Consider the following 139,760-nt stretch of genomic DNA (forward strand, 5'->3'; position numbering starts at 1 on the left):
TTCCCCACTTTGAAAACTTATTTAAAACACATGCTAGAATAAAAACCAACTGACAGGCAATTTGACAACAGAGTACCAGGAATGGTGACTGAGGGAGTCGCTAGGAGATACAGCACTTACTTGCTTGTTTGGCAGCAAATAAGTCACAGCCATAAAACTCACAAATACCGACAAGTAATAAGTAGTTCCCATTTGCTTTTTAAAAAAAAAATCCATATAATAAACATTTCCTTGACTCATTACAAGGGCCTTTTGACAAGAGTACCTCCTCTATGCAAGAATGAGCAGCAGATGCCCAAGGGCCTCCACCTTTTTGAAGAGGTTTTGGGTTTTGAACAGACTATATTTTGTTCTTTCAGCAGGTTCTAATTTTTCATGTGCTCCTTATTCAGTTCTTGGCTGCCATGATCAATTTCCAAATGACTTTCTAGTAGGAATTTTGGCAAGTTTATTGGTTTTTCCATGGGGTCTTTCTCACCAAAATTGTTATAGATATACATGAGACACATAAATGTAGTTTAAGTTGTCTCCATTTACCAGATTTCTATTACTGAGACTATATACATGGTAAAAACATAATAAGAATATGGACAAATAGAACATTACCCTAGTTACAGACCTGCTATTAATCTAACAGGATGATTTCAGAGGCATCAAGTTTCTAACTCATTAGAAGAGGAGGAGGGAAAAAAAGGATCAGAGAAGGAAGTAGTAAGTGAATTCTAACTTCCCTATGATAGTTTAGGCCATCTTTCTATAATGTCAATGTCTATGTGAATCTTCTTGGAATGAATTTTGGAAGGTAACCCAGTGAGCTAAGACTACTGTTTCAGTATCAGTCATGATGGAATTGGTTATTGGCTGCTGTATTTCTATTAAATCAAATGTAATTGCATGGTTCAAATTGTCTATATCCTCAATTTTATTTTTTAGGTTTGGGGTACATGTGCAGATTTGTTATTTAGACTCATGTCACAGGGGTTTGGTGTACTGCCTATTTCATCACTAAGGTATTAAGTCTCATACCTATTAGTTATTTTTTCTGCTGCTCTCCCTCCTCCCAGCCTCTACCCTCAGGCCCTCAGTGTCAATTGTTCCCCTCTATGTATCCATGTGTTCTCATAATTTAGCCCCATTTAAAGGTGAGAACATGTGGTATTTGGTTTTCTGTTCCTGCGTTAGTTTGCTAAGGATAACAGCCTTCAGCTCCATCTATGTTCCTGCGAAGGACACGGTCTCATTCCTTTCTATGGCTGTAGTATTCCATGGTGTTTATGTACCACATTTTCTTTAACCAGTCTACCATTCATAGGCATTTAGATTTCATGTGTTTGCTACTGTGAATAGTGCTGCAGTGAACATACGTGTGCATGTGTCTTTATGATAGATTTCTATTCCTTTGGGTATATACCCAGTAATGGGATTGCAGGGTCAAATGATAGTTCTGTTTTTTAGGGCTTTGAGGAATCACCACACTGCTTTCCACAATGGTTGAACTAATTTACACTCCCACTGACATGGTTTGGATTTGTATCCCTGCCCAAATCTCATGTTGAGTTGTAATCACCACGTGTTGGAGGAGTGGCAAGCTGGAAGGTGACTGGATCATGGGGGTGGACTTCCCCCTTTCTGTTCATGTGATCTGAGTGCTTACGAGATCTGGTTTAAAAGTATGTCACACTTCCCACTCTCTCTCCTTCTCCACCATGTGAAGATGTACTTGCTTCCCCTTCGCTTTCTGCCATGATTGTAAATTTCCTGAGGCCTCCCCAGCCATGCTTCCTGCACAGCCTGTGGAACTGTGAGTCAATTAAACCTCTTTTCTTCATAAATTGCCCAGTCTCAGGTAGGTCCTTATTGCAATGCGAGAACAGGCTAATACACCCACCGGCAGTATATAACCAATCCTTTTTCTCTGCAACCTCACAAGTATCTGTTTTGACTTTCCCCCCACCCCCTGAGAAGGAGTCTTGCTCAGTCCCCCAGGCTGGAGTGCAGTGGCACAATCTCAGCTCACTGCAACCTCTACCTCCCAGGTTCAAGCAATTCTCCTGCCTCGGCCTCTGGAGTAGCTGGGATTACAGGAACACACCACCATGCCCAGCTAATTTTTGTATTTTTAGTACAGACAGGGTTTCACCATGTTGGCCAGGCTGGTCTCAAACTCCTGACCTCATGATCCACCTGCCTTGGCCTCCTAAAGTGCTGGGATTACAGGCATGAGTCACTGCAGCCTTGACTTTTTAGTAATAGCCATTCTGGTAGGCATGAGATGGTACCTCATTGTAGTTTCAATTTGCATTTCTCTAATGATCAGTGATATTGAGCTTTTTTTCATATGCTTGTTGGCCACATGTATGTCTTCTTCTGAAAAGTGTCTGTTCATGTCCTTTGCCCACTTTGTAATGGGGTTTTTCTCTTGTAAATTTGTTAAAGTTCCTTATAAATGCTGGATGTTAGACCTTTGTCAGATGCATAGTTTGCAAATATTTTTTCTCATTCTGTAGGTTGTCTGTTTACTCCGTTGTTGGTTTCTTTTGCTGTGCAGAAGCTCTTTGCTTTGATTAGATACCATTTGTGAGTTACTGCTTTTGTTGCAATTGCTTTTGACGTCTTCATCATGAAATCTTTGCCAGTTCCTATGTCCAGAATGGTAGTTCCCAGGTTGTTTTCCAGGGTTTTTATAGTTTGGGTTTTAAGTCTTTAAGCCATCTTGAGTTGGGTTTTGTAATATGGTATAAGGAGGAGGTCCAGTTTCAATCTTTTGCAGTTATCCCAGCACTATTTATTAAATAGGGAGTCCTTTCCCCATTGCTTGTTTTTGTCAGCTTTGTCAATGATCAGATGGTTGGTTGTAGGTGTGTGGCCTTATCTGAGTTCTCTATTCTGTTCCATTGCTCAGTGGGTCTGTTTTTGTACCAGTACCATTCAGTTTTGGTTATTATAGCCCTGTAATATAGTCTGAAGTTGGGTAGTGTGATGCCTCCAGCTTTGTTCTTTTTGCTTAGGGTTGCCTTGGCTATTTGGGTTCTTTTTCGGTTCCATATACATTTTAAAATAGGTTTTTCCTTCTAGTTCTGTGAAGAATGCCATTGGTAGTTTGAAAAGAATAGCGAAGAATCTATAAATTGCTTTGGGCAGTATAGCCATATTAATGATATTGATTCTTATCTACAGGCATGGAATGATTTTCCATCTGTGTCATCTCTGATTTCATTGAGCAGTGTTTTATTGTTCTCCTTATCTTTCACCTCCCCAGTTAGCTATATTCCTAGGTATTTTATTCTGTTTGTGGCAATTGTGAACAAGATTGCATACTTGATTTGGCTTTCGGCTTGACTGTTGTTGGTGTACAGGAATGCTAGTGATTTTTGTACATTGATTTTGTATCCCGAGACTTTGCTGAAGTTATTTATCAGGTTAAAGAGCTTTCAGGCCGAGACTATGGGGTTTTCTAGATACAGAATCATGTCTGATACCTGACTTTCTCTTTACCAATTTGGATGACTTTTTTTTTTTTTTTTTTTTTTTTGGAGACTGAGTCTCACTCTGTCTCCCAGGCTAGAGTGCAGTGGCACAATCTCGGCTCACTGCAACATCCACCTCTCAGGTTCAAGCAATTCTCCTGCCTCAACCTCCCAAGTAGCTGGGACTACAGGCACATGCCACCACACCTGGCTATTTTTGGTATTTTTAGTAGAGATGGGGTTTCTCCGTGTTAGCCAAGTTGGTCTCCAGCTCCTAACCTCGTGATCTGCCCAACTTGACCTCCCAAAGTGCTGGGATTACAGGCATGAGCCACCGTGCCAGCCACCCCTTACTTTTTTTATCTTGTTTCAGTCATTGGCCAGGACTTCCAATACTATGTTGAACAGGAATGGTGAGAGAGGGCATCCTTTTCTTGTGCTGGTTTTCAAGGGAAATGTTTCAAACTTTTGCCCATTCAGTATCGTAGCTGGCTCTTATTATTTTGAGGTATGTTCATCCCTTCAATACCTAGTTTACTGAGAGTTTTTAACATGAAGGGTGAATTTTATCAAAAGCCTTTTCTGCATCTGTTAAGATATCATGTGATTTTTGTCTTTAGTTTTATTTATGTGATGAATCACATTTATTGACTTGTATATGTTGAACCAACCTTGCATCCCAGAGATAAAGCCTACTTGATCGTGGTGAATAAGCTTTTCGATGTACTCCTGGATTCAGTTTGCTAATATTTTGTTGAGGACTTTTGCATTAATGTCCACAAAGGATACTGGCCTGAAGTTTTCTTTTTTTCTTGTGTCACTTCCAGGTCTTAGTATCATCATGATGCTGGCCTCATAGAATTAGTTAGGGAGGAGTCCCTCCTCCCCAATTTTTAGGAGTAGTTTCAGTAGGAATGGTACAAGTTCTTCTTTGTACAACTGGTAGAATCCAGCTGTGAATCTTTCTGGTCCTAGGCCTTTTTTGGTTGGTAAGTTATTACTGATTCAATTTAGGAGCTTATTATTGTCTGTTTAGGGATTCCATTTCTTCCTGGTTCAGTCTTGGGAGGATGTATGTGTCCAGGAATTTATCCATTTCTTCTAGGTTTCCTAGTTTGTATACATAAAGATGTTCATAATATTCTCTGATGGTTATTTGTGTTTCTGTGGGGTCAGTGGTAATTACTGCCTCCCGCCCCCCTCTTTTTTTTTTTTTTTTTTTTTTTTTTTTTTGAGACAGAGTATTGCTCTGTCACCCAGGCTAGAGTACAGTGGCATGATCTTGGCTCACTGCAGCTTCTGCCTCCCAGGTTCAAGTGATTCTCGTGCTTCAGCCAACCAAGTAGCTGGGATTACAGGAACGCACCACCATGCCCCGGCTAATTTTTGTATTTTTAATAGAGACGGGGTTTCACAATGTTGCCCAGGCTGGTCTCAAACTCCTGGCTTCAAGTGATCTGCCTGCCTTGGCCTCTCAAAGTGCTGGGATTATAGGCATGAGCAGCCATACCTGGCCCTTGGTTAGTATTTTTCTTCAAGAACGTTGAATATAGGCCAGGTGCAGTGGCCCACACCTGTGATCCCATCACTTTGGGAGGCCAAGTTAGGCAGATCACTAGAGTCCAGGAGTTCAAGACTAGCCTGGACAACATGGCGAGACCCCTGTCTCTACTAAAAGTACAAAAATTAGCTGGGCATGGTGGCATACACCTGTAGTCCCACCTACTCAGGAGGCTGAGGTGGGAAGATCACCTGAGTCCAGGAGTTTGAGACTGCAGTGAGCTGAGATTGTGCCACCGAACTGCAGCCTGGGCAACAGAAGTGAGACACTGTCTCAAAATAAAGGTTTGAATATTGGCCCCCAATCTCTTCTGGCTTGTAGGGTTTCTAAGAGGTTCGCTGTTAGTCTGATGGGTGACCTGGCTTTTCTCTCTAGCTGCCTTTAACATTTTTTCTTTTATTATGACCTTGGAGAATCTGATAATTATGTGTCTTGGGGATGATCTTGTGAAATATCTTACTGGAGCTCTCTGCATTTCCTGAATTTGACTGCTGGTCTCTCTAGCTGGACTGGGGAAGTTCTCATGGATGATATCCTGAAATGTTTTCCAAGGTGCTTACACTCTCCCTCCCCTCCTTCAGAGACATGAATGCATGGTAGATTTGGTCTTTTATAAAACCATATTTTCAGAGGTTTTGTTTGTTCCTTGTCATTCTCTTCTCTATTCTTGACTGTCTTATTTCAGAAAGCCACTCTTGAAGCTCTGAGATTCTTTCCTTCGCTTGGTCTATTCTGCTATTAATACTTGGGATTGTGTTGGCCGGGCATGGTGGCTCATGCCTGTAATCCCAGCACTTTGAGAGGGCCAGACAGGTGGATTACTTGAGACCAGGAGTTCAAGACCAACCTGGTCAACATGGTGAAACCCCATCTCTACTAAAAATACAAAAGTTAGCCAGGCATGATGGTGCATACCTGTAATCCCAGTTACTCAGGAGGTTGAGGCACAAGAATCGCTTGAACCTGGGAGGCAGAGGTTGCAATGAGTCAAGATCACCCCTCTGCACTCCAGCCTGGGCAACAGAGCAAGACTCTGTCTCAAGAAGAAGAAGAAAAAAATACTTGCGATTGCATTACAAAATTTGTGTTTTTCAGCTCTATTAGGTTATGTACTTTTATATACTGGATAGGTTCTCTGTCAGCTCCTGTACTGTTTTACTGTGATTCTTGGACTGGGTTCCCATGTACTCCTGCATCTCAATGATCTTTGTTCTTATCCATATTTTGAATTCTATTTCTGTCATTTCAGCCATCACAGTCTGGTTAAGAACCCCTGCTGCAGAGGTGGTATAGTTCTTGGTAACCTTGAGGGTTTGACTGTGGTATAAGGTGAATTCAGTCAACTGGCTTCGTTTCTAGAATAGGGGGCATAGGTTCAGCTCCTGACTCCTAGGCTGCATGCTCTAACTCTGGGGTACTGGTTTTGGGCCCCAACTTTGTTCTCTGGCTCCTCAAAGTTAGGAACCCACTGTTCTGGGTTGGGGGGCTGAGGTACTCCCAGACCGCTGGTCACAACACTCTGATGGATGGTGCCAACCAAAGCATTTCATAGGATGGTGGCAGTAGGATCCATTCTTGTTCATACATGCCAGCAGCAGCGGAGCTGTGTGCACACCTGTTGGCTGCAGCAGGGTGCTAGCAGGTGCCAGGCTACCAGCTTCTGTGTGGGCATTTGCAGCTGCAGTGGAGCTAACATGGCTCCAGGAGGTGGAGGAACCCCTGCTGGCAACCGTGTACACAGGTTGAGATAGTGGTGGTGTTAGCAAGGTGTTGGGGTACTGGCACGTGCAAGACTGTGTGCTTTCTCTGTGTATGTTCACACAGGCAGAGGTAGCCACTCAGGGCTGGGGAGGGCTCACTCTTCTCTGTGCCTAGTTCCAAACTGGTGGCAGTATCAGTGCAGGGGTTGGGTGCTGGTGGGGGATGGCACTGGTGGGCTCTGTGCCCATCAAGGCTCCCATTGCAATGGTGATATGGTAGGAGGAAAAGATTGGAGTGCACTCACTCCATCAGCAGTGGCAGGGCAGGGTGCATGTGCACATGCATGCTGGTAGGGCAGGGAAGGCAAGATCTACCCCTGCACACAGGAACTGCACTGGCAAAGCAATATGGGGTTGGCTGGGCTAGTGCATGGCCATGACGCCCTCTCTGCTGGTCAAGCATAGTCTGCCAGTGCACATGAGGCCTGCTCCAAGTGGCACTCAGGCAGGACCAGCCCCATCTGATAAGCAAGACCACCCTACAGAGTTAAGGTCTGACAGTTCTCCTAGGGCTGAAGTCTCCTATGGAATAAAGTTGAGCCTAGGAGGATGGACTTTGCTGGCCATGCTCCACTACACATGCTCCCCTGCCAAACCCTCTGGGCTCCACACCAGCTGGATACTGCCCCTACTACTTCTCTAAGCAGATTTCCTGGCCAATTCAAGTTTCTGTGGTGGTCGAGTGGTCTCCTCCTGCCGGGATTCCAGAGGCCCAGTGCCAGATCAGGTTTCTCCTTGCCTGTTCAACTCACCCATTGCTCCAGAGTCGTTAGGGGCCAGGTATGAATCCCAGTGTGCAGTAGCTCTAGCTTCCTCCCCCTTCAGCCCAGCTTCTGTATCTTCCCTCCTTCCAGTCTCAGTGCCTTCCCTCTGAAGATCGGCTAGGAGTACACCAGTTGTCCTGATCCCTTGGTGGCAGCTGTTCCACCTGGCTGTGTTTAGCCAGCCATCTTCTTATTTTCTTGATATATTAAACTGAGCAGGTAGGTTAGTACCTCCCACTATATCTATGGGTTTGTCTATCCTCATATTTCTGTCAATTTTTGCTCTATATATTGGGGGTCTGTTATAAAGTGCATAAGAGTTTGTTATAACTTCTTAGAAAACTGGAACTTACAATGGTCATTTAAAAAAGAGTCTTCAGTAAGGCTTTGCATTGTATTCTGCTGTGTTTAGATAGCTTTGCTCACAGCTGGATTATAGGCTTTATTCGGAGAATATTTGCTATCTATCTTGACAGAATGATCTTTAGGAGGCTGCTCCTACCTCACTTCATCCATGTGCTTCTGGAACTGCTAACTGTAGTCTTTTCATCCCATTGTCACAGTAAATCTGAGGGGTGGGCACATGGCTCCAGTTGGGCCAAAGTTCTTCCCCAGACCTTTCTGTATTGCAGTTGGAAAGGAAGTCTTCCTTCTTCATTGGCCAGAACACTGTAGAGATGGGCACCCAGAGCTTTCAGGTCAGATACCCTTTTCTGGGGAGGATTCTCTCCGATTCTGTCTGCTGTGAGAAAGATCACTGGTGCCTTTGTGGCCATGAATCTAGCTCTACAGCTGATAGGTTACATGAGAAACTTCTGCTCCACATTTCTCCCCCTTTAAGGTGGTTTGATCTATCCTTTGCAATACCCCAAATAACAAGTTTTTAAGAGGATTTAAATGTTCTCACCAGAAAACTGGACAAATCTTTGTGAAGTACTTTAAATGGTGCTCTGGAATTTTGGCCATAGAAGGTAGTATATTAGCCAATAGCTATCCTCATCATTATAATTTTCTAAAATGTTATTTGGAAAGAAAGTAGTGCTTTCCTGTTTGTTAACAAGAGTATTTATGCTTACAAGAATATTTTAAAGATATGAATATATGTAATTGGTACTTTTGTAATATGCTAGGCAATGACTTAAATATATTTAGCCAAGAAGACAGTTTTTAAACTAGGAGGGCAGGGACAGGTTACCAGAGGATGGGGGCTGGAGGAATGGGGAGATGATGGTCAAAAGGTAAAAAGCCTCAATCAGATAGGAGAAATAAGTTTGATTTTTTTTTGAGAGCTATTGCACAGTTTGGCAATTATAGCTAACAACTGAGTACTGAACATTTCAATGTCACTAAGTGTAAATCTCAAATGTTCTCATCACAAAAAATGTCAAAAATTTGAGATGATGGGTAGGTTAGCTTGACTTAATTATTCCACATTGTATTTTTTTAAAATCATACCATCAGTTTGTACTCCATAAATATATACAACTATAGTTTGCCAATATATAAAAGAAGGAATGTACCTCAACATAATAAAGGCCATATATGAGAAGTTCATAGCTAGCATACTGACTGTGGAAAAGTTGAAAGCTTTTTCTGTAAAATAAATCAGGAACAAGACAAAGATGCCCATTCTTGTCACTTCTGTTTTACTTTTCTTGACTGGAAGTCCCAGTCAAGAAATAAAAGGCATTCAAATTGGAAAGGAAGTTAAATTGTCCCTGTTTGAAGACAACATCATTTTACATATAGAAAACCCCAAAGACTCTAAAGAACGGTTAGACCAATAAATGAGTTTGGTAAAGTTGCAGGATACTTATTTTAAAAACTCAACAACAGGCTGGGCATGGTGGCTCATGCCTGTAATCCCAGCACTTTGGGAGGTAGAGGCGGGCAGATCACGAGGTCAAGAGTTCGAGACCAGCCTGACCAACACGGTGAAACCTCGTCTCTACTAAAAATACAAAAATTAGCCGGGCGTAGTGGCATGTGCCTGTAATCGCAGGTACTCAGGAAGCTGAGGCAAGAGAATCGCTTGAACCTGGGAGGGGAGGTTACAGTGAGCCGAGATCGCACCACTGCACTCCAGCCTCAGTGACAGAACAAGACGCCATCTCAAAAAAAAAAAAAAAAAAAAAAAAAAAAAAAAGAAAAATCTCAACAACAAAGAAAAATCAGCAGTGATTCTCTATACACTAACAATGAACTATCTGTAAAAGAAATCAAGAAGACAATCCCACTTACAATAGCATTAAAAAATAGTTGGGAATATATTAAACCAAAGGTCAAAGGTGTGTACAGAGAGAACTATAAAACATTGAAAGAGGCCAGGCATGATGGCTCATGCCTATAATCCCAACACTTTTGGAGGCTGACGTGGGAGGATCACTTGAAGTCAGAAGTTTGAGACCAGCCTGGGAAACATAGTGAGACCTGTTTCTACAAAAAAAAAAAAATTAAATAAAAACCACTAGCCAGGTGTGATGGTGCATGCCTGTAGTCATACCTACTTAAATGCTTAAACCCAGGAGTTGGAGGCTTCAGTGAGTCATGATCGTGTCACTACCCTACAGCCTGGACAACTGCCTCAAAAAGACAAAAATTGAAAAACAATTGAAGACACAAATAAACAGAACATTTTTCACAGATTGGAAAAATAGTTAAGATGTCTGTACTACCCAAAACAATCTATAGATTCAATGCAATTTGCATTGAATTAGATAGAAGGAGTTGAGCTTTTAATTTGTATTCCTATCAAAATTCCAATGTCTTTTTTCACAAAAATAGAAATTATAAAATTCATAGGGAACCATGAAGACCCCAAACAGCCAAAGCAATCCTGAGCAAAAAGAACAATGCTGGAGGTATCACGCTACCTGATTTCAAAATCTACTACACAAAGCTTTTGTAACCAAAACATTATAGCAGTAGCATAAACAGACACATAGACCAATGGAACAGAATAGAAAAACCCAGCAGTAAACCCAGAATATATGGTCAACTAACTTTTGATAAGGGCACCAAGATGACACCATGGGGAAACAATAGTCTTTTTGGGCCGGGCGCGGTGGCTCAAGCCTGTAATCCCAGCACTTTGGGAGGCTGGGATGGGCGGATCACGAGGTCAGGAGATCGAGACCATCCTGGCTAACACGGTGAAACCCCGTCTCTACTAAAAAATACAAAAAAAACCTAGCTGGGCGAGGTGGTGGGCGCCTGTAGTCCCTACTCGGGAGGCTGAGGCAGGAGAATGGTGTAAACCCGGGAGCTGGAGCTTACAGTGAGCTGAGATCCAGCCACTGCACTCCAGCCTGGGCGACAGAGCAAGACTCCGTCCCCAAAAAAAAAAAAAAAAAAAAAAAAAAAAAAAAAAAAAAAAAGTCTTTTCATTAAGTAGCACAAGGAAAACCGGATATCCACGTGTAAAAGAATGAAATTGGACCCTTATGCCATACATGCATGAAAAAACCCACCCAAACCTAAATGTATTAAAAACCCAAACATAAAACCTGAAACCATAAAACTCAACACATAGGAAAAGAGTTTGACATGGGTCATAGCAATGATTTTTTTTGGTTATGACATCAAAAGCATAAGCAACAAAAAACCAAACAAGTGGGATCACATCAAACAAAAAGGCTTCTGAACAGCAAAGGAAACAGTTAACAAAATGAGAAGGCAATTTATAGGTTGGGAGAAAATATTTGCAAGCTACATATAATAAGGGGTTATCAACCAAAATATATGAGCTCACCTAACTCTATAGCAAAAATAAAATAAAATAGGATAAATTGGTTTAAAAATGGGCAAAGGATCTCAATAAACATTTGTCCAAGAGGACATAAAAATAGCCAGTATGCTAATTATCAGGGAAATGTAAACCAAAATTATGAGATCATCTCACATCTGTTATGATGGCTTTTATCAAAAAAACAAGAAATTACAAATGTTAACAAGGGTGCGGAGAAAAGGGAACTTTTCTCATCAACACCGTTGATGAGAATGTAGATTAGTGCAGCCACTGTGGAAAACAATAGTGAGGTTTCTAAATAAATTAAAAGTAGAACTGGCCAAGGCACGGTGGTTCACACCTGTAATCATAACACTTTTGGAGGCTGAGGTGAGAGAATCTCTTGTGGCCAGGAATTCGAGACCAGCCTGGGCAACATAGGGAGACCCCATCTCTCTCTCTCTCTTTTTTTTTTCCTTCAGAGACAGAGTTTCACCCTTGTCACCCAGGCTGAAGTGCAATCTCCGCTCACTGCAACCTCTGCCTCCTGCATCCAATCGATTCTCCTGTCTCAGCCTCCTGAGTACTTGGGATTACTGGGGCCTGCCACTATGCCCAGCTAATTTTTTTTTTTTTTTTTTTTTGTATTTTTAGTGAAGACAGGGTTTCACCATGTTGGCCAGGCTGGTCTTGAACTCCTTACCTCAAGTGATCTGCCTGCCTTGGACTCCCAAAGTGCTGGGATTACTGACCAACATGGTGAAACCCCGTCTCTACTAAAAATACAAAAATTAGCCGGACGTGGTGGTGTGCGCCTGTAATCCCAGGTACTCAGGAAGCTGAGGCAAGAGAGTCACTTGAACCTAGGAGGGGAGGTGGAACCCGGGAGCCACGGCACCCGGCCGGAGACTCCATCTCTACAAAAAGTAAAAAAGTTAGCCAGGCATGGCGGGACGCACCTGTGGTCCCAGCTACTCTTGTGAGGCTGAGGACCACTTGAGCCCAAAAGGTCAAGGCCACAGTGAGCCGTGATTGTGCCACTGCACTACAGTGTGGGCGACAGAGCAAGACCCTGTCTCAAAACAAACAAAAAAGAAGTACCATATAACCCAGCAATCCCACTTCTGCACTTCTGGGCATATATCAAAAGGAACTGAAACCAATATGGTGAAGGGACAGCTGCAATCCCATGTTCATTGTAGCACTATTCACAACAGCCAAATATGAAAACAAATGTCTGTTGATAGATGAATGGATAATGAAATTGTGATATAAAGGAGTATTTTGGTACAATATTGTTCAGCCTTTAAAAAGAAGGAAATCCTACCATTTGTGACAACATGGATGAACCTGGAGAACATTATGATAAACGAAATAAACCAGACATAGAAAAAAAAAAATGCTGCATGATTTTATGTACGAAAAAAAAAAAAGGGTTGAATACATAGAAACGGAGGGTAGGCCGGGCACAGGGTGGCTCACGCCTGTAATCCCAGCAGTTTGGGTGGCCAAAGCGGGAGAATCACTTGAGGCCAGGAGTTCAAGACCAGCCTGGCCAATATGGTGAAATCCTGTCTCTACTAAGAAAAATTGGCCGGACTTGGTGGCAGGCGCCTGTAATCCCAGCTATTCTGGAGGCTGAGGCAGGGGAATCACTTGAACCGGGGAAGCAGAGGTTGCAGTGAGCCGAGATGGTGCCACTGCACTCCAGCCTGGGCAACAGAGCGAGGCTCTGTCTCAAAAAAAGAAAGAGAAAGGAGAGAGGGGGGAGAGTGGGGAGAGCGGGGAGAGGGGGGAGAGGGGGGAGAGGGGGGAGAGGGGGGAGAGGGGGGAGAGGGGGGAGAGGGAGGAGGCGGGGAGAGGGAGGAGGCGGGGAGAGGGGGGAGAGGGGGGAGAGGGGGAGAGGGGGGAGAGGGGGGAGGGGGGGAGAGAGATAGAGAGAGAGAAACAGAGGGTAAAATGGCGGCAACGGGGAGCATGAAAAAAAAAAGTGGGAGGAAGTACTTCAAAGGGTAAAAAAAAAACAAAAAAACAGTGGATTTGAACTCCTGTTTTGGTCAACATTTGACTTTTTAATTGCTTACCAGATATGAGCCTTTAAAATACCTTCATCTTTTATTTTGTGCTGACATCCATATAGTTAGTTCTGGTTGTTCCTGAGGCCCAAGTACGTCCCATCTTTCTTCTGCTTGGCTCAGTCTCAGAACACACAGGGTTGTCCGACAAATTTTCCTTGTTTTAAGCTTTAAAAAAAAAAAAAGCTAGGCAGTTGGCTTTTACTGCGTAACTCCCTCCTTTACGACAGTGGCGTAAAACCAGCATTTATTTAGCTCCTGATAATGTGGGTCAGCTAGAGGACTCGGGGCTGGGCTGCGTTAGTTGATCTCACCTGCGCTAACTCACGCATTTGTGGTTAGCTGGCAGCTGGGTTATCCAGAGGCTGACGTCATTTATGGGCCGACAGGTGGTTGGCTATTGGTTAGGGTGCTGTGGAGGTGGGGGAGCCATGTTTTTTCTTGTTTTCAGTAGGCCAGTTCGCCTTCTCCACGCGGCAATTGTGGGATTCTGTTTGCTGCTGGAGAAGGCAAGCCTCAATATGCAAACACTTTTCAGGCTTTTGATTGCATCACATTTTTTAGTGTCCGATTGGCCAAAGCCAGCCACATGGTCAATCCCGGTGCAAAGGTTAGAGAAATCAATTACACCTTGGGAAGGGAGGAAAATAATTTTGATAGTTTGCAATCTACTATAGCTAGTTCAACTTGGATTTCTGTCACTTGATCAACTACTGATAGAAGCTATTTAAAAATTGTTAAAGTGGGCCGGGCACGGTGGCACATGCCTGTAATCCCAGCACTTTGGGAGGCCGAGGTGGACGGATCACCAGGTCAGGTTTTCGAGACCAGCCTGGCCAACATGGTGAAACACCATCTCTAGTAAAAATACAAAACTTAGCCAGGCGTGGTGGCACATGCCTGTAATCGCAGCTACTCAGGAGGCTAAGGCAGGAGAATCACTTGAAACTGGAAAATGGAAGGCGGAGGTTGTAGTGAGCCGAGATCACGCTACTCCACTCCAGCCTCGGTGAAAGAGCGAAACTCCGTCTCCAAAAAAAAAAAAAAAAAAAAAACAACAATTGTTAAAGCGTTAGTGTGGAATGTTTACAGTCATATATCATTGCCACAGCAATCACTTATAACTAATCAGGGAAATTTTACGAGACGTCTATTTCAAGTCTTTAAACCAACAGTGGCCGGGCTCGGTGGCTCACGCCTGTAATCCCAGCACTTTGGGAGGCCGAGGCGGGCGGATCACAAGGTCAGGAGATCGAGACCACGGTGAAACCCCGTCTCTACTAAAAATACAAAAAAAAAAAAAAAAATTAGCCGGGCGCGGTGGCGGGCGCCTGTAGTCCCAGCTACTCAGGAGGCTGAGGCAGGAGAATGGCGTAAACCCAGGAGGCGGAGCTTGCAGTGAGCCGAGATCGCGCCACTGCACTCCAGCCTGGGCGACAGAGCGAGACTCCGTCTCAAAAAAAAAAAATAAATAAACCAACAGTAACTTAAAAGCAATCCCCTACTGGCATTTTAGCTGGGTAATCCCATTTTTAAGGACTTTGGATAGGATATTTAATTAATGATCTCGGAGATGCACATTGTATATATTTATTCTTTGTCCTGAAACTTATACATCCTTTGCAAATCCAGTTGGTAATACTCCAAAGTGCTTTTCTGCTAGTAGGCTGAGGGACAGTTCTATAAATTCTCAGTTGTGGAAAAGACAGTAACAGTTCCCTGTTGCAATAGCAAGCAGTTCTGATTACTTTGTCACACTTCATGTGAGTTTTACCAGAAATGCTGTAGACTTAAACTGAAAACTCCTCCCAAAGTGGTACAAGTGGCTCCACACATATTTAATCTCCCAGCTCAATAAAACATTCTTATTTCCTCAAGCATTGACGAAGCCATCTGGAGCCCAAAATGACCAGACAAATGGGCAACATTGGTTACTACTGCTTCTCCTCAAGGAACATTAACTAAAATGTCCTTTTAAAGTAAAACATCTACACCTATTTATCACTGTTTAAAAATGTGAAGGGGTTGCATCCTAAACAGAGTATTGCACTAAGATGCTAAGTATGCATCAAAAAAAAAAAAAAAGAAAGAAATTCAAGGAGAGAATGACTACAAACATTTCTCTTTCCCTAACACTTAGAACTCTGTCAATATCATGTATGAAAAAAAATCCCCAAAAGTCTGAATTTTCAAAATAAGGTTAAAACTTGCCACTAGATTAGATTCCACAGAAACACGTGTAATTTCATGGACACTGAGTCATTCTCTGCCCCAAACACGTGCACGCGCGGGCACACGCGCGCGCGTGTACACACACACACACCCCTTACCAAATTCCTGAATGAATCTTGACTTTTTTTCTGAGAGAGACCTTCTTGGCTAGTCCCCGGTTCCTCAGAGATGATGGTTCTTGAAGGTTTTTAAGTAATAGAATGACATATCAGATTCATGTGTGGAAAACTCTGCTACAGTGGCAACATTGGGGCAGTTAGTTTTTGCTGAGTAGCAAAATGAACCCCAAACATAAAGGCTTAAAAAAAACAGTCATTTTATTGCTCATGATTCTGTGGGCAAAGCAAATCACATGGTCAAGCCCTGATTTAGTGCACTTGTGCACGTGGGGACCAATCAAAGGCGTGGATACAGAGAGGTCTGACAAAATTGGGGCCTATCATTGCAGCAATCTATAGCAGAGGGTTTCATTGTATCACCTGTGGGTTACTTCAAACTTTGTGGGCAGATTTTCTGCAGCTGTGGTGACTTTTTAAACATCTGTGTACATTTGAGAGCTGATGAGGCTTTAAATAAGGTTAATAAGGGGGACAATTGGGGGACAGGCTAACATGTATGTTCTATTTTGATTTCTATTTATGTTTAGGAAAAGTTGACTATAGTTTGTGCTCATTTCTGTACTGGGAAGATGTTAACGTTGTACAAACCTAGAAAATTCATCCTGTAGACTGTATAGAAATGTTAGGTAATTATGATCCCAAAGTATTGTCCTATAGAAACTCACCACTGTTTCCAGCTCTACATCCAGAGAGGTACCCATTTAAATTTACTTTTTGTTTGCAGATTAGTTTCATATCTACACAAAGGAGGCCACTTAATTCATGATTATTTCAAGTATAAAGGAAACAAATTATTGTTCCCTTGTTGTCCGTATTCCTATTTATCCCTTCAAAATTTCCTAGTTAGTTGTTCATTCTGAAAATACTTATTTGGCTTATTATGTGCAAGGAGCAATGCTAAATGTCACGTAAGATATGGTTTCTTATTTGCCAGCCCCTCCTCATTGCAGGCTTATTCATTCATTCCGTACTCATTCAGCAAATATCTATTGAGTAAATGTTGTATGCCAAGTACTACAATTGCAACTCTGCATATCAAACCATCCATTCCATCGACAAATACATACTGAGTGTCAGTTATGTGTCAGACATTATGCTTGATGGGTACAATGCCTGATATTAGAACTCTACAGGTGAGCAAAATTCAGCATTCTTTGCTTTCTAGAGTTTATACTGTAGTTGGGAATACAGACATCAATCTTATGATTATACAAACGTAAGTATATCCAATCCAAAAAATGCGATAAAAGTACAAATAAAGGAGAAGAATATAACCTGGACCTGGGGGGCAGAAAAGGCTTCCCTGAGTAAGTGATGCCTGAGATGAGATGAGAAGGTGGGAAGAGAGTGGGGAGCAAGAGGTGCAGAATCCAAGGCAAAAGCAACAGCACACAAAAAGGTTCTGTGGCAGGAGGAGCCACCACCCTTCAGCAGAACTGAAGGAAGGGCTGGAGGCTGGAGATGGGGAGCAGCATATCCTGGGAAGGGCTGTAGGTCCCAGGAAATACAGAGGTTTTTATCCTAAGATAAATGAGAGTGAATAAAGGATCTTAAGTTGGGGGAAAGGGCATGTTCAGATTCGCTTTTAAAATGATTGTTCTAGGCCGGGCGCGGTGGCTCAAGCCTGTAATCCCAGCACTTTGGGAGGCCGAGACGGGCGGATCACGAGGTCAGGAGATCGAGACCATCCTGGCTAACACGGTGAAACCCCGTCTCTACTAAAAAATACAAAAAAAAAAAACTAGCTGGGCGAGGTGGCGGGCGCCTGTAGTCCCAGCTACTTGGGAGGCTGAGGCAGGAGAATGGCGTGAACCCGAGAGACGGAGTTTGCAGTGAGCTGAGATCCGGCCACTGCACTCCAGCCCGGGCGACAGAGCAAGACTCCGTCTCAAAAAAAAAAAAAAAAAAAAAAAAAAAAAAAAAAAATGATTGTTCTGACAGTTGCATGGAGAACAGATCTTCAAAGTGGGACCAGGGTGGGTGCAGGGAGATGGGTTAAGAGGAATCCCTGGTTATTACTATAGCTGAGAGCCTGGACTAGGATGGTGCCAGTGGACATGGAGAAAAGGAGTTCAGATGTATAGGAGATAAGAACAACAGACTTTGGTGATGGGTAGATGCAGGCTGAAGAAAGTGTCAAAGTTGACTCACATACCTCGCCAAATTTCAATATTATCTTTATTAAGGTTTCTAGCAACTTCTTAAAGGTAAAAACAAGCTAACAAGCTGCACTTTCTTTTGGACAAGAATTGCAAAGGCATTCACATGAGGTCACTCACACAGTGTATCAGGTAGCTTTTACTGTATAATCACCCCCAAAATGTAATGGTTTAAAACAACAATAATCTATTCACTCACAATTCTGAGGCTTGCCAATTTGGGCAGTGCTCAGATGGGTGGTATGCTCCACATGATCTGCTCATCTTCCAGTAGGCTAGCCTGCTGATATGGTTTGGCTGTGTCTCCACCCAAATCTCACCTATAATTGTAATAATTCCCACATGGGGGAGCAGGTGGAGATAATTGAATTATGGGGGCAGTTTCCCCCATACTGTTCTCATGGTAGTGAGTAAGTCTCATGAGATCCGATGGTTTTACAAAGGGCAGTTTCCTTGCACATGCTCTCTTTTGCCTGCTGCCATGTAAGACGTGCCTTTGCTTCTCCTTTGCCTTCCACCATGATTGTGAGGCACCCCACCCCCAGCCATGTGGAAATGTGAATCCATTAAACCTCTTACCTTTATAAATTACCCAGTTTTGGATGTGTCTTTATTAGCAGCGTGAAAACAGACTAATACACCTGCTCTCTTTTACATGATGGTATCAGAGCTCCAAAGACTAGCTAGCCCCAGAGTGCTGTCAGTTTCCCTGCTTTCATTTGCATCTCATTTACTGTTGTTCCATTGGACAAAAGTCACATAGTGAAGTCCACAATCATTGTACAAGAGGACCACTTAAGGACCTGGATATAGAGAGCTGTGACCAAATTTGAGATAATTACTGAAACAATCTGCCACATATGTTTTTATTGTTTTAATAGTGAATGACTTCAAAACTTGTAGGAGAATTTTCTACAATCCCAGTGATTTATTGACATTTATGTAGAGTCAGTACATTAGCATATGCCCAACACCGATTTGACCTAGTGTTCTTGACCTGGTGTCTAGCTATGTTAACGTTATTTGTGTCCTCAGTAGTCAAGACCAAAGCATAGAATTGATTGATGCTCAGTCATTCCATGGCTTTGATGCATTGATTCCCTAGCAGGTTCTCCAGCCACTGCAGTATCACTTCTTGTGGATTTTGTGATTCTAATGAGAAAACTTTGAATTGTATTTTGGTATGTCCCATGTCTTCTACTTGACTCAAAGTATTTCATGGACCACTATACATTTACTTATGTAAGCTTTTCATCTCAAAAAAAATCCTTTCTTTAGAACATTTAGAAGAGATATAATTATTGTATCAGTCAGCTATTGGTAAGTAATGACAAAATGCAATGTTTCTATGGCATACAGCAATAAACGTTGATTTTGCTTATATGTCTGCAGATCAGCTGGGGGGGTCTGATGGTTTAAGCTGGATTTTCATTAACTCCATGTGTCTCTCATCATCCTTGATTCAGAGGGTTAGCCAAGGCACGTCTCCTGATGATGCAGGGGCGCAAGAAGACACACTCAACTGCACAGGCACTTTTGAAGTCTCTGCTTGTGGCATATCTGTTAACATTCCACTGGCCCAACATGTAGCCAAGTTCAAAGTTAAGATGGGGTGAAATAGAGTCCTTCCACAGAAGTAGGGGAGAGGGATGGAGTATTTTTGCACAATAATTTATCATATTGACTTTGACAGTGAGCTAATAAGGGTTTTTCAATAATGACTTGTCTTTTCAATCTACTGGCCACACTGAGTTCCTGGGTTGGTTGGTTTGCTTGTTTTGTTTTTCTTTTTTCAAGATGGGGTCTCACTCTGTTGCCCAGGCTGGAGTGCAATGGCATGATCACATCTCACTACAGCCTCAACCTTCTGGGCTCAAGTGATCCTCCAGCCTCAGCCTCCCAAGTAGCTGGGACCACAGGTGTACACCACCACACCCAGCTAATTTTTTAATTTTTTGTAGAGATGAGGTCTCACTGTATTACCTAGGCTGGATTTGAACTTCTGGGCTCAAGCGATCCTCTTGCCTCAGCTTCCCAAAGTGCTAGCATCCACCATGCCTGGCCATTTGGTTTTTAATTTGCTTCTTTCTCCCTCTCTCCTCTTTCTCCTATCTTCCCCTGTTCCCCTTCCTCTCCCTCCTCCACCTCACATTTAAAATGTGGTTTTAAAAAGTTTTAAGGCGCAGAAGATGATTTATTTGACCTTTTATTTCCAATTTTTTCCCCTAAATGATGGTTAAATTTATCTGAGATGGCTTCTCCTTTATTTTATTTATAAAACATATACAAACCTTTTAATTTATCTATTATTTCTACATGTGTATATTGCCAGAACAGGTGGGTAAAAAGTTTGTTCATTAAACTGAGTTATGAAATGTATCACTCACTGTGCCCCTTTCACCCCAAGTATGTAAAGAGATTCTTTTCTTTTCTGGTTTTTAATTATTATTCACAGAGGAAGGATCACCTTCCATCCTTATTTTTAAATAAAAGTTGTAGACATTTATCAAACATCCAGCATTTTCAAAGACTGCTCAGTCTATTTTTCTAGTGAACTGAGAAGCAATGGCCATGAAAAGCTCTGAAATCCCCACGCCCCACAGAGAATCAGTGATTACAAAATAAATTACTCCTGGAACAAATAAATCTTCTGTGGTTGATAGGATAGAAATTTGATAATTTAGGGTCACCTACTTAGGTACAATCATGTAGGCTTTGTGGATTAATAATAAATATTAATGGCAGAAGCTATTGAAGTAGAAAATAAAGGCTTAGAAGTAAATATACCTGCAAATATTCGTCATGGCAACTTTATTGAGTGGGAGTGGCGCACGTTCCTGGAAAGTCTGCGTGTGTCATAGACTAGAATGTATAATCTAAGCTATCCTAGTAGGATGTCAAGGTGGGTGGCTGAATTGCACCTGACCATATACTATCTCACTACCATTTCTTGGTAACATTTTTGAACATATGCATCCCCCAACTTTTGGCCCCAGAAATGCATATGGCAGAACAATAGTTGATCATGTTCAGAAGAGGGTCAATGATGCTAAGAAACTTGGGGGAGTGGTTAAGAGGTTTGGCTTTGGAGTCTGACACTTGGGATGACTCTCAGTGTCCTTTGCTTTTTTTTTTTTTTTTTTTTTTGAGACAGGGTCTCGCTCTGTTGCTCAGGCTGGAGTGCAGTGGTGTGATCTTGGCTCACCGCAACCTCTGCCTCCTGGATTCAAGCAATTCTCCCACCTCAGCCTCCTGAGTAACTGAGACTACAGGTGTGTGCCACCACACCAGGCTAATTTTTTTTTTTTTTTTTTTTTTTTTTTTTTTTTGTAGATACAGGGTTTCACCGTGTTGCCCAGGCTGGTCTCAAACTCCTGACCTCAAGTGATCCACCCATCTTGGCCTCCCAAAGTGCTGGGATTACAGGCCTGAGCCACCATGCCCAGCCTCCTTTGCATTTTTTAATAGTTTTACTACCTATATATGCCTCCAGCCATTAGCTCCTGCAGGACCCATGTCAGTTTTTGAACAGAGATTATGCTTTTCTCAGGGTGGCCCCCAGCCAATGACTGAGCATGAGGTATATAAACTATATAAAGAGATTCTTTTCCTGTCTGGTTTTTCATTATTATTCACAGAGGAAGGATCACCTTCCATCCCTATCTTTAAATAAAAGTTGTAGACATTTATCAAACATTCAGCACTTTCAAAGACTGCTCAGTGAAACTTGGGCCTGGCCACTTCTGCCCAGTGTGAGACTTCTTTAACTGGCAATCTCCACTCCAGGACTCCTAGTCGGGCTGGCAGAGATTTTTTTCCCCTTCTTTTTTTTCTTTGCTCAATGCTGGGTAATTTGTCCCAATCTGCTTTCCAGTTTGCTAATTAATGGCCGAGAACGGTAGCTCAAGCCTGTAATCCCGGCACGTTGGGAGGCTGAGGTGGGTGGATCACTTGAAGTCGGAAGTCAGGAGTTTGCAACCAGCCTGGCCAACATAGTGAAACCCCATCTCTACTGAAAATACAAAAATTCGTTGGGCATAGTGGTGTGCGCCCATAGGCCCAGCTACTCCGGAGGCTGAGGCACGAGAATCACCTGAACCCAGGAGTTGGAGGCTGCAGTGAGCTGAGATTACACCACTGCACTCCAGCTTGGGTGACAGAGTGAGACTCCATCTTAAAAAAAAAACCAAAACAGTTTACTAATTAAACTGGGAGAGTAATAAGATGTGTCCAATCTGTTCAATATATTGTGAAAGGAAAATAAATTTCAGTACCCCCAAATCGCTAAACCAAGGGAAAACTCAAGCTGGGAACTGCGTCAGGCAAACCTGCCTCCCATTTTATTTCTAAATAACATAGCTACAAAGATTTAAAAAAAAAAAAAAAAAAGCTACAGACCTCCCTCACAATTCGCCCACAAATTCTTTGTGGACAAAGGACAGACAGACGGGATCTGTCTGAGGCTCCTGAGATCCCCTTCCTCTGCCCTGTTATTTCACTAAACCACACTAAGACGTTAGTGACTGTTCCTCTACCCTCCTCTCACATGTAAATCGTCCATTCAATGAAAGGCTAATCGGAAACTCGAAAGAATACAACTGTTTGTCTCTTAGCTACCTATGACCAGGAGGCCCTCTCCGTGGCCTGAGTCGTCCCGCCTTTCCAGACCAAATCAATGTACATCTTACATATATTGATTGATGTCTCATGTCTCCCTAAAATGTATAAAACCAAGCTGTGTGCCGATCACCTTGGGCACATGTCATCAGGACTTCCTGAGGCTGTGTCACGGGCACTTCCTTAACCTTGACAAAATAAACTTTCTAAATTGGTTGTGACCTGTCTCAGATATTTAGGGTTCACAATATCCACTGCGTTCTTAAGTTTGGTTATTGAATTTTCCATCCCTAGAGGTTCAGTTCGTTTCTTTTTCAAACCTGCCATGTCTCTTTTATAGCTTTCTGCCTTGTGAATGTTTTCAAGTTTGTCATTTATTTCTTGAAACTTGTCTGATAACATCTGAAATTGTTAAAATCTCCTGCTGTTATATCAGCTGGTTCACATTCATGATGCCTTGCTTTCTAGTACTGAAGCAGCATCGTTGTCTAGGGTAAATACCCGGGGTTCATCATCTTGCTCCAAGAAGATTAAGGACACAAACACATGTGAGTGGGTTAAGAAGCGGCAAGTCTAACAGGCAAAAGAAAGAAGAGAGGAGACCAGCTCTCTCTTGCGAGAGAGAGGTGTCTGAAAGGGAAAAGCCAGCCTGCGGTGGACTGCAGCAGATTTTATAGGCAGAATTGAGGAGACAGTGTCTGATTTACATAGACCCACAGATTGGTTGGACCAGGTGTGACATTTGCATTGTTTGTGGGGAAAGCCAGTCACCCTACCTAATCTTATTATGCAAATGGGCTTTCCACTTCGCTGGTGCCATCTTGTCTGTTCCCTATTGTACACATGGCTGGCAAAAGGAAGGGAAGATGGAGCTGCCATTTTCATCATGTCTTTTCCTATTGTCACAACTACCGGCATTCACCCGTGCAAAATTCAGGCTTGCTTGTCTCTATCTGCAGCTCGATTTTACAGGCTGCTTTTTGTTAGAAAATAAAATGATTTGGGGGCTGCTTTTCATTATAAGGAAGACCTTACTGCGGACTCCCGTTCCTGTACCCTCCCTATCCGCCTAAGTACTTTCTTCTTAACTGCTATATCAGTACTATCTCTGACCCCATGCCTTTCATTGCCTTTGGACAATTATTTTTGGTGGCCTCCAAAGGCCTAGGTTAAAGAGGCTTTGTGATTTGATTCGCTCAGCCACCTGGGAGCACTTCCAATCCAGATTGCAACGACCAAGTTCAGGGCTTGATGGACCCTGTTCATTGGGGCTACGGGTCCCTGGGGTGCAAATTTGCAAAAGGGCAGGTATGTGGCAACAACTTCTGAGGGATACGTTTCCTTTTATTTTTTCTTCTCTAGCTCTGCTCTTAGCCAAGGCAACCATCTCTGTAGTCCCCAGGGACAGGGGAGTTAGGCAATAGATCGAGTCCTTATACTGGAGGTGTAGTCTTTTTGGATCCTTCTGTAATGCTGGAGAAACTTCTAGAAGAGTCCCTATATTTTGAATGCATCTTGATCCTGGACTTCTGGATCTGGATCTCAAGTGTGAAGCCTGTTCATCTTTGGTGCTCAGAAGCTTATTTCTCTGATTACAGCCTATCCCCCCGAAATTAAAACTTGCCCTAGGAGTTCACTAATGTCTTTTCAGCTCTTCAATACTCTTCTATTTTTTTGAGATGGAGTCTCGCTTTGTCACCCAGGCTGGACTGCAGTGGTGCAATCTTGGCTCACTGCAACCTCCGCCCCCTGGGTCCAAGCAATTCTCTTGCCTCAGCCTCCCAAGCGGCTGGAATTACAGGCGTGTGCCACCAAGCCTGGCTAATTTTTGTATTTTTAGTCGAGATGGGGTTTTGCCATGTTGGCCAGGCTGGTCTCGAACTCCTGACCTCCAGTGATTCGCCTGCCTCGGCCTCCCAAAGTGTTGGGATGACAGGCGTTAGCCACCACACCAGGCCACTTCAATACTTTTAAGGTATTATTTTGACATTTTCGATGAGGTTGATCTGAATAACCTACTGTGAAAGATAAATATAGCCACAAACTATCTGCTGCTCTTCCTATCAAGAGGTCTCAGCCAGGCACGGTGGCTCACGCCTGTAATCCTAGCACTTTGGGAGGCCAAGGTGGGCAGATCACCTGAGGTCAGGAGTTCGAGACTAGCCTGGCCAACATGGTGAAATCCCGTCTCTACTAAAAATACAAAAATTAGCAGGGCGTAGTGGCTACATGTCTGTAATCCTAGTTACCTGGGAAGCTGAGGCAGGAGAATCACTGAAACCTGGGAGACAGAGACTGCAGTAAGCCGAGATCGCGCCACTGCACTCCAGCCAGGGTGACAGAGCGAGACTCCATCTCAAAAAAAAAAAAAAAAAAAAAAAGGGGGGGATCTGTTTTCCCTTCCCTTGAATGTAGGCAGTCTTATGATTTGCTTTGACCAATAGAAAGGTGTGGAAGTAGGCTTGCTGTGGTGGCTCATGCCTGTAATCCCAGCACTCTGGGAGGCTGAGGCAGGTGGATTGCTTGAGTCCAGGAGTTCAGGACCAACCTGAGCAACATGGCAAAATCCTCTCTCTACAAAAAATACAAAAATTAGCCGAGCATGGAGGCACGTGCCGTGACCCCAGCTACTTGGGAGGCTGAGATGGGAGGATTGCCTGAGCCCAGGAGGTAGAGGCTGCAATGTGCCACTGCTGTGATCATGCTGCTGCATCTATCCTGGGTGACAGAGTGAGACCCTGTCTCAAAAGAAAAAAAAAGTGGCAGAAGTGACACTGTGGGACTTTCCAAAGTCAAGGCCTCATGAGGCCTTCCACTCTTGCCCTCTTGGAATCCAGCCACTATGGGAAGATGTCTGAGCTATCCTGCTGGATAAGCAATGTGGAAAACTGAGGGGCTCTGGCTGATAGCCCCAGCTGACTCCCAGATGTATGAGTGAGGTCAACCAGGGCCATCCAGCCTCCAGCCAATGGGCCATTTGACTTGGATTACTTGTCCAGGAGTAATCTAAGCAAGACCAACAGAACTGCCCTCAGTAGAACAGATCAAATCGATGCTCTACAGAATACTGACCAACAAAATGGTTGTTGTTTTAAGCCACTACGTTGTGAGGTGGTCTCTTACATAGCAATAGATAACTGATACACCCAGCTCACTGTTTATTAAAAACCACAAACACTGGCTGGGCGCGGTGGCTCACGCCTGTAATCCCAGCACTGTGCGAGGCCGAGGCAGGCAGATCATGAGGTCAGGAGATCGAGACCATCCTGGCTAACACGGTGAAACCCCGTCTCTACTAAAAATACAAACAATTAGCTGGGCATGGTGGTGGGCGCCTGTAGTCCCAGCTACTCGGGAGGCTGAGGCAGGAGAATGGCGTGAACCCGGGAGGCGGAGCTTGCAGTGAGCCGAGATTCTGCCACTGCACTCCAGCCTGGGCAACAGAGCGAGACTCCAACTCAAACAAACAAACAAACAAACAAACAAAACCCCACAAATATCTTAAACTGAAATTTTAATGCCTAAAACATTACTACCGTAATTCTTGTTATTTGTTATTTTGAGAAGATATTTATGAAAAACGTGTTAACAATGTAAATATATTTTACTGTAGTCATCAAATATTTGATGGCAGAATTGTATTTTTTTTCCTTTTGACTTCAGAAAAATTTTTAAGCATACACAGTTAAAATGACCAAGTCCACTTGGGTATACCAAAGTCAATTGATTACTGAAGCAGGGTAAAAAAACTGAATTTTCCTTTTTCCAATCCCTTCACCCAAGGGGACTACAATTAGCTCTGCCAAAGCAACATTTAGAAACAAAATTCATTATTTCTTAACCTAGAAACCTGAGAGGAGAAGGAATAGCATAACCCTAAGGCCATTCACTTTATTTCAAGTTAACATCCTACTGAAACATTTTGGATAAAACCCTTTTTGATGATTTTCTATAAGGGAGTTAGCTCCAAAAATAGTTTTGTGAGCAAGACAATTTATATGCCTACTTTCCTTGCCTGTACGTTCATTGTTGTATAATTATAGCATCTATAAATCTACAACTCAATTCTCACTAATAGTACAATGCAAAGCAAAATGCCTTTACTTCTTTTACATTTGGATTACTCAGTTCCAAAATAGTTTGGTTTTTAGAGTAATATATTAAATTTTTAAAAATTTCTTATTTTAAATAAAACAATTCAATTTGAAATAAACCTTATCCAAAAGATGCCCAACGGATTACGGTGTTAAAATTGCTGGTTTAGGCTGGGGATGGTAGATCATGCCTGTAATCCCAACACTTTGGTAGGCCAAGGTGGGAGGATCTCTTGAGCCCAGGAGTTTGAGACCAGCTTGGGAAACATGGCAAAACCCTGTCTCTACAAAAAACACAAAAATTAGCTGGGTGCAGGTGCAAGTATGAGTCCCAGGTACTCGTACTGGGGAGGCTGAGCTGGGAGGATCACCTGAGCCCAGGAAGGTCAAGGCTGCAGTGAGCCATGATCACGCCACTGCTCTCCAGCCTGGGTGACAGAGTAAGATCCTGTCTCAAAAAAAAAAAAAAAAAAAAAAATTATTGGCTTAAAGATTAAAGAAATTTTGTGATTAAATAAATTTAATCCTATATGTAGCTTATTATTGTTGATATGACTCTATTGTGGTTTTTTTAAAGAAGCATATACTTTGTGTCTTAAAACTGTATGTGGAATGTTAGCTAGGACCACCGGCATGTACCACCATGCCTGGCCAATTTTTCTTTTTAAGATTATTTTTGTGTAGAGATGGGGTCTCACTGTGTTGTCCAGGCTGGTCTCAAACTCCTGGCCTCAAGTAATCCTCCCACCTCAGCCTCCAAAGTGTTGAGGTTACGAGTGTGAGCCACTGTGCCTGGCAGTTTTATTATACTTGGATGCTATGGCACTTACAACATATGATCAAAATGCTGATGGATTGTGGTAATAAAGAATACTTTCTTAACAACTTCGTAAAGCTCAACATGTAAAAAGCTAATGACAATGATAATAGAGTTGCAGATTTGCCTGGTATTGATGCAATAATGATGCTATCAACATACAGGACAATTAACATGATTTTGTCTTGATTTGGCCATGTTTATAGATTGTTGTATAAAAAGAGATTTTTTTTCTGTATACCTCTCTAGAATCATTCGGTGAAAGGCAAAAGCAAAAAAAAAAAAAAAAAAAAGAGTAAAAAAAAGTTGGTTCATACTGGGAAAATAATGAAGGAACAATTTTGCCTTGGAATTGGTTGATTCTAGTATGTCATTCCAAGACTCAAGCATAAACAGAAATGTTTTTATTAAAAAACGCTTTAATAGAACAGGGTATAACTAAGATTATATTTGTGATTAAATAAATTTAGCAGAGTATATGTGTAATTAGCAGAGATATTCAAGTAGTAAGTGTTAAATTATAAAGAGAAATGTCTATAAACCTTACTTTTATGATGAGCTGAAAGTCTAAGGAAAATCAAAGATGCAAGAGCGTAAACGGATTGTTGGATTCAGTTAATCCTCTGGTTTTTACGATCCTAGCATGAAAGCATTCTGTACATCTCCCACGGTCACTACAATGCTTTCACTTTACTATGATTACTAAAAACCAGTACAGTAGCAACTTCTGCTGATAGACTGAGACAGAGAAGCCCAATTGTGGAAAGTAGCGCCACCTAGCGGCCGAATTTGTTTCTTACAAGAGACCAGCTTTTCAAAAGGTGACTGACTGGGTCACTAGAGCCTGTTCTATTTACATGGCCTTTAGCAAGCTGATGAAAGAGTTTAGGCTGAGTGTGGTGGCTCACACCTGTAGTCCCAGCATTTTGGGAGGCCGAGGTGGGAGGATCTCTTGAACCCAGGAGTTCAAGGCCAGCCTTGGAAATATAGTGAGCCCCCATCTCCCCAAATTTTTTTTTAAAAATTAGCTGGGTGTGGTGGTGCGTGCCTGTGGTCCCAGCTACTCAGGAGGCTAATCCTGGAGGATGGCTTGAGTCTGGGAGGTCGAGGCTGCAGTGAACCGTGATTGTGCCACTACACTCTAGCCTGGGCAATAGAGCAACACCCCATCTCAAGAAAATAAATAAAACTTAAAATAGTTTAGACTACAAGTGATGGATTTGGAAAATAAGGGAATTTTTTTTTTTCCCTAAGCTTCTGATTCTCTGGTTGAAAAACAGGGGAATCTTGTATGGTACAATTCCTTAATAAATTTTGATTGGATATCTGAGACATTTCAGTAGAAATGGTTCAGCATCTGTTCACATTAAAATCACTTAATATTGGCATTATGGTGTCTAAAATACAACTTAATAATAAAACCACAACCATTGAAGTCCTGTCCACTATGATTTAAATGTAAGAAATCTATGTTAACACTTGTAGCTTCACCAGTTCTTCGAGTTGGGCACAAAAATCCTTGGCTTGAGCTACATAGGTACTTGGCTCAAGCCAAGAATCTGGGGCTGGATAATGGTGTGAAGATTTTCTTTCCTTAGTTTTGAAGGGCAGTCTTCTTTTGGGGAGACTCAGGTGGCTAGCAGGGAGTGCAATTCAATTAGCCAAACACAGTTATTGGAGCTAACTAGGAGACAGTAATAACCAGCTGCAGGCTTCAGCATATACGAAGCCCTGTGTATGACAGGCATGGCCCTGCCCACGCCTGCCATCTATGGGTGTCTCTCTCTGAGAGGGAGACAAGGGGAACATGGTGTCTCTGATGAACACCTGTATACATGGGAGACCTGACAAAAAATCTCCTTCCAATAATTTTTATTATTCCAGTCTTAATCCATAGAAGATAATAGCTCTGGTTTTGTTTATTCTAAATGAACCTGCTTAATATAAAACATTAAGAATCTCTCTTATACTCATTTCTGATTATCCTGAACAAAAATATGTACTCTGGCTGGGCGCAGTAGCTCACACCTGTAATCCCAGCACTTTGGGAGGCTGAGGCGGATGGATCACGAGGTCAGGAGTTCGAGACAAGCCTGGCCAACATAGTGAAACCGTGTCTGTACTAAAAATACAAAAATACCAGGCATGGCGGCATGTGCCTGCAGTCCCAGCTACTCCGGAGACTGAGACAGGAGAATCGTGTGAACCCGGGAGGTGGAGTGCAGTGAGCTGAGATCGCAACACTGCACTCCAGCCTGGGCGACAGAACGAGACTCCGTCTCAAAAGAAAAAAAAAAAAAAAAAGTACTCTGTGTGTGTGTGTGTGTGTGTGTGTGTCTGTGTCTGTGTTGGGGGTGAGTGTATATCCTTGCAGGATACACATTTATTTAACATATAGAATTAGAGAATTAACTGAACCTGTGGGATGGAGACATAGATAACATTGAAAAGCCATGGAAGAATCCTAATAACTTAGTTTTAGTCATTAGTTATGTCTCTTCCTTTAAAATCGATTATATAATGCAACTAACTACCAGTAACGTCTCCCTGAGTGGGCAAGGAGAATTAAAATATCAAACCATAATTGGGGAGAAACCCAGCATAGGTGAAATTAGAGAATTGTTCTATTTTAGAGTCAAGTTTTCCCTTCAATAGCAGGTTTTAATCACTTCCATGATCACCCTACCGTTTTGTTTTAACCATGTTTCTGTGGTCTTTTAAACACATATTCGAAAGGAAACAAATGTCATTCCATTTTATTATTTAGTGCTTTCTTTGGACTGTAATGAAATAGAACACGGAATACAATAAAACAGGTCTCGTACGTAACTTAAAATCTAATATGATGATAACAATTATTTTCCCTTGGACACTAAACTTAAATGTAGAGTCAAGACTTTTCTGTCTAGAAACTTTCTAGCCTTAACACGTAATTACAAATATGATGGTCTTACAGCCATGCAGTTTTCTATTAAAATTCATGGAAGGTACTATATAGAAAACAAATGGGCATTTCTTTTTTGAGTCTTCTAAATTCTGTTCATAACAAGTGAATGGCTAAGTAAGGATGTAATTTCTTTTTTTTGTTTGTGTGTTTTGTTGTTGTTGTTAGAGATGGAGTCTTGCCCTGTCATCTAGGCTGGAGTGCAGTGGCGCCATCTTGGCTCACTGCAGCCTCCACCTACCAGGTTCAAGCGATTCTTCTGCCTCAGCCTCCCAAGTAGCTAGGATTACAGGCGTGTGCCACCACACCCAGCTAATTCTTGTATTTTTATTAGAGATGGGTTTCACCATGTTGGCCAGGCTGGTTTCAAACACCTGATCTCAACTGATCCGCCCACCTTAGCCTCCCAAAGTGCTGGGATTACAGCCGTGAGCCACTGCGCCCAGCCAGGATGTAATTTCTAATACACATTATTTCTTCTGTATATTGATGCTTCATAGGAGGTGCTTGAAATAATTCTGCCAAAAGATAAGATCAATAAAATTTCAACCCTTCTAATTGGGAAGGCTGTCAGTACTAACAAAACTACACTGATAGACAGTAAGTGATGGATTTAGATCCACACAATCAGGAGAAACACACTTTATCTTTTTATTATGAAATATATGGAGCATACAGAAATGTAGAGGATATAATAAAGACATGTGTACCCACCACTAAGCAGTGCCAAATCTTTAGGTATTGCTATATTTGTTTTAACTCTTAATTTTTTTTACAAACACAACTTTCCAGGTTTCAGCAAAGTCCCCTTCCCTGACCCCATCCACCTCTTTCAGAGGTAATCACCACTAAACTTGGTATTCATCATCTCTATGCCTGTTCTATACTTTTAGTTTACCTGTGTCTACATACATGACAGCCCTGATTATTTTGCATGTTGAAATTTTTATATAGTTTATGAACGCTCAAGTTCTATGAAATATTCCCTTAAAGTCTGGGGGAAAATCAAAATAACCACAGGGATCATTTTAGGACTATGGGTGACTTTCTCCTTTCTAACCTTTCATTTTACAATTTTTATAAGAGGAGTAACATTCTCATTTCCAAGCAAACAGTTTTATCAAAGAAATAAAGTGGACAGGCGGACACAGTGGCATCACGCCTGTCATCCCAGCACTTTGGAAGGCCAAGGGGGGGTGGATCGCGAGGTCAGGAGTTCAAGACCCATCTGGCCAATATGGTGAGACCCCCGTCTCTACCAAAAATACAAAAATTAGCTGGGCGTGGTGGCATGTACCTGTAGTCCCAGCTACTCGGGAGGCTTGCAGCAGGAGAATTGCTTGAACCTTGGAGGCGGAGGTTATGGTGAGCCCAGATCATGCCACTGCACTCCAGCCTGGGCAAGAGTGGGACTCTGTTTCAAAAAAAAAAAAAATGTGTATATATCCACACACACACACACACATATACATACACACACACACACACACATATATGTATAGTGAAATTTTTTCCCACCCCTTTCTCCCAAGTGCCTAATTATCACCCCTTTCTGTCCCAGTGGATAAGCACTATTAACAGCTTTTCTGTCCTTCCGGCATAGGCAAACATTCTAGTTTCTCTCTCTCTCTCTCTCTCTCTCTCTCTCTCTAATAGAAGGGTAGTACAGTTACATGCTGCTCCGCACCTTGCTTTTTCACTTACCCTGAATACCATATCTTTCTAGAGAGTATCCTCATCCTTTTCTAAAGCTACACATTTTCTCTGTATGGCTGTATCAGAATTTATTTAACAAGCTTCTCTTTGATGGATATTTTGGTGATTAAATGATTTGATATTTATGAAATCCACTTGTAAACTAGTCATACAATAATAAGAAATCTATGAGATAAATATTATCAAGTTCAATAATAAGGAATAAAAGAAACTACTTAATACTAAACAGGAAAATTGAAAGCGGCCTGAAGCTGCTTTTTAAAATAAAATATTGTCATCCTCTCAACTGTTACGCTGTCAGGTAGAACTAGTTATTTGAAATTGAATGAAAACTGGCAATTAAAGATATTGGCCTAGTTGAGAAACTTGTTTTTAACCTAACTTCTCCTTCTCAGAATATTTATCTTTATGGTCCTCAAATTTAATTTAATGGGTCATTTTCATTAAATTTGATGACGGGGCAATCTCAGGAAATACCTGTGAGAGGTTTTTTTTGTCTACGATACTTGGCACAATGTATATTTAATGATAAGGCCAAAATGAAGATATGTACCTATAAAGTACACACAAAGTAGAAATCAGATTGGTTTACAAAGTCACTCAATTTTCTACTCATTGTTTATTATGTGAACTTATTATTAAAGTTGTTAGGTTGCAAAAGCAAAGGATCAAGGAAACGTCAATATTTAAATATTACTAGATAAAACAAGCTATGAAAGAGTTACAGTTAAAAAAAATTTTGTGCTTCTATCTACTATGTTGTAAACACTACAGAGTAAATACTACCTACTCCACTGTCAACGCCGTTAGCTTCTGTGCTATCACAGCTTTCATTTGTTGGTTTCTCCAAAAACTTTCATTCTTCACTCCCACATGATACCAGATACCCAAAAGATATCCCAAAGAATTGGGCTTTGGGCATTTCAAAAGAAACATACTAAAAATTCTAAGATATCATTACAGAAGCAGAGATGCATTACTTATTTTACTGATTAGTTGGAGAACAAAGGATTGAGGTGTTGCCTATCAGATTGAGAGAAGAATGGTGGTCAAGGTTAGCCACGCAAGGCCCTATTGATAATGGCTGCTGACCTTACCAACGTATTTTCTGCAAATGCTGAGATGGGACAGTGTAGTCTGTTCTAACAGAATGATTAAGGTGTTCATCATTACAGAAATTACTTCTTCGGCTGTTGGTTAACTCTTCAGAGTGTGCCCTATCAAGTGCTAACAGCCAAGTTTCACATTTCCTGAAACATCTTTCTTAATTTAACTTTCATCTAAGTTCTAGTCTGTAAATGAGAAGTGCAAGTAAGAATGAGGGGTCAATTTATTTTAAGTAAATTTGTCATTAAATATCAATGTGTACAATTTCAAACATTTATAAATCTACAATTTATAGAAAAATTAATGTAATCTTAAAATTATTTGAACAGTGGTTTTCACAATTATTTACAATGAACTCAACCTACTTTTGTAGAAACATTGTTTAAAAGTACCCCTGCCACAAAGTGATCATTTCACAGTACCTCTCTATAATATTTATGTCACTTAAGTGGTGGCTGCATCAATGAAACCTAGCAGATTCAATAATTTAGAAACCGCACAATCAGAACAGTAAATAAAGCTACCATCAATTCCAAACAAAACAGAACCTTTTATAGTAAGATATAAATGTTTTCCCATTCAGCACTAATTGAAAAAAATAATTAGGAGGCAATCTTTTCTTCACTGTTTACTACAAAACTAAGTAATGTTAAGATTTTTTAAAATTGACATTAAGAAGCTAGATTAGGTAACTTCTTATGTGACATTAAATATTTTGAGAAATTCTTGGTTTCATTGGAAGGCATTTGTAATGATAAACCTTTTTTCAGTTACAATAAGATACTAAGCAGAGATAATTCCGTCATCCCAGATAGCAATTTCTTATTAACAATTGCTAACATTTGAACTGAAAGAGATTATTGGCTTTATTTCTATATTTTTTTCTACTTAGGTATTTAACTTTTTTTGACATCCTCTTATCCCCTCAATAGGATCCCAAATATGTCTAAAATTAATTCAAAAGAAAAATAACTATTTGAATTATTGCTTGTGTTTGAAAACAATATTTACTGTAGTATTCCACAGTTTCCTCTTTTTTTAAGCTAAGACAAATAAAAATGTAAGGGATAAGAAATATAGTTGAAGTCGGCCGGGCGCGGTGGCTCAAGCCTGTAATCCCAGCACTTTGGGAGGCCGAGGCGGGCGGATCACAAGGTCAGGAGATCGAGACCATCCTGGCTAACACGGTGAAACCCCGTCTCTACTAAAAAACACAAAAAACTAGCCGGGCGGGGTGGCGGGCGCCTGTAGTCCCAGCTACTCGGGAGGCTGAGGCAGGAGAATGGCGTGAATCCGGGAGGCGGAGGCTGCAGTGAGCTGAGATCCGGCCACTGCACTCCAGCCTGGGTGACAGAGCAAGACTCTGTCTCAAAAAAAAAAAAAAAAGAAATATAGTTGAAGTCACAATAAAGTATATTTTCTTTTATTGACATAAAACATAAATTTTAAATGTTGGCTCTTTAAGAAAAAAATTCTCCTGGTAAATATTATGCATAACCGTTGCCCAAAAATGTATACAGCTGTTTTCCAACATATTTATATACATAGTGGTTCACTTAAGACCAGCCCTGTTAGAACCTTCTGAATTTAATGTGCTCTTAATTTATAAATGGGCTACCCTCAGTGTATAAAATATATAGGCAGGTATGACAAAGTAAAAAATACAAAAAGGAAAGATGGAAGAAAAAAGAAAGTATCCTTTCCTGTAAGATCCAGACAGAAAGTCATCATAACTAGTGGGACAAAGGAAAATATCTGAAGGATTTCAGTTTTGGCAAATACTTTTCAGAAAAATATCCAAGCTGTGAGAACACTAAATGTCTATTTTAATAATTTAGTAGAAGTTTCTATTCAAACATTCAGTGAAGGTGTTGCCGTCTTCTACTATGTAGACAAGAAGACTTTTGGGGTGTCCGTTAAAATCAAAGAGCTGCTCATTTGTAACAGGTTAGTAATAACCTTTTAATCAAGTATATGTCATGCAGAGACTCAAATCCTGGTCCAATAGTGTTTGAATATGTTTGATGGAAGATTCCAATGGTGAGGATCCAAATTCTTCCTACATCTTAGAGGCAATGCAGCAGGATGTTATGGCAATGGAGGGGGTCAGCCCCAAAGGTGGCTGGTCCAACCTTAACTGTGGATGTTAAAAACAAACAAACAAACAAACAAACAAAAAAAAACCCACCAAATATTTCTATAGCATTCTTTTTGCTGCATTTTCTTTATTTTAAGCCACAGGTCTACTCGGAGGGTCATGCAGCAAGTGGCTTATAAATAAAATCAAAGTCTATGAATAGTGTCATCGCATTAAGAGACAGAATTGCTGGGTTCTTTCATTATGTAAAAAGCTCACATCTTGGGACTCCATGAGTTGGTAAGTTTTATGGAATACCTGAAATGGGGAACAAAAACCACATATGTCAATAATACATGCATACAATGCAGGAGTTAAAGCAATGAAGACGATTCAATCATTTATTAAACTAGAAAGTCCATATGATTTCTAAATCATGCCTCACAATTAAAATGCAACAAACAGGGCTAATTCCAAAATTAGCAAATATTGCCACTGTTGCTAATTGTTTACCAAGGCAAACAATTTCCAGCCCTCTCAAATTGCAGGGTATGTCATCAAAGAGAGAACCTAAATATAGTGACCACGTGCATTTTAGAAGCCTAAGAATCTAGACACGTAGCACATCTTTTAGCTTAGAGAGATGCCACATGTCTCAATTTTCATAGAGACAAGGCCTTTTCATGCTGTCATGATACCAAGGGGGAAACAAACAAACAAATAAATCAAAACTTTCAGCTGCAATGTTTCTTTTCTTTACTTTTCCAGACCATTGTTATGCAGCCCAAAATACTCAGGATAATGAAAAGTAACAGAGGCCGGGAGCGGTGGCTCACGCCTGTAATCCCTGCACTTTGGGAGGCCGAGATGGGCGGATCACGAGGTCAGGAAATCGAGACCATCCTGGCTAACACGGTGAAACCCCGTCTCTACTAAAATACAAAAAAAAAAAAAAATTAGCCGGGCGCGGTGGCGGGCGCCTGTAGTCCCAGCTACTCGGGAGGCTGAGGCAGGAGAATGGCGCGAACCCGGGAGGCGGAGCTTGCAGTGAGCTGAGATGGTGCCACTGCACTCCAGCCTGGGCAACAGAGTGAAGACTCCGCCTCAAAAAAAAAAAAAAAAAAAGAAAAAAAAGTAACAGAACTTTTTCTAAAACAATGTGTACGTTTCTTTATAGATTTAAATTACAGTTCTCATGGGAATGTTCCACCAAACATTCCTGAGAAGCAGAAAGAACAGATTCCATATAGATTTATGTATACAGAGGCCTTTTGTAAGGTAATTCAAAGAAAAACTAACTATTTGGACTAGTGGTTGTGTTTTTGGAAACGCAGTATTTACTGTAGCATTCCATAGTTTTTTCTTCTGTTACTGATACCAAATTAAGGTATTGTTAGTACAGAAGCAGACAATTTGAACAAATTTATTCTGAATATGCATGAATATTCAGAATATGGAAAAAGTAATATAATCTAGTTTTAAATTCTCATGCAAGTAATCCAAATTTTCTCATTAAAAGATAACCTAATGTTCTGCAAATAATTTTCTGTAAATAATTTTCGTTCTACATTTATGTATAGCACTAAAATGATAATGACAAGCTAAATAAATGTTTGTCAGATCTCGACAAACAGATGTTCCCTCTCATATCACTAAAGTTTAAATTTTACATCTTAAGCTCAGGCCATTATCTTATTAATTGAGAGAGAGAATTTAACTCTCCCTAACCATGAAGATTTTTTTTTTAAGTTTCACTTTCATGGGAACATACAGAATAAGAAGCATCATTTCCATTTAAGCCAGTAATTTTAAGAAAAATTGAGCTATCATCAAGAGCAGCTTCCAAAAATGGCTATTATAAATTAATAAGATTATGCAATATATTTCATAACATGCTGAGCCATTTTACTTTTATTTTAAAAAGATTATTCAGTAGAAATTAATGTGGAAAAATAATTCTATTTTCATTTCAACCCCTTTATTTAAGCAATCATTTTTAAAACTTCAGTTCACAAAATACATTCTTTTAACTAAAACAAAAGTGACTATAAATCTTCCCTGGTTTTAGGGTTTTACAGGAACTCTGCTGACATGCTCTGGCTGAAACTCTTGCCAGAATTGAAAAGTTAAGACTTGCTTAGCAAATTTTCAGGAGTATGAAAAATAATTTGTATACATTTGAAAGACAATTTAATTAATGTCAAAACTATACTTTAACTTTCAGCAGTCTGAAAGTCCTTTCATTTAAATATTAGTATTTTCACTTTTGCTTATTGCTGCAGCTCACAGCAGAATGTAGTCCCTCTTAAATAAATCATCACATTAAAAATGTAAATAGGTTAAGCAGAGTCACAGTTCTTACTTCTAACTGCCCCCAAAGATTAATTGGTCTAACTAATTAGACCTTTAATTGAGTTTCCAGCTTCCTAGACACAGAAAGAATGAAAAACACTGAAAAATTTCTGTTAAGTTATACACGAAAACATTAAAGCTAACTAAATAGAGTTGTCTAATTTAAAGAGTAACTAACCTGAGATGTACCTTGCTCCGATTAACATTACCATGCTACTCACTATAAAAAAGCCCAAGGGCAGACTACAGAAGATACTAGGGTCACCTGTGGTCATCCAAGCAGAAGAGAATTCCAGTCAAGCAAACCAAAAGAGAGACACATAATTACAATATTTGTGTTAAGAATCACAAGATAGCAAAACAAAATAAGCTATAAAAATAGTATATTCATAAAAGCTAGCAAAGAGTTATTACTTCAAATCAAAAATATAATCAATATTGAAGGCTTATGACAGTTAACAAACAATACAGATAGCATGCCACACAGCCAAGAACATAATACATATAGACCAACATTAGCCTTCCGCTGGCAAAGCCAGAGAGAGCCTATGGATAACTTTTTGGGAGGCTGTTAATTTTAGCTTTCTTGATTCTTCCCCCAAATATACTAAATGATCTATTTAATTCCACCCAAGTTCAAATTATAGGTCTTTTGGCTATGAGAGAAGAGTTATATTAGTGTTCTAAGATGAACTTAAAACCCTATTTTTTGCTAAAATATTAGTTCAGTTTTAATTTTTATTTATTTATTTTTTTTGAGACTGAGTCTCGCTCTGTCACCCAGACTGGAGTGCAGTGGCGCAATCTCGGCTCACTGCAAGCTCCGCCTCCCGGGTTCACGCCATTCTCCTGCTTCAGCCTCCCGAGTAGCTGGGACTACAGGCACCCGCCACCACGCCCGGCTAATTTATTTTTGTATTTTTAGTAGAGAAGGAGTTTCGCCGTGTTAGCCAGGATGGTCTCAATCTCCTGACCTCGTGATCCACCCGCCTCAGTCTCCCAAAGTGCTGGGATTACAGGCGTGAGCCACCACGCCCGGCCAGTGTTATTTTTTTAATAGAATTTGGTATGTAACAAAATGCACCTGACAATACATTTTAAACACATATTAAAAGTATGTTAAAAATTGTTTACAAAGCATTCAAATGTAGTCACAAACAAGAAAATAAATATGATTGCTTCAAAATTGGCAAACTGCTTTGAAACTTAAGCAAGCCTCATATTCTTCCCATAGGTAAAGATACAGGTAGCAGTTCTAATATCCTTTCAAGTTTATTAAAATAGGATTCTATCTGTATTGCTGTTATCATATAAATTATATAGTTATATAGCTTAGATTGCTTAAAGGAATACAACTAGCATTTTATTAACTGACGATTACTATTCCAAGTTTATTACACAGCTTAGAGACCCCCAAAATATTACATATTAGAGTGTTTTTCATAAATCTATTCAAAAAACATTTTCAGGCCGGGTGCGGTGGCTCATGCCTGTAATCCTAGCACTTTGGGAGGCCGAGGTGGGCGGACCACCTGAGAGGTTGGGAGTCGAGACTAAGCTGACCAACATGGAGAAATCTAGTGTCTACTAAAAATACAAAATTAGCTGGGCATGGTGGCACATGCCTGTAATCCCAGCTACTCAGGAGGCTGAGGCAGGAGAATTGCTTGAACCCGGGAGGCAGAGGCTGCGGTGAGCGGAGATCGCGCCATTGCACCACTCCAGCCTGGGCAACAAGTGTGAAACTCCATCTCCAACAAACAAACAAACAAAAAAATTTCAAACTGGCTTAAATCCACTGCAGCCTAACTGAAACAAAAACAAAGTTCTTTAAAATATAAAACTCTCACAAACCAAACTACTTTTATCATTAATGCTGATAGCAGAAATTGGAGCAATCATATCTTTTTTTTGTTTTATCAACTTTTTCTTAGCATTTTAAATTCATTGATAGTCAAGTACACAAACAAGGGAAAAATGATCAGTTGATTTTGTGGGAATTTTGCAGTTAAAATTACATCCTGAACTGCTAGTGAGGAGAACTGTATATCTGTGTGTAAGACATGGGGTTGAAGGGAGGGAGACAGGAGGATTAAAATGCCATTTTAAGGCCGGGCGCGGTGGCTCACGCCTGTAATCCCAGCACTTTGGAAGGCCAAGGCTGGTGGATCACGAGGTCAGGAGTTCAAGACCTGCCTGGTCAAGATAGTGAAACCCCATCTCTACTAAAAATACAAAAAAATTGCCGGGCGTGGTGGCAGGCACCTGTAATCCCAGCTATTCGGGAGCCTGAGGCAGGAGAATGGCTTGAACTTGGAGGGCAGAGGTTGCAGTGAGCTAAGATAGCAACACTGCACTCCAGCCTGGGCGACAGAGTGAGACTCCATCTCAAAACACAAAAAACAAAACAAAATGCCATTTTAAACATGCCAGTTAAAGTGCCATTTTAAAACGTCCAGCTAGTTAAAGAAATCATGTAACTCCACTTCTTACAAGCAATAATTAAGGGCAACTAGAAAAGAAGTCAGGGCTTACGTCTATCTCACACAGCAACTAGCACTGTGCTAGAAAAATACTTATGATTGAGAAGTTTAATTGTAAAGGGTCTCTCAAAATTACAGTCTTAGCAAGAAAAACTTTGCCACCATCTTGGAAAAGGAAGCTGAGTCTCACAACAAAAGATATTAAGCTTATTTAGGAGAAAAACAAAAGCTTCAAATAGGAACATCCGGGACTGAAAATACAGACCACAGTTATCTGTGGCAGTAGATAGTTCTGGAAGCTTTCCTAAAAAACAGATACATTAACTTTGGGGTTGGAAGGAAGGCAGGTATTATTTCATTTGTCAACTCTTCCCCATTAAAGTATATGCTCAAGTCAGGTGCGGTGGCTCACGCCTGTAATCCCAGAACTTTGGGAAGCCAAGGCGGGTGGATCACTTGAGGTCAGGAGTTCCAGACCAGCCTGGCCAACATGGTGAAACCCCGTCTCTACTAAAAATACAAAAAAATTAGCTGGGCGTGGTGGTGGGCGCCTATAACCCCAGCTACTTGGGAGGCTGAGGCAAGAAAATCATTTAAACCCACGAGGCAGAGGTTGCAGTGGGCCAAGATCGTGCCACTGTACTCTAGCCTGGGTGACAGAGCAAGACTCTGTCTCAAAAAAAAAAAAAAAAAAAAGTATATGCTTCAATAAATTATTTGCCATTGTTCCATTCATTATGCTCCACATCTTGTATTTAGCAAAAAATAATACTATGCATCTTAAGACTGTTTAAATGGTTTACTTAAGCTCTTGACCTTCCTAAGTGATCGTAAGGTAGAATAGTCCACTATTTTTTCTGCTAAGAGCATTTCCCAATCTATTTATAAGAGTTCGAATTTACTATGTTTGGTATATTTCTTCCTCTCTGATTCCAAAGCAATTCCCATTATGTACTTGGAATCAGCCTAGGAAGTAGCAGAATATATTCTGAAATTAATACAGTTTTCAGTTGGTTCAAGTCATAAAGACAGCCCCCCAAAAAGGTAAAGTAAGAGGAGAAGGGAAAAAAAATGAAGACTCTAGTTGATTTTTTTTTTCATTAAGAACAAACTAGAAATAATTTTACTCTTGGAAGACTAAGTTGTCAATTGAAGTACCAAGAATAAACTAATAAGGAAAGATATGGCAGGATAGAGTTAAGTATGTATATCAACCTGATAATTTACATTTTGTGTTTAGAACTTTAAAGTGTTTTCAAAATGTTAGAATCTCTGGACATACGATAACGCTTTGCTTCAGAGCAGCCTGGCTATGTGTAAATGGCTAGATACTTAAATAACTATTTAACATACTAAGAAAATGTGGCAGTAATAAACAAAAACATTTTTACCACTTTCTGGAGATTGAGTTGTAACCCAACCCATTGACTTCATCACAGCTTTCTTCCATGTAGAATAACGAATTTCACTTTCTAGAATTAGAAGGTAGAAAAAACACATATGAAAGGTAGTTTGCTGAGATGTTCTACGTACCATACTTATGATCACTCAACATTCTTCACAAATTATTGCACACATTAAACTGCAGTGGGGCTTTAGCAGGACTCAGATTTGAAAGCACATGGTTTCTGATGACTGCCAGTGATTGGAAGAGATGCTTGCTTGGAAGTTGGAGTGAAACAGGACACGGGGAGGCTGGGTGTGGTGGCTCATGCCTGTAATCCCAGCATTTTGGGAGGGTGAAGAGGGAGGATCACTTGAGCTCAGGAGTTTGAGACCAGCCTGAGTACCATGGTAAAACCCTGCCTGTAGTACTAGCTACCCGGGAGGCTAAAGTAGGAGAATCATTTGAGCCTGGGAGGCGGAGGTTGCAGTGAGCCAAGATCACACCACTGCACTCTAGCCTGGGTGACAGAGCAAGACTCGGTCTCAAAAACAAGCAAGCAAACAAACAAACAAACAAAAACAGGATAGGGGAAATTCAGCAGGGTAAAGGAAGACTGGTAGACAGACTGCCTGCTATGCAGACTGGGCCACACACAAACAAGTGGTAATGAATTAGAAAGGGGAATCCCATTTGATCTGCTTTCTCTTCTTTTTGGTGGAAAGAGTATGAGGAAAAGGGTATGCTGTAATGTGGGAAGACTAGAAGGAGGCGTTTTTATTTCAGTCAGAGGATTTAACAAATACTGGTTTCTCATAAGATTTGAATTGCGCCGGGCGCGGTGGCTCAAGCCTGTAATCCCAGCACTTTGGGAGGCCGAGACGGGCGGATCACGAGGTCAGGAGATCGAGACCATCCTGGCTAACACAGTGAAACCCCGTCTCTACTAAAAAATACAAAAAAACTAGTCGGGCGAGGTGGCGGGCGCCTGTAGTACCAGCTACTCGGGAGGCTGAGGCAGGAGAATGGCCTGAACCTGGGAGGCGGAGCTTGCAGTGAGCTGAGATCCGGCCACTGCACTCCAGCAAGGGGGACAGAGTGAGACTCCGTCTCAAAAAAAAAAAAAAAAAAAGATTTGAATTGCATTCCTCTGAGTCAGCCCCATGCCCCCTAACCCCAGCATCTTAAAGCAAGATTTTTTAAAGGTGGAAATCCACAACAGAAAGTCTAAACAAAAATGATCTTGATGCTGTACTTCTAAGGGTGGTGAACCCCATGTGGGGCTACCTTTCTCTCAAGCCTCCCAGACTTTCCATAGCACCTGAGGCCTGCAACACCCAGGAGACAAGGCTCAAGAATCACTCACTTCAGAAAGCTTTCTGGTGCCCCATTTCTATCCCCGCCCCCTCTTCACACATACCCCAGGATGTCAGCTACCACAGTGAATTTTTATGGTTTTGTCTACTGCTCCCAATATACTTTAATCTTCTGAAGGGCAAAAGAAGGTAAGAAGATAAGGCTTTATTCATCTCTATATCCCCACATCAGTACAGTCTCTGGCCTGTGGTTGGCTATAAACAACTGTTTGCTGGCAAAATGTACTATTTATATCTAGGCGCCCATTCATTTATGGGGAGGAGTGAGGGCTGGTGACAGGGAGGACAATAGGGCATGACTGATCAACCCCAGGCTAAGGCCTTCAACACCAGCAAAGATGGCTCTCCTACGAATGGAGATGGCTGTCTTGACATAGAGCTTCCTTGCTTTAAGAGTGAGATTGGCATTTAGAGGCCATATACCTGCTCTGGACATTATTTGCTTATTATAAAGTTGATTTTTTTTTTGAAAAGTAGAAACATTTTTTGAACTTCATATTTCATCCAGTATTGCAAAAGTTAAAAATGACAGAATATCAGATGTTGAAATACATTTCTAAATCAAGGTACATGGTATACTCTGACTATAAAATTACTAGTATTATAATTCATTTTCTTATATGTTGAATGAATAAAATTGAGAAACACTGGCATAGTCTCCCAGAAAACCAAAGAAAAATGCATTTGAAAGCTTATTCCCAATATCTTAAAATCCACTTCGATGCTTTCTTTTTTTTTAAGAGACAGGGGTCTCATTATGTTACCTAGGCTGGACTCGAACTCTTGGGCCCAAGAGATCCTCCTGGGTAGCTGGGACTATAGGCACATATCACCATTCCCAGCTGATGCTATTTTATGCATAGGTTTTTAAAAAGTTATAAAACCAATTCTAATATATAAAACCTTATTTTTTCTACATTTATTTAAATTTAAGAACGACATCACTACATTTTAGTGAAAGTGCTGATCACAGCTTGTGGCTTAGCTTAGTTAGCACAGTGAATCAGATATCTAATGTTCACTTACTTAAATTGTTGCTGCCTTCATCAGGTTAGTCCTGCTGTGCTTAAAAGTTACCAGAGTGTCTCTTAACCCAGCTAATTATGTCCTAAAGCTGGACCACTGGCACCAAAGATGATCTGGTATAGACATTAGAGATGAGTGGCTGATATATCTTCCTTCTCACTTTAAAAAAGGCTGTTCTAACTAGCTATACCCGACAGTGTGTCAGTATTATTATCCTACACTAAAGGACCATAAACATTAAAAGCAAATGGTTTTTAAAAAGTGATTTTAGAAGTTCTTTTGATAAACAACGATTTCTGTCATTCACATTTATTCAGTAAAGCCCAATATGCTTAGTACCCGAATCTGCAATGATAACATTTACTATTTTACTTGGTTCCTTAACTTTTTTTTTTTTTTTTGAGACGGAGTCTCGCTCTGTCGCCCAGGCTAGAGTGCAGTGGCGCGATCTCGGCTCACTGCAAGCTCCACCTCCTGGGTTCACGCCATTCTCCTGCCTCAGCCTCCTGAGTAGCTGGGACTACAGGCGCCCGCCAGCACGCCCCGCTAATTTTTTTTTTAATGTATTTTTAGTAGAGACGGGGTTTCACCATGTTAGCCAGGATGGTCTGGATCTCCTGACCTCGTGATCCACCCACCTTGGCCTCCCAAAGTGCTGGGATTACAGGCGTGAGCCACCGCGCCCGGCCGGTTCCTTAACTTTTAACTAAACAGAAAAACAAAACTCCCATGCACTAAGGTCGTTTTCATAGTATTATCACTAAACATTTCATTATTTAAATGTACCCTCAGCATTAATCTGAGGTTCAAACCGCTCCATTGTGACGGCAGACAAATCCTCGGGTTCGAGACTCCATACGCCGACTCCTTCTGCAGCCCCTGCCGCCATAGCAGCACCTAGTGCAGTGGTTTCGGGCATCGAGGGCTTCACTGAGGGGAGAGAGTTCCATCAACATCTTTGTGGTTACATATGCCCAAAGAACTAGTTTTTCCCAAGAAACATTACTCCAGGAGTTTAAAGGAATGAAGACTTACTAACCTACTGGAATATACAGAATGTCTGCTTGTAGCTGCATAAGAATTTTGTTGCTGGTCATTCCTCCATCTACCTGCAAATGACTGAGTGGAATTCCACAGTCTCGATTCATGGCATCCAAAATCTTAAATAAACCAGTGCAATTAATGTTATAAATCTATTTCATAGTAACATCTCTGAAAATGGCAATCCTCCACTCAACTCTCAAGGCTTCCAAGAGCCTATGGAATAAATTGAGACTTCTTATTCTAGTCTTCTAAGCCCTCTTTGATCTGCTCACAGCCAGCCTTTTCTCTCACTACACCTCTGCATTCACCTTGATATTCAGCTAAGCTATACAACTCTGTTTGGTACCCTGTTTTTCTGCCTTGATGCCTATGTTTGTGCTATTTCCTTTGCCTAATGTGTGCCACTCAGCCTCCCCACAACCATAAAATTCTCAGTGCCTGACAGGGAACAGGAACTTAGAAGGTAATGACAGCTGGAAAAAGGGAAAAAAAACCCTGCTTATATTTAGATTAGTATTTAGGTAGCCGTAATATTTGATTAACTACATTTTCAGTACTGAATAAAGCTCAGGTGTTACCATATAACTTAAGAGTGATAAAAGTGAACTAAGTACAAGAAAACAGGCCCATATTTGTTACCTCTCGAGTTTGGAAACAAACAGCTTCTAATGCAGCAAAAGCAATATGGCATTTATTGGTGAACTGAGTGAGTCCACAGATTATCCTAAAAATACGCACAAAGATTTTCAGATTAGAATGGTATAAACCAATCAATTTGAAATATCTCAAATATGAAAAGGTCAAATTTGATAGATAGAAGTGTCCAGGAAGAGAAAACTGGATATAATCATTAGGTAACTCAGAAAGTCCTTATATTTCACAATTCTGCATTCATACATGAAAAAGTTTATGATGCATTTGAAGAGATGATGGCATCGTAAAACTGAACCAATATTCATTATGATGATGTCCCTTCACTATACAACTTGCAGACATCTTGAAGATAAAAGATAACATGAATATGGATATGGCAGGGGTTATTGTCAGCTGATTCATAACTTCTTAGAGCTTAAAGTTTCTGAAATTATATTCTCCAAAAAGAAAAGGTTTTCTCAACACATTATAATTATTTGAAAATAGATAAGAAACTAATTAGTTATTAATGACTTTAGTAAATAAATCAAGATCCCCAAAAGCACACCACATTTTCAATACTTACCCTCTTGCGCTGGGCTCCCAATAAGGTGCATATAACCCCGAAAATGCTGGGACGAAGTAGCAGCCATAAGAAGTACCTACTTCTTTAGCAAGCTTTTCTATCATTAAAAACAAAGCAAAACAAAAAAAAAACAAAAATCATACAAATATTGTGTATTATTAAATAAGCACACCTATTTTAAAAATTAGAAAAATTAGGACAGGGGTTTTGGTTTCCAATTCATTGGTAGAGCAAAATGTTGCTAACTATAGTAGTATGCTAGGATCAACAAAAACGAGTTTCTCCCACATTAAATACCCCCCACTAAAATGTAGCTTAGCTCAAGAAATCAAGGAACCAGATGCGTTTCTTTAAGGTATTTTAGCTCATTTCCACTATTTTTAAGGTTGCTGACTAGGAGATGAAAAAGTGGCCTCTAGTGTGTCCCTAATCAGAAATGTATTTCTGATTGTCTCACCTTCAGGCAAAGTTAAACAAGCGGATGAAAGAGTGACTAGGGAAGCTCAAACTAATTATCTATAGACTGAAAACAGCCATATTAATACTTAAATTATAGGTACCAGAGTTTTAATGCTCACTCTAATCTAAGAGTTAAAGCTCTTTCTCATCAGATAAATTTAACTCAACTTCTCTATCTGCAGCTTCTGGCAATCTCCAGTGTTCAATTTTACACTTGGATAATTCTTATGCCCTACATTGCCAGTTTATTAATAACCACCACTAATTATGACAATTCCTTGTTTTATAAGTCTTCACAAAATAGTCTTTTGTATGGCCGGGCGCGGTGGCTCAAGCCTGTAATCCCAGCACTTTGGGAGGCTGAGACGGGCGGATCACGAGGTCAGGAGATCGAGACCATCCTGGCTAACACCGTGAAACCCCGTCTCTACTAAAAATACAAAAGAAACTAGCCGGGCGAGGTGGCGGGCGCCTGTAGTCCCAGCTACTCCGGAGGCTGAGGCAGGAGAATGGCGTAAACCCGGGAGGCGGAGCTTGCAGTGAGCTGAGATCCGGCCACTGCACTCCAGCCCGGGCTACAGAGCAAGACTCCGTCTCAAAAAAAAAAAAAAAAAAAAAAAAAATAGTCTTTTGTATAAGTCAAACTCATACTAGGGATCTATATAATTTATGGATCACATTTGGGGCAAAGCATAAGTATTCACAGATTGCAGAGATAAAATACTGAAATGTGTCATTTTTCAGATTTTCTGACCTTTTGTTAGAACACACTCACCAATTTCTTCTGAGGTCTTTATAATTCCAAGATTGTCTCTTAGCCAGCGAATAACAGCACCAGCTATAGCTACAGAACCCTAAAGAAAAAAAGCAATCCAAGACAGAACATATTTTATCACGATCAAAGGTTTTTATTGAGCATATTCTGTGTATGACACAACCAGATGGACAGAATTCAGTTTCCATTTTGGGACTCTGACAAATACGATAAACTAGGTCTTCTAATACAAACATAGTTTTGTCTAAGTCACTAATAAAAGTTTTTCATGGGATGGGGAAAAGAAGTGAGCCTTCCAGCACACCCTTGGATTTGTCCCTATAGGTGGACATCGATCTGTTGGTCAGTTTGCTTCTTGAACAATTTTCTGTCTGTTGCTAAGCTACTGAGGTATGTTATCACTTAGAAATATATTGCCATATTATTCATAAAATTACTGGGAGAGGCCACATTAAAAGTTTTTTCAAGTCTGTTTCCCATATCTAACAGCATAGTAAATAAAAAAAATAAAATAAAATAAAAAAGCAAAGAAGCTAGCTAGTGAGTAATTTTTCTTTAAAACAAAATCACCTAGAGCTGTGGCAATAACGATAAAAACATATTTTAGAGTTGGATAAACTGGCTTTGAGTCCCAGTTCTAGTACCTAATTGCTGTGTAATCTTAGTAACTAATCTAAGTACTTTAGTAAGTTAATCTTAGTAAATTAAGTAACTTGCCTACTTTACTTAGGCTTTCTGAGCCTCCATTTTTTCACCTATAAAATGATGACTATGACAACACTTACCTAAACAAACTACTGTGAGGCTCAATATGAGAATATACGTGAAGGTTCTTACTAAATGTAAATATTGACTTCATTAATTTTTTTAATGTTAAAGTATCAGCCAAACACCAGTGACTGATGAATAGATAAAACACAGTATGTCTATACAATGGAGTATTATCGGACTATGAAAGGAATAATGTCTTAATACATGCTACAACATGGATGAGCATTGAAAACATTACGCAAAGTGAAAGAAGCCAGGCACAGAAGACCATATATTGTATGATCCCAATCATATAAAATGTCCAGAACAGACAAATCCATAGAAAAAGAAAGTAGTGGTTGCCTGGGCTAGGGGATAGGGGGTGGTTATGGGGTTTCTTTCTGGGGTGGTGACAATGTTCTAAAGTTAGATAGTGGTGACGGTTGTAAAACTCTGTAAATATAGTATTACTATAAACCATTGAACTGTATACTTTAAAAAGGTAAATTGTGTGGAATATGAATTATATCTCAATAAAGCTATTATAAAAAAATCCTGACGGCAAAAAAAAAAAAAAGTCTCAGCACAAACCACTAGGAATTCCAAGAAAATTTTTTTAGTTCTGATAGTTCATTCATATAGATTATTAATGTATATTACTTCCACAGAGTCACTCCAAACCAAATGTCAGGTGATATTAAATGTAGGGACCTGTCCCCATTTCTATTAACTGAATTACAAATGGTAATGCCTTCTTATTGTCAGTTGTCAAGATGCAAGTAAACTAGAGAATGAATATGCTGGCATATTCCATCATTCATAGCTTCTATGAGAAGTTACTATGTTACTGCAAACCTACAGAATGCCTGTATTCTGTTTATACGTTTACACATTTTTATATATGTAGACATACATACAGTACTCTGTATTACTACATACATAAAATGGCTTTTTAACCACAAAAAGTATTTGAGGAACAGATCTGACATAGCTGTGCAAATATGACAAGGCTTTAAAAATGGGACAAAAACAATTCAACAAATACCTTACAAGGGACTCTAACACAGCTCATTCCCTGCCTAAAAGAACTTGTTGTACTTATTAAGTTTGACACATTTACATATTTAGGTACTTAGAGGGATCATTCAAGAGAACTAAGTAAAATTTTGGTTTAAAGAGATTTAAGAACTTTACTCTCAAATTTCCTTTGGAAACAGACAATTCAGAGATAGCAGCTGCCAAATATTAGTAAATATGTAAGAGTTTCTAGACCAGTGCTGTCCAATAGAAATATAAAATGAGTCACATATGTAATTTACATTTTTGCCACATTAAAAAGGTAAAAGTAAGGTAAAATTAATATTTTATTTAACCCAGTGTATTAAAAAAATAATTTCAACATGAAATCAATATTAAATTATTGAGATTTTTTTTTTTGTACTATCTTTGAAGTCTGGTATATACTTTACACTTAACAGCACATCTCAGTTAAGACTAGCCACATTTCCAGTGCTCAATAGCTGCATGTGGCCATGGCTGCCATGGGCAGTATAATTCTAGACCTAATTGAAAAACAAAAACAAAAACAGGTGTCCCTCCTCCTTATACTCTCAAAGACACTGCCCTTAAATGGCATCTAACAAGAAATGCATACATAATTGTTTTAGGCAAGTAGAGTTAAACTATGAATTTTTAGAAGCCACTGTGCTAGGAGTCTAGTAAAGTGATTTTGTGGCACAGCTGGTGGGACTTTATACTCTAGGAAACCACATGCTGATACACCTCATTTCCATTGAAAAAGATAGGATGTGACATGCTTACACCATATTTTTAAGAGGAAGCAATATGATTTTAGCAAAAGGAAAATCAAGGTTTTGATTAGAGGTAACTAGTTGAGAATCAGAGTATCATTTAGATTAAAACAAAAGAAAAAAAATACATAGTTACTGTTAAGGCTCCAGGAGATAATTGTTTTAAATTCTGTCATCAGGAATATACAGAAGTGACTAGTTTCAATATAACACAATAAAAGGTAGATAAAAACACTTATCTGAAAAAAGTAAATAATTTTGCTGTCAGGATATAATACATGGTATGATTTAGCTTTTAAAGAAATAAAAATGAGAGACACCTCTAAATTCACAAAAGACATGTGGTCTTCTGAATTCAGAGGCAGGAAATAAAATGGAAGATGGTTGGCCAGGAGCAGTGGCTCAAGCCTGTAATCCCAGCACTTTGGGAGGCCGAGACGGGCAGATCACGAGGTCAGGAGATCGAGACCATCCTGGCTAACACGGTGAAACCCCGTCTCTACTAAAAAATACAAAAAACTAGCCGGGCAAGGTGGCGGGCGCCTGTAGTCCCAGCTACTCGGGAGGCTGAGGCAGGAGAATGGCCTCAACCCGGGAGGCGGAGCTTGTAGTGAGCTGAGATCCAGCCACTGCACTCCAGTCAGGGCGACAGAGCTAGACTCCATCTCAAAAAAAAAAAAAAAAGGAAGATGGTATAATGCTTCAAAGTTGGACAGGAAAAGAGTATAGCAGCCAAAACCTAAAGTGATAAATAGAAGGTGACGGTCTATTTGTTATCAATTAAGTTGCCATAAGTTACATCCTAAGTATAAAGATCCAACACTTTAGCATATCATCTACAAATTTGAATCAGCCCTTGTTCTAGGTTATGACTCCCTGGAAAAGATGCATGCAAGCCTAACAGTTGTACACTAAGGGAGATGCAATGAAAGTGACAGGGTGTAAAGAATAATGAATTAAATTATAACAGGGCAAGAGGAATAAATTATTTTAAAACTAGACACGTAGCCTGGAAAGTGAAAGGCTAAGAAATAAGCTATACGAAGATTGAATTAAAAATAATCAAGTAGATCTGATGTAATGTCATAGCAGGCAAACACATTTTTCTTCAAAAGCTCCTTGACATGAATGCCACTGCCACTAACAGTATAAAAATAAAGCAGGATATTTCAGGATGCAGTAGAATTGTAGCTTACAAGGCAATTAGGGTGAAAATTGGTGAGTATGAAGAAAAATCATGTAATGTAAAGATTACCCTAAATTGCTTACAATCATCCATCAGGCATAGCAAACACAGTTTTGTGTATACTACAGTACCATGTATCTGTACATATATAATTTATAATGTAGTTAATTTGTATATATTATATTACAAATGCAGTGTCTAACTCTATAGCACTTTTAATTGCATAGAGAAAAGGAAGAGTTGAATTGGAGCAACATTATTTTTGAAATGTGACAGATTTCATTAATACTTCAGTAACAAGTTGGGGAACTACAATTAAAAGCATTTATTGCTCAGAAAGTATACTTTTCAAGAAAGAACATTGTAAAAGTTCATAAACAATGTTTATATGCTTGTGGCAGATAGACTTTTAATTAAGGTGGCTCCCATGATCCCTGCCTCTTGATGTTCATACCCTTGCATAATCACCGCCTCTTGAGTGTGGTGATATCTGTGACTTTCTTCTACCCAACAGTACGTGTCAAAAGTGATGGGATATGTGTGGTGATGTGTATGTGCTTCCATTACATGATTTACTGTGCCTGTCTTGCTGGATATATTCCCTCCCATCCTGACTTTAAGGAAGCACACAACCACAAGGAACTGAATTTTGCCAATAACCTGAATGAACCTGGAAGCAGATTAAACCTCAGATGACAGAAGAGCCTCAGTCAACACCTTGACTGCAGCCCTGTGAGACTCCGAGCAGGGTACCGAGCTAAGCTGTGCCTGGATTCTGAACCCATGGGAACTGAGAAACAACACATGTGTTGTTTTAAGCCACTTAAGTTTGTGGTAATCTTGTTACACAGCAATAGATAATCTATTACATAGGTTTATACCTAAAATCGGGATTTAGCTCAAGAAGGATGAAAAACTCTAAAAAGGAAATCTTAATGCTATAATCGTTAAACCATACCAAAGAAAAAATAGGGGAAGAGACATTTAAAGAAACCAATAAGGCGATATAGGGAACCCTCTTTGAAGTTCATATTTAAAAAGAAAAAAAATGGCCTAACATAGGATTCTGTATTTAAACAATATTTAATGGGTACGTATTATCTGCCAGCCTGCTGGGACAGAGTGGTAAACAAGATAGACAAGTACCCTGGCCTCGGGAAATCTATATTCTAGCGACAAAACACAGAACATGGAAGTCTCAAGTCATAAGCTCAAGTTCATAATCACATTAAAAGTTCCCAAAAGGATTTTTGTGTTGTGAAACAGTATTTGGAAAAAGAAGGGGAACAAGGATGCCAGAGGGAAGGCAGAACCATTCAGTGGCTCTATTTTGCTCCAGTCTCTTCCACTACTGAGAAATATTTTCCAACTAGAAAGGGTGGGACAAATTTAACCAGTTTAATATGAGTTTAATGTCACAGAACAACTTAAGGATCATGAACAACCAATTTCTTTTTACAAATATTGAAAATGAGAATTTAGAGGTGTTAAAATGTCAGGCCTTAGTATCACCTGCCAGGGGCTTCAGAGAGAGAAAAAGAGTTCTCTTGGTGATGAAAAAGAAGATGCAGATGCTTACATGAGCAGAAATAATGAGTTTGTACTTCAAAAATCCCCTTTGTTCTAACCACAGAGGATAACAGACACTATATAAAAGAGAAAACTGAAACAACATGCTGACTCAAATACAGAATAACATCTATGTGGACAGACACGGAAACACATAACCAAACAGGACTGAAGCCACGAGCATGATGGCTTCTGATTTATTTTTCTGTATGTGTCAGGGAGTAGGAGTGGTGGCTGGGAACTGGTTCCTCCAGAAGAAAGGGGTCCAAAATGTTTTGTGTAAGACAGGGAATAGAAAGAATCAGGCTCAATGCTTGAAGCCAGGGGCTAGGTGGCGCTCTCTTACTTGTGTAGGAATGTTAGAAAAATAAGCAAGTGTGTATTTGCTGACTGAGGCTATATGGCTTAATGGAAGACAAGGCTGGAAGTGACAATTCTAAATTATATGAAGAACTCTTGTATTAAGAAATCCAACAAGGCTAGGTGCGGTGGCTCACGCCTGTAATCCCAGCACTTTGGGAGGCCGAGGCGGGCGGATCACGAGGTCATGAGGTCGAGACCATCCTGGCTAACCCGGCGAAACCCCATCTCTACTAAAAATACAAAAAATTAGACGGGTGTGGTGGCGGGCGCGTGTAGTCCCAGCTGAGGGAGGAGAATGGCATGAACCCGGGAGGTGGAGCTTGCAGTGAGCCGAGATGGGGCCACTGCATTCCAGCCTGGGCGACAGAGCAAGACTCCGTCTCAAAAAAAAAAGAAAGAAAGAAATCCAACAAACTTAATAGCTGGACTAGAGTTCATTCCGGCCTAACACAGATTTTAAAATACGTATGCTTTAAGTATTTGGAGATAAATTAGGAAATGAGTTCCATTTTAAAAACAAACAAACGTGAAATTAAGAATCAAAATAGGCCGGGCGCGGTGGCTCAAGCCTGTAATCCCAGCACTTTGGGAGGCCGAGACGGGCGGATCACAAGGTCAGGAGATCGAGACCATCCTGGCTAACATGGTGAAACCCCGTCTCTACTAAAAATACAAAAAACTAGCCGGGCTAGGTGGCGGGCGCCTGTAGTCCCAGCTACTCCGGAGGCTGAGGCAGGAGAATGGCGTGAACCCGGGAGGCGGAGCTTGCAGTGAGCTGAGACCCGGCCACTGCACTCCAGCCTGGGCGACAGAGCGAGACTCCGTCTCAAAAAAAAAAAAAAAAAAAAGAAAAAAAAAAAAAAGAAAAATAACCAAATAAAAACTATAGAAATGAAAATATTAAATAAGATGAAAAATGTAGGCCGGGCGCGGTGGCTCACGCCTGTAATCCCAGAGCTTTGGGAGGCCGAGGCGGGCGGATCACAAGGTCAGGAGATCGAGACCACGGTGAAACCCCGTCTCTACTAAAAATACAAAAAAAAAAATTAGCCGGGCGCGGTTGTGGGCGCCTGTAGTCCCAGCTACTCGGGAGGCTGAGGCAGGAGAATGGCGTGAACCCGGGAGGCGGAGCTTGCAGTGAGCCGAGATCGCGCCACCGCACTCCAGCCAGGGCGACAGAGCGAGACTCCGTCTCAAAAAAAAAAAAAAAGAAAGAAAAATGTAATAGATGGGGTAAACTCTAGACTAGATAGAGATGATGAGTAAATTAGCACTCCCCCACATTGCTGGTAGGAGTGTAACTTGCCACATCTACTGTGAAAAATGGTTTGCATTATCTACTCAAAGTGAAGACACACATAATCTATGGCCTAGAAATTCTACTCCTACAGAAAGGTGAATATATTTACATCAGGAGGCATATACAAAAATGTTCATAGCAGCATTTTTCATAATAGCCAAATACTGAAAACCACTCGAATATCATCAACAGCTGAATACTGAACTTCAATAATTTCATATAGCAATAAGAAGGAATGAAAAAAACAGCTATGTATAATACTGTGGATGAATCTCACAAACATAATGTTGACTGAAAGAAGCCAGATCAAAAAATACAAAAAAATATATACTAAGTGACTGAGATACGCATGCACATGCTCTCTTTCTCCTCTTTTATATTTTTAATATATCAAATATTAAACACATGCAAAACTAAACTCTGGTGTTCAGGGCTGCACATTTAAGTGTTAGAACTACAAAGAAAAGCAAGGAAGTGATTATGATAAAAGTCAGGCTGATGTTTATCTCAGGGAGAGGGAGGAAGTTGTGATCAGGGGCAAATAGAGGTTCTTGGGATTGGCAGCATTCTAGGAACAAGTTACATGAGACTTTACAGTAGTTTTTCGAGTTGTACATTGATATTTAATGCATTTTTCTGTATGTGTCTTATATTTCATAATACAAAAAAGGCTTTTATGTTTTGTCTTGTTTGTTTTAAAGAGAGAACTTGGAAATGGAAGGTAGATACTGAGAAACTCACCAGGGACGCAGCACAGAGAAACAAAGAGATTAAAAAAATATAAAAGGGCAGTTAAGAGACATGGATGATGGGTTGAAAGGTTCCAATATTCATCCAATAGCAATTCCAGAAGAGGATGGAGGTAATGGTAGAGGAGCAATATTTGAAGAGATAATTGCTGAGAACTTTCCAGATCTGAAGACAGACTTGGATCCAAGTACCTAACAGGATAAATAAAAATAAATCCAAACCCAGGCATATCATAGTAAAACTATAGAACATCAATGATAAAGAGATAATGTTAGAAACTCCCAGACAATAAACCAGATTATCTACAAATGAACCACATATTAACAGCAGAGGTCTCATCAGCATCGAAAATGGCCAGAAGGGATGTGGGAAAAACAATTAATATAGGCTTTTATACTAATCCTCAGAGTGAGGGCAAAATAAAGACAAACCTAAAAAGAATAGGCTTACTATCCTACACTATTACTAAAAGAAATATAGAAGGATGCCCCTCAGCAAAAAAAAAGAAGAAAAAAAAAGTAGGTGGGAATAAAAAAGGTATGAGACGAAAGAAATGATATTGGACACAGAAAACTAAGAAAAATAAGTCAATAAATATGATTTATTGTGGACTGCAAAGTAAACAATAGTAATTATTGCATGTTGAACAAAATGGGGGAAATGAAAGCTTTAAACAAGATAACACGATTGGTGATGAAGGAGGTAGAATAAAATATTAGAGGTCCTCATCATGGTTGGGAGATTAAAAATACCAAACAATGACATACACGCTTAGAAAAATATATGGTTAAACAATGTCTTAAAAATCTAAGGGTATACACAAAAGAAAAAAAAATCACCAAAATAAAAACATAGAAATGCTTCTTATTCCTCCCAAATCAGCAGAGGAAGAATGAAAAAAGACTAAAAGACTGAAGATGGGTAGCTATAGTCTCAGGTTTTAAAGAGCATAAAGACTAAAATGTTCCTATCTCCAACTTCTAAGCCTAACAACAGTCGATCAAATGAAAGACAATGTTATTAAATATATACTTCGTAAGCATTTACAAAAAAAGGAATTAGTATGACCAAGTGAAATTAGCATGAGTTTACTGATAAAAAGTCTTACCAATCTAGCATTATTCCCCACCCTTGTTTTTTGGTTTGGTTTAATTTAATTTTTTAAAATGTTTGTTAATTGTAAAAAAAAAAAAGGTAAGAAAACATAAAGAAAAAAATTCTAACTACACCGTTAACATTAGTATGTGTATGTGTGCTGTTGTTGTTGTTGCTGAGACTGCTAGGTTAGCAGATGAAGGAAAGGACATAAGCTAGATGCAGGGACAACAACACTGGGCTTGGTAGACTGGAGCCCAGAACTTCCAGACTTACAAGGAAGGAAATGGTACAGCAGGGTGGCCTAGGCATCAAGGTTTTGATGTCCAAGCATCTGGATGTGCATCCTGGATCTGCTACTTACTGTTGTCAAAAGTTACTTGGCCAAGGGAGTCCAATTTCACTTTTCTAATCTCAGTTTCCTCACGTGTAAAACATGGGGATAGGAGGGTGTAACTAAGTATATTGTCATATGATCTAGTGTCTCTCTCAGCTTTTACAATTCTAAGCATCTAAAAGCATTACATAAATTGAAACAAAATCATAAAGCATATGCCTGTTAAATCTCTAGATGAGACAAAACTGAAAGAGTAACAGTAAAGAATGAAAACGAATTCAGACTATATAGGAATAGGCTAAAATCACTATTATGAAATTAAACAGAAAGAAACAAAGACCTGAATTTAGATTTAACAAAAAAACTACACAAATACAGAACGAAGCAGACTTGGTTTGACAATGATTCATTTGAAAACAAGCTAGGTTTTTTAGCATATGCTCCCAGGGCCAATAATATGAAGGGGTTATTACTAAATTAATGAACTCTCAGGCTAGAAAAGCAAAAGTAGTGCTTATGGTAGGAGAGGCACAAATCACCCTATTGATTGAGTACAGGTCAGATTAGATGTAGAATATTATATTCCATTCTGGACGACATGAATTGCAATGCACCCAATGAAGGCAGCTCAGAACTATAAAGCATCCATAAACCATGTGAGATCAAGGCATTGGGTCAGTTTACCCTGGAGGAGGAAGACCCAGAGAAACTGACTGCAGCCTCTAATGTTAGAACGCTTTTGACAACCAATGCAGGTCCAATGCTAGAGGTGTTATTAAGAAGCAACTTTGGGTGCTGTCTTCAGATAGAAGCTGGATGGCTACTGGTAAAGGACTGGTAAAGGAGACAGGAGAAGGCTTTTCATATTGGGAGGGGAGTTAAGACCCGCTGACCCCTGTCCCTGAGGCCTGTCCCAGGGGGGTCTTTTTTACAGGCCTGTCTAAGGCACCTGTAATTCTAAAGCACTAATTGTCTCCTATGCAAGAAGAAAAAAGGCAGAATCATATTCTTCTTATCATATTATAGGTAACACTTATCAAGTGCATATTCTATGTGCCTATTGTTTTGCTATGCACTCTCCACAGATGGAAAGTAGAAAGGGAGAGGGCTTGTAGGATTTTAAGTTCTGAGAAGTGTTAAGATACCTTTAATATACAGACTAAGTTTTCACAAATGCTTCCATCCATAGAAAAGGAGCTGGGGGCAGATATTATAGTGTTTATGGGTTGGGGAAGGGAGAAAAATAGAAATAAACTAATATTCTTCATGTGCTAGGCATAATGACTAATAAAATGTTTTAACTCTAACTAGAAGTCTTTAACTTGTGACCAAATTATTATCAGACACTCCAAAAATGAGCCTCAATAAGTTTGCAGATCACGTGTATACTTGTGCATTATAAGGTAGCCATTTCAAAATTAATTATATAGAAACGCTTATAAAGAATGTATCTGATTTTACAAAAAGAATACTATTTCTTTGACTTTATAAATAAACGTTTCTAACACAAACTTACCATATCCTACAGGCTTAGGCTGGCATATTCCTACTATAACATACAAACATGTTTGAAACAAATGTTTCCAGTGATAAGTGGCATAAATCTCCTCACTTTCTTTTCTATATCAAAACATTACATGAAATTTATTTTTATGAGGAGACAAGTGAAAAGAGTTATTCTGCTTTTTTGTGCCCAGGATTCTCTTTGGAACACTGGAGCATTTTATTTATAAAAACAAATAATTTTCAAGATGAAAGAAATGTTAGCACGTTAATCCAATTAAACTTTAGAGATTGAAAAAAAAAAAAAACCTTACATTGTAAAGCTGTTAAGTAATATGCCTAAGGTGACACAATTAATTGGCATAAGAACTGAGGAACCAATCTAATCAAGGTCTCCTGTGAGTCCTGACACCCAGGTCAGTCTCAGGTTCCTTCAACTCAATCAAATGCCAAGAAAGCAGAACTTTTTGAGTCCTTTGTATTAAGATTTACCAGAAAAGTGTTAGAAAACACTGTAACTTTTATTAGCTTTGAATGTTTGTCATATTATCCATATTGATTAAAAAGAACTTACTTCCAAAGCATAATATACTGGTTTGTCTCTGCCAAGTTTGTAAGCCACTGTGGTGAGAAGGCCATGATCAGAAAATACACACTGTAGGAAAGAAAAAAAAAAAAGATTTCAGTAGTGGAAAATGAAAAGATAACATGAGAACATTTTTTTAAAGTTATAATAACATAGGTACAAAATAATGCAATCAATAAACCAATTTTTAAAAATAAATATAGTCAAAATGATCAGAATTAAGAACACATTTCAGCTGTATAAAAAGTTTATTCCTTGTTTCAAATTAGATTTGCATTAAGAATTTGATGAGGTCTCAGTCTAGATTTCCCACCAACACAATTAAAAACACACATATAAAATTCAAAAAGTCTAAAATGGTTCTTATTAGAACCATTCAAATTTTGTATTGAGCTCTAAATTAAACCCTGATAAAGATTAACTAAAAGCTAAAGACTAAAAGTAATTTAATAGCAAATTATGTTCAAGCATTATTTATATGAACTTAAAGACTTTTATCAATTTTTTAATTTAAAGAACCAACCTTATGGCCTGTATTACATAGTAAGAAACATCCTGTTCCATACCTAGAGTTGAAGGGAGAATGAATAGTAAGACAATTTTATTGAAAGCAAATAATGAAACATTAATAATACAAATGATCAAAACTGACATATAATTTAGTCCAAAAAAGTCATTATATTATAGTTTTATAAAAGTTCCTAAAGTTAACAAAAATCATATATCTTCATGGAATGTTTTAGAAATCAGCCTAGAAGAAAATGTACTTAGAGCAATCTTTTTTTTTTTTTTTGAGATGGAGTCTCGCTCTGTTGCCCAGGCTGGAGTGCAGTTGCACAATCTTGGCTCATTGCAACCTCCGCCTCCCGAGTTCAAGCGATTCTCCTGCCTCAGCCTCCCAAGCAGCTGGGACTACAGGCATGTGTCACCACGCCCAGCTAATTTTTTCTATTTTTAGTAGAGACGGGGTTTCACCGTGTTAGTCACGATGGTCTTGATCTCCTGATCTCGTGATCCACCCCCCTCGGCCTCCCAAAGTGCTGGGATTACAGATGTAAGCCACTGTGCCTGGCCAGTGCAATCTTAATAGAAAAATGCAGATACAGTATTTAGTGTTTAGTTAGTCCTAGGCCAGGGCTGTGTTTATAAAATACCATTGAATTACAATAAATTCTAAGTTCTGTCATAGTATGTTACTACTAATCCATGTGTAGTGAAGCATCATAACTGACAGCCAGCTTAGCTCATTAATACAGTCATAAACCGAGAAACACCACTATCTTCAGGCAGCGTAGGGAGGCTGGATACAGAGTGTGGGAGGGTGTAGCTGGAAAGCTAGGACAAGAGTGGCATGGAAGGGAAGGCAATTTAAGGTCTACCTTTGATAATCAGAGCCAGAATGTAACATGGCTGTTACAGAAGAACTAAATTTATTTTGTGGCAGCCTTATCAATATAAACTTTGGACTCTGCAGCAAGTCTGGCCCTTGGACATTAATAGGTAGTTTTGACTTGTGCCAGGCAGATAAGTGGCCCAAAGTGATACCAATAAGAGTCACAGAGGAACAGTTAAGCTGAGTTGGGGTAACAAGGTTGCTACAGTCACCCTTGCTTAGCTCTGCCCAAGTTGGGCATTCCCTCCCCGTGGGCCTTGCTGCTATGCCCTGCACCACCAGGGTTCTGACTGTGTTGGTGACATTCCAGCAATTGAAAGATGGGACAGCACTCAGTCCAGGAGCTGGCAGAAGGATCCCAGAAGAAGCTACTACCAGTCAGCACTAATTCAAAAGATCCCATCAGCTGCATTTTGATTGTGCAACAAACACAAAACCAAGGGAAATTGTTTTCTGACATTTTTCCAGGTACCATTGTTCTGAATAAGGATTAGCCTAGGATAGTCTATATCCTCTCATCCAAATATATGCTTGGCCTGCTTCATGAGCAGGTGACAAATTCAAGGAGCATGGGACTAATATCTAATTTTGTAAAGACACTTGTCAAATAACACTAGGTACAGGTAACACATTTACAAACTAAAACACAAAATCACTATACCGTTTTATTGCCACACACTGAAAAAGCTATATATTTCAAGTTAATCTACTGTGATAAATACTCATAAAAATGGAGGTTAATTATCTATTTCATGCTTTTTAAAGGAGAACTCTGTACCAATTTAGCATCCATATAAACACTATACTGAACAGTTGCATATGTGTCTTAGTGCAAAATTGATGAGAAGACTCAAGGCACTTAATAAAAGTGAATTCTTAAGTGAGTATACTTAATAAGCAATTAATGAGTATTAGCAAATATGAAGAGACTTCCTTGCTATATTTAGGCCACAGCTTTTAAAGCAGTACACATGCAAGTATTTTCCTCTTAAATTTTATTGTTCTTTCTTCCCAGTCATCAAGCACATATGGAGCTTTCAGCATTTACGTGATCTACCTCGCCTTCTTCACTGTACATTGTACTCACAGAACACTGTACTTTGTTCAAACATCCCAGAAAGATGTCTCACTTTTCCAGCTTCTGCAAAGGTAAAGGTTGCTTGCTCTCCTTCATGACTATCAGATCAGGACTGAGCAGCCCAAAGAGGTGTGACAAAGATGGCACACAGGGGCAGGGGGTTGACCCTGGAGGAAGCTATGAGGGAGGTAAAAACTTTGTCACACTCAATCAGCACTCCTGGATAAATGAGACAGCTATCTTAGGTGCTCTTTCAGAAAAATAAAATTTAATGTTCAAATAATCAATTTTTTTTAACATTCTAGAAAAATTGGAAAATACAGCTAAGCTGAAAGAAAAATTAGAATCATCCATAATTTCTTCCCCCACTCTGAAACAGAGATGGGCTTTTCATTGAATTCTGGGTGGACTGTCATTTTCTCTCCGCTGAGGTTGGGAGAAATTAACTAAATTTTCAATCCCAGTCTCTCTAACCTCTTACTTGGTCTTGCCCATCACTTATACCCCATTTATTTTACAACTTTCATCTGTTCTCTGCTCAGACTCCAAAGAAACATTCTCTGATCTTACCATAACTTACAAAGAAAATCAAACAAAATTCCCAAAATGTTACATAATCCTGTTAACCTCACAAACTATGTCCTTCTCTCACCATTCCTAGATGGTTGTATTTTTGCAAAGCACATATCTTCGATTTCCTACCTGCTTACATCTCTTTTGACCGTTTGCAATCAGGCTTCTATCTTGAGCATTCTAGTAAAACTTCACTCTTGAAAGTCACCAAATGGCCAGGCATGGTGGCTCACACCTGTAATCCCAGCACTTTGGGAGGCCAAGGTGGGCAGATCACAAGGTCAAGAGATCAAGATCATCCTGGCCAACATGGTGAAACCCCGTCTCTATTAAAAATACAAAAATTAGCTAGGTGTAGTGGCGTGCATCTGTAGTCCTAGCTACTTGGGAGGCTGAGGCAGGAGAATCACTTGAACCTGGGAGGCCGAAGTTGCAGTGAGCCGAGATCACGCCACTGCACTCCAGCCTGGTGACAGAGCGAGACTCCATCTCAAAAAAAAAAAAAAAAGTCACCAAATGAAGACCTAATTTCTATGTATAATGGTCCATTCTTGGTACTCAGCCTCTATGACCTCTTAATAATGTTTTGTGCTACTGACCATGCCTCCCTCATAAATATCTCCACCCTGGATTCCCACACTAATGAATAACTTCAGGCTAGGTGCAGTGGCTCATGCCTATAATCCCAATAGTTTGGAAGGCTGAGGCAGGAGGATTGCTTGAGCCCAGGAAGTTGACACAACCTAGGCAATATAGTAAGACACCATCTCTACAAAAAATTTAAAAATTAGCTAAGTGTGGTGGCATACACCTGTAGTACCAGCTACTCAGGAGGCTGAGGGGGAAAGGATTACTTGAGCCCAGGAGGTCAAGCCTGCAGTACGCTGAGATCTCACTATTGCACTCCAGCCTAGGTGACAGAGTGAGACCCTATCTTATATATATATAAAAGATATATATATATAATTTGTAATCTATATATAATCTATATATAGATATCTATATGTATCTATAGATAGATAGATAGATATCTATATATATCTAGATATATATAACAAAGATAGATATAACAAAGATAGATATAGATATAACAAAGATAGATATAGATATATATAACAAAAAATGAATAACTGCATTGTTTTTCTGACTTCTCTATCCCGGTGCCTGCTACTTCTACTTATGTAAATATCTTCTCTACTTGTGTATTTTTTCTTGGTAATTTCTTCTACTTCTACTGCTTCAAAATCCCCTCTATCTAGGGAAATAGGGAAATTCCAAATTTTCCATCTTTTTTTTTTTGAGGCAGTCTCACTTTGTCACCCAGGTTGGAATGCAGTGATGCAATCTCAGCTCACTGCAGCCTCTGCCTCCCAGGTTCAAGCAATTCTCATGCCTCAGCCTTCTGAGTAGCTGGGATTACAAGCACTTGCCACCACACCCAGCTAATTTTTGTATTTTTAGTAGAGACGGGGTTCTGCCATGATGGCCAGTCTGGTCTCAAACTCCTCACCTCAAGTGATCCACCTGCCTTGGCCTCCCAAAGTGCTGGAATTACAGGTAAGAGCCACAGCGCCTAGCCAAAAATTTCTATTTCTATACAGAACTTATTCCACATTTCCAAATGTGTGCAACATACAGTGTGCCAGCACCACAAACATGCTCTGAACAGAAATTCTTCTACTCAGACCCTTTCCACTTTGGCTAAGCCTAACCACAGGGTCCACATACCTAGATGACATACCTACTTCCCCTCCCTTTCTCCTCTACAGTGCCATGCACATTCACTCATGGCCTCCCTCTGTCTCCATCCTTCTGAGCCCATGTGCTCATTACCAGGACACTATAGTGGCTCCTCCATGGCGTCTTGGCCTCTAGTCTTTCCTCACTTTCACCCAAGACTGCTACTGACAACTCCAGTCATCTCTGAACACCAGCTCATAAGCCTTCAAAAGTTTCCTACTGCCTATCAAGAAAAGCTCCTTAGCCTGAAATATCAGGCTTCACAACATGATCCTAGCTTTATATTTTTTGTCACTTCCCTACTCTAATGTTCTCTATATTCTCTAAACAAAGTCTTCTATTTCCCCATACGTATCTTTGTTCCATGTTCCCTGTACCCTCCAATACTGCTCATTTTTCAAAGCATCTCATTACTAAGATAATCTTTTGTAATTTTTATTTCCTCCCATTGAAACCCAACAGCTTTGCTTCAAAGTTTCTCATGGCACATAAGTTCTGATTTATACATGATTAACTGCATATTTGTGTTCTTTTCCCTCAGGGAGATAAATATGAGATCAAAGATCTTATAATTTGTTGTTTCCCTCTTCCAATCTGTAGTAGCTGCAGAGGTACTCAAACAAGTCCTCCCTAACTTAAATTCATCACTTAAGGACTTGGCTGATAATGCTAGCGGGGAGGGGAGTAAAGAGAAGAGGAAAAGCAGGCTACTGTATTGGGTACCTACCATATGCTACATACAGTCATCCCTTGGTATCTGGGGCGGACGGCATTGATTGGTTCCAGGGTCCCCTACCGCCCCAACAGATACTAAAATCCAAGGATGTTCAAGTACTGTGGATAAAATTGTGTCTATTTGCATGTAACCTACATACATCCTTCTCTTGTATGTTTTAAATCATTTCTAGATTATTTATAATACCTAACACAATGTAAATGCTGTGTAAATAGTTGTTATACTGTATTTTAAAATTTGTATTTTTCTGTTGTATTGTTATTTTTTATGGGTTTTTTTCCTGAATATTTTTAATTCACAGATATGGAACCTGCAGATACAGAGGGCTGATTGTACCATGCTAGGCACCTAAAATATAGATAACATTTGATTTACTAGCAGTAGTGTTCCTGGCAGAGGAGGAAAGAAAGAGAAAAATAACCTAGTTTTCTACCTTATTTCTCTTGACTCTTGATTCAGCTGCCTGGAACCCAGATTCCAAGAATGTTTCCAGACTCAGGCTGACTCAAATGCTCTTGGTCATGTAATCTCAGATTACCATGACCTGCAAAGAATTCCCACATCCCTTCTCCTCAAAAACTTCTCACACAGGCCGGGCGCGGTGGCTCAAGCCTGTAATCCCAGCACTTTGGGAGGCTGAGACGGGCGGATCTCGAGGTCAGGAGATCGAGACCATCCTGGCTAACACAGTGAAACCCCATCTCTACTAAAAAAAATACAAAAAACTAGCCAGGCATGGTGGTGGGCGCCTGTAGTCCCAGCTACTCGGGAGGCTGAGGCAGGAGAATGGCGTAAACCCGGGAGGCGGAGCTTGCAGTGAGCCGAGATCGCGCCACTATACTCCAGCCTGGGCGACAGAGCCAGACTCCGTCTCAACAACAACAACAACAACAAAATTCTCACACAAATAATGTCACACTCTTGCATGAGAACTGCTGACCCTGCTAGATTACAAGAACGTTTAATCTAGAAATGTTACATATTCCATTATTCACAAAGGAAGAACTTAACCACTGAAGTTAAAATCAATGAGATAATTAGGAAATCCTCAAGAAGAGAACAATTAAATGTAGCCTCTTGCCAGTCGTATAGAAATCTTTTCCATACAGGAGGTAGTATAGTACACAGGTTAAGAACCCTGGCTAAGGAATGAGATGGATCTGGGTGCAAATATTACATCTCCCACTTACTGGTTGTATGCTGTTGCATAAATTATTTTCTTTAATTATCAGTTTCCTGATGTATAAAATGGGAATAATAGGATCTATATGTGGATTAAATGATATCATGTGTTTAAAGCACATGAAACATTATAGGTAACACAATAGCCATTGGCTGAGCTTGTGTTATAATTGTCACTATCATTTCAGCTTTTGAGGCATATTCATTTTTGTTCATGAATACATATACTTGGCAGGTAGCTTTTTTAATATTTAAAAGATTACGTTGGCCAGGAGCGGTGGCTCATACCTGTAATCCCAGCACTTTGGGCCACGCCTTCTGAGTCTGAAGCTGGCACTTTCTTTCTGTTCCACCAATCACTATACTTATTTGAAGGTAATATTATTTATTTATTTTTTTATTTTTATTTTTATTTTCTTGAGACGGAGTTTCGCTCTTGTTGCCCAGGCTGAAGTACGATAGCACGATCTCGGCTCACTGCAACCTCCACCTCCCGAGTTCAAGCGATTCTCCTGCCTCAGCCTCCTGAGTAGCTGGGATTACAGGCACGTGCCACCATGCCCGGCTAATTTTGTACTTTTAGTAGAGACGGGGTTTCTCCATGTTGGTCAGGCTGGTCTTGAACTCCCGACATCAGGTGATCCACCTGCCTTGGCTACCCAAAGTGCTGGGATTACAGGCGTGAGCCACCGTGCCCGGCCTACAAATTAAGGTCTTTATAAGATCCATATTCCTTATTCAAAGCACCAAGTAGAAAAAACAAAACAGTACTGGTTTTTAAGTCTGTTTCTTAAACTCACGTATTTTTGGCTTGTCCAATCTGGAAGCACATTTGTCCCACCAATGCAGCAGACTGGTCCCCTAAACACTGAAAGTACAAATGACAATAAAGAACACTGACTAATACAATAGTATTAATTTCCTTTTTAGAAGAGCCATAGGATTTATTTTTCATTTTTTATTTATCAAAGAATGAACTGTCTACATTACTTTGAATTTTCTCCATTTGGCCATTTTCCCCATTTGGTAATACCATTTGTTAATATATAAGAGAATAGGTATGGGAAGGGAGAGTTAAAATTAATTTATTCAAAAGATTCTCAATGGCCTACAGTATGTCACATAAGAACAAGAATTAGCCAACTTTGTGACTTTCACTTGTTTTCCCTAGTTTAAAAAGGGGCAGACTGATGAACTAAGAGGAGGAAAGCCTTGACATGGAAAAGGGTGGGGATGGGAAGATACTTGGTGATGAAACTTACCCCAGATATTGGCACACCTTCCAAGGCCCCAGCTTTCTAATAAAATTTAAAAAAAGGATTATGAATAGTCACAGAATTTTGGCTCTACTAACATAACTGCAACAAGAGTGAACACAAGTAGCAATGTGCCAGAGGATGTGGGCAGACAAGACAAAGAAAGCATTTCAACTAAATGAATGATACAGAGACAGATACTACAAGTATTCCTAGAATGACAGGAAGAGATGTGGCACTGGAGAATGAACATAAAACATTAGACGGGGAGCCAGTAAATGAGGGCTCTACTCTTGGTTAGTTAGTTAGTATTAATCCACTAGCAGGCTGCTGAAACCTCTCAATACATCACATTATTTCTCTACAAAATGGAGATTGGGCTACGTGGTTGCTCAAGTTCATTAGTGCTTTGCTATTATTGCTATTATTAAGAAATGAAATGACTAATATATTCTTGCAATAGCCATCAAACCAGTATGAAACATATTTATTTTGCAAGGCCATATTTTAGCAACTTTTCTTTCTACTCAAGCTGCTCTAAACACAAGAGTGTTCAGGTATTGGATATTATTTGTTCATAGCAAACATCTTTCTTCAAATTTAGATAAGCAACAGTTAATTTATGTCACAAATACTGGTTTTTATTTTGATCATGATGGCCAGCATTCTAGGAAGAAAAATGAGATTTAAGTGACTGACTGTAGACTTTACAACCTTAATTTTTAAAAAAGACATACTAACTTAAGGCAATATTTAATGATATTAAGGAATTAGGAGAACTAAGAAATAGAATCCCTGGCCGGGCACTGTGTCTCATGCCTGTAATCCCAACACTTTGGGAGGCCGAGGTGGGAGGATCACCTCAGGTCAGGAGTTCAAGACCAGCCTGGCCAACATGGTAAAACCCCATCTCCACAAAAATACCAAAATTAGCCATGCATAATGGCAGGTGCCTGTAATCCCAGCTACTCAAGAGGCTGAGGTGGGAGAATCACTTGAACCCAGGAGGCAGAGGTTGCAGTGAGCCAAGATTGTGCCATTGCACTCCAGTCTGGGTGATAGAGTGAGACTCCGTCTCAAAAAAAAAAAAAAAAATATATATATATATATATATATATATAAATCCCTGAAGTAGGAGTGATGTACTAGGATGAGCACCAAACTAAAGCTTTGGACCTGACTCCTTGGTCTGCCACGTATAAGCAAATCTCCCAGGCTCTGAGAGCTTTAGATATCCCATCTATTAAAGTGAGGGCAAGAATAGAATCCACCTCACATAGCTACGATAAGGAAGAAATAATAGGATATACGTAGAAACCCTTTACAAAACAGAAAACGTCCTCTAGATAGCTGGTATTATTTTATTTCTTTCATGTTTTCCAGTTAATTCAAAACCTGCTATTTTTATTTACTGTATATATTCTTTGAAAATCTGAACCTGGATATTAAGTAAAGGGTAAATTTCATAAAAGGCTTAAAGTGAATCTATAGGAAACCTAGAAGCTATATATCCTGATATATTTAAATATTATAAGAAGTCTTTGCTTATACTTTCAAAATTAACAAACTATCAACAGGATCTACTATGTGTGTTCAGGCATGTAAAGTGCTCTTTTTTCTTCATAGGGAGGGACCTCTGATGCTCCTCCTGGAGCATCCTTGATGAAGCATGCAGAAAAAGTAACAGTGCATTTCCAACTAACTGGTCTGGAAAGGTGGTCAATATGCCATTTAAAATAGACGTCTCAAACTATATCTATCTAATTGCCCTATTATGGTAAAGCCCAAAGTACATCACAGTTGTACTTTATGAGAATATCAGAATCTCTCATTCCAGGAAACTACCTTAGTCTTTTATTTTAGAACATTACTCTTTAAAAACAAACAGGATTAAGGTTTTTTAAAATTAAAATGTGACTAGAGCTTATAATAATTTGGAAGGTCACGGAAGTTCTAGATATATATGTTTAGTAAATGGACTTCTGCTTGTGTAAAAATAAATGGAAGTGCACTGTATCTTTTCCAAATGAATGGGTACATAATTGGTGGGCAACCTACTCACCAGGCTATGAGAGATTTTCTACAGTCAGCAAGGGGGAAAAAGAAGGATAGAAGCATAATATTTTAAATGCAAGAGAAAACTAGGCCAGTTCAACGTTTTTTTTTCTAACCATCCTCTGAAACTATTTCTCAAGCATCGTTTCTTTTTCCTTGACCCAAGTCAGTTTGCAGACAGCTATGAAATGATCAAAGCACTTTTACTGTAGATAAGCAATGACTATGGCTCCCTTAAGAAATTCTATGTTGCCTTAAAAAGCTTTATTGTAAATGAAACAGTTAAAAATTCTTGCTCAAGGCCGGGCGCGGTGGCTCAAGCCTGTAATCCCAGCACTTTGGGAGGCCGAGACGGGCGGATCACAAGGTCAGGAGATCGAGACCATCCTGGCTAACACGGTGAAACCCCGTCTCTACTAAAAAAATACAAAAACCTAGCCGGGCGAGGTGGCGGGCGTCTGTAGTCCCAGCTACTCGGGAGGCTGAGGCAGGAGAATGGCGTGAACCCGGGAGGCGGAGCTGGCAGTGAGCTGAGATCCGGCCACTGCACTCCAGTCTGGGCGACAAAGCGAGACTCTGTCCCAACAAAAAAAAAAAAAAAAAAAAAAAAAAAAATTCTTGCTCAAGCTTTATCCAGAGCACTTAGTGCTCATCTATATTAACTTTGTAAGTGAAGTTTCTCTTATCTTTCACGAAATGTCTAAGCAATACTTTTTGTAATTTATCGGACTTACTCTTGAGTATTATCATAAATTCCAGATTTTTGTGCTCAAACACCAGCGCAAATCCTCCTAGAGGTTTTCATTCCTGATGTTTAACCACAGACTCTTAATGCACACTTTTTGCTGAAGCTATGTCTTTACTGGATTTCAATTAAAACAAAAGTAAAAATGTCCATTACAGAAACTAGTTTAATTAGCAATCCCAAATCAGAAACAGACTCTTCGGTGGCTCAAGCCTGTAATCCCAGCACTTTGGGAGGCCGAGGCGGGTGGATCACGAGGTCAGGAGATCGAGACTATCCTGGCTAACATGGTGAAACCCCGTCTCTACTAAAAATACAAAAAACTAGCCGGGCGTGGTGGCGGGCGCCTGTAGTCTCAGCTACTTGGGAGGCTGAGGCGGGAGAATGGCGTGAACCCGGGAGGCGGAGCTTGCAGTGAGCCGAGATCACGCCACTGCACTCCAGCCTGGGAGACACAGCGAGACTCCGTCTCAAAAAAAAAAAAAAAAAAGAAACAGACTCTTTGCTTTCAGTTTCTTTGCTAAATTTTGCTCAGGCAGATAAAGAATCTAATATATAACATAGTTTGGCCATAAAAAAAGATACAACGGGAAAAAGAACACTACTAAATATGCAGAGTCTCTCCGCTAAATTAAAAGCAGACACCACAAGTACTAAACAGTTATTTGGATTCAAAGAATAAATTGGCTCATGCCAACATCTAAAGTTAGAGTATCCCATTAATTCTTTTAAAATAATAATACTCAAAGAAAAACCAATTAAAGTTTATAAATGCAAATCCATTGATAAGAAGGGCTTTAAAGTTTTTAAGTTACAAAATATAACACAGTTGACCTTTAAATTTCGAATAGTAAAGGTGTTTTCTAATAAAAAAAACTTTAATTATTAGGTTTTTACTTTTTTGTTGTTGTTGTTGTTTTGTTTTTTTTGTTTTTTTGTTTTTTTTTTACCATTAGGCCATAGATCTCAGAAGAACTCCGGACATTTGGAAGAATTTCCATTGGAATTCCAAAAAATCTGAAAAACAATAAGATTGGGTATTTAACACTGCTTTAAATAGACATATAGAAACATATATATGTATTTAAATGCAAAAAGTGTAAATAACAATTAGAAATGGATGTTTTTGAGCATGGAGTTAGATAGTAATAAATACATAAGCCAACAGAACATAGTTGTATTCTTAGATATTTAACATTCTAACTTTATGCAAGTCAATCAATAAAAATTAGAAAGCACACAGAAACCAAAGTACTTTTATAAAGGAACCTAATCTTCCATGAAGAATAATTAATTTGGCCTGTTTATTATATATGCAATAATAGTCTCTCTTTAAAAAACACACAACATAGATTTGCATATTGTAGTTGAAATATCAACAGTTAAATTTTGGTGCTCCACTGACATCTGAAAATAGTAAGATTTCGGTTATAAATAGGTAGTGTATTGGGAAAACTATATGTAGAACAAAGCAGAACTCACTCGCAGAGCTGTTTATCCCATTCCAAAGAATGAATGTTGAAAAGCATAGTCCTACTTGCATTTGTTACATCTGTACAGTGGACACCTCCATTGACTCCTCCTGTCAAACTCTAGACAGAATAAAAAAGACAGGTTAAATTTGTACTTATTTGCAATTTAATTTACATATTGTTAAGGGTCATAATCAGCAGAGCATATAAAGCAAAACAATGGAACATTACATTTATCTAGTTTTCTAGTTTACAGCAGTGTCCAATAGAAATAAAATGTGAGCCACATATGTAATTTTAGATTTTCTAGTAGCTATGTTGAAAGTATACAAGAAACAGGTAGAATTAATCTTAATACTGTGTATTTTATTTAACCCAATATATCCAAAATATCATTTCAACATATAATCAGTGAAAATATTGAGACATTTTACCTTCTTTTTTCTGTACTAAGTCTCTGAAATCTGGTGTATATTCCATGCTTACAGCAAACCTCAATTTGATCATGTTTCAAGTGCTCAATAGCCAAATGTGGCTAGTGGCCAGCTTATCAGCACAATTCCAGTTACTTGATGGATAAATAAAAAATCAGTTTTGTTTTCATCCTATTATGTTTAGAAAACTCAGAGTCTTATTAAATTTGGCAAGATGAAATAAATTGAAATATTTGCCTCATAAGGATTATTAGAGAATTCTGTGTTGTTGTTATCTCTGTTTTTTTGTTGTTGTTTCTGCTGTTGTTGTTTAAACACTTCGCATTATGCTGCCTACACTCACCTAAGCATATATCTTAAAAGGAGAGTTTTAAACTTTCTTTCTCAGGTATACCCACATGCCTGAACTGGAGGCACTGCTGCCTTCCTTTACATGGAAGCAATAAGAGGTAGGAAAGGAACAAAGGTCGATAAACAGCATCCAGTGGGTTATAGCCAAAATGTGCTCCCTTGAGTCTCCTGCAGCTCACGGTTTCCACATCTTGCCTTACTCTGGTCGATGCAATTGTCAAAGGTACTCATTCGACTGTGACTGACACACGTGAAAATGGCTGGCCATGAACACAAAGCACATTTTGCCCTGGCCAAGCACATGGAGAGGTGAAGAATGTGCCTCTTTCTGATACGGGTTCTGAAAGACCTGCTCTGTGGATCTGGCAAGTGAGAGTGGGGACAATATTTCCTTGACGTTCCTTGAATGTTGAAAAAGATCATTACATACTGAAATATTTACAAATAAAATGAAATGTCTGGCATTTGTTTTAAAATTATCTGTGGGGAGAAAGAATATCTGAGTATAGTAGAAACAAGATTGGCCATAGGTTGATGATTGCTGCGTGTTCAGCTTAGGCAAAGAGATTCTGAATAGAAATGTCCACTATGATTTAGTTTCATATTATGGCTTGATTATACAAGAGACAGTTGTGTAATGTTGAAAGCAAAACATAAAAGTACTCTAAGTATTTTATCCTGCTAAAGAGTTATTTTGTCTAAGACATGGCAAGTGGGAAAGGAGTATATAACAAACAATAGAGAAAGGGTACCTAAATTACTCATCTTAAAGATAATAGATATGAGATACAGTTTTGGTAATTATCCTTCGTTTTTACTGAAATAAAACAAGAAAAAATAAAGAGGAAGTAGGCAAAAATCCTTCTCGAATGGAAGCTGAAATGTTCTCCTGCTGCTTCTTGAGTGGTTTTTCTTCATAATGCTGCTAATTAAAAAGTCTGACCTGCTAGTAGAAAACAATAGGCAAGGCAGTCTAGAAAAATTTCTGAAAAAATTCTCCATATATCCATTATATTTAAACATACCCAAATAAGCCATGAATCAATAGTCCCAAAAAGAGCTCGTTTTTCTTCAACGGCCTTTTGAACTTTTCTCACATTGTCAAGGAGCCAACGAAGTTTCACTGCACTGAAGTAAGTGCTAAGTGGAAGGCCTGTCTTGGACTAAAACAGTTGTGAAGTTCAGTTAGCAAATGAAATGTGTAACAGTTTAAAACAAAACCACCAAACCAAAGAACTCAACAAATCACAAAATATTCAAAGACCCTGAAGGCAATCCCATAGTATTATGAATAAAAATACTTTTCCTGTCTCATGGCACAGGAAAGCATGTTCATGAACAAAGATTAGGGTGACATGTTTACAGTTCAAAGGGCATCCACGTAGCAAGGTAAAGAAAAAATTAAATGACACAACATCCTGTAATTAGATAGTGACAATGCAGATGTTGATTTTTGCAATAAATTAGTATTGTATGTATAACCTAGTTCAAAACTATGCTGTTTATTTTATATTCCATAAAAATGGTATTTAAACTATTAAAAATCAGAGAGTATACCAAATCATAAACTAATGATCATAACCAGAAAACTTTTAAAACAATAAGACTTAATAACATATTTTACATATATACACACACATGTTCAAATAACATAACATGAAATTAGTAGACACTAAAGTAGAACTCAAAGACATGCCAAATCAAAGCAACACAGGGCCAGGTGTGGTGATTCATGCCTGTAATCCCAACACTTTGGGAGGCTGAGGCGGGTGGGATCACTTGAGGTCAGGAGTTCAAAACCAACCTGGCCAACATGGTGAAACCCCGTCTCTACTAAAAATATAAAAATTTAGCTGGGCATGGTAGTGCACACCTGTAATCTCAGCTACTTGGGAAGGTGAGACAAGAGAATCGATTGAACCTGGGAGGCAGAGATTGCAGTGAGCCAAGATCACGCCACTGCACTCGAGCCTGGATGACAGAGCGAGATTCTGTCTCAAAAAAAATAAATAAAAAATAAATAAAACAACACAGAATTACTCTACATAAAACAGCAGTTGCCTAAATTTAGCAAATATATTAAACAGAGGGAACATGAACTGAAGAAAGGTTAATGGGTAAAAATGAAACACACATGTGCTTACCAATCTTCCTTGAGAACGGGTCAAACCCAACTCATTTGTGGTTAGTATGTTAAACACTAAATGCATATATAAAGGCTGATTAAAGTTAACTAGTTAAGAAAATACATACACAAAAATAATGCAACTATGTTCCCCTCCCCATCCCTATTCTCATTTGTCACCTAACTACAGAGAGTGATAACTTTTTCCCTCCTATCTCATACAAGTATGGTTTTGTAAGAAAACTCAAACCAAAATATGTAATACTCTAATGCAACCTGTAAATTAAAAATCTTAACTCAAGGTTTTCTAGCTTTCTTAAAAAAAAATAATAATAATCAATGTACAAAAATAATGAAAAGAGACCAGGCACAGTGGCTCACATCTGTAATCCCAGCACTTTGGGAGGCTGAGGCGGGCGGATCACCTGAGCTCAGGAGTTCGAGGTCAGCCTGGCCAAGACGGTGAAACCCCGTCTCCACTAAAAAATAGAAAAAAAATTAGCTGGGCTTGGTGGTGCATGCCTGTAATCTCAGCTACGGTGGAGGCTGAGGCAGGAGAATCATTTGAACCCGGGAGGTGGGGGTTGCAGTGAGCAGAGATTGTGCCACTACACTCCAGCCTGGATGACAGAGTAAGACTCTATCTCAAAAAAAAAAAAAAAAAAAAAGGAAGGAGATAATTTATGGAAATATTATTTAATTTGAAGGACCAAGGGTCATCCCAAAAGACGACCTGGGAAGATCTCACAAAGTCAATGGCAAGGTTAATACATAATATCTTATTTTCATGATGGGGGTAGAAAGTGTAAAAGTTGCCTAAAATGACATTGGAGAGAAAAACATGCATCCCTTGAAGCAGAGTGCAGCTGGAGGTGAGGATGAGGGTTGGGCAGGGTGATGAAGGGAACGGAATAGAAAATGATTTATTCAGGACAAGTCTGAAGTTATTGTGGGGGGACGGAATGGTCAGATTACTGCAATTAATGGGATTTCAACAGTAGTTTTAGAAGAAAATGACACAAGCATCCAACTGACAAATAAAAAGGGGATAAACAACAACAACAAAAACACAAAAAACGGCCGGGCGCGGTGGCTCACGCCTGTAATCCCTGCACTTTGGGAGGCCGAGGTGGGCGGATCACGAGGTCAGTAGATTGAGACCATCCTGGCTAACACGGTGAAACCCCGTCTCTACTAAAATACAAAAAATTAGCCGGGCGCGGTGGCGGGCGCCTGTAGTCCCAGCTACTCCGGAGGCTGAGGCAGGAGAATGGCGCGAACCCGGGAGGCGGAGCTTGCAGTGAGCCGAGATGGTGCCACTGCACTCCAGCCTGGGCGACAGAGTGAAGACTCCGCCTCAAAAAAAAAAAAAAAAAAAAAAAAACACACACACACACAAAACAAAAACAGAAAAAGGGAACTTCCTTTTAGATGCTAGAAGAACTTGGCCTTGACCTTGCAAAAAAAAATTCCTTGCCTATTTTAAAAATTCACTCTCCCTTCCTTTATGTGAAGAGGGATCTATATAAGGACTGAAAAGTAGGCAGTTTTATTAGCCTTCTTCATATGAAGAAAGTGGAAGAGGGGTTCAATAAAGAGCTAGAGCATTTTCTACTTTCTCTCTCTCCCTGAATCCAGATGCTTAAAAACTCAAAAACAGCCAGAACATTCTTTGATGGGCAGTAGAAAATAACAGGGATAGATTTGGAAAGCATAGTTCAATTATAGAAAGCACACCGCCCCCAGCACTTTGGGAGGCCGAGGCGGGCAGATCAGGAGGTCAGGAGATTGAGACCATCCTGGCTAACACAGTGAAACCACATCTCTACTAAAAATACAAAAAATTAGCTGGGCGTGGTGGCATGTGCCTGTAGTCCCAGCTACTCGGGAGGCTGAGGCAGGAGAATTGCTTGAACCCAGGAGGTGGAGGTTGCGGTGAGCCGAGATTGTGCCATTATACTCCAGCCTGGGCAACAAGAGTGAAACTCTGTCTCAAAAAAAAAAAAAAAAAAAAAAAGAAAGCACCCCTAGGGAAGTTATGACTTAAGCCACTGGGACACATTATAATCTCCTCCAGCCTGTCAATTTTGTGGTATTATTGTTCCAATCCACCACAGAGCAAGAAAGACAGGAAGGTAAAGACTTGAGTTGGCCTCAATTATCCGGGAAAAAGATTCTATAAATTGTATCAAATAACTATTGTACCATAAGATGCTTCTTTCTAGTGAAATCTGCAACCTTTTTTTTAAAAAAGAAATATTCTTGTAGTATACTTTTGAAGAAATTCTTACCTTGACAAAGTTATTATTTCCTGGAATTCTTTTACTAAGACTCTCAACGGTAGACTGGGTTCTTAGATCAAGCCACACTATAGACCAAAATAAAATAATATACATGAAAAACTTCATTTAAAAAATAAGAACTTACTGAAATCACCATCAAGGATAAAAGATTGATTAGTTTCTATAAGGAATTAAAATGCTATAGCTTTCAAGAGATAGAAATTAGAAAATTAGAAATGAATGGGCATATTGTTAGATAAAAATAAATTTATGAGAGGATTTAAAGCTTTTATGCAAAATTACAGACCAAGTTAGGAGAATAATACAAACCTTAGAGTGCTTATTTTATATTATTTTTATAGAACAAAACTACAAAAAATATTTGGAATATAGATTTTCTAAGCACACATGAGGCCAGAGAATATCTAAAAGCTAGGCAGGCTACTTGGTAGCACAAAATGCAAAACCCAGGATCATCATACCATATATAAAGTGTGCATCTTAACAAACTAGGGAGCAATTTGTAACAAAGACAAAGTAGAGAACTTGATTCTATTATTGAGGAAACAAAAGATTCCGTCTGTTATATATAAAATGCTTATTTACATTGAAATCTTTCCAAGTATGCTAGACCCGGAATCGTTAGAATACTTTTAAAGGCACCATTCTTTCTCTCTGCTGGACTATAGAAAAAAAAAATCTCCATTTTAATGGATCAACATTATCTTTACTAAGTAGCTATTATCTACTTTCTAACCCCCTGGTGGAAAGGATTTCTATTTTGCTTCATGATAGTAGGCTTGAGGAAGAGGAAACATTAAATAGTACATAAAGTAATTGTGAAAGGCAGCCAATAGAATCATCTGAATTTTATTTGCCAGATTTAAGTTTTGTACTTAAACTTTGATAACTTTTAATCTATTTGTGGTCATTTGATATTTTTAGGACACTGACTGCTCAGATACCTCCTGAAAAGACTCAGTCTCATAGTCTATTTAAAGGACTCCAGGGAAGACTATGCAAGCTTGCCCACTACCACATATTTGAATGGTAGCAATCACTGTGTAGTTTGGTTAACTCTTCTCTATTACTCCATTCTCTTCATTAAAAAGCAGTTATTTCCTGTAGTAAATGTTAATCAATTCTTTCTAATTACTTATGCTGTCATTTCCCTGGAGGGCCCTGCACTTCATTTTGACAGTGGCTACTTCCCACAAGATTGAAACTGGGGACTTCAGGACAAGATACTGGTTTCTGTAGGTGGGAAAAGCAGCAAGAAAAGACTCATCACAACCAAGAAAACAGGAGGGAAAAGAGAAAGACCATGAAAATAGATGGCCTATAATAGATAACGTCTGCATTTGCTGTCCAGTATCTACTCCTCCTGCATCTGTTGGGGAGAGGTATTTCGAATTCTTTTTAGGAAATCGGTCCGCCCTCATCCTCAGCCATGTAGTGTGCCTGAGATTTGATCTTACTCCCAGCTCCAGGAATGGGTCTGGATCCCAGTGACTGGATCAGGAGATAACATGTGGTCAAAAAGATTTGTGCTCAGTCTGCAAGAGTCCCTCTTCTCAGTTGACCTTGGCAGTGTGTGGCTTGGGCCTGCTGCCCTCATGAAGGGAGAGTTGAATATGCCACATCAGGAGCCATCCCAGAAAAGGCAGGCTTGAGGGGGATGCAAGTGATACTGTCTGAGTCTGGAATCAAACAGCACCTGAACTTAGCTACCCTTGGACTGCTGCTTCCATGAGCAAAAGAACTGCCCCCTGCTTTAAATTTCATTTAGTTGAAATAGAATTTTATATTATTTACACTGTGATTGATATAAGCCATTAGTGACATCATCATGGAGGTGGCAAGATCTCCCATGTCCAGGGAACAAGGGCAGTCTACTTTTACACTGTGACAAAAGTGGACCTTCCTTACAGGTAAGCAATCCTAGCAGGTGTTATTGGCTTACAGAAATAACTAGAAAAAGTAGAAGAATTAGAAAAGTTTTAAATCTATGATAGGTAGAATTAACAAGCACATCTCAATACTCAGTGTTTCAAACTACAGTGAGCTATGAGTTTAAAAATGAATTTAGTGAGTTTTGATTGCCTACTTTAAAAATTGAAATAGGATGAATTAGAATGGAAAATATCAGAGTTCACTGCACTGGGTAAGATAAATATTGATTTGTGAAACTTTTGTTTTAGTTATGTGGATTTGCCGAATCATTATGTAAAATGCAATTCTTACCAAGGGGCATGAACAAATACATTTGAAAGCCACTACTCTAGGCTTTTTTGGTTAATGACTTAAAATATTCTAGACCAGTGTTTTTTCATATTTTAATGGATATAACATTCACAAGGGAGCTTAAAGATGGGCTCCATCCCCATAAATTCTAGGATAGAAGTTCTGGGAATGAGGCCCAGAAATCTGAATTTTAAATAGGTGCCCCATTTTGAGAAACACTGCTAGACTTCACAGCAGTGGTTATTTCCTCTAAAGCATACCATGACTACCTGGAAAACCTTAAAATCCAGGCCCTACCTTGCATGATTCTGATTGCAGGTCTAGGCAAGGCCTGAGCTCTGAGTCTCTGTACTTTTGTTAAAAGTATCTCAAGTAATTCAGTATAAAACTAAAATACGAGAACCTCTTTTCTTTCTCTTTCTCTCGCTCTCTTTTTTTTTTTTTTTTTTTTTTTTTTTTTTTTTGAGACAGAGTCTCGTGCTGTGGCCCAGTCTGGAGTGCAGTGACACAATCTCGGCTCACCGCAGCCTCCGCCTCCCGGGAGAAACTCTTTTCATCTTTTGAAGAGCATGTTCTTTAAAATACTAGGTGTGTTCCAATTATTTGTTAAATAAAAAAAAAATCTAAAAGAACCCCCCAATTGAGTCCCAGTGGCCCTGTGATTCTATTGTTTATTAGCAAGGACCACTTAGGCACTTTATTCCTCACTTGAAAGTTTGCAGCTATGACTGACAATAGCGGTAAACACAGAGTTAAATCCTCACCACAAAGAATCAAAACACTGGATGTGAAATCAGGGAGACCAAAATTCAATGTTTGGCTTTGCCAACAATAAGCTATGTGACTTAGGCAATTCATTTTACCCTTCTTGGTCTGGATTCTGTAAATATAAAATAAGGAGGCTGGACTAGATGGTCTCTAAAGTCTTTCTCCTTCCATTGTTCCATGATCATAGAAAGCTGTCGTAAGAATTACTTTGTTTTTACAGCCAGACGTTAAGGCAGTTAGAATACATGGAATGCATTAGTAAAACTGCCAAAGAGAAAACTATCAGTGTTTGGTACACTACCAAGCAATTCACAAATGCTCAAAATTAATTGAATTAAGAACAAAAAAATTAGAAAACTCATTAAAGAAGCTAAGACGGCAGAATTAGACTTGCAGAAGAGACCAAAGCCAAAGAGAAGACTCCCAAGCTGGAGGACTAAGCCCCTTGTGTAGGTAATCTCTGAGAACAATCAAAAGGAATGACAGATCCAGATCTGGCAGCAGAAGTCAATTTCCCCCAACATATAGGACTTGGGAGGCTGGGAAGTGAGCAATAGCCAGAGCACCAATACCTGAGGAAGTACCAGCAGCTGGAACTGAAGAGCCAGAGGGAACAACGGCAACTGGAACTGAAGGGCCAGGAGAAACTGGAGCAGCTGGAGCATTAGAAGAAATAAGGGCAATTCATGCTAGAGATGGCCAGGTTCAAGGTCTCTTGTTGACCATGTAGGAAATGATAGATCACTTGGGCAAGTTCGTCAGAATGAACATTTTTCTACACACTGGAGTGTAGAAAAAGAAAAGGAAGAGGCGGGGAGCAGAAAGGGAACAAAGGAAGTCCAGTATGAATCTCTGATTCAATAATATTTTCATTTGGATGAAGACAGGTAAATACCTGCTTCTTGTTTAGGATGACTCTTCTCTACCTGGCAACATATATGCATCCTAATTAGAAAAGTGGCTCAGGTGGTAATCGACTATTCATTCAACCACTAAATTGAAATGATGGATGGTGTACTGAGGAAGCACAATCCTAGGGGATGTTAGAAAGGAATGGCAAGGAGCATGCTACAGTCTGTGTTGTGACCATCTGCACTAAGACATGAAAGGGCTGTTTTGGGAAGGCAGGTCCCCAAGAAAGCACTTTCCTGGTAAGATAGCTGGGAGTAAAAGGCACCTCCACAGAAGGGAGCAACGTGTCTAGAGGGAACAGGGGATTGCTAACTTCCAAAGTAATTAGGAAAAAAATAGAAGGAAAATAGATGCTAGGGAGTCAGAACACTAGACAGCCCACTTCTAGAAGGTATATCCCTCCCCTTATCTACACCAAGTAAAGCGGAATTAAATGGTCAAGCCCACCAAATAAGTAAGTTAATAAAAACAACTTGGACGATCTGAACTTATTTGTATTAAATAGTCACATCCAATCTGTCTGGTAGATTTAGTTTGTTCTGGAAAAAACAAAAAGTTTGAAGAGTGAAGATAAATGTAGTTGCCTCAATCCCCATGGACTAGAGTTAGTGACATAGTAACAAACAGTACAGAGGAATAAATTATTTTTAAAATATTTAGAATAATAAAACCTCATAAATTTCCAGTGTTTCATTAGTCATAACAATAGAAGGAAAAACAAAACACAGTAAAAAAAAAAAAAAAACCCCACTAAAATCATCTAACTGATTTCCAGTTGACTAGAAACAAAGACAAATAATAAATCTTCTCTGAAATGGTCTGTCATGAGCTGCTAGGGTGATAGGAAGTGAGGTGAAGGTGAGGCTCCAGGTTACGGAACACATCCTAAGCACAGACTGCTGACAGTTACACAAAGTGTTACATACGGGGTTGTTTCTCCCACAAGAGACATGATAGTAAAACAGATTTAGTTATGGCATTTTACTATTTGTCAAAAGCTAAGCTATTAATTAAGCTGGGTAAGTGGTCATTTGCAAGGTGGAAGAGACTATATTGATGGCTGCCCCTCACCTTCATTCTCAGAAACAGGTGGGGCCAAAAGTAAACCAGAGAGTTGGGAAGGAAAAATTGATTTACATATATGCCAAAAGGCAGGGGCTAAAGCCAATTTCAGCTCTTGGGTATAAAATGCCAAAATATCAATGACTGACTTGAGTGTGGGTGATCCCAGGTAGGCTCTGCATTTCCCCTAGGAACACCTGTCATGTATAAACCAATCATTTCATCTGGCATTACTGGATGAAAAAAGCTATCAGCCAATTCAGAACAGTGGCCCTAGCTAACAATTACTGAAGCCTTAGAGTCTGTCAGGCCCTGGCTTAAGTATCCTACATATATTAACGCACTGATCTACACCTCAAGCCTGTAAGGTATACACTTTTCGTCTCCCCAGTTTAACTCTCAAGGGAACAGGCACAGAATGGTAGGAAGTGGAAAAGCTAGGATCTGAACCCAGAGCCTGAATCTAGAATTAAACCTCTAGGTAGGTATAGCCATGATGACGTCACAGTCTTAACGGGATAAAAATAATTATTAAAGATTGGATAACTCAAAGTTGAAAACTAAATCAGTTTCTTTTTATTTGGACAGATTTGAATAATTCAATCACTCCAAAATACAGCAGTATTTCTTTATCCAGGATTGAGGGAGATGTAAGGTTTTCAAAGAATCCTGTAATATGGAATTTTTTTTAAAGGCAAATAAGTGGATCTTAATAAAGCTGAAAATTCTAGATTTTACAAAAGTGAAAAACCTCCCACAAAGAACCAATTTAAAAAAAAAAAAACCATACTTTATTGTCTAAAGTTAAGTGTGCTTAGGAGTTTTAGGTGGTTTGTCATCTATGGTTTTCTTTTCTGCTGATTCTTTGAAACATAAGCCAGTTCCAGAAAAGATAAAAGGACTGAGCTCAAGGTTCAGATCTCAACTCATGATCACATAGGTTTAATAATTGGCCCACTGTTAACCAGTATGTGAAAACAAATGTAAAAACGATAACCAATCTTTAAAATTGCAACACTCTGCATAAAGAGTTATGTGTGCCATTGGGAACTTTAAATCCAACATCTTAGCAAAAAAATGTTTGCACTACCATTTAAATATAGAAAAATGTTTCAGGGACAATGAAATATTTTTTGTGGGTGGTTTTCTTTAATATACTAAGTGTTAAGCCAGGGACTCTTGCCTTGCTGGATTAGTCCCTACTATGAATGGTTTCCTTTTTTCTTTTTTTTTTTTTTTTTTGAGATAGAGTTTCACTCTTGTTGCCCAGGCTGGAGTGTAATGGTGCAATCTCAGCTCACTGCAACCTCTGCATCCTGGGTTCAAGCAATTCTCCTACCTCAGTCTTCTGAATAGCTGGGATTAGAGGCATGCACCACCACACCCAGCTAATTTTGTATTTTTAGTAGAGACGGGGTTTCTCCATGTTGATCAGGCTGGTCTCAAACTCCTGACCTCAGGTGATCCACCCACCTTAGCCTCCCAAAGTGTTGGGATTATAGGCGTGAGCCACCACGCCCGGCCTATTAATGGTATTTTTATATTAAATCAAGAATTGTGCTTTACAGAAAGCTACCAGAGTGAGGGTCATATTGCTCTATACTTATCATGCATACCAATCAACTGTAGTGGTGAGTGAGCAAACTTGGCCAATTAGGGGGAAATACAGCTAGGCCTTTAAAGTTCGGACAGAACATTTCCCTGATAGCATCAATAAAATGTATGTGTAAACCTACTAAACATCACTGATTCAAGCCTTCTCCCACTTCACATTTTAACTACTTGGGTAGTTTCGTGCTTTCTGATCAATTGAATCTGTGGCTTAATTACTTTTTCAATAATAGTTAGAAGACAACCAGTTATATAGACCATTAATAAAAGCTGCGTTTGGAAGGAAAAGGCTTAGAAAAATGGGTGGGTAGAGGAAACCCTGTGGAAGGGAATATTGAAGATAATGCTAAAAGGGAGAGAGAGAAGTACCAGGAGGACTCAGATAACTGAAAAGAGGCAAGAGAAGCCCAAGGCCTGCTTCAGATCCAGGGCCACAAAGCTCTTGCTGATCCACCAATGAGGTCATTATTGTAAATGCCTGCATCATGGCACAGTGGCTGGGAAGCAGTGATGCAAAGTGACATTTCCCCATTTTAGATATCACATTAATGTTTACCTTGTTAATCACAGAATTAAAAAATATATAGAACTTGTAAATTAGGCCATCTGTTCCTCAATGGACCCATTTAAATTTTTTTCTGTTTATAATCGTATCTGATAGAAAAGATGTCAATAAACGAACATACCTTTATTGCAAGCAAAATCAAATAGCTCTTCTCGGTCTTAACCTTCATCAAGCCTATGCCATGGCCAACAATGACATCCTGAAGTTCTCCTATCTTGGGTTTTCTGTTACTGTAGTGGGGGTGAGTGAATTACTGCTTATCAAGTATCCCTGGGCCATAAAGAAAGGAGGCCATGTAGAAGTTTTTAAAAAGGGAAACATAAGGTGCTCCTCTCATATGCTTGTTTGTAATAAATATTGCTCATCTGGCCGGGCATGGTGGCTCACACCTGTAATCCCAGCACTTTGGGAGGCCGAAATGGGAGGATCACTTGAGGCCAGGAGTTCAAGACCAGCCTACTCAACACAGTGAGACCCTATCTCTATTTAAAATATATATATATTTACATACAGCTATATATATGCATATATCATCTGTTGTATAATTTAGTAAGACAGAGAAATAAAGTGGAGAAGGACAGGCCTAGAGTTACAGAGATTTACAAAAGAAATAGACAAGGAAAGAAGAAAGCATACAAAGAGAATGCTATGGACTGAATGTACATGTCTCTTCCAAATTCACATGTTAAAATCTTAACTCCTAATATGATGGTATTAGAGACGGGACCTTTGAGAGGTAAATTAGGTCATGAGGGTGGAGCCCTCATTAATGAGATCAGTACCCTCATTAAAAGAGGAGAGAGCTTGCTTTCTTTTTATCACTCTCTGCCATATGAGGATGAGAAGACAGTCATCTGCAAACCAGGAAGTAGGTCCTCACTAGACACCAGATGGGTGAGCACCTTGATCTTGAACTTCTAGCTTCCAGAAATGTGAGAAACAAATTTCTACTCTATAAGCCACCCAGCCTATGATATTTTTGTTAAAGCAGCATGAACTGAGACAGAGAAAAAAGTATAAAACCCACAGACTGTGATACAAACAAAGCAAAAGAAGTTCAAAGACAAATATATGTGAAAATCTCATTGTTTCCATTCATCCTACCTTGTGTTGCTTTAGAATAAAACTGCTGAAGATTTAATATTATGTTGATATTTTCAACTGAAGACCTACATGGAGATATGACACTTCAGTGTTTTCCTGGATGAAATATAACTGGAGGCAGAATCTATCCTTGTTATTTCTTAGTGGCTCTCCTCCTTTCCTATTTCCCTTTCTCCTTCTAGCTTCCAAACTCCCATCCTTAGTTTCTGTAGCACAAAGGCAAGTACAAGGTCTTCCTGGTTTGTCACTATATGCCAAGGGTTATCACAAAACCTGGAACACAGAAAGGCACCTATTCTTTCATTGAATTAATTTTACATTAATTACTATAGTGAGTTCATCTATAATAAATTGAGATTATCACATCTATGTTATCAATTTCCAAGTCTACATTTGGAACCATCTAATTTCTCATTGCCCAAAATTAGCTTCTATTACAAGTCCAATACTCACCTTGTCCAAAACAAGGCCATTTTTTCTCTCAGTTTGGTACCCCCTAAATATTATTTAATTTCCTTCTGTTCTCTCAGGCTGAAAATCTCACAGGCCTGCTTTATTTTCTCCCTCCTCTTTATGCCCTATCCAATGTATAAACAATACAATTTTTGTTGTTTATAAATTATCCAATCTAGGGTATTTTGTTATAGTAGCCTGAATGGACTAAGACAATGGGTTAGCTGCCTAGTGTATCAAGTCTACACTACTCTGCATAGCTTTTGGTGACCTCTATATCCTCACCAACTCCTAGTATATTTCACTTTCATTTCTTAATAATTTTTTCACTGGATATAGAACTGTATGTGGAAGTTACTTTCTTTGAGTACTTTAAAGGTTTCATTCCATTGCATTCTGACTTCCTTTGTTTCCATTGATAACTTAGCTGAAAGTCTTAGGGTCACTCTTTTTGAAGTTTACATATCTTTTTTCCTCAGGCTACTTCAAAACTTTATATCTTCATATCCCAGCGTAAGTATGGTCTTCTGTATATTCATCTTGCCTAGGGATTATAGTGCTTATTGAATCTACAGCTTGGCATCTTTCATCAGTTTTGAAAAACTTTCTCCCATTATCTGTCAAATGTTATTTCTGCCTTGTTTTTTCTCTTTCCTTTCCTTCTGGAAGTCCAATTACAAATACATTAAACTTCTTCACCTTTTCCTGTATTTCTCTTACATTCTTTTGTGCATTTTCTAAACTTTTGTTTCTCTGTGCTTCAGTCTAAATATTTTACTCTCTCTTGCAGTTCTGATTCATCTTCCAGCTCACAAATTCATCTGCAGCTATGTCTCCTCTGATGGTAAAACCCCATCAATTGAGTTCTTAATACAGTTCTAAAATGTCCATTTAAAATGCACTTTCAATTCTTTGCCAAGATTATCGATCTCAATCTTGTCAATTAATTCCTTGAACATATTAATTATGGCTATTTTAAAGTCTAAAAACTCTAGTATCTGAATTTCTTGAGTTTGTTTCTAATGTCACTTGTTTCTGTTGCTTTTCAGTCACGTTTTGTTTTGTATGCATGCTTTTTTTTTAAATAGAAAACTAGATAATGCATATGAAAAATTCTAGAGATTTTTTGAGGCTCTAATTGATGTTGTCTTCCTCCAGAAAGGATTTACTTTTATTTCTGAAAGGAAGTTAGGCCACTAGCATTAGCAATCTCAGATCATCTTAATCCAATTAGCGTTAAAGATCATTTGAATCTGTGCTTCAGTTCCTGTGAGGGTTGCTTTATTTTCAGTCTACCTCACTTTCAGGATTTGACCTTTCACAGTTCCAGTTCAAAGTCTGGGATTTTACCAATACTCATCCTGACCCTTGGCAGCCCTTGACTCCACCTTTTGCCTCCTTATCTTTATGGACCTGTCAGATACTCCTTTCAGAACCTACTGGTATCTCTAGGAGATAAGCAACACCAAGTGCTAGGCTTACATCTCTGGGCTTTCCTCCTCTCCTCACTGTCTTGGTAGCCTTCCAGTTGTTCAGAATTCTATTTCATTTTCATCCAGGTTTTCTGGCTGTTCTCAGCATACTGATGCACTTGAAACAACCCATTCCACCATCATGGGATGGCTAAACTCTCCTTTATCATCTGTTTTGCCTCAAGCTGCCCCATGCTTTAAGTCTACACTACACTGCATGGCTTTCAGCCCCCTCTATATCCTCACCAACCCCCGTCTATCCAAATTAGAACATAAGCTTTGAGGTTGGAGGGTGTTCATGTTTAAACTGTGGTTTTACTCTACTTATAGCTACATGCCATTGGACAAGTTATTGAGCTTTTCCACAATTAATTTATAAAACAGGGGTAGTAAAATCTGTTTCACAGGGTCAGTGAGATTAAATAATATGGGTAAAATACTTAGCACAATCCCAAAGTAATAGCAGTTAGCACTTACTGAGTATTATTATCACTGCTAGTTCTACTAAAAATAAAAAAATGAGTCAACCTATGCGTGAAACTCATCCATTTCTTTACTCTGGCAAAATATGTGTACACATTTTCACCTTCATAGCTTGTTCACATTATTCCTCAATTTTCTCTTTTCCTAATGCAATCCAACATACGCTTCAAGGCCCAAGTGTAGTTCAACCTCCACTGTGAAAAGTATGCTAAAATTTCAAAATCCATACTGATATGTACTTGCTCTAATTCCTATTCAACTTATCAACACATGATTTATCAACTATTCCCTAATTTTGTTTTATGGATTGTTCCCTAATCTAGTTTTTCCTTTCCAAAACTAGATTATAAAGTGCTTACAAAAACAGCCAATATAATTTGTATGTTTTATAGTACCCAGGATAACATCAAACATGTAAGAGGTTCTCAAAACATGCATGTAGCTCAGGATAGAAGAAAAGAGTTCCTCATATTCTATGAACATTTGAATTAATACTGCAAAGCACGTAGAATGGGGGAGGGGTGCAGAGAAACACAGGCAGAAGAGAAGGAAATAAGTAAATAAGCACATCACAGAAAGATTTTCTAGTAAAACAATTACTTGAATCTTTACTGTAAGAGTAACTTCAGCTTACCTAGTTGCATTATTTGAAAAATAACAATTCAAAGTCCAAAGTTCCATTTTTACAATTCAGTGTTTAGAATTTAACTGGAACTGGCCAGGCGTGCCAAGGTGGGCGGATCACCTGAGGTCAGGAGTTTGAGACCAGCCCGGCCAACATGGTGAAACCCTGTCTCTACTGAAAATACAAAAATTAGCCGGGCGTGATGGTGCACACCTATAATCCCAGCTACTTGGGAGGCCGAGGCATGAAAATCACTTGAATCTGGGAGGTAGAGTGAGCCGAGACTGTGCCACTGCACTCCAGCCTGGGTGAAAGAGAAGACTCTGTCTCAAAAAAAGAAAAAAGAAAAAAAAAAAAAAAAGCTCAGAATTTAACTGGAACTTTCTGGTTTGCCTGAGTAGGCTCTTCCTTTCATTAAGAAAACAAAAGAAAGTAAAACCTTAACTAGTTCAGGAAATTAGCTAACACTGATCTATCAAAGGATACTCTCCTAAATACTAGTCATTTGTCTTACTTATATTCAAAATGAACTACTCATGAGAATGAGAACAAAATAAACATTTAAAAGATATACTTTTGGCTGGGCGTGGTGGCTCACACCAGTAATCCCAGCACTTTGGGAGGCTGAGACAGGTGGATCACCTGAGGTCAGGAGTTCAAGACCAGCCTGGCCACCATGGTGAAACCCCATCTCTACTAAAAAATACAAAAAAAAAAAAAATAGCTGGGTGTGGTGGTGGGCGCCTGTGATCCCAGCTACTTGGGAGGCTGAGGCAGGAGAATTGCTTGAACCCAGGAGGCAGAAGTTGCAGTGAGCCAAGGTTGTGCCATTGCACCCCAGCCTGTGCGACAGCAAGACCCTTGTCTCAATAAAAAAAGAAAGAAAAAAAAAAAACAGTACAGAAAAAGATGTACTAAAAGGATCTTTAGTTGTAATTCTTTCAAATTTTTTGAGAATTTATTTTATCATAAATGTAGAAAACATAGTAAATGCTTTCCTATAATACGATAACATTACTTTAACTTTTAATAAAGATTATTCTCCCAAAATTATCCCCTCTCTGATAATTTCTGATTCCATTCCCCACCCCAACAACCTAGTATTTTATTGATAAAAAATTGTGCTTTGCTATCTGACACAATGAAGTCTTTTAGTGATTGCAATTTAGAACAAAATTTTCCTTTTAGGAAGTGGTCGTGTCATTCAGTGTTCAACAACTGTCATATGCTAATAATGATGCTAAAATATACTTAGGATCATTTACACCTAATAAGTTGTGATACCTAAAAGTGGTATATTTGAGATTTTGGGCTTTTTAATCCCTGCTCAAATAGCCACATGTGTAGCAGAAGCAGCTAAAATTTGAATATTCTATTTTTATAACCTTACAAGAAGAATTCAGATTCCTAGATGGAAAGACAAACACACAAGTACTTTGTAGAAAAATGACTGTGAACATACGTTATTTCAATTTTTTGAGGGTAAGGAGGTAAGATCTCTTTTAGATGTCAAAACAATTTGGCAAACATTTGCCCATTTGTAAGACAATCAGCAAGAGGAGAGAGCATAGGAGAGTTAATTCACATATAATATGTGAATATGTATGATCCAAAAATGGTAAATATACAGCAGTCAATTTCTTAGCAGACTCTTCTGCCCATCCCATCAAGATTATAGTGACCATGACTGCATGCTTTTTTTTTTTTTTTCCTTTTTTTTTTTTGAGATGGAGTCTCACTCTGTTGCCCAGGCTGGAGTGCAATGGCAAGGTCTTGGTTCACTGCAACCTCTGCCTCCCAGGTTCAAGCAATTCTCCTGCCTCAGCCTCCCAAGTAGCTGGGACTACAGGCATGTGTCACCACACCCGGCTAATTTTTGTATTTTTAGTAGAGAAGGGGTTTCCAGGTTGGTCTTGAACTCCTGACCTCGTGATCCACCCACCTCAGTCTCCCAAAGTGCTGGGATTACAGGCGTGAGCCACCACACCTGGCAACTAAATGCTTTTTTAGCAAGATATTTTAACATGACCACATTTGCAATGTGAAGAAAGGCCCTACATTTGACATCCATGCATGACAGCTTACCCACAGCATTGTAGAGAGGCTCTCCAGTTATCTTGTCCCAGACTACAGTGGTTTCCCTCTGGTTGCTGACACCAATAGCTTTAAAGAGAAAGTTAAACAGAAGGAAGTCGAAATTTTAACAAGTAGGAAACTACTTCAGGAGAATAGCTCTCATCTTACTAGAGACGCAACTAAACATAACAAATCAAAAAAATATTTGAAATATTTGTAGTGATTCGTTTATTTTCTTTGAGTGGCTCCAGAAAAAGTCAATACTCAATGCCAAGTATTTCTTTTCATTTCTACATACTCCTTCCAGCTTTACTACTAGCACACAATGACAGGGACCCAGATCAATACCCAAATAAAAGGCACACTGGTTGCTTTAAGGAATGCAATAACTTTGCAAATTTATAATACCCAATTTATTATTCTGAGCAGACCAATAATCAACTCATTCAATTGTTTACCAAATGCTACAAGAAATTTTCCTCCTTATGTGTGTGCATTTGTGTGTGTGTGTGCGCGTGTGTGTGTGCGTGCATGTACATGCCTACATTTTAAGAAAATAGCTATGGACAAAATCCTTTATGCTGAGCATCCTTATGATTTGTTAGAAATTCAGTTTTATTCCTGTATTTAATATGTCACAATACATAAGAATTTGAATCAGGCATAAATATAATATATAATGGCATTTACATTACACTGACCTACATAAAACAAGTACAAGTACTGTATTTAATGTAAAAAACACTAACCCACACTATCACACTATCTTACTCAATTCAGCTTGCTTGAGCTAAATTGGAGGTTTTCAGACTTGATTGTACTTTAGAATCAACTGAGCTTTTTTTTTTTTTTTAAAGACGGAATCTCGTTCTGTGGCCCAGGCTGGAGGCTGCAGGGCAGTGGCGCGATTTCGGCTCACTGCAAGTCCCACCTCCCAGGTTCACGCCATTCTCCTGCCTCAGCCTCCCGAGTAGCTGGGACTACAGGCATCTGCCACCACACCTGGCTAATTTTTTGTATTTTTAGTAGAGACAGGGTTTCACTGTGTTAGCCAGGATGAACTGAGGAGCTCTTAAAAAATACCAATGCCCAAGCCCTGGTCAAAACATTCCAATTTAACTGACCTGGGATGGGATGTGAGCATTGCTATGGGTTCCTAAAACTTCCCCAGGTGATTCTAATGTGCATCCTGGCTAGAACACACTGGGCTAAAGGATCCAGCTCTTCCAGAATTTAAGATCAGGACAGACCTTAAAGGCTGTATAACAAAAAATACTTTCTAAGCTCAAATCTTCTCTAGAATCACCTGGCATATGACCATCCAGACAGCACTTCTAGTGACAAGATATTCACTACATCTCTCAAGGCAGAGCAATCTCTATTGGACAACTTTGGTGCTTTTCTTCTTTTTGTAAATCCTCCAGACTGGAAAATGTAGCAAGACCTCATCTCTACAAAGAAATAAACTAATTAGCCAGATGTGGTAGTGGACAACTGTAGTCCTAGCCACTCGGGGCTGAGGCAGGAGGATTGCTTGAGCCCAGGAGTTCAAAATCACCCTGGGCAAAATAGCAAAACCCAGTCTCTATAAAAAATTTTTAAAAATTAGCCAGATGGCCTGGCGCGGTGGCTTGCACCTGTAATTCCAGCACTTTGGGAGGCCGAGGCAGGTGGATCACCTGAGGTCAGGAGCAAGACCAGCCTGGCCACCATGGCGAAATCCTGTCTCTACTAAAAATACAAAAAATCAGCCAGGTGTGGTGGCGTGTGCCTGTAATCCCAGCTACTCAGGAGGCTGAGGCAGGAGAAGCACTTGAACCCAGGAGGCGGAGGTTGCAGTGAGCCAAGATTGCGCCACTGCCCTCCAGCCTGGGCCATGGAGGGAGACTGCATCTCAAAAAAAAAAAAAAAATTACCTAGGTGTGGTGGTGTGTTCCTTTAGTCCCAGCTACTCAGGAGGATTCCTTAAGCCCAGGAGTTCAAGACCAGCCTGGGCAACATAGTGGGACCTTGTTTCTACAAAAAAATTTTAAAAAATTAGGGCGGTATGGTGATGCACGCCTGTAGTCCCAGCTACTCAGGAGGATTGCTTGAGCCCAGGAGTTTGGGGTTGCAGTGAGCTATGATGGTGCCACTGCACTCCATCCTGGGCAACATAGTTAGATTCTGTCTCAAAAAATAAAAATAAAAATCATTTTCTGTGTCCGGCCACGTCTGTAATCCCAGCACTTTGGGAGGCCGAGGTGGGCTGATCCCAAGGTCAGGAGATCGAGACCATCCTGGCTAACACGGTGAAACGCCGTCTCTACTAAAAATACAAAAAATTTAACTGGGCGTGGTGGTGGGTGCCTGTAGTCCCAGCTACTTGGGAGGCTGAGGCAGAAGAATGGCATGAACCTGGGAGGTGGAGCTTGCAGCGAGCCAAGATTGGGCCATTGCACTCCAGCCTGGGTGACAGAGCAAGACTCCATCTCAAAAAAAAAATCATTTTCTGTGTAGCTTCCACCTCCCAATCTTAGTCATATTCTTTGGAAATATATAGAGTAAGGGTAATCCTTCTACATGCCAGTCTTTCAAAAACTTGAAGCAGCTCTTTTGTACCTCAAGTCTTCTGCTGTGTAGGCTAAACAATCCAATTTCCTTCAGCTGACCCTGCCTAAACACAGCATGGTTTAAAGTCCCTTTATCACCACGCCTAGGAACATGCAAGTATATGTCCACATCACTCAAATTGTACACCCAGAATAAAACACAATACTCTAGGAATGTTCTGACCAGCACAGAGCTGAGGGGGAACCATCAGCTCCCTTGTTCTAATACTATTTATCCAATGCAGATTGACTTACTTTAACATCTTTTCTAAAACTACCTATCGGGCGGTATACTAACTGGGTCACGGGATCTGTACCCCAAACCTCAGCACTCAGCATCATGCAATATACTTACATAACAAACCTGCACATGTACCCTCTGTATCGAAAATAAAAGTTTATATATAGATATAGATATAGATATTAAATCTTTTCTAGAGATACAAAGATGATTGAGATTCTACTCCAAAGAAATTTAGAGGCATTGGGTACAGGGAAGAGATTCTGGGTAAGACAAAAATGTTTATAAAAGTAAATAAACAGAAAGGAGAATGAGGGGATGGATGGGGCTGGGAATCAATGGGGACTTGGTTCTGACTGATGTAGTGACAGGAGAGGATGGATTACCAGCGCAAGTGGAGGGAGGAGTTCCAAGTAGGGCAGAAGGCTATTGCTGCCCTTGTGATGAAGGAATGTTGGCAGGAGATCCAGATATTAAGCACAGGAACAGGAAGGTGAGGATTTAAGGCCGCAGAGCCTCAACTTTCTCCGTGAAGCAGGAGGTAAGGTTATCTGCCAAAACAGGGCAAGAGTTTGGGGCACCATTCAGTAGAGCTCAGGCTCTGAGGCCAGATAGCTGGGATTCCAATTCCAATTCCTGTGCTTCCTAGCAGTGTGACTCTGGGTCTCAGTTTTGTGTCTTGTGAAATGGAGAGAATAATAGTTCCAACTTTACAGGGTTACAGTGAGGAATCAGGGTTACAGTGAGGTGTCAATGTATTTTAAAACAGATGCCTGGTACACAGTAAGCACTCAATAAATATTACCTACTGCTGCTGCCTTGGTCATCATTATTGAGAAGAGAGTAGAGTAACAGTTTCAGAGAATGGGACTGAGCTAAGCAGGGCAAATAAAGGAATTCTGCAGCAGCTCTATGGGCACATACTGTGAATGTGATTTTTTTGTGTATGTGACAACTTTACAACATGGGATCAAAATGAACTCATGGTCAACTAAAATCTCCTATTCCTCCTCACTATGTTAATTTTACCATCAATAAGCTGGCTGCTTTCTTATTCACAATCCTTGAGTAACTATTCTATGCCTCTCATGCTTCCTATCTTTACTGGGTCATTCTAACTTTTCTTCAGAATCTAATCTAGAGGTATTTCAATCTGATTCTTCAGTCACGGGTTCCTCCCTGGGCATTCCTTTTTTCTCTTCTATCTTAATTGGATTCCTTCATGCCAAGTAAAATTGCTTTGCTTGCAGACAAAGTCCAGTGAAACAGCTTCCCAGGATTCTCTGCCGGCCACAAACATGTCTTTATTACCCATTTCTCCCCAGGGCACACAAGTCGTATGTGTGAACTTATCTCCGAACTCTTTCAAAGTTCCAGTGTCTTATCATTCCTACCCTAAAATCCTCTATGTTTTTTAAAGAAAACGTTTCTGACTGCTAATCTCAGCACATGTGCCATTCCTAATGGTTCCTAATTTTAATTCCTTCTTTCTTGGAATAACACATTCAGGTTTTATAATTCTCCATTCCTCCTCATGTGCACCATTTAAGATAATATGAAAGTCACATGAATAAAACATGTATTTCCTGGCCTCAAAGTCTTTCATTTACGGATATCATAACCATTATCATATATTGTATTACTCTTGCATTTACCAGCTTCATACTTTACCCACATATTCTCTTTGGGGGCACTTTTCTCTACACTGAACGTCAGTAGTAAAATCAAACTAGTTAAAATCTACACTCAAAATCTCTGGTTAATTTTTCTTAAAATTACGTGTGAAGTTATAATCGCAGTTAAGAAAATATACCTTAGGGCCGGGCGCGGTGGCTCAAGCCTGTAATCCCAGCACTTTGGGAGGCCGAGATGGGCGGATCACGAGGTCAGGAGATCGAGACCATCCTGGCTAACACGGTGAAACCCCGTCTCTACTAAGAAATACAAAAAATAGCCGGGCGAGGTAGCAGCGCCTGTAGTCCCAGCTACTCGGGAGGCTGAGGCCGGAGAATGGCGTGAACCCGGGAGGCGGAGCTTGCAGTGAGCTGAGATCCGGCCACTGCACTCCAGCCTGGGCTACAGAGCGAGACTCTGTCTCAAAAAAAAAAAAAAAAAAAAAAAGAAAATATACCTTAGAAAAAAGAGCCTTTGAAAATACTCCAGGATGTTAATAATTGTTGTCTCTGTAGAATTATGGATGAGATGCATCCTTTTTTAAAATTCAAATCATAATGTATAACACATTTTTTGGGAGAAAACTAAAAACACACAGAAAATAAGAGCTTCAGAGGAAGGTTCTCTGGCTACAAAAAGTAATACCATATGGGAAGAGAGATAAGGCTTTTATTTTCTTTTTTTTTTTTTTGAGACAGAGTTTTGCTGTTGTTGCCTGGGCTGGAGTGCAGTGGCGCAATCTCAGCTCACCGCGACTGCTGCCTCCCCGGTTCAAGAGATTCTTCTGCCTCAGCCTCCCGAGTAGCTGAGATTACAGGCATGTGCCACCATGCCTGGCTAATTTTGTATTTTTTAGTAGAGACAGGGTTTCTCCATGTTGGTCAGGCTGGCCTTGAACTCCAGACCTCAGGTGATCTGCTCGCCTCAGTCTCCCAAAGTGCTGGGATTACAGGCGTGAGCCACCACGCCTGGCCTGGTAAAGCTTTTTAAAACAGGCTCTGCAATATGTGTACTTGAGGTGAGTTAGAAAAATTGCAAATGAGATGTGGCTGCTGCTGGAAACATTTTGGAGAACGAGGTGCCTTCCTGAAACCCCTGAGAGGCCCCTGAGAGTATGAGTCTAAGAGGTGATAGAAATGTGTGTGAATATGTTGGGTAGGGCAAGGCAATGGAGGAATGGATGTGTGGGTTTCCCTTTTCTCTAACAGGGAAATAATTGTTTTAGATACAAGATAATCTAATCTCTGAGAATTTTATGCTCTCAATTTTGAAACAGTTTATGTTATGTTTTGGTTCTATCACATGAATGAATATGTAACTGGTTTTGTGTTTTGTTTTTTTTTTTTTTTTTTTGAGACGGCATTTCACTCTTGTTGCCTAGGCTGGAGTACAATGGAGCAATCTTGGCTCGGTGTGATCTCGGCTCACCGCAACCTCTGCCTCCTGGGTTCAAGCGATTTTCCTGCTTCAGCCTCCCGAGTAGCTGAGATTACAGGCATGAGCCACCACGCCCAGATAATTTTGTATTTTTAGTAGAGACGGGGTTTCTCCAAGTTGATCAGGCAGGTCTCGAACTCCTGACCTCAGGTGATCCGCCCGCCTCGGCCTCCCAAAGTGCTGGGATTACAGGCGTGAGCCACCATGCCCAGCCATAACTCTTTATATTTTGTAATTGATACTGTAACTCTTTATACTTCGTAATTCCTTGAGCCCAGTGACAGGCAAACAGAGCTGACTCTACCCCTAGAAGGAAAGAAGCAGTCTATTTAATTGCCTTGGGCTAGTGTGTGCTGCTCAGTTGGAGAGTTAATTTTAATTTTGGAGGCATTGCTCCTAGTGACCTGAAATCAACAAACCTTCTGTCAGATAAGGACAACAAAACCAATGAAATGGAATTTGCCAAGGAAATACCAGACATGAAGAACCCTTAATGACTGTCAGGTAAGACTATAAATGATATCACTCTTCAGTTGGCAAAGTTAATTTACTTGCCATACAAGAAATAAAAACAGAAGTGGTTTGTGAGATTATCATCAGTGTGGCTCAGGATAAAGAACACTGGTCTAGGAGTCAGGGGAGCTGTGCTTTAATGCTAATCCACCATTAAAAAGCTACATAACCTGCAGTAAGTCCCCTTCCCTAATTTGCAGATAGAGGGAGCTGGTCTAGTTGACTGAAGATCCTTTACAGTTTTTCCTTTTTTTTTTTTTTGAGTTGGAGTTTCGCTCTTGTTGCCCAAGCTGGAGTGCAATGGCGCCATCTCAGCTCACTTCAACTTTCACCTCCCAGGTTCAAGAGATTCTCCTGCCTCAGCCTCCCGAGTAGCTGGGATTACAGGTGTGTGCCACCACGCCTGGCTAATTTTTTGTATTTTTAGTAGAGACAGGGTTTCACCATGTTGGCCAGGCTGGTCAAGAACTCCTGACCTCAGGTGATCCGCCTGCCTCGACCTCCCGAAGTGCTGGGATTACACGCGTGAGCCACTGTGTGCCCAGCCTTTTTTGTTTGTTTGTTTTGTTTTTTTTGAGACAAAGTCTTGCTCTGTTGCCCAGGCTGGAGTACAGTGGGGCAATCTCGGCTCACCACAACCTCTGCCTCCCAGGTTCAAGCGATTCTCCTGCCTCAACCTCCCAAGTAGCTGGGATTACAGGCACCCACAAGCACGCCTGACTAATTTTTGTATTTTCAGTAGAGACGGGGTTTCACCATGTTGACCAGGCTGGTCTCAAACTCCTGATCTCGTGATCCACCCACCTCGGCCTCCCAAAGTTCTGGGATTACAGGCATGAGCCACTGCACCCGGTCTCCTTTACAGCTTTAACAGTTTGTGATCTAGAGTTCTACACAGGCAAGCAAAAGCTTGGCCCTTGGCAATGCCAATTGGATAAATTTTCTGGGAAAAAAAAAATAGTACAACTGGCCTGGTATGTAGGAGCTTGTGGGATGTTCTCTTCTGTAGCCAGAGGATGGTAGTTGTACAGATGGAAGTGCTGGGTCACTTTGGCTCAGATGTGGACTTCACACTGGCCAGAAACAGAGGAGTATAGAGAAGTTGCCTGTTCAATTCTTAGACCAGGTAGTGCATGTGGAAGACAAGTCACTTGGGCAGGAGTTGTGTGTCATCTTCACATAAACCGTAAAAGCAAGAGAAAAAGGAATAGCACCCAAGTGGGTCCAGAAAGCCAACATATCACAGCCTACCTTTCCTGTAAGGGAGGTAGAATGATGTCAAAGCCATGGTCAATCACCCTGGACTCTACATTCTAAACATGGCTTTAAGCTGCCTGGATTACCTATGTCTTTGGTAATTTTGACAGAGCGTGCTACTGATTACCTATTATTTGTTCCCACTGTTTAGACTGTGAGACCTGCAAGAACAGCTCAAGGAAATGATCAACAACAATCACTAATGCACAATTAACCTAAAGTTCAGGACTGCAACCCTAAAATAAGTTGAAGCCCTTCCACTTAGATATAGGGATAAAAGGAGGATAGGATTAATATGTGCACGATATTAAAAGTTGTTAATAAAATATCAAATTATACTTTAAAAAATCTGCAAAAACAGAAATAACTCTATTATTTTATGCATTTCCATTTATTTGTGATTATCAGATTAACATGTCTGCACTTAAGCATTAGCTCCATTGTATCCTTAGCACATCTGGCACATAGTAGGCACTCTACAGATTTGTAGTCTTTTTTTTTTAAGTGAGTTTGAATTTATACAAACAGAGGAAAGGCTCAGGAGTGATGGTATCAAAGCCAAGATGATGGCAATCAAGCCACCACCACCAACTGATGATCTCTCTATCTATAGTCAAATTACCTAAGGAGGAAAAAAAGAGCCCTTGAATGGTAAACTTGAAAATTTGAGGCTATAGGCCGGGCGCGGTGGCTCAAGCCTGTAATCCCAGCACTTTTTTTTTTTTTTTTTTTTTGAGACGGAGTCTCCCTCTGTAGCCCAGGCTGGAGTGCAGTGGCGCGATCTCGGCTCACTGCAAGCTCCGCCTCCTGGGTTTACGCCATTCTCCTGCCTCAGCCTCCTGAGTAGCTGGGACTACAGGCGCCCGCCACCGCGCCCGGCTAATTTTTTGTATTTTTAGTAGAGACGGGGTTTCACCGTGGTCTCGATCTCCTGACCTTGTGATCCGCCCGCCTCGGCCTCCCAAAGTGCTGGGATTACAGGCGTGAGCCACCGCGCCCGGCAATCCCAGCACTTTGGGAGGCCGAGACGGGCGGATCACGAGGTCAGGAGATCGAGACCATCCTGGCTAACACAATGAAACCCCGTCTCCACTAAAAATACAAAAAAATTAGCCGGGCGTGGTGGCAGCGCCTGTAGTCCCAGCTACTCGGGAGGCTGAGGCAGGAGAATGGCGGGAACCCGGGAGGCGGAGCTTGCAGTGAGCCGAGATCGCGCCACTGCACTCCAGCCTGGGTGACAGAGCGAGACTCCACCTCAAAAAAAAAAAAAAAAAGAAAGAAAATTTGAGGCTATAAAGTAGACAGCAAACTTCCACATTACGCTTCCACCTTTTATGCTATTACATCAATCTTGGGTGGCTGGATTTTTCTTTCCCTACCTGAATGATGAAAAGTCAAACGTAGATATTCAATTAAAACTACTAGGACTTCACCAGGCGCGGTGGCTCACGCCTGTAATCCCAACACTTTGGGAGGCTTAGGCGGGTGGGTCACGAGGTCAGGATTTCGAGACCAGCCTGGCCAGCATGGTGAAACCCTGTCTCTACTAAAAATACAAAAAAAAAATTAGCTGGGCATGGTGGTGTGTGCCTATAATCCCAGCTACTCGAGAGGCTGAGGCAGGAGAACTGCTTGAACCTGGGAGGTAGAAGTTGTAGCGAGCTGAGATTGTGCCACTGCACTCCAGCCCAGGTGACAAGATTGAGACTCTGTCTAAAAAACAACAACAACAACAACAAAAAAAAAAACTACTAGGACTTCACAGAGAAATTCATAACAATCTAATACTCTCAAGCAATTATTTCAGGGAAATTTTATAAGTGAAGAGTTTGGATTTCAAACACCCCTTCCCCACAACCTACTCCTTCCTCCAGTCTTTCTCTCCTTAGCAAAAGGCATCCTCATCTATCCAGGAGATCTGGCAAAAATGCAAGCATCACCTTTGACCAATCTCTTCCCTCTACTCTCTCTGTTACCGAAACATCCAGTCTATCAGCAAATTATGACCCTTTCTCTCCACCTCCACTGCTACCATTATTGGTCAAGCCACCATCCTCTCTCAGGACTTCCATAGCAGCCTCCGCACTGGTCTCCCTGTGTCCACACTTTTGCCTTTACCATCTACTCTCCACACAGCAGTCAGAAAGTTGCCTTGAAACTGCAAGTCATCCCTTGCCACCTTGCTTAAACTTTCTCATGGCTCCCTATGATACTAAGAATAACATCCAAAATCCTAAATATGGCTGATGAAGCCTGACCCACTTCCACAATTTGATCTCCTACGGAAACCCCCTACCCACTCTCACTGCTCAACACTTTTAGTCTTCTTTTGACATGCTGGCCTTCTTTCTGACCCGGAAATGTCCCAGGCTTATTCCCACTTCAGGGCCTTTGTACGTGCTGCATCCTTTCCCTCAAACACTCTTCTAGACACATAGCTGACCCCTTTTGCACTTTGAGAGCTCAGCAAAAGTGTCACATCCTCAGAAAAGCTTTTCCTGGCCACCTAATCTAAAGCAAGCCCTTCTAGGCACAACCCGCCATACCACTTGGTTTTTATTTTTTGGATGGAACTTTTTAGTATTTGAAATTATATTTGTCTGCTCTTATTATCTTGCCCCCATCCAAATAAAAGCTCCATAAGGACAAGAACTTGAACCTTCCTGTTTAGTGTTGTATCCTCAAGTTCTTACAGAAATGCTTGGCACTGCATAGACACTCAATTATAAGCTGAAAGAATAAATTAATGAATTTGATTGAGAGAGTCTTATTATGTGGGTAAAATATTCTATTAAAATACCTTTTATGTTGGAAATATCAATATTGAGCTGTCCAAGTTTCTCACATGTTTTCTCTATACACTCATAGACAGAGTGTAGAATTTCTTTAGGGTCCTGTTCCACCCATCTTTGAACAAAAGAAGGCATTTGGTTAGTCAGTAAGAAAGCAACACAAATATAACTTTTTTCTATAGAAAAGTTAACTTATGAGGGTATGGCTGATGCATACATTAAAGAAAATCAGATTAAGCAAAGCAAATTACATTCCACATTTTAAAGAAACGATTTCAATAAAAGCCTATTTCCTTACAATTTTAATATTCTCCACATAGTAATTAATCATTTTCAAGGAGGCCACTAATAGCAGGCCACAAACAGCAAATATCTACCTATTTTAAATTATTTTTCCAAGTCCAATAAGAAATTTGTTCCCCTTCTTTATATCCTGCAGATTCCATTAATTTTGATAAATTATCTGCATGTTTCACTAATCGCTGGTTATTTCTAGGTAGACAGAAATATATTTATTATTATTCAGAATGATATATTTGTGAAGCAAAAGGAATTCCGAAAAGTCAAATAAGTATAATATTCTTTTTTGCTACTTTTTTCCCAAAATGTTTTGTTGAAATTTAGGGAAAAATTTAAAACTCCTTTTAACTATTTCATGTAGATGAGTGATTGGTCCAAGTTCTTAGACCCAATCTCAGTACAATTTTGGTAAAGTACCAGGGCCTCAGAAGGATGAAAGGCTAATAGTAAATGAGAAGGGTGAGAAGCCTAGGAGAAATATGGTAATTTGAGGAAGTTCAAAAGTAGAAATGATACAACCTAAAATGATTCTACCATAGGATCCAGAAGTAGCAAGGGAATTCCAACTGCCTTTCTTCTCTGCCTTTCTCAGGCCTAACTAAATTCTTCCCTTTCCTGGGCTTTGAATTCTGTCTCTAATTTATTATTTTTATGTATTTTATTTATTTATTTATTTATTTATTTATTTATTTATTTATTGTTTGAGACAGAGTCTCGCTCTGTCGCCCAGGCTGGAGTGCAGTAGCACAATCTCGGCTCACTGCAAGCTCCACCTCCCGGGTTCATGCCATGCTCCTGCCTCAGCCTCCCGAGTAGCTGGGACTACAGGCACCCGCCACCACGCCCAGCTAATTTGTCGTATTTTTAGTAGAGACGGGGTTTCACCGTGTTAGCCAGGATGGTCTCGATCTCCTGACCTTGTGATCCACCTGCCTCAGCCTCCCAAAGTGCTGGGATTACAGGCGTGAGCCACCGCACTTGGCCGTCTTTAATTTATTTTTAAAAACCCAGTCTCCTTCTGTGTATTTATAATTTTCATCTAGCCAAGACTCAGGTATCTTCTTTACAAATTGCACTGGGCTCAGTCTTGTGGACAGTCATGCTAATGCTGCTAATGTATCAATAACTTTTATTATTAAACAAAGGAACTCTAAAAAATAGAACATTTTTTTCATGTGAAGAAGACAATACAATTTGGAAACACATCAATTTTTTTCTCTCTTTCTTAAATTGAGGTAAACTTTACAGTGAAATGCACAGATCTAAAGCGCACAATTTGCTGAGTTTTGACAAGTGGAAATACCCATCTAAGCAACACCCCAGTCAAGATACAAAATACTTCCAGCATCTCAGAAAGTTCTTTCATGCTCCTTTCAAGTGAATGACACACCTCACAGACAACCACTTTTCTGATTCCTATCATCCTAGATTAGTTTAGACTATTATAAAATTTCAGATCAATGGAGTCATGTAGTATATACTCTTTTGTATCCAACTTTTTTATTTTCCATAATTCCAGTGACATTCCCTCATGTTGTTGCAAGTATCTGTTCACTTTTTAAAAATTACTAAATGGTATTCCATTGTTATCCATCCTACTGATGACAGACATTTGGGTGGTTTCCAGTTGGGGCTACCTTTTTTTTTGAGATGGAGTCTCACTGTCTCCCAGGCTGGAGTGCAGTGGCGCGATCTCTGCTTACTGCAAGCTCCGCCTCCCGGGTTCATGCCATTCTCCTGCCTCAGCCTCCCGAGTAGCTGAGACTACAGGTGCCCGCCACCACGCCCAGTTAATTTTTTTTGTATTTTTAATACAGACGGGGTTTCACAGTGTTCCCCAGGATGGTCTCGATCTCCTGACCTCGTGATCTGCCCGCCTCGGCCTCCCAAAGTGCTGGGATTACAGGCGTGAGCCACCGCAACTGGCGTTTGGGGCTACTTTTAATAAAGTAACTATAAACATTCGTGTGCAAGTCTTTCGATGGGCATATGCTTTTATTCCTCTTGGGTAAATTCCTAAGAGTGAAATGCTGCAGGTGTATGGTTAGCTTTGCAATAAACTGCAACACAGTTTTTCAAAGTGGTTATATCATAAACATTATTAAATTTTAAATAATATACTTAACATTATATTTAATTACAATTACTACTTATGAATACTATTCCCAAAAATGTGATTTTAGTATTAGATATTAAGATATGTGAATACTTTTTTAAAAGATACCTTTATTATAAATCAAACCTGACACTCAAATCAGCAAAGCAGCATTTTTGCAATAATAGGAACACAGAACTCAATGACTTCAAAGTTAACGTAAAATTTCTGATATTTAATACTCTTTTGCTTTATTACTTTATTATTCATTCCTTGTTGGTAACTGAATTCCTAAGCCATCAATTCCTGACATGTAAGACATACCAAGTTATTGCATATTTTCTTGACTAATAACAACCTCTCAAATCTTTTCAGGAGGATGTCTGACCAAGTTTACTTTACAAATCCACAGGGCAAGTCAGGTGAGATGGACTAACAAACATAATGTGTCTTTACATATCGAATTAGGAAACATACCCTTCTCTTGGGAACTCTTGTTTTATTTCCACTTGATGATGACTAAGTAGTTCAGCTGTTTTTGAATTGAAAACCTGAAAAATAGATTGTAATATTAAGGTAAAAATGCAGGCAGATATCAAGGATGTTTAAAGTTATTCAGTAACTGAAGTTCTTGTTCACTGGTAGAAAAAGTCCAATGAGATGAAATGCCATATAAGATGTTCGACTTTCTTTTCATATGGATTCATAAAAGATATAAGGCAGCATCAGAAATAACTTCTCTTTAGGTAAAAAGAAACCTATTGAAGATAAAGGTAAATTAAGAGGCAATTCCCTACTCCTTAAAAAACCAAAATGGTTCTCTAATTGTAGGAAATTTAACACATTAATTAACAGTATGGATTTCTTTTACAGAATAGGAAAAACAAGAATAATAAAAGAGAGCTGATACAATACTAATAGCAATGGTGTAAGGTTCCACTCCATTTATCTTGGACGTGGAGACAGAAAGGGTCACAGATACTCAGCACATAGATGCGTACTGTGTAGATTCCTTTGAAGGGAAGTGCGGCTATGCATCTAGCTCTTATAAAAGAGAAATAGAAGGCCAACGCAGTGGTTTACACCTGTAATCCCAGCACTTTGGGAGGCCGAAGCAGGCAGATCACTTAAGGTCAGGAGTTTGAGACCAGACTGGCCAACATGGTGAAACCCCATCTCTACTAAAAATACAAAAAATTAGCCAGGCGTGGTGGTGGGTGCCTGTAATCCCAGCTACTCGGGAGGCTGAGGCAGGAGAATCCCTTGAACCCACCCAGGAGATGGAGGTTGCAGTGAGCTGAAATTGAGCTCCACCCTGGGCGACAAGAGTAAAACTCTGTCTCAAAAAACAAAAAACAAAAACAAAAAGGTAATAAAGTCCTTGTTAGTAGAGGAATAAGTATATACTTGGCTCTATCCAGCTGAGTACTCTGTGACATGCTTGTCATAAATTGCTGACCCTTGATATAAAACATTAAAACCAATGGATGAAAACTAACAAAGAAGTGCTATACAATCCTCTACAATTTTAGCACTACTAAAAACAACACTTTTTAAAATATATCAAGTTTTGCTGGGCACGGTGGCTCAGGCCTATAATCCCAGCACTTTGGGAGGTTGAGGCGGGTGGATCACAAGGTCAGGAACTCCAGACCAGCCTGGCCAACATGGTGAAACCTCGTCTCTACTAAAAATACAAAAATTAGCTGGGTGTGGTGGCGCGTGCCTGTAATCCCAGCTACTCAGGAGGCTGAGGCAGGAGAACTGCTTGAACCAGGAGCTGGGAGGCAGAGGCTGCGGTGAGCCAAGGTCGCGCCATTGCACTCCAGCCTGGGCAACAAGAGTGAAACTCTGTCTGAAGAAAAAAAAAAAAGATGCTATATGCAAGTTTTTCATATATATTGTTTTCCATGTTGTAGTATCTATATTTGAGTACCAAAGTACTTACTCTTACAGAGTAAGATGCATATTTTGATTAAAATTAACTTCCAAAATTACTCTAATTACAGCAGTGAAGTAACTTCCAATTAGTAAAGCGTTTCCATGCTTAGGTTTCCTGTGGGAGAAAATTACCTGTTCAATGCAGACTAAGAAAATAAAAAGCATTGAGTCTGTGACTTGCTGCCTTCCTCCTTCTACATCACACACACTCCCTTTCCTCTTTTCTGGAGGAAATAATAAACATAATGAAAGCAAGAGGGCAAATTCTGAAGTCCTTTGAGAAGATAAAATATCTTACAAGTCAAAGGTTAACTTGACACATCATACATCATATACCATGTGATAGCCCTGTGATTTACAAGGCAGCATGAGGGCATGTCTCTAGGATGCCAGCTCCATTAGCATTAGGGTGTGTCTCTAGGAAGTCAGTTCCATTTGCCCTGTTTTATTCACTGAAGTATCCCTAGGAACTAGGGCACAAAGTTGGTGCTCAATAAGTATTTGTTGAATGTCCAAAAAATATGGTGTATTACATATACTTATTAGGACAAAAATTATCACATAAAGTGAGAAACACTTATGTGCAGAAAAACTTCACTACAATAGGAAACTCCAGCTGTATTACTGTTATTCATATTACTGCTGCTCCCTGCTACTCTCAAATTCCTAAAGGACTCTAGGCTAAGAAACAAAGTGTTGGCTGGGCGCAGTGGCTCATGTCTGTAATCCCAGCACTTTGGGAGGCTGAAGCAGGTGGATCACCTGAGGTCAGGAGTTTGAGACCAGCCTGGCCAACATGGCAAAGCCCTGTCTCTACTAAAAATACAAAAATTTGTTGGGTGTGGTGGCACATGCCTGTAATCCCAGCTACTCAGGAGGCTGAGGCAGGAGAATCACTTGAACCCAGGAGGCGGAGGTTGCAATGAGCTAACATCACACCATTGCACTCCAGCCCGGTACACACGTTGAAACTCCGAGAAATAAGAAAGAAAGGAAAGAAAGAGAGAGAGATAGAGAAAGAGAGAAAGAGAGAAAGAAAGAAAGAGAAAGAGAGAAAGAGAAAAAGGAAGGAAGAAAGAAAGAAAAAGAAAGAAAGAAAAAGAAAGAAAGAAAGAAAGAAAGAAAGAAAGAAAGAAAGAAAGAAAGAAAGAAAGAAAGAAAGAAAGAAAGAAAGAAAGGAGGGAGGGAGGGAGGGAGGGAGGGAGGGAGGGAGGGAGGGAGGAAGGGAGACAAGGTGTCCCTTTTTGCTGGCTGAATTCATAAAAACCTCAATAGCAGGCCGGGCGCGGTGGCTCAAGCCTGTAATCCCAGCACTTTGGGAGGCCGAGACGGGCGGATCACGAGGTCGGGAGATCGAGACCATCCTGGCTAACATGGTGAAACCCCGTCTCTACTAAAAAAATACAAAAAACTAGCCGGGCGAGGTGGCGGGCGCCTGTAGTTCCAGCTACTGGGGAGGCTGAGGCAGGAGAATGGCGGGAACCCGGGAGGTGGAGCTTGCAGTGAGCTGAGATCCGGCCACTGCACTCCAGCCTGGGCGGCAGAGCGAGACTCCGTCTCAAAAAAAAAAATAAATAAAAAAAATAAATAAAAAACCTCAATAGCAGACCTGTGGGGCTCTGAATGGAGTGAGACCCCTCTTCCATCACCTCCTAGTTTTAATTAGGGCAACGTCAGGGCCCTTATGCTAAAATGAATTCATGGATCTTTGGAAGAGACACAGAAAACAGAAGGATTTTGGTAAATTCTATTTGCTGTATTAGACCATGAAGCCACCCAATCAAACAACATTTGGATGTACCAGGATGGAGCCTAAACCTCCCGACTTCATTAAAGCTCTGAAACTTAGGAGACTGACACCACCTTAGTGTAGCCTGTCCAATAGAAATATAACCCAAACCAAAAATGCAAGCCACATACTAAGTTGTCTCATTAAAAAAGTAAAAAGAAACATACGAAATTAATTTTAATAACACATTTAAGCCAATATATCTATAAACTTCTTTTAACATGTGATAGATATAAAATATATATATATATATTTTTTTTTTTGAGACGGAGTCTCGCTCTGTCGCCCGGGCTGGAGTGCAGTGGCCGGATCTCAGCTCACTGCAAGCTCCGCCTCCGGGGTTCCCGCCATTCTCCTGGCTCAGCCTCCCGAGTAGCTGGGACTACAGGCGCCCGCCATCTCGCCCGGCTAGTTTTTTGTATTTTTTAGTAGAGACGGGGTTTCACCGTGTTCGCCAGGATGGTCTCGATCTCCTGACCTCGTGATCCACCCGTCTCGGCCTCCCAAAGTGCTGGGATTACAGGCTTGAGCCACCGCGCCCGGCTATAAAATATTAATGATTTGTTTTTACTAAGTCTTTGAAATCTGGTATATATTTTACACTTACAGTCTACTCAATTCAGACTAGCCATATTTGAAGTAATCAGTAGCCACATGTGGCCAGTGGCTATTGTACTGGACATGAAGTTCTAGAGTAATTTTTTCCTCATATATCTAGGTTCATATGAAGCCTTCTGGCCATTCATTTGTCTGCAGATGGACAAATGTACAAAGAAGGCTAATGATGTTTCCACAAGACTCTATGGTACAGGGTAATTAACTCCACATTAAAACACAGTGCCCAGAGGCAAGAATGCTAGTCTGATTTTTTCAAGTAGATTTCAGAAATCATTGTCAATTAAAGACAGCAGTGGCTGTGTCGTTTGCTTTACACAATGTCTAGCCTGGTCATTTGGTTTTCTTGGGGGGTGTTTGTTTGAGACAGGGTCTGGCTCTGTCACCCAGGCTGAAGTGCAGTGGCACAATCTCAGCTCACTGCAACCTCTGCCTCACATAGGGCTGTGTCAGGGCTATGAAGAGGAGAAAGGACAGGTAACCCAGAATTGAGGGTCCGAGAAGGGCTCTCAGAAGTGGTAACTTCTAAACTAAGACTTCAGGTTGAACAGAGGGAGTCCATGTGGGACAGTGTGCGTAGGAGTGCAGGGTGTACAGGTGGGCGAGGGTGCGTAGTACTTGCTGATGAGAAAGGATTAGAGGGAGGCAAGGCTGGGACAGGAAAAGCAGTTGCAATGTGTCTGCAGTTCAGGTGAGACATACAGAGGCCTCCACTAGGAGGGCAGCTGCGATGAGGTTGACAGAAGTGAAGTGCAAGTGCAGAGAGATACTTAATTCAGGAGGTACAAGCAGGAAAAAGAGCAACACTCAGGGAGGAGAAGTTACAGGTCAGTGCAACTGAGTAGGCAGTGTTTACCAGACAAGGGATAGGGTAGGAGCAGTAGTTTCAGGATAGGAACGCATAGGAGATTGCAAATTTTGTTTTAGATAATGTGTGTTTGAGGTGTTGCTTGGGCACTGAAGTGGAGATATCCAGTGATCAGTTGCTTCTATTTCAGGTCATAAGCTTAAAGAAAAAGATCCAGGCTGGGCACTGTGGCTCATGCCTGTAATCCCAGCCACTTTGGGAGGCTGAGGTAGGCAGATCATGAGGTCAAGAGATCGGGACCATCCTGACCAACAAAAATTTTCCAGGCGTGGTGGCGCACACCTGTAATCCCAGCTACTCAGGAGGCTGAGGCAGAAGAATCAATTGAACCCAGGAGGCAGAGGGTGCAGTGAGCCGAGATCACGCCACTGCAATCCAGTCTGGTAACAGAGAGAGACTCTGTCTCGAAAAAAAAAAAGAAGAAAGGAAAAAAAAAAGATCCGTTCTCAGACTTTTGTGTGGGCCAGAAAGGTAGTTGAGAACGTCATGCTTGGTGTGATGTCGAGGCAAAGAGCACACACAGACCCCGGAAGCACAGAGAGCTGGGGGACATCAAGCTCCAGCTCTGCCCACATCAGCTATTTGACATTTTCTTCTGAGCCTCTATGTTTTTCGTTTGTAAAAGGATACTAAAGTAATTAATGAAGAGTATTTAGCATAGAATAGGCAGAGTATACATCCAAAAGGTGTTAACACTATGACTGTTGCTACTACCGCTACTGATTTTATAATTACTATTATTACAATTACTACTCCCACCACCACTAATAGATGACAGAATAAAGATTAGAAATCACTAATTCTGAATAATGAATATAGGAAGCCAGTTCTATATTCATCTCTAAACCCAAATCATGTCTCAATTCCAGATTTTGTTTTGGGTGAAGGGTAATTTAAAAAGGAAGAAACAAGGCAAGTGAACATAGGATGAGAATTTAGCTCAGTGCAGACACAGTATACACTCGAAAGATGTAACCACTACTGTCACTGCTGCTACTACTGCTACGTTATTATTATTATTATTATTATTATTACCTATAAGTGGTAGTATTAGAATTGGAAGTCTCCAGGTCTATATTCAGCTCTATGCACAAACTATGACTCAATTCCAGATTTGGAGGAGGAGAATAATTAAAAACTGAAAAAACAAGGAAAATTGTTTTTATAAAAAAATGTTTGGCCGGGCCCAGTGGCTCACGCCTGTAATCCCAGCACTTTGGAAGGCCGAGGTAGGGGGATCACCTGAGGTTCAAGACCAGCCTGGCCAACATGGTAAAACCCCATCTCCACTAAAAATACAAAAATTAGCTGGGTATGGTGGTGCACACCTATAATCCCAGCTACTGGGGAGGCTGAGGTGGGAGAATCACTTGAACTCAAGAGGTGGAGGTTGCAGTAGGCTGAGATCATGCCACTGCGCTCCAGCCTGGGCAACAGAGCAAGACTCTGTCTCAAAAACAAAAAAAAATTTTTTTTAATTAGCTTCTGAAACAACACATGTATTTTCTGCCTTATAAGAAGGAGAGTTGTGGGGCGCTGAAATGCTCTCTTGACTAAGTAACTGCCCTATAGGCTTACCTCACTCATCCTATGACTAATTCATCTGTCCTATCATAAATGTGCACATTCATTTCCTTCCCCATGTGATTTCCCCACTAGCCTAGCCTACTCTTTTATGACACACTAAACTTTACCATGTGATAAGACATTATTCAGAAATGTAAACTCCCTCTTGAGAACACCATGATACTACATAAATGTGAGTGACTGAAAATAAAAATATTAGCCACAAATACGTTCCATGCCAAATTTGACCAGAAAAGGCATCTTCCAACAAGCCACAGAAGTAAATAAAACATAGCAAATGAAATTATGTTTTTCTTAAAAATGAAATTGGCCGAGCACGGTGGCTCACACCTGTAATCCCAGCACTTTGGGAGGCCGAGGCGGGTAGATCACCTGAGGTCCAGAGTTCGAGACCAGCCTGACCAACATGGAGAAACCCCATCTCTACTAAAAATATAAAAAATTAGCTGGACGTGGTGGCACATGCCTGTAATCCCAGCTACTTGGGGAGGCTGAGGCAGGAGAATCGTTTGAACCCGGGAGGCGGAGGTTGCGGTGAGCTGAGATCGCGCCATTGCACTCCAGCCTGGGCAACAAGAGCAAAACTCTGTCTCAAAAAGAAAAAAAAAAAAAAAGAAAGAAAGAAATTGTAGTAAATGGCATATACATACATCAAATACAGCTATAGTTTCTGATTTTGACTTTTTTCAAGATGCCTCAAGTTTTATCTGTCTATTCTTCTAATCCAAGCATTCCAGTCAACACACCTGAGTCCTTGTAGGTCCCTTGCTGCTAATGTTGATTCATGTACCATGTGTCTACCATGTGCCAGATGCTGTGTCAGGCTTTGAGGAAGAAAAAGGACATGGTTCTATCCCTCAAGAAGCTCAAAATTGAAAGCTCTTACCACTTAGTCTTGTGACAGACAAGAAGACAAGAGTGGGTGGCAGCTCTCTGTTGAGAACGTATTCCTGGTACTTGTGTAACGTGACGGGCAAGGAAACAAGCAAATGTAGTGAGGAAAGAAAGAAACAACAAAAGAACCACAACTTGGCCAGGTGCGGTGGCTCACGCCTGTAATCCCAGCACTTTAGGAGGCCGAGGCAGGCAGATCATGAGGTCAGGATTTCAAGGCCAGCCTGGCCAACATGGTGAAACCCTGTCTCTACTAAAAATACAAAAAAAATTAGCCAGCTGTGGTAGCACACACCTGTAATCCTAGCTACTCAGTAGGCTGAGGCAGGAGAATTGCTTGAACCTGGGAGGTGGAGGTTGCAGTGAGCTGAGATCGTGCCGCTGCACTCCAGCCTGGGCAACAGAGCGAGACTCTGACTCAGAAAAAAACAAAGAATCACAACTCTAGTTATCACAAGAGTGGCCTCATTCCAGCTGTGAGCCAAATCAGTTTTACCAAATTTATTGTTCATTAGTCCTTGGCCCATAATGGGTGCTTAATAAATATGTGTTGAATAAACAAATGAAGGAAAGAGGAAATCCATCTGTAAGCCTTATGAGATCTCTAAGTATGATGGGACAGCTGGGGCCAAGGGAATGCTTCCTGCCAAAGCAAACACTGAGCTACAATTCTAGTCATTCTTTATATGTATTGTCTGTTGAAACAAAATGATTACGCAACCATTATCCACAGTGACACACCTGAGCCCTGCCTAGGACCCACTGAATTTGAGTCACAAGATGATCATAACCCACAGTATTCATTCAAATGCAATATTTTTTATAGATTGCAAAACCAATTTATAAGTATGTTTGTCATGGTGAAGATTCATTCATTTGTGATGATAATCAGAACTGACACTTGATTAATAGGCGAGAAGGTGGCCTTCCCCTTCTCTCATCTCCCCTCTGCAGTACTCTAGACAGCTGAGGAACCCAAGGCAGTAGTCAGGAGGACTGGTTTCAGATTATAACAGACCTGGACTTGAATCCTTGCTCTACCAGTTACTCTGTGACCTTGGGCGCAATCCTCAGCCACAGTCTAATCACCTGTGTAAAGAAGCTTACTAATACTATCTACATCACAGAGTTATGAGGATTAAATGAGATAATGCTGGAAAGGTCCTCAACATAGTACCTGACACATTTCAAGCCACAACATACTAAAGTATTTAAAAAAATCATCATAGCGGGGGAAAAAATTAAGTTACCAAATTAAAGAAGGAAGTTGATTGTTTAAGCTGAAACTTTTGTCTTACAAAGAAATGGCTCCTGTTACACTAATTCTCTTTCCAAGAAGTTCCTACTCTGCAATCTGAGTTACCATGTGCCAACCGCAGTTCACTTTCCTATCAGATAAGTTGGAAATGTTCCGCTTGTACAAAGCATATGCATGGGGTCCCAAGATTAATTATTCGACAATTTGATGAGGAAATGAACATGTTCTATTGTATGTCTACCACTAAAATGTAAGAAATTAAGTAACCAAATGTACCCAAGAAAGTTTTAAGAGGTAAGAAAGAAAACCAGAATTAAAATTCAGTTAACTTGGCCGGGCATGGTGGCTCACGCCTGTAATCCCAGCACTTTGGGAGGCTGAGGTGGGTGGAACACGAGGTCAGGAGTTCAAGACCAGCCTGACCAACATGGTGAAACCCCATCTCTACTAAAAATATAAAAATTAGCCGGGCATGGTGGCGCATGCCTGTAATCCCAGTTACTCAGGAAGCTGAGGCAGAAGAATCGCTTGAGCCTGGGAGGCAGAGGCTGTAGTAAGCCAAGATCATGCCACCGCACTCTGGACTGGGCTACAGTGCAAGATTCCATCTCAAAAAATAATAAAAATAATAAAAAATAAAAAAATTCAGTTAACTTATTAAAGAGAAATAAAAATCTACTCAATAAACATGTATAAAACACTCTGAACAGTCTTTAAGTGCTGTTCATCTTTGTATTTCATAAAACATCTTGGTCAACATGACAAATAGCTTAAAAGGAGGTCCCTGCTCCCAAGTACAGCAGGTATACAATTATAATACAAGGGGGGAGTGTAATAAGAGCTATTAATAGAAGTATTTTTTAAAGTGCTATAGGAAGGGGGGGAAATTCTGAATAACGGTTTGAGGAAGACTTACACTAAAAGGTGGCAGTTAAGCCACTATTTAGAGGTAGAGAAGCAGATATGGGGGATAGAGGTGGAGGCATTTCCCTGGGATGAGAGAGCTCAGATAAAGTCTTTTCTCCTTATGGGAGAAAGCTAATATTGCAAACCGAGAAAAAAGAAGGAAGCTTGCAGAGGTTATTGGTCTCAGGAAAGTCAAGTTAAATATGCAAATTTAATGAATAATAGTCAGGAAATTACTTAAATATCTTTAATCTTATAAGCTTCCTTATGACAGTTCTTTTCCACTGTATTCTTTCCTGACAGGTAAGCAATTATTTTTCAGTCATAATTACAACATGGAGTAATATGACTGGAATAACTCCCGGGAATCACCTTGTGATTGAAGCACTTATTCAGCAAATCTTTTATCTGCATTTTGCAGGGAGTGGTTTAGCAACCTCTTTCCTTATAAACAAAGGAAAAAATACCTTGCGAAACCATTCCCAAGTTTTTCACTATTTCACACAGGATCTCTAAGCTTTTTTATTTGCCTCTAGGGCATTCTTTCATAGTTGTTTCTCAAGGAGCGGGCCATTTTATTGATCAACTTTTATACATCCTTCTCTAAGCAGGATGAGAATCTTCTGAATTTGCATCTTCGCTTACATGCAATGAGACCAGGCCTCACAGAGCCCAGTAAACAGGAGCCAATTTTTGAAGGCTCATGTTGTTCATGTTACACACTGAACAATTAATTGTAGCAATATGAAGTTGATCAAGTCCTTCTTCATTGATGTAGAAAGATGTCTTTTGGGCAACAAAACCTGAGGGACCAAGAACAACCTGCAGTGGATAAAGAAGATTGCTGGGCTACATGGACAGCAATAATGAGTCAAAAAGAAGGCATGGACAGTTCAAGCTGACTCCTAAAGGAAGCCTACAAAGTTATGAAATATTTTACCCATTTTCATACTGAGCAAAGGCTGTATAAACTTGAGAACATCTGCCATGCTTGGTATGGCCCCCACAGTGCCTTATAAACTAATTGCCAACATTTAAGAATTGAAAGATTTCATTGAAAACTCTGGACTACCTGCTTTTAATCTGACAATCTGGCAGCACTGGGCTTGCGTTCCTGCTTGGCAGCTACTAGCTGTCCCCTTGGCCTGGATATCTCTCTAGTCTGCTTTCCCCCTTCTACCTGCCTGGTCCCTGCAGGCATTTGTGTGGGCAATTCTTGAATATGGCTTTAAACATCAACCCACAGTTAGTTGGCACATGTCTTAATGGTCTTTCTTAAGTGGGAAGATGATGATGATCGTGTATATTATGTATTAATCAAATCCAGTTAAGCAGACTTTCTTACTTCTGATTCAGGATTACTTTATAAACATTTCTAGCAATATAAGACAAAGTGAAACCTGCCCTGGGTGATCAAAAGATAAACAGTGCAAGAGACAGTGGAACTATGCTTGGCAGCTCAAACCAAGGTAAGTCATTAAATAAGATTCAAACCAAAATTAGACTGAAAGCTTCTCACTTTAGACAAAAAAAGATATGTCAGGATCAAAGCACAAATGCAGTTTTTAGTCAAGTGCCAGCTTTGACAGAACTTTGAAAAAATATATACACTGTATGTATAATGCATATGTATAAATATACACATAAGTGTATATATGTATAGATACATACATACTAAATAACGCAGGAAAACATGATTTGGGGTAAAGTGAAGAGCTAAATAATCATTACATATTTACATCAACTTGCCAAGTTAGTCAAATATCCATTGAAAGCATGGGCTTTTATCAGCAGGCATTCATTTCAATTATATTTATTTATTTATTTATTTATTTATTTATTTATTTATTTATTTATTTTTATTTTTTTTTTTTGAGACAGAGTCTCCCTCTGTTGCCCAGGCTGGAGTGCAGTGGTGTGATCTTCGCTCACTGCAGCCTCCGCCTCCCGGGTTCAAGTGATTCTCTCGCCTCAGCCTCCCGAGTAGCTAGGATTACAGGCGCCCGCCACTACGCCCAGCTAATTTATATTATGCCAGGTTGGCCAGGCTGGTCTCGAACTCCTGACCTCAGGTAATCCACCGGCCTCAGCCTCCCAAAGTGCTGGGATTACACGTGTGAGCCACCGCGCCCGGTCTCAATTACTTTTAAATTATCTTACTGAACTCAGTGCTAGGTCACTTTAAGAGCAAGTTTCCTAATTGCACAAAAATTAATCAGCAGAGTCACTTAAATAGCGATCTTTTGCGGTAAAACTGTGCTGTCACACATGGTAAATAAAAAGAGAAACAGAATTTCCGTCTCGCTTTATGCTGTGAAGCACAGTAAGGACAATCATTTGTTTGTAATGGGCAAAGTCTCAGAACTGAAATTTGCGAGTCTTCGGAATTAAATAAAGATTCTGGCAAAAGCAGTGTAGTATGACTGTTTCCTAATTTGTTCTGCCACCCTCCCCAGTATTCAACCCTCTGCAATTTCTGTGGGAGAGGATGACAACGCATCGTCACTCCAATACTTTATTCGTTCTACTGCTGGAAAGGACGCTGTGTTAGCTACCACAGCCGTGACACAGCTTTCCCCCCATCCAAGGACGTCCTGTGTCTCGCAGGCCAAATGCTCCTAGGGAAGACCGCGGTAGCCGTCATTGTGGCCACCTGTCCCCTCCTGCAAGCCGGCCGCTCTAAGCGGATGCTCAGAGTCCCTGCTCCCTCTGGGGGAAGGGTCACCCCATTAGTAGGTGACCCAGCTCCGCCACCAAAACTGCGACTATTCAACTCGGCCGTGGGGGTCATGAGAGGCCGAGGTCCCCCAGGCCTGGGTGGGGCACCCCCAGTGTGGCAGGTCCCGTTCCGGCCTCCCTCCTTTGCCCAGCGGCCGGGGCCCCGGGTCCGAGAGACGCGGGATGGGGACACAACAGCCACCCCCTCCGTCCCCCGACTCCCGCCCCGGCTCAGCGCCTCTTCAAATGTCACCCCGGGCTCACCAAAAAGCGCGTCGAACTGGTGCCCTGGTCCACCGCCCCCACCAATGGCCCTAAAACTGCCTTCTTTGAGGCTGCCATGAAACCAGCTTCAGGTCGGCCGGCGATTGCTGCCGGTTTCCTGGGTGACGGCGGCGGGAGGGGGAGGGGCGGGTGACGAGTCCAAAGAGCGAGGCCGCGCGCGTCCGCTGAACGCTCGGACCGCGCTCGAGGCGGCCCCTTTACCCGCGCGCAGCCTTCTCACCCCGCCCCTCCAGCTCAGGCCCCGCCCCCCACCGCGTTCTCCAAGGCTCCAGGGGCGGGTCAGGGGGGTGGGGGTGGGCGCTGTCACCTGGGCTAGCCAATCAGCAAACGCAAAAGAGTCGAACGCTCGGACAAGCGGAGGGCGAAGAGACGTCACGGGGGCGGGGCCTGGGCGCGGTGGAGGCGGTGGCCCGCGCAATAGGTCACGTGGGGGCCCGGCGAGTCGACAGCGGAGCCTTCCAGCTGCCTGGCTTGGGGCGGAGATGAGTACTGCCCTTTGGCAGACACCGCTCCTGGCCGGCGAAAAGAGCGCACTTCCACTCGTGTCCAGGGGCTCGCCTCGATAGGGGTCCCGAAGTGTGTAGAACTGCTTGTTCCCTCCGGTGGGCTGTGCACAGCACGACGTAAGTCTCTGTGTCGACCTGCCCGGCCTTCCCGCGTTTCCCACGCCCCGCCCACCTCCCTGCATCTGACCCCTGGTAATAATCGTAATCATTCCTTTGGCTGGAACTGACCCCTTACAGGGTCACCTCAAGGAGTAACGCGAATCCTTCACCGTTGCGAGCTTTTCAGGGACAAGAAACGCGGAAGTTCTTTCGGTTTAGCATTAAGGAAAGCACCCAAAATCAACCTCCCCAAGTTCCTCAATCGACCATTCAGGCAGAAGGCGCCCGGCACCACCCAGTCCTGACGCGCCCCTGCTCCTCGTTTGGCCTCACTCTGCGGTCCCCTCCTCCACACGCCATTTCCTCTCCCTCCATTAACTGCTTTGCATGGCAGGGGACAGAAAAGGGTCTCTCCCTTGACCTTGAATTTACCTTGCCCGGATGCTTCTGGATCCTGTGTTCTAAGGGCTTTCAAACTTGGAACCAAGACGCACACTGCAAAACAGTTTACAAAACAAACCCAGGCTGGAGTGTGTGTGTGCGGGGAGCATTTGTAGTTACAATCGTTACACATGTAAATACATGTTATATACATCTAATATACATATATAGAGAGAAAAACTTTCCAAAACAATATTTGTCCTTCCACAGTATGCATTCTGTACTTTTATTCTATGGCATATCATTTTTTTTAATGCTGATTGAAAATCACTGAATTGCTTTTGTAACCCACCATGCTCTCTATCAATTTTAAAAGCACTCCGCTATACTCACTGTCATTTCTTTCCATCCCTTTCCCAAATGTCTGTGTTATGGAACATCATTTCTTTTTTTTTTTTTTCCTTTCTTGCCTTGCTCTACACCACGTCACTTGTCCATCTCTGTATAGTTTTACCACACATGATCTGAAAGCAAATTTTCCTAAACACCGTCTAGACCTCACATTCTAATGTTCCAGAAGAAGCCTGCTTATGGACAGACTAGATTTAATAACTATTGATAAACTGGCTTGCTTTAATATAAGAGTGAAGATGAGTCAGTATTTCTGAATTTCCTGGAAGAGGAAAAGAGGGAGACAGGCATATAAACAGGAACTAGGCCAACTTGCCTCTAAAAACAGTGAAAGGCATTGAGTGAATGATATAGAAAAGAATTGTCTTGGTTCTAGAAGGCAGTAAAAACAAAGCCACCAAACCTACCACATCGATCCATTAAAAAAAAAAAAAATCCCTGACCACGTTTGAACTTTCACATACTTTTGACTCTCAGATTCCAACAGGACAGCAAATTATTTGTTTGGCAGCACAATGGGATCAGAATTCAGACATTTCAGAATAAATTGGGCTAGATGTACATGAGGGATTCTTAAATTTGTCGATCCTGTGGTTCCTACAACAATGTGTATTCCACATCCTCATTCCTTTCACCAAATCAAAACTGAAAAGCCAAAATATTATTTGGCCTTTCAGGAGTCACATCTCAGCACCCTGTTAGAGACAAAGTAAAGATAAGGGGAAAGATGTTAGATGGAAGAGTTGAGCTCAGCCTATCTTAAATATTTACTGTGAACTTTTCTTTTCTTTTCTTTTCTTTGAGATGGAGTCTTGCTCTTTTGCCCAGGCTGGAGTGCAGTGGTGCAATCTTGATTCACTGCAACCTCCACCTGCCGGGTTCAAGCAATTCTCCTGTCTCAGCCTCCCAAGTAGCTGGGACTACAGGCCCGTGCCCCCATGCCTGGCTAATTTGTTGTATTTTAGTAGAGACGGGGCTTCACCATGCTGGGCAGGCTGGTCTCGAACTCCTGACCTCGTGATCCACCTGCCTCGGCCTCCCAAAGTGCTGGGATTACAGGCGTGAGCCACCACGCCCGGCCTACTGTGAATTCCTATAAGTCCACTTTGTCTTATTTTTTTAGAATTACAGTCATCCTTCCATATGTGTGGGTCTCTTATCCAAGGATTCAGCCAACCGCAGATCAAAAATATTTGAAAAAATGTCAGTACAACAATAACAAATAATACAAATAAAAACAATAACATGTAACAACTGTTTACATAGCATTTACATTGTATTAGGTGTTGTAGTTAATCTAAAGATGATTTAAATTTACTGGAGGATGTGCATAGGTTATATGCAAATACTATGCCGTTTTATATAAGGCATTTGAGCATTCTCAGATTTTTGTATCCTGGGGTAGGGAGGGTGAGTGTGTGTGGCGAGGGCGGCAGGGGAGGGGGTGTCCTGGAATTAATCCCCAGAGGGACAAATCCCCTTTTGCTTGACCTTTCTCACTCCTTCAAGCCCCAGCTATTGTCCAAAACCTTTATATAAATGTAAAAATCAACCAATAGACCCTCTGATTCCATTTTTCATACTCTCATTGAGACAGAGTTGGAAGTATTAAAAACAATGGGGTCTCTGAGGCCAAGAGCGCATAAGTGACACACATGTCTTAAGACTGGCTAGCCTCCTGTGGCAGAATCAGAACTAGAATTTCAGTCTCCTGACATCAAACCTAGGGCCCTTTTACAGGAATCTGAGGGAAGGGAAGCTGAAGGAAGTTAGGTAGGAAATCAAACAAAAAGGAAAAAGATAGGATGCTGGTTCACCTTCTTCTCACCACCCACCCCAGATCTGAAGGCAAAGCAATAGAGAAAGCGCTGGACTGGGAAAGGAAGGACATTGGTTTGATCTTGGCCCTGCCATTCAACACTTAATCATCATGAGCTTGAGTAATAACTCCTTTATTTCCATGGCTTCTTGTTATTTGTTTGTAAAATAGGGAAAATGTCACTGATGTAGATGGGTTAATGTGAGACCTAAATGATGTAATGCCTGCTAAAGTACTGTACAAGCAGAACAGTTAATCATGAGAGGCAAGAGGCAATCTCACTGTCCTATCTCCACCAAAAACCCAGAGATGAAGATCAAGATCCTTCATGCAAATGAAGTAGCTTGAGTCACCTAAAGCTCACTGTGATGATTTCTGACTGGTAAAGCAGGAAATCAATGTTAACTTCCCTCTTGGAGAGAACCTAGGTGTTTCACTTACTCTTCCTCTGTTTTTTCCTGTTTTTTGTTAATTTACACAGAATTTATGTAAGCAGAAAGCCTATGCTTCCCTCGAGAATCTCTGCACCCCCTTTCCCCCCGGAAGTGCTTCTTGGTCTTCACGTACTAGTCTGAGAAGTAGCACTTATTTGTTCAAGTTTAGTCTGTTCGGAAAGCTACCCTTTCCTTAACCCCTCCTTGCTATTCTAATGATTACTTGGATATGGATTGATGTGGATATTGGAAGTATAACGTGGAGTTAGTGCTGGAAAGGACTATAGTAAAGAGCACAGGCACACTGTTATTTTATGGAATTGGGATGATTTAAGCAGATATACAAAGTATTTTGCCCAAGGTAGCAGAGGGAGTTAAAGACAGATTCGGGACTCAGTTTGTTGTTGTTGTTGTTGTTGTTTGTTTGTTTGAGATGGAGTCTCATCGTCTCCCAGGATAGAGTGAAATGACCTGACCTTGGCTCACTGCAACCTCAGCCCACAGGGTTCAAGCGATTCTCCTGCCTCAGCCTCCCAAGTAGCTGGGATTGCAGGTGTGTGCCACCACGCCTGACTAATTTTTGTATTTTTAGTAGAGACGAGGTTTCACCATGTTGGCCAGGCTGGTCTCGAACTCCTGACCTCAGACAATCCACCCTCCTCGGCCTCCAGAAGTGCTAGGATTACAGGCGTGAGCCACCGCGCCCGGCCCACAGATTTGGAATTTAAACCTGCTTGAGAAAAATAGGCAAATTGGGAGCCTACCCCTACCCGCTATAAATTGAAGCATCCACTCACATGCATGTTAATAATCTAAATTATAACTATCCAGAATAATGTTTCATTTTATGCAGTGTTGCAGTTATAATCGAGTTAGGGTTTGGTAGTTTCTCTCAAACTTTACCTACTTCAAGCCGAGCGCAGTGGCTCACACCTGTACTCCCAACACTTTGGGAGGTTGAGGTGGGCGGATCACCAGCTTGACCAACATGGAGAAACCCCGTCTCTACTAAAAATACAAAATTAGCCGGGTGTGGTGGTGCATGCCTGTAATCCCAGCTACTCGGGAGGCTGAGGCAGGAGAATCACTTGAACCCAGGAGTAGGAGGTTGCAGTGAGCCTAGATCGCACCATTGCACTCCAGCCTGGGCAACAAGAGCGAAACTCTGTCTCAAAAACAAAAACAAAAACAAGAAAAACTATACCTACTTCAAAACTATCTAGTGGGCTTGTTAAAATCCAGGTTGCCAGGCTGCAAACGCCCCAGATTTTTAAAGTTTGTAGTTTTAATAGTTCTCAGGTGATGCCGATACTGCTGATACAGGGACCACACTTTGAGAACCACTGGGCTATGCATATGCTGGAACCTTTAATTTTCTAGTTTGACAAAATTGTGGCAAAACCATTAGGTAAGAGAACTCTGTTTTATGAGTTGTTACTGCCCTTTTCTCTTATATCCTAGGTCTCTGCTAACAATTAGACAATCCACTTAGAATATTGGTAGATAAAACTGTATTCCCAGGGAATACTTTGGGAGGCCAGGGTGGGTGGATCACCAGAAGTCAGGAGTTCAAGACCAGCTTGTCTAACATGGCGAAACTCCGTCTCTACTAAAAATACAAAAAAAATTTAGCCAGGTGTGATGGTACATGCCTGTAGTCCCAGCTACTCGGGAGGCTGAGGCAGGAGAATCGTTTGAACCTGAGAGGCAGAGGTTGCAGTGAGCTGAGATCTCGCCAGTGCACTCCAGCTTGGATGTCGGAGTGAGACTCCATCTCAAAGAAAAAAAAAAAAAGAATATTGGTAGGTAAAGGTTAAGGCAGAGGTTCTCAAATATTAGTTTATGTCAGAATCACCTGGGGTACTTGTTAAGGATGCATATTCGTTCCTTCCACACTTGCCCTACCCTGACCTCCCCCTAAATGCAATGAGCTAGGCTACTTGATGCCAGGGATTTTGCCCTGATCATTATTATATCCCTAGGATCTGGGAGTCCTGTAAGTGATTGTTGAATGAATGAATATTGTAGACTGCTACATAGGCTGCTGCTAATGACTCATGCCTTCTAATAATAATGTCCTTGTGTTGTGCCCTCTCATATTGACCCTGGGCTTGGGCCATGTGACTTGCATGGGCAATAGGATGTTAGCAAACATAATGCAAGCAGACTCAATAACTGCTTATGGAGCAGTGAGCCTTTCCCTCTTGGAACTCAGTTGCCATGCTGTAAGAAAGATAATTTAAACTGCTAGCAGATGAAAGGCTATGTGAAGGAGAACTAAGGCCCCCCAGCTGACCAGCACCAACTTCCAGATATGTGAATGAAACCATCTTGCATATTTAAACCCTGTCCGAGGTCCTGGCGGTTTGCAGCTGCTGAATGAGTGACCTGGTTGAATGAATGACCTTAACCAATAGCACAGAGAATGGAAAACGACAACAACAAAGACAACAACAACAAAAAAGCCACAGCTGAGCCCAACTAGAATCATGAGAAATAGAATCCACAGAATCATGAGAAATAACAAACGGTTGTTGTTTTTAGCCACCCAGTTTTGGAGTCATTTTTTTAATGCAGCAATAGATAAATGATGCAATTGATACATTTTGGTGTGATCTCCATTCCTCACAATCTAATTCTTGGTCATATCTGGTTATAACCAAGGCATTGGGCCTTCTGGAAAAATAAAAATATGAGTATCCAGAAGTTTTCTCATTTTCCAAACATGTTTGAAAAACTTGCTACTGGTGCAAATTGAGAAATTTTCTTTTATTTTCTTTCTTTTTTGAGACAGGGTCCTGCTCTGTCTCCCAGGCTGGAGTGCAGTGGCATGAACATACCCCACTGCAACCTTGACTTCCTGGATTCAAGGAATCCTCCCACCTCAGCCTCCAGAGTAGCTGGAATCCAGGAGGTCAAGGTTGCACAACCACACCTGGCTAATTTTTTTTTCTTTCTTTTTTTTTTTTTTTTGTAGAGATGAGGGTCTTATTTTGCTGCCCGGGGTGGTCTTGAACTCCTGGGCTCAAGAGATCCTCTGCCTCAGCCTCCCAAAGTGCTGAGATTACAGGCATGAGCCACCTGGCCTGAGCAGTTTTCAATTTGAAAACCTGTTGTTTCTAAGGGTCTGGGGTAAGGATTATACTTGGAATGCCCTTGAGGTCATGGTTGGATCTGTTAAGGGCAAAGTGGTGCTCAAGGTGGGACCATTGGTAACTTTGGCTGTTTTATTTCCTTCTTCCATATCCCTTTGGTCTTCCAGTTTCACAGTCTTCTCGTTTTCCTCATGCTTTCTCTTTTGTGTGCTTATTTATCTTTCATTTTTCTATGTCCATCTCTAAGCCTCCAGTGGCTAATAGAAGAAAGACAAAAATGTAGGTTATTTTATTTATTTATTTATTTATTTTTTCAAGACAGCGTCTCACTCTGTTGCCCAGGCTGGAGTGCAGTGGCACCATCGTGGCTCACTGCAGCCTTGAGCTCCCGGGCTTAAGAGATCCTCCCACCTCAAACTCCCAACTATGAAGTAAGTGGCATTACAGGCACAAGCCACCACTTCCAGCTAATTTCTTGATGTTTTTGTAGAGACAAGATTTCAGGCCGGGCGCGGTGGCTCAAGCCTGTAATCCCAGCACTTTGGGAGGCCGAGACGGGCGGATCGCGAGGTCAGGAGATCGAGACCATCCTGGCTAACACAATGAAACCCCGTCTCCACTAAAAATACAAAAAAATTAGCCGGGCGTGGTGGCGGCGCCTGTAGTCCCAGCTACTCGGGAGGCTGAGGCAGGAGAATGGCGGGAACCCGGGAGGCGGAGCTTGCAGTGAGCCGAGATCGCGCCACTGCACTCCAGCCTGGGCGACAGAGTGAGACTCCGCCTCAAAAAAAAAAAAAAAAAAAAAAAAAAAAAAAAAAAAGATTTCATTATGTTGTCCAGGCTGCTCTTGAATCCCTGGACTCAAGCAATCCTCCCACCTCTACACTCCCAAAGTGCTGGGATTACAGGTGTGAGCCACCGTGCCCGGCCCAAAGATGTACGTTCTTTTTTATTTTCTACCTTTTGCTACTATATGTACACAGTAAAAAATATGGATACTGATTAAAAAAATGTAGCCTTAGGAACCACAATTTAGTTCATGTACTACATTTATATTACATTTATAATCGTGGGACACTGACTCTTCAAGTGCTCCATTCACACATTCAAATCATACAAAGAAAATAATATGTAATGCTTCCTTTGACAAGTCACATAGTAGGCACAAAATATATGTTGAATGGATGTAGGGAATTCACTAATCTCCATGAGATTACAATCATTCATTTGCTGACTTTAAACAAATATGCTATTGAAAAGAAAAGGTAACTACATTTTATTTGTTTAGGCCTTGTATTTAAACTTGAGTAGGAAGAAAATGTATCATTTATCACTCAATAATGGCATGAGAAGAAAGAGGAATGATGATCTTAATTGAAATATATTATTTGTCTTTTAAATGGGAAACTCTACTTTTTTTTGAAATATTCAACTGAGGTCACATTTGTCTTTGGGGATATTTCTCTGTGAAAACATATATCGATTTAATTTTTTTTCCGCCTCCCGGGTTGAAGCAATTCTCCTGCCTCATCTTCACGAATAGCTGGGACTACAAGCTTTTGCCAGCATGCCCGTCTAATTTTTGTATTTTTAGTAGAGATGGGATTTCACCATGTTGATCAGGCTGGTCTCGAACTCCTGACCTTGTGATCCGCCTCAGTCTCCCAAAGTGCTGGGATTACAGGTGTGAGCCACCGCGCCTGGCCTAGATCAATTTTTATTAATTAAAGGATTAAAAAGAACTTTCAGGATTGTGTAGCACTTACTAGAGATGAAGAAAATGAGGGCAAGAATCAGGGTAAGTTGTCCAAGGTCATTCTAATGCATGATATTGTTCACCCAGTGGTGAGATGCATGTGTGTTTTACGAATTTACTATTATTCATGAAAAAAAGAACTCAGAGTATAAGCCAACCTATAATCAATCAACAGTACTATTTCCCCCTAAGTTACTGTAAACATATAAACACTATATGTGTAAATAATTGAGCCATCACTGATAAAATCTGCAGCCTTTTTCAGGGAGTTTTTCTATCATGCTTTCTATACTTTATTTTCCCAGAGCTCCATTCCTCACTACTGTATACAAAACCCAAGTCTTCATCTGTGTCATCAATCTGTCTGTGGTAGAGACTGAGGGATTAAGTACTGTAGAGAAACATCAAATGCTGGAAAGGATGTGGAGCAATAAGAACTCTCATTCATAGCTGGTGGGGTTGCAAAATGTTACAGCCATTTTGGAAGACAGTTTGGCAGTTTATTACAAAATGAAAAATACTCTTACATATGATCCAGCAATTACACTCCTTGGTATTTACCTAAATGAGTTTAAAATTTGTGTTCACACACAAACCAGCACATGATGTTTATAAGCAGTTTTATTCATACTTTTCAAAACTTGGAAGCAACTAAGATGTCCTTCACTGGGTGAATGGATAAACAAACTGGTACACACAGACAATGGGATGTTATTCAATGCTAAAAATAAATTAACTATCAAGCCATGAAAAGACATGGCCATTTTTTTTTTTTTTTTTTTTTTTTTTTTTTTTTGAGAAGGAGTCTCACTCTGTCACCCAGGCTGGAGTGCAGAGGCGCGATCTCGGCTCACTGCAGCTTAAATGCATATTATTGAGTGAAAGAAGCCAATTTGAAAAGGCTACATATTGCATGATTCCAACTACATGACATTCTGGAAAAGGCAAACCTATGGAGACAGTAAAAAGATCAGTGGTTGCTAGGAGTTGGTGGGGAGGAGTAAATAGGCAGAGCACAAAAGATTTTTAGGACAGTGAAACTATTCTGTGTGATTCTATCATGGTGGATACGTGTCTTTATACATTTGTCCAAACTCATACAATGTGCAACACCAAGAGTGAACCCTAATGTAAACTATGCACTTTGGGTGATAATGACGTATCATTATAGGTTCATCGATAGCAACAAATGTACCACTCTGGTGGGGGATGTTGATAATAGGGGAGGCTGGCTGGGTGCGGTGGCTCAGACCTATAATTCTAGCACTTTGGGAGGCTGAAGCAGGTGGATCACCGGGGTCAAGAGTTCAAGACCAGCCTGGCCAACATGGCAAAACCCCATATCTACTAAAAATACAAAAATTAGCCAGACATGGTGGCATACACCTGTAATCCCAGCTACTTGGGAGGCTGAGGCAGGAGAATCGCTTGGACCCAGGAGTTGGAGGTTGCAGTGAGCCGAGATTGTGCCACTGCACTCCACTCCAGCCTGGGTGACAGAGCAAGACGCTGTCTCCAAAAAAAAAAAAAAATTGTAATGGAGGAGACTATGCATGTGCAGGGACAGAGGGTACACAAGAAATCTCTGTACTTTCCACTCAATTTTGCTGTGAACTTTAAACTGCCCTAAAAAATAAAATGTATTTTAAAACACCATAGGTCGGGCGCAGTGGCTCACACCTGTAATCCCAGCACTTTGGGAGGCCAAGGCGGGTGGATCACCTGAGGTTGGAAGTTCAAGACTAGCCTGACCAACATGGAGAAACCCCGTCTCTACTGAAAATACAAAACTAGCTGGGTGTGGTGGCACATGCCTGTAATCCCTGCTACTCAGGAGGCTAAGGCAGGAGAATCACTTCAGCTGGGGAGGCAGATGTTGTGGTGAGCCAAGATCACACCATTGCATTCTAGCCTGGGCAACAAAAGCAACTCTGTCTCAAAACAAAAACAAAACCAAAAACACCATAGAAATAATTTCAATAGATTTGGATGGTTCTGTTGCCTACTTCTCCTCAGCTGACTGCACGTTACTGGGTGTTCGTTACCTTGATTTAGATATCATCACTCTTTCCCTGCCATTGCCACTTCCATTCCCTGCTCTTGACCTCTCTTACTGTTGGCCACATCGTGTGCATTGGTATATTTCCTTGCTTATGATAAAATAGATTTTATTAGAAATTTTTTAGTTATATTTAAGCAATCATATTAATTTACTTTTATTTTATTATTTTTATTATTATTATTTTTGAGATGGAGTTTTGCTCTGTTGCCCAGGCTAGAGTGCAGTGGCGCGATCTCAGCTCATTGCAACCTCCACCTCCTGGGTTCAACCAATTCTCGTGTCTCAGCCTCCCGAGTAGCTGAGATTAGAGGCGTGAGCCACCACACCTGGCTAGCTTTTGTATTTTTAGTAGAGACGGGGGTTTCGCCACGTTGGCCAGGCTGGTCTCGAGCTCCTGACCTCAGGTGATCCGCTTGCCTCGGCCTCCCAAAGTGCTGGGATTACAGGTGTGAACCACTGCACCCAGCCTTAATTTACTAATTTCTTCTTTTTCCTTTTTCTTTTTCTTTTCTTTTTTTTTTTTTTTTTGAGACGGAGTTTCACTCTTTTTGCCCAGGCTGGAGTGCAATGGCATGATCTTGGCTCACTGCAACCTCTGCCTCCTGGGTTCAAGCGATCTCCTGCCTCAGCCTTCTGAGTAGCTGGGATTACAGGCATACACCACCATGCCTGGCTAATTTTGTATTTTCTAGTAGAGACAGGATTTCTCCATGTTGGCCAGGCTGGTCTTGAACTCCCGACCTCAGGTGATCTGCCCGCCTCAGCCTCCCAAAGTGCTGGGATTACAGGCATGAGCCACCGCGCCCGGCCTAATTTACTAATTTTTAAAAGCTAAGGCTATTTTAAGTATTTTGTAAGCTATTGGCACAACATGAAATCACTGACTTAAGTAGAATAATTTTTTTCTTCTTTTAAAAACAGTTGACCCCGGCCGGGCGCGGTGGCTCAAGCCTGTAATCCCAGCACTTTGGGAGGCCGAGACGGGCGGATCACGAGGTCAGGAGATCGAGACCATCCTGGCTAACACGGTGAAACCCCGTCTCTACTAAAAAAATACAAAAAACTAGCCGGGCGAGGTGGCGGGCGCCTGTAGTCCCAGCTACTCGGGAGGCTGAGGCAGGAGAATGGCGCAAACCCGGGAGGCGGAGCTTGCAGTGAGCTGAGATCCGGTCACTGCACTCCAGCCTGGGCGACAGAGCGAGACTCCATCTCAAAACAAAACAAAACAAACAAAAAAAAAAAAAAACAGTTGACCCCAAAATCTGTGCAATTCAGGACAATTTCAAGTACATTTTCTATTTACATTTTCAAATGTACCTTAACTTCTCCACCCCCACCCCTGCATATCGCTTCCCCTGATTGCTGGTTAAAGACATTACAGTACACAAGTGGAACTTTTCTCTTTCGTAGTTTGTGTCTGACTGCCTGGAAATGATGATCTCACAACTGTTGGTTTGAAGTTAGGCAACATAGCAAGAGGAACCTGGTTAAAGAGGAAATAACTTATGTTTGTAAATTTGTATTTGTACAATGTGGAAACCATATGTTTGTATGGTTTTCCTCTCATGACTCTCTCTTCTCCTAAATGGGGTGACGTCTCTTGCTTTGAAGATGACTTGCTTTGATGTAGTGCCTATGTTAGATACTTTGGGACTTGCATATTCCACAGGAGACAGAGTTCATATGCTTTGACCATTGGAGAGCTCCAGTCTGTCAATTTCACACTGATACGGACACTCAGACTGGCATATGTGTTCAGGAATAGGGAACAGAATGAACACTTTTAACTTATGATTCACAGCTATGTGGTTCCAAAGTTTAAAGGAACAAGCCCCATTTCATGGAAGGGTTTTGTACTTTCTGTGGCATCCCCTGGTGAAGTGTTTTGCAGCAAAATAGTTTTTCACTCCGTAGCTATGTTTTATTATTTGGGATCCTTCTCTGCTATCAAGTCTAAGAGAGCTTGTTAACTGGATTGTATTCAGGAAATAGTTTATTTTCATTCTCTTGATATTTCTCCTGTTAATTCTGCTGAAATTACATTTTTCTTTTTTTTTTTTTTTTTTTTTGAGACGGAGTCTTGCTCAGTCCCCCAGGCTGGAGTGCAGCGGCACGATCTCGGATCACTGCAAGTTCCGCCTCCCGGGTTCACGCCATTCTCCTGCCTCAGCCTCCCAAGTAGCTGGGACTACAGGCTCCCACCGCCACGCCCGGCTAATTTTTTGCATTTTTAGTAGAGACGGGGTTTCACCGTGTTAGCCAGGATGGTCTCGATCTCCTGACCTCGTGATCCGCCCACCTCGGCCTCCCAAAGTGCTGGAATTACAGGCGTGAGCCACCGCGCCCGACCGAAATTATATTTTTCTAAAGGAAGAAAGGCAGATTATGTACTCCAATGAGAATGGAAAGCCTATAGGTAATTATTGTATGTTTTATAACTATTTAGACTAATGTTTTTATGGCTGTAGAATTATGAGTCCCCAAGTTAAAATCTTATACACCTCCAAAGATATGTAAGGTCAAGTTATAACAAACTGGAGATTTTCATAGACTCACTCCTGTAAAAACACCACTCCCTTGGCCTTTGGCCTTTACTCACAGGCCATTCTTTCTCAGCATTTTCCCCCTCCCTGTACATTATATTGTTGCAGTAATGGCTCTCAATGTGTTCACTCCTCCCTGTATCCAAGTCCTTGTTTAGTCCCTATCCACTCTGAGTCTACGCTTGACCAGGTTACTCGCTTTGGCTAAGGGGGCAGTAGTAAATATGACATGAGCAGAGAGTTAAAATGAACTTCTTCAGTAGAGCTAGGGCTCCTTTGTAGTTCTTTTGGGAATCCTCAAACCACCATGTGAAGAAGCTTGGGCTAGCCTGTTGGAGAATGAGAGACCCCATGGAGCAGAGACAAGTCATTGCCACTGAGGCCCTACTAGAAAAACCAGCTTGACAATCACCAGACATGTGAGTGAGGCCATTCTAGAACATGGAGTCTCAGCTCAGCCAGCCTAGACTAGAAGCGCCATCACAAACATCACAAACATCCCATCTATCACAAGACAATCCACAAAATTGTGATCTAAATAAAATATTCTGCTGTTCTAAGCCCCAAAATTTCAAGATTTTTTTTGGTTTTTAGGTTCTGGGGTACATGTGTTTAGGATGTGTGGGTTTGTTACATAGGTAAACATATCAACCCATCATCTAGGTGTTAAACCCAGCATGCATTAGCTGTTTTTCCTGATGCTCTCCTTCCCCTAACCTCCCCGACCAACAGGCCCCAGAGTGTGTTGTTTCGCTCCCTGTGTCCATGTGTTCTCATTGTTCAGCTCCCACTTATAAATGAGAACATGCAGAGTTTGTTTTTTTGTTCCTGTGTTAGTTCCTGCATGAGGATAATGACCTCCAGCTCCATCCATGTCCCTGCAAAGGACATGATCTCATTCGTTTTTATGGCTGCATAGTATTCCATTGTATATATATACATTTTCTTTATCCAGTCTATTATATCCAGGCATTTGGGTTGATTCCTTTTCTTTGCTATTGTGAATAGGACTGCAATGAAAATATGCATGCATGTATCTTTATAATAGAATGATTTATATTCTTTTGGGTATACACCCAGTCAGGAAAAGCTAAGTGGCACACATCCCACATGCACAGTGAGTTCCATTTTCCACTCTGTGAGGAATATCATTTACACACCTGGTTGCCCATCTTTTCTCTTCTTCCATTATGGAAAGTATCTTAGTCAATTCTTCAGTTGCAAGGGAAAAAATGTTCATATAAGTTAGTTAAAAACCAAACTCTGTGTGTGTGTATGTGTGTGATTGCGTGCACATGAGCACAGAGGCATGTGCTGAGTAGAAAGTAAGAGATGGTTTTGATACTAAAACAGAGAACATTTATTTTTTTTAAGACTGAGTTTTGCTCTTGTTGCCCAGGTTGGAGTGCAATGGTGTGATCTCAGCTCACTGCAACCTCCGCCTCCCAGGTTCAAGTGATTCTCCTGCCTCAGCCTCCCAAGTAGCTGTGATTACAGGCGTGCACCACCACGCCCAGCTAATTGTTGTATTTTTAGTAGAGAAGGGTTTTCACCATGTTGATCAGACCTCGAACTCCTGACCTAGGGTGATCCACCCGCCTCGGCCTCCCAAAGTGCTGGGATTACAGGCATGAGCCACTGCGCCTGGCCTAGAACAGAGAACTATTTAGACACAAGACCTGCAGCTCAGCCAGACTTCATGTTTGTGGGTGCTGGGAAGCCCCTGAGAACTGAGTCTGCTCTCCACAATTTTTATTCTTCATTCCCTCTGGAACTCTTTTGAAACTTTTTCAGCATCCATTCTGTTTTCCTACTTCACTCTGAAGATTGGCTTTCTCTATTTATTCATCAGGCTGTACAGGGTTCCAAATGACACCTCAGTCTCCAAGTCTAGAAGATTCCATCCTTTATTGATTATAATCTGTTTCCAAATACAAACCCTCAGGAAGATCTGACTGGCTCAACTCATTTGCCTACTACCTTTAGTCAAGTGGCCACCCCTGACCTAGTGAGAAGTGGTGACATGGGACAGATGGGGTGGGCAAGAAGATTTATCTGCTGGTTGATTGGAGTTCTGCAGATATAGGCTGGGCTCAGCTGGGTATTGCTGCTTCAGGCTGTGCTAGCTATCATGGACCCTTTTCTCACTGTAGGTTGCATATTGGGTAGAGTGGCTTGCTCTATGAGTGTTTTCTTCTTCGGACCAGTGAGATAGCTTGTTTTGGGGTATGTTCTTCTCATGGTGATGGCAAAAGTGCAAGAGAACAAGAGGAAACATGTAAGCCTATTAAGGCCTAGGCTCAAAAGTGTCACACTGACACTCCCTTCAGATATCATTCTCTAAAGCAAGTTACATGGCTAGGTCCAAAGACAAGGGGCAAGGAAGCACTATCCATCCATGATGAGACCATGGCAGTGTCTGCATGAAGGTAAGGCTGAAGAATTAGGGCCAATAATGCAACCTAGCACACCTTCTTTTCAGGTCTTGTGTTGGGAACAGGCCCCCAAATCTGGCCATAAACTGACCCCAAAACTGTCCATAAACAAAATCTCTGCAGCACTGTGACATGCTCGTGATGGCCATGACGCCCACCCTGAAGGTTGTGGGTTTACCGGAATACGGGCAAGGAACACCTGGCCCACCCAGGGCGGAAAACCGCTTAAAGTGTTCTTAAGCCACAAACGATAGCATGAGCGATCTGTGCCTTAAGGGCATGTTCCTGCTGCAGATAACTAGCCAGAGCCCATCCCTTTATTTTGGCCCATCCCTTTGTTTCCCATAAGGAATACTTTTAGTTTATCTATAATCTGTAGAAACAATGCTTATCACTGGCTTGCTGTCAATAAATATGTGGGTAAATCTCTGTTTGAGGCTCTCAACTCTGAAGGCTGTGAGACCCCTGATTTCCCACTCCACATGCTATATTTCTGTGTGTGTGTCTTTAATTCCTCTAGCGCTGCTGGGTTAGGATCTCCCCGACAGAGCTGGTATCAGCAGTCTTGAATGCTCATCTTTGGACCAGCAGAGATGGTAGTGGCAGTGGCTAATGGTAAAGAGCCAGAAGAAATGGGTCCAGGGGATAGAGGCACTAATTTGTCTATAAGAATGGCTTTCAGGCCGGGTGTGGTGGCTCACGCCTGTAATCCCAGCACTTTGAGAGGCCAAGGTGGGCAGATCACGAGGTCAGGAGATCAAGACCATCCTGGCTAACACAGTGAAACCCCATCTTTACTAAAAATACAAAAAAATTTAGCCAGGGTGTGGTGGTGGGTGCCGGCAGTCCCAGCTACTTGGGAGGCTGAGGCAGGAGAATGGCATGAACCCCAGAGGCAGAGCTTGCAGTGAGCCAAGATGGCACCACTGCACTCCAGCCTGGGCTACAGGGTGAGACTCCGTCTCAAAAACAAACAAACAAACAAACAAAAAAAGAATGGCTTTCAAAGTTGTCAGCAGTCAAAACTACAGAATTTGAAGGGCTTGCTCTGGATGAATACTATTATTCCAGGAGTTCCAATATGGTATCATAGCTGAAATTGCTAGGCATAACATGGCCCATAGTGAAGAGCTAGCCTGCCAAGTAACTCAGGGCAAAGCTGTACCCTCTGGAATGAGAAAACTGCTGTGCACATCAGGAAAGCAACACAGCTACATGGTTACAGATCAGACCAACATAGTAGAGGTCATGGCAAGGTGTGAGCGTGACAGCAAGCACTGGTCCAAGACTAAGAGAGCAAGACCACTTCAGAATCCAGAAGATGCACTTTGGTCAGGCCAGAGACACAAGGTTATTGAAGGTCCTCAGGGCCTGCCAGAAAAATGGGACTGATCCTGCTACGTCACAGTGCTTTTCTGTCTTGTAAATTTGCCATCCCCTGCCCCATCCCACCCTACCATGTTATTATCTAAATGACTTGGTTGTCAATTCATTATGTTACACCTTATCTGTTCCTTTAATTTGTCAGGTGTGGATCATGTGAAATATATTGTAACTATTTTTTAATAAAATTCAGATCAGGCCCATGCCTCTTTGTTTGATCTTGATTATTTAAGAAATCAGGGTTACAAAGTCAGAAGACCCAGTAAGTGTAAAACTGATGGTAGGAGGAAGAGGTAATAGAAGTAAGTCATGTACAGGGATTTACTCTCCTTCTGGGAAAGGCTCCTGATGCAAGCAAGTTACTGATGGAGGAAAGGAGGCCATAGCCTGACTATATTAGGAGAAACAGGAGAGGAGCTCTTTCTGAGCATTTAGGAGAAGTCCACATACACCAAGCAGCTTGTGAACTGTTTAAACTTCCTCATTTCTGAATTCAGAGTAAGCTCCTGTTTACTTTTCCAGCTTCATCTCCCGCAACTTCCCTATCTATACTTTACCCACTGCCATTAAGGGTGGTTTCCATTTTCCAAAGACATCCTGCTCTTTCCCTATTCTGTGCCTTTTACTGTGTTGTTCCCTCCATCTGGGATCCTGCCTTTCCAATTTCTGCCTCTCAAATTATTCTAATTCTTCAAGGCCTATCTCCACTTCCACTTCTTATTTTATTTATTTATTTATCGAGATGGAGTCTCACTCTGTCACCCAGGCTAGAGTGCAGTGGCGCGATCTCAGCTCACTGCAACCTCTGCCTCCTGGTTCAAGCAATTCCCCTGTCTCAGCCTCCTGAAGAGTAGCTGGGATTACAGGCATGCGCCACCACGCCTGGCTAATTGTTTTGTATTTTTAGTAGAGACGGGGTTTCACCATGTCGGTCAGGCTGGTCTTGAACTTCTGACCTCAGGTGATCCGCCTGCCTCGGCCTCCCAAAGTGTTGTGATTACAGGCGTGAGCCACCGCGCCCGGCCTCCCCTTCTTCTATGAAGTAGATTCCCCAAGCAAATATGACCTGTTCCTATTTTAACTCCCACAGCACATTTCACAGTCAGCCTTGTATTATCATTTTACTTGGACTTACTTTCTCCATCCTTTCTCCCTACCTTCCTTCTGTATTAGATATCTATTGGGCGTCCTGTATGTTATCTAAACCTATTAAGATGCATGTTCTGGCTGTTTTTTGTTTTTTTGCTTTTGGTGACAGGCTCTCACTCTGTTACCCAGACTGGAGTGCAATGGCGTGATCGTGGCTCAATGCAGACCTCCTAGGCTCAAGCAATCCTTCCACTTTAGCCCCTTGTGTAGCTGGGCCTACAGGCATGAGCCACCAGACCCAGCTAATTTTTGTATTTTTGTAGAGATGGGAGCCTTACTATGTTGCCAAGGCTGGTCTCGAACTCCTGGGCTCAAGCAATCCTTCCACCTAGGCCTCTCGAAGTGCTAAGATTACAGGCATGAGCCACCATGCCAGGCTCGTTTCTGCTCTTGAAGACTCCAGTTGCTCTAGAGGGAGATGTAGACAGGTAAATAGAAATTGTAACGTGATAAAGACCAAACAGAAGGAAGCATAAGTGCTATGGGAATCACTAAAGAGGAAACTCTAACCAGTCTTTTAGAGTCAGAATCCTAAAGGTAAAGGACAGAGGTCATTTCAGCACAACCAGCAGCATGTGCAAGGGCCGTGGAGTTACTTACAAACTGCTGTAAGGAGCAATCCATTAAATATTATGCTTAAATCTCAATAAATGAATAATCTAAATGTATAAATTATATAAATACTTTCCTGTTTATGTCTTTCAGCGACCTTCAATTAACCATCATTGACCCCAATTTATAAAAGAGAAAACCAAGGTTCAAGATTTAAATGATTAAGTTGGAGTAAATCAAACTCAGAGTGGCAGAATGAAGATGACAACATAGGTTTTCTAATGCCAAAGCAGTGCTCTTTTCTCTACATTCTGCCTCTCAGATCTGGTTCTCCCTAATAGGAAAGAATTGGGCAAAAGGTCAAGCAGAGGCTTCAGGAGAAAAGTTAGGAGCTAGAGGAAAAATGATATGACCTTTACAGTCGTTACCCAAAGGCAAACTCTACTTAATAAAGTATACAGAATCCAATGTTTAGTAGTTAGACCAGAGTGCCTCAATCCCTTCCTATGAACTCTTCTCTGCTTTCAATGGTTGACACTGTCATTCACACAGGTAATAAAGGTAGGGAGGTTCAGGATGACCTCTAACCTACTTAAAGGACTAATGTGGATGCAGTGATGGTAGCCAACAAAAATGTCATAACATAGCAAGTAAATACAAAGAATTGGAGTTGCACAAATCACTTGATTGAAATTGTAACCTCAGTATCATTGCCACCCCAATGACATGCCTTTTAAAAAAAAAAAATAGGCCAGGCACGGTGGCTCACTCCTGTAATCCCAGCACTTTGGGAGGCCGAGCCAGGTAGATAATCTGAGGTCAGCAGTTAGAGACCAGCCTGGCCCACATGGTGAAACCCCATCTCTACTAAAAATGCAAAGCAAATGAGCCAGGCATTATGGCGTGTGCCTGTATTCCCAGCTACTCGGGAGGCTGAGGCAGGAGAATCGCTTGAACCCAGGAGGCAGAGGTTGCAGTGAGCTGAGGTCGTGCCATTGCACTCCAGCGTGGGCGTAAAAAAAAAAAAAAAAAAAAAAAAAAAGTACCACATTCTAATACAAAACAAAGTTTCATTTCATTTATACTTAAAAAATATACGCATACCACACAAAATGAGAACGGTAATAAGAGTTTTGTACAATGTAACAAATAATAAGGTCGTTGTAACGCCAATAATCCTGATCTCTGTAGAGACCAGCACTGCCACCCTCAGTAAGAGGTGGAAATTGCAATTATCAAGTAAGAATATTATATTTTTAAATTAAAATGAAAGTAGCTCCCCTAATTAGCAGCCTTGATAGACTAATTGTGTTGGAAGAACGCTTGGAGGTAATTCGTCATTTTTTACATTAAAAAATAGACTAGGCCGGGCGCGGTGACTCGTGCCTGTAATCCCAGCACTTTGGGAGGCCAAGGCGGGCGGATCATGAGGTCAGGAGATTGAGACCATCCTGGCTAACACGGTGAAACCCCGTCTCCACTAAAAATACAAAAAATTAGCTGGGCGTGGTGGTGGGCGCCTGTAGTCACAGAATGGCGTGAACCCGGGAGGCAGAGCTTGTAGTGAGCCAAGATCGTGCCACTGCACTCCAGCCTGGGCTACAGAGCGAGACTCTGTCTCAAAAAAAAAAAAAAAAAGACTAAGTAGCTGGTGGTGCACATCTGTTGTCCCAACTACTTGGGAGACTGAGGCTGGAGGATCACTAGGAATTCAAGATCAGCTTGGGTAACATAGTGAGATCCCCGTCTGTATTAAAAAAAGAAAAGAAAAAAGATTAAGAGAAATTTGGCTACTTTTCTCAGTAACATTTTTTAGGGATTTCCATATATATGATGCCATTTTATCTTTGAAACCTTGCAAAGTAGACATGACAGGTGGTATTCTGGTTTTGCAGATAAGAAAACTAAAGCGCAGTCCCAGCATGGTGGCTCACGCCTGGAATCCCAGCACTTTGGGAGGCCAAGGTGGGTGGATCGCCTGAGGTCAGGAGTTCGAGACCAGCCTGGCCAACATAGTGGAATCCTATCCCTACTAAAAACAGAAAATTAGCTGAGTGTGGCGTATGCCTGTAATCCTAGCTACTTGGGAGGCTGAGGCAGGAGAATCACTTGAACCCGGGAGGTGGAGGTTGCAGTGAGCCAAGATCGCACAACTACACTCCAGCCTGGTCAACAAGAGCAAAACTCCGTCTCAAAAAAAAAAGGAAAAAAAAAGAAAAGAAAACTAAAGCTTAAAGGTTTAAGCCTTGTTCACTAGCACAAGAGTAATAAATAACCTATGCCAGGATTTTTGGCGTTCTCCTGTATCATGTGACTGTGAACTTTTATCTGAAGGAAATGATAGTACAAAAATATAATAGCAAAGAAAAAGGCCGGGCGTGGTGGCTCACGCCTGTAATCCCAGCACTTTGGGAGGCGGAGGCGGGTGGATCACAAGGTCAGGAGATCGAGACCATCCTGGCTAACATGGTGAAACCCCGTCTCTACTAAAAATACAAAAAATTAGCCGGGCGTGGTGGTGCGCGCCTGTAGTCCCAGCTACTGGGAGGCTGAGGCAGGAGAATGGCGTGAACCCGGGAGGCGGAGCTTGCAGTGAGCCGAGATCGCGCCACTGCACTCCAGCCTGGGTGACAAAGCGAAACTCCATCTCAAAATAAAAAAAAAAAAGAATTCTAGAAGGAAACATATGTAACTTTGAACAGTTACCTTTGGAGAGAGGAATGTGGAGGAAGGAAAAGAGGAAAGCTTCCACTTAAAATTTTGTATCAATATGTACAGTATGGATTTTCTGCCCAGTAACATGTATTACTGATACTTAAAAATTGCCAACATAGTTTATGTGGGCTGTGGAGTCATGGGCCAATTATTTGTTTTTGTTTTTTGTTTTCCCTTTGTTTCTGTGTTCAACTTCAGAATTCTCTGTATATTTTCTTCTTTGTATTTCTTTGCTAAAAAGAATAAGTATTTTAACTTTTATATGAGTTATGTCCTCGTGAATTGACCTGGAAAATGTCTGTGAAATAGTAAGTGAAGAAAGCAAGTTGCAAAGTAAAATTTTTCATTAAAAACAACCTGGGGAAGAATGACTGTTATAACTTCAGATGAATTAGATTGATGAGGAAGAACACAAAACTGCATTTCCTTTATGCATAATGAGCAACTTACAAAAATCGAATGAAGTAAAAAAAATTAAAATACCACTAAGAGGTCATATAAGGTCTGTTTAGTTTCTTATAGCTGCTGTAACAAATTACCACCAATTTAGTTGATTAACACAACACACATTTATTATCTTACAGGTCTGAGGTCAGAAGTTCAAAATGGATCTCACTGGGCTAAAATCAAGGTGTTGGCAAGACTGCATTCCTTTCTGGAAGCTCTAAGGGGGGGTTCGTTTTCTTGCCTCTTCCTCTTCAGAAGAGGTATCTGCATTCATTCTTTGGTTCAGGCCATTTTCAAAGTCAATAATGGCTAGTCTAGTGTTTTTCACATGATATCATTCTGACTCTCCTTCTTGCACTTTTGAGGACCCTTGTAATTACATTGGGCACACAAGGTAATGCAGGATAATTTTCCTTTTTTTCTTTTTTCATCAAAAACTTTATTTCCATTTGGTCCAAGGCTTGTTAGGGTAGTTAAGAAAGCTGCCTAGTGGCTGGAGGGAGAGGCTTAGGTAGAAGCCCTGTTATTTTGCAAGGGGCCCTTCAGAAGTCGCTGGGCTCAGAAGGCTCTTAGTCGTGCTTGAGAGTGAGCCTTTTGAAGAGATACTCGCCCAGCCCAGCCTCCGGGCCGGCCAGCCTGTGGAGGTTGGTCAGGTGGTCACCCATCTTCTTGATGAGCTTCACTTCCTCATCTAGGAAGTGACTCTCCAGGAAGTCACAGAGATGGGGGTCCGTGCGGGCAGAACCCAGGGCATGAAGATCCAAAAGGGCCTGGTTTAGCTTTTTCTCCAGAGCCATGGTGGCTTTCATGGCATCCGGGGTTTTACCCTACTCATCTTCAGCTGGCTTCTTGATGTCCTGGAAGAGAGCGTGGCCGCCACACTGGTTTTGCATCTTCAGGAGACACTCGTAACCCTCACACTTCTCCTCAGCCAATTTACAGAAGAAGTGGCTCATGCCTTTCAGAGACACATCATCACTGTCGAAATAGAAGCCCAGAGAGAGGTAGGTGTAGGAGGTCTGCAGGTACAAATTGACCAGGCTGTTGACGGCTGCCCCTACGTCGGTGGAATAATTCTGATGAATCTGGGAGCTCATGGTTGATCGGCAAGAAGGAGCTAACCACAAAAATGGTGCTGGCAGGTCCCAGAAGTAGGAGATGGCCAAGAAGATGGTCCCGGAGGTTGCAAGTGGAGAGGAAATAGGAGGGCGGTCGGAGGCTGGAAGAAAGAGTCCCCGGATCTGTTCCATCCAAACACTGTTGAAGCAAGAGACAGACCCGCAGGACCGCCGAACTGCAATTCAGGATAATTTTCCTATCATAAGGTCATCTAATTAGCAACCTTAACTCAACTTGCAGCCTTAATTCCCTGCTGCTATGGAAGGATACATGTTCACGGATTCCAGGGATTCGAGCATGGACATTTTGGGGTTATCACTATTTTGCCTACCCCAGGACCTGAGAACAGTGACCACTTCTGGGACTATACAGGGATGTTCCCAATTCCAGAGGAACTGGAATGCTAGTAATTTATCTGGAGAGGACAGATGTGGCTTCTTTATAATACCCCCTTGACAGTACTTCAGTTTACTGTAACCTGAAGGAAAACTTGCTATGTTAGTTTAGTACCTGAATTAAACCTGAGAAGCAGTAAGATTCCTAACTGCTTAATTCCTTTACCTCTTTCCCTTCATTTTGAGGTGTTTGCTGCTCCTGCTTCTGCATCAGTGCGTTTGCTTTTTTTTCCTTTTGTTTTGTTTGTTTGTTTGTTTGCTTTTAATTTTTTGAGATGGAGTTTTGCTCTGTCGCCCAGGCTGGAGTACAGTGGTGTGTGATCTCGGCTCACTGCAACCTCTGCCTCCCAGATTCAAGGGGATTCTCCTGCCTCAGCCTCCTGAGTAGTTGGGAATACAGGCGCCCACCACCATACCCAGCTAGTTTTTTTATCTCTAGTAGAGATGGGATTTCACCATGTTGGCCAGACTGGTCTCGAACTCCTGACCTCAGGTGATCCACCCCCCTTGGCATCCCAAAGTGCTGACATTACAGGCATGAGCCACCACACGCAGCCCGTGGTTTTGCTCTTTTACAGAGTCCTTCATTCACTGATACAACTATAGCCTTTGCACATAGAGAGGGGTCTTCTTCTTATGCAGACCAAGTGCTCTGTTCTTGGCACACCTCCTGAGAAAGTTTTACCATCCCCCAGATCCCCTGCTATAACACGTTTCTCCTCATCAACTACTCACTGACAAAAAGTTTGAGTTAGCAACACTTACTATGTGCATACACAGAATTGACTCTGGCAGTTTACATGGAAAAAGAAACGAGAATACAGCTTGGCTTATAATAGAAACTCTATGCAAAATTCAGTAGTAGAGTTAATTTGAGGATAATAGAAGAATTGCTTCTATAATTAAATAAAATCGTACTGTTCAGGAATATCAATTCTTTTCTAAGGTCTCAAACGCACATTTTCATGACCAATTACATATTTCTCTCCTAAACTTAATCTTCCCTTCTGATTTCATGGCATTTAGTAGTATCTAACCCAGAATTTGAAAACATCAGAAAAAAAATGATCATCCAAAGTGAAGATAATATGAATCAAAATGAAGGAGATTACTAATGAACAAGAGTGATCTAGAGAGTTGATATGTGTTATTAGGGAACTAAGCCCGAACTCAAGTGCAAATCTTCGAACTTCCAAGTCCAGAAATTTTACTCTTTAAGGCAGAGACAAAATTCTGGCTTGTTGTATCTTGGAGGAATGGGCAAAACTTAAGGCTAAGGTGGCTGTTCACATAGGAG

At 40.8% G+C, this 139,760-nt stretch overlaps 1 protein-coding gene and 1 pseudogene across 10 annotated transcripts; both read right to left on the minus strand.

The window, feature by feature from the left end:
• Positions 1–32,652: 32,652 nt before the first annotated feature.
• Positions 32,653–115,337, minus strand: LOC105490354 (glycerol kinase). Of its 10 annotated transcripts, none has more exons than XM_071088652.1 (22): positions 115,142–115,336; positions 102,779–102,852; positions 99,915–100,021; positions 89,411–89,488; positions 79,611–79,694; positions 76,036–76,112; positions 72,645–72,782; positions 70,845–70,954; positions 70,313–70,379; positions 68,625–68,642; positions 66,569–66,604; positions 66,107–66,174; positions 59,128–59,170; positions 58,593–58,673; positions 47,355–47,433; positions 46,121–46,217; positions 45,541–45,625; positions 44,897–45,017; positions 44,644–44,787; positions 41,466–41,543; positions 37,767–37,853; positions 32,653–35,554 (listed from the first exon to the last, which is right to left on the minus strand). In XM_071088652.1, exons 1-22 carry the CDS (start codon positions 115,217–115,219, stop codon positions 35,544–35,546), a joined length of 1,761 nt encoding a protein of 586 aa, XP_070944753.1. In that variant the 5' UTR covers positions 115,220–115,336; the 3' UTR covers positions 32,653–35,543. The 10 variants fall into 10 exon arrangements, with proteins under 10 accessions (XP_070944753.1, XP_011754175.1, XP_070944756.1 ...); XM_011755873.3 differs by having other exon boundaries at positions 41,463–41,543; positions 115,142–115,335; XM_071088655.1 differs by lacking the exons at positions 79,611–79,694; positions 99,915–100,021 and adding an exon at positions 84,293–84,357 and having other exon boundaries at positions 41,463–41,543; positions 115,142–115,337.
• Positions 115,338–137,387: 22,050 nt separating this feature from the next.
• LOC105490355 (ferritin light chain pseudogene) lies at positions 137,388–138,232 on the minus strand (annotated as a pseudogene).
• Positions 138,233–139,760: the final 1,528 nt, after the last annotated feature.

The sequence above is a fragment of the Macaca nemestrina genome, chromosome X (assembly GCF_043159975.1).
Source record: "Macaca nemestrina isolate mMacNem1 chromosome X, mMacNem.hap1, whole genome shotgun sequence".
NCBI lineage: Eukaryota > Metazoa > Chordata > Mammalia > Primates > Cercopithecidae > Macaca > Macaca nemestrina.

What these genes read in the sequence shown, in the direction of transcription:
- LOC105490354 (XM_011755873.3), bottom strand. Translation starts at nt 115,219, where the DNA reads ATGGCAGCCTCAAAGAAGGCAGTTTTAGGGCCATTGGTGGGGGCGGTG. An exon ending in CCAGTTCGACGCGCTTTTTG is followed by an intron (nt 102,853 to 115,141) that starts GTGAGCCCGGGG and finishes TCTATTTTTCAG; the next exon opens with GTTTTCAATTCAAAAACAGC. An exon ending in AAAGACCTCAGAAGAAATTG is followed by an intron (nt 46,218 to 47,354) that starts GTGAGTGTGTTC and finishes TTTTAATGATAG; the next exon opens with AAAAGCTTGCTAAAGAAGTA.